Below are 144,179 nucleotides of genomic sequence, written 5' to 3'. Positions count from 1 at the left end.
GGTAATAGTGGACCGTCTCACCAAGTTAGCACATTTCTTACCCTATAAGATGACCGACACTTTAGAGTCTATGTGCAGACTCTATATTGGGGAGATCATTCGACTACATGGAATTCCGGTATCTATTGTGTCTGATCGTGATCCACAATTCACCTCTCTATTTTGGGTGAGCCTGCAGGAAGCTCTTGGTACTAAGTTATGTTTTAGCACCGCCTTTCACTCACAGACAGATGGACAATCTAAACGCACCATCCAGACACTCGAGGATATGTTGAGAGCTTGCGCAATGGATTTTCAAGGAAGTTCGGAGTGACACATACCCCTAATTGAATTCGCCTACAACAACAGCTTTCAAGCTAACATCAGTATCGCACCCTTTGAAGCATTATATGGATGACCTTGTAGATCGCCGATTTGTTGGACGGAAGTGGGTGTTGCAAATCTAATAGGACCCGAACTTGTTCTAGAGACTACTGAGAAGGTCAAATTGATCCAACAACGGTTAAAGACTGCCCAAGACCGACAAAGGAATTATGCAGACAAGAGGAGAAGACCATTGATGTTTGAAGTAGGCAGCCACGTGTTCCTAAAGGTGCAACCCAGGCATGGAGTCGTACGTTTTGGAGAAAGGGGAAGCTGTCACCACGATATATTGGACCTTTTGAGGTATTGGAAAGAGTGGACAAAGTAGCATATAGACTAGCTCTACCCCCGCAGTTAGCAGGAATACACAACGTCTTCCATGTATCTATGTTGAGAAGATATATCGCTGACCCGACACACATCCTCAAATGGGACGAGATAAGTCTTGCCAAAGATGTTACATTTAAAGAAGGACCAGTAGCAATACAGGACAGTCGAGAGAAGAACCTCAAAGGCAAGACGGTTCACTTGGTGAAAGTGCTATGGCGTCATCGGGGAATTGAGGAATCTACTTGGGAACGCCAAGATTGGGTGAAGGCAAACTACCCCGAGCTTTTCGAAGACAGTATGTAGTTGAATTTCAAAGACGAAATTGTTTTAAGGAGGATAGGTTGTGAAGCCCCTGAAATATGTATTCACTTTAAAAACCCTAATGATTGGATTATTTTCTTAAAGCCCCTCGGTTACTTGAATTAAATCGAATCTTGTCGGTTATCATTACTATTTTTATTTTATCAAAACAGGAATTACCCTAGCCGGATTAGGTTCCCTAACCTAATTTAATTCTACATAAGTTACATGTATTTAACTCCAAGCCCTTACTCATTATTTTAATTCAAAACTTACCCAAAAACTAGTACTTGTACCTTGTACCTTGAAATACCATCAATCATGTATATATATATATATATATGTATACACCTTAAGGAGTGTGTTCTAGAGCCAAAAAATTGATAAAATAATAACCCCATCACACTTCCCCAAGGCCGGCCACCCTAGGGAGAAGAGAGGAGCCAATTTTCAAGATTTTTTATCATGATATTCCAGGAAAACCAAAACCTAGTACCGTAGGCCTTGGATGATGTTCCCTATACTAGTTACCTTTCAACTAAAAATCAAATAAATAATGCATAATCCTATGATTTAGTACCTTAGTTACTCCTATCCATTAGACTCCAAGCAAAATCCTAACCCTTCCATCCATTTTCAACTAGTGGGCTTTTACATCAAAAATTGCCTATATATCCCAACCTCCCCTAGCTTGGCAAGACACAAACACCACACTCACACACACACATTAGGCTAGAGAGAGGAAGGAGAGCAAGAGCGAGAAGTCTAGAAGAAGAAGAGGAAGAAATGAGAGAGCTTTCTTGTGCAAAGCTTAGTAGGTAAGCCACAAACACAACCTTCTCTTTCATTTTCCTTTTTTCAATACATGTTTCTAAAGGTTCTAAATAATGTTTTCTGAACTGATATTACTAAGTTCTTATGTTAAAAATGCTAAGGGTTGAGTATTGATTCCATCTCTCTTGTATTTTCTCCATTTTGGCACAAAACCATCTTTTTCTATACCAATCTCTCAAATTTCCAAGGGTACTCTTTCAAGAAAATTTTTTGATTTAAATATATGTTAGTTAGCATGTTTTATTCACAAACGAAATGAAAACTTTCCCTTGGTGGAACCCTTTCCTCATAAAACTTCTTGTTTTGGGCATAGTACCTTAAAAACTGTTTTTGCAGCCCACTTCCAGAAATTCTAGAAAAATGTAGAAAATTATTCTGGACCTCTATTTCATTTCAAAATCTTACTTGAGGATTTATCTTTCAACTAAAATTGGTTTCAATGAAAAACATTAAGCGGTTTGCAAGAAAATCAAATTTTCGTAACGGTCGATGGTTCTGGATAGAATCTGGACAGTGCTGGAATATTTTCTAAATGACTTAGAATCTGAAAAGCAATCCCATTTCCGAAAAATGTTCTAGAAACTAGATCAAATTCCCTACGAACCATAGGAAGACCAAGTCTAGTGAAGGATCTAAAATAGGCCTTCCATTTTAATCTTTATGCTATACTAAATCTGGAAATTTTGTTATGTGTGGATGTTTTATACCCTTGAGTTCATGAGATTGCTTATTAGCTTATGATCGTATATTGGCATGATATTATATGTGTTTTGGTTATGTTATTTACCTCTCTCATCTTAAGAATGCATGCTTGTATGGATATTATTGTCTTATAAGTTAGACTAACCTTGGTTTAAAACATTTAATTCAACGGGAAACCTAATTGGAAGGGTATTGGATTTTCGAGCACTTGAGTAATGAAAAGATGAGAATATGTGATATATGGATTGTTGGGATGTGTTCCCTATTTGAAAGTTAAAGTCTTGCGTAAGTGGTTTTCGGAACCCTTGAACGGAACGGTTGTATTCGGACCCTAGGTGGTTTGGTGTAAGGAGGGATTCGGGCAAGGCCCTATTTTACCGTCTCTTTTGAGGCCCTGCGATTGGCGCTACACAGTACATAACCGTTGGTAGGCATCCGAGGTTAGTTCTGCAACAAAGCTGCAAAAGAGGGGGCATACCGAATAATCCACGTCTGATTCTTGTGGTTGGGAGGACGAAATCTCTTTGGGGGATTTCTAGTTGCTAACAATCTAACTTAACCCTCTATTTATTTATTCGAGTATTATGCTTTATTACTTGATGTTATAATGGTGATTGTGTATTGGACTGGGAAAACGGGGTAGGGTGTGTGTGCGTTTACTGGGCATTCAAAGCTCACGGCATATCATGCCAGGTGACGAAGCGGAACTCATAGCTGGAGACGACGAGCCTGAAACTTTCGAAGACTTTTGGCTATCCTAGAAAAATTAGAAGTTTCTTTTTGGGTGTTTTGTAAGGACTCATTTGGAGACTTAAGCTTTCTTCTGGAATGTAATGTAATGGAACCATCCCTTGAGTTATATATTTTTTGATTGTTATGTATTGGTATTCTACGTATATGTATGAACCTTATCGTTGCTTATAAGACCTTGTGTCAATACCTTTTAAGATCTGTCAAAAGGGTAGTACACTGCCTAAGAAAGCTGGACTTAGAAGGGAGGCTATTTTGACTCCTCCGGCAATCTGGGATCTTACTTGGTTATTGACCATAGGACTCATTAGTGACTCTCCCTTGACTGCAACCAATAGTGTAGAATCGGGGCGTCACATTACCCCTATAGCTTACTCCTTCAGGAATTTGATTTAGAAATCCGGGATAAGAAGGGATCCAAGAACATTGTTGTAGTCCTTGTTGAGCACACTAGTGACCACTTAACTTTGCATGACTCATTTCTGAACAAACAACTTTTTTATGATTTCACTAGTGAACCTCCCGTGGTTTTCTCACATTGTGAACTACTTGATTGTTGGGCAAATTCCTAAAAATTGGTCTAAGCAAAGACAAAGACCAATTTTTCTCACAAGTCAAGCATTATTTCTAGGAAGACCCAGAATTGTTTAAATATTTCCCGGATCAAACGATTTAGTGGTGTGTGCCTGAGAGTGAGACACATACCATTCTTACCTTTTGTCATTCTCATGCATCTGGTAGCCATTTTAGTAGGCAGAAAATGACCGGTAAGATTTTATAATGTGGGTTCTACTAGCCCTCCACCTTTAGGGATGCCCAAAAATTTTGTAGAGCTTGTTTGCATTGTCAGCAAATGGGCTCTATGTCCCGTAGAGACATGATGTTAATGCCTCCTATTTTGATTGTTGAAATTTTTTATATTTAGGGCATTGACTTTATGGGTCTATTTCCACCATCTTTTGGGTTTGAATACATTTTAGTGGCAATGGACTATGTCTCCAGGTGGGTTGAAGCGGTGGCAACCAAAACAAATAACCACAAAATAGTGGTCAAATTTCTCCATGAAATCATTTTCTTTTGGGTTTCCATGCAGCCATAATTAGTTACAGTGGCAAGCATTTTTGTAACCGTTTCTTTAAGGCTTTGGTGCACAAATGCTTGATCACTCACAAAGTTTGCACTCGATATCATCCTAGACCAGTGGCCAAGTGGAGGTTGCTAATAGGGAGGTGAAACATTTTCTTAAGAAAACTGTTGGGCTGAATAGGAAAGATTAGTCAACTAGGTTGATTGATGCACTTTGGGCCTATTGCACTGCATATAAGACACCCATTGGTATGTCCCCGTATAGGATTGTATTTGGGAAAGCTTGCCATCACCCTATTTAGTTGGAACACCGTGCCTTCTAGGCCATCAAAAAGTTTAAATCGAATATGGCAAAGGCCGGTGACCATTGGAAGCTCTAGCTCAATGAGTTAGAGGAGCTACACAATGATGCATATCAGAGCTCTAAGATTTACAAGGCTAGGACTAAGGTATTTCAAGATAAACATGTTTCTCACAAGTCCTTTGAGCCTCGCAAAAAAGTGTGGCTCTTCAATGCCAAATTGCGTTTACTTTCGGGGTAAGCTCTGGTCTAGCTGGAATGGACCATTTGAGACTATTTAAGTATTTCCGCACGGGGCGGTTGAGATAAAGAACCCACAGGATGGCACAGCTTTCAAGTCAATGGCCAAAGATTGAAACATTATGTGGATGGTATTGAGGAGGGGAGATGATTGAATCCATCCACTTGACGGACCCAATGTATCTTCCCTAATGATCATTTTGGATGTCTAGCTGAAGACGTTAAACATAGATGTACTTGGGAGGAAACCCAACATTCACTCACATTCACTCTATCTCTATCTTCTCTTTTTGTTTTCTTTCTTTTACTTTGTGTCTTGGGGACTTTAAATCCTCTAAAAGTGCAAATCCTTTGGTGTTTGTCATGCCCGAACAATCTCAAATGGTCTAGCATAGCCACTTGACTGTGTTTGTAGTGAGTTCCTACGAGACCAACTAAGACGATGAAAAATAGAGTTCGAAAGGCAAAGCCTAGAACACAAAGGCTTGGAAATTCCGAGACTAGAGTCTGGTTTACTCAGAGAAGTGGAGATTGCTTCAAAACAGCCTCAGCTAGAAATTTATATGGCAGCCCCATAGATTGAGGTAGCTTTTAGCGCCCAATTCAAGATATTATATCAACCTAATATGTCACCCTGTTGGAAAATAGGGAAAGTTGCAAACATAATCAGGGAGAAAAGTAGTACCCATGTTTTCGCGTGAAGATTGGTTTTGGTATTGGGTGTGTGTTCCTGGTATTCGCCTTGCTAGATGCGAGCATATGACATTCTAGTAATATCTTTCTCTCCTTTTGTTCTTTATTTCATTATTTTGTTTTCACATTGAGGACAATGTTTCATTCCAATTGGGGGGTGAGGGTATTTTTCTTATGTTTGCACTTACTTGGCTCATAATTCATGTTTGCACTTGTTTCGCCTGATTGCACCCACTTCACTTGATTTCGGATTTTTGCTAGTAAGGTTGTTGATGTAAGCATGTGTTAATTGGCCAACATAGTGGCAATGTATGAAAAGGGTGAATACTCTCATGTGATGTTTATACTAGGATAGTTTTTTTTTTTGTGTTTATGGTGATTAGGAGACTTGTCATGAGCATGCCTTGATTCACATGAGCACACTATCATAGTGGTGACCTCTTTGTTGTAATCCCTAATATACATCATTGATAATTGTCCAGTAATGTAGAAACCGAATAAATGAGTGGCCTTGATTCTTTTTTTAAATAAATAAAAACTTGACATTTTGTGTTTGTAGCCTTTTAATTCAAGTTATTAAGCCCGTAAGGGTGTTTTCACACCTAGTGTCCTAAAACCATCTGAGTTTAGAGTCATTGGCCTAACACTTGTTACATGAGTTAGTTAGAAAGCTCAAGGGACATCGACATTGCACAGTCAAGGAAAATAAGGAAAATGACTAGTTCGGATTTGTATCCTTTTCAACTCGAGTTATTAAGCTCGTAGGGGTGTCTTCACACCAAGTGCCCTAAAACCATTTGGTTTGGGAGTTATTGGTCCAACACTTGTTACATGGGTTGATTAGAAAACTTAATGGATAGGGACGTTGCACAATCATATATAAAAATATAAATAAATAAATAATTTGGAGAATCTTTGGTTGCAAAAACTTTGTCATTTTTCTGTATGTGTTGGGTGTTATCTTGAGTTACAATAGGCTATTACAATGGAAAGTTGACTAGTTATGGGGAACTGCACTTTGCACCGAGGTCACTAACGATTTTTTTTGCTAGCATTTACAAATGCAGAGGACTTGATTTTTTTATAATACGGAATTATGGTAGTTGTTCAATAGATTTTCTCATGCATGTCCATGTAGATCACCCGAACTCGCTCCGCGCGGCCCCCTTTCGGAGAGGGCGCGAATTGTGTTCTAGCTACTACAGTTCGGACTCCTATCACGGTTCTGAATCTAATCTCACAAAGTGCAATATAAGACTGATAAATCACCAAAGAGTCCAAATTCGGCAAATCGTTTTGGAACATTGATTTTAATCAAAAAGCGCCAAACATGGACTGCTTTGCCAGATTTCAGAGTCGCCACCTAAATATTTTGTTTTTGGAAAATTTAGGAAACCCTAACTCGTGCCTAGGGCCACGTGTCCGTCATCACCAAAGTTGCTTCGGCTCGGGAACTTGGGTACGAGAGGGGAAGGTCCTGAAATGAGCACCCCCTCTCGCCCGATCAAAGATCGGCCTCTACTAACATGATATGTTGTTTTTTAAAACACATGTGTTCTTGTTTGATTATTAGCTAGCTTACTATGTGATGCGCACAGCACACAAGTATAGACCAAATCGCTCAAGTTGGAACAAAACATCTCATGTTTGTTTTTCGAAAATGGTTTGAAGTTGCTACTCGCAAGTAGGCTAAAAGGCGGATTTGCCACCCTCAAGTGGGCTTAAAATAACATGATTTTGCCACTCCAAGTGGACTTAAAACAACATGATTTTGCCACTCCAAGTGGGCTTAAAACGCACATTTGGATGAATTGTTCCAATTCAAGCAATGAAGCCTTCATCCACAGGCATTCATGCATTTAATCACTTAAGCACATAGCCTCGTGGAAAGCATGTTGTCATGGCAATCACCATACGCATGCAACGATACTAAAGCATAAATACTCACAGTGTACTCCAAGCCAAAACAAAAGCTAGTTAGCAATCAATGCATGATCCTAGCTATGTCAACAATGTCTAATGCAACACATGTAAAATGCAACTAAGTAGGCTCGGCTATCTAGGATGGTATATGAATGCAACACTCGATAACATGCTTTGAAACATGTATTCAAGTAAGTATTGAGATTCAATGCAGTTTGAATGATGCGCCGAGCCAGGTGCATGCAAGACAAATGAATGATGCAAACATGCAAAGTATAAGGTATGCTAATTGAAATATGCCCTAAACTAACCACCGAAAGTAGATAAGTAAAAGGGAGAAAGACGTGGGGTTGGAAGACATTCACACACACACGCACACTTATTACAACATTTTCCCTCTCGACGGAGGGTCTAAATAAAATGAAAGCTAACTAGCTATGCTAATTAAGCTAAATATTACAAACCAACTAATTAACTAACTATTCAAGCTAATTAATTATTACAAACCAAATTGAATAACTAGCTAATCTAAGCTAAGTAGAATATTACAAAGCACTAAGCTAAATTAATTACAGCACAGGTAATTAACTACAACTAGCTAACAAAAGCGATAAATGGCCTCGCGGGCGAGGGAGATATGCATGCTCGGTTGCATCCTCCCGAAAATCCACCACATTGCCTCAAGACGCCTTTGTTTGCACTCTTTTGAATCTTTGAAAGTTACACCGATTTCCAAATTGCTTCTTTCTGATCTCAAGAACACCTTGAGGGCTGAAATTCCTCCTGTTGCTGCAACAGAGCACAGACAGAGGCAAGACAGTGTATTTGCAAGGAAATGTATGCACTTCCACACTCCTTATCATATCTCAAGCTCAAAGGAGTATGGCACTTGACTCTCGAGACAACAACCAAGCATTTTCAATGCATGGTGGCTAAAGGATCAAGCTTGCGCAAAACTCAATGAATGCACACATAAGACTCGAAAGGCCTCCACCCTATCATGCACAATCAAGGGTGTCGGCGAGTGAGAAATGTGACACGTTTCATTACTATGAGTATAAAACATCCCACATTTCTCGTGTTTGGATTAACGTCCAATCCAAACACATGCAATACAAACAACATGCTTATCTTGGCCATGTTTTACTTGATTCATTTTGTTTACACATTTTAGATTACCAATTAGTCCCTTAATCGGTTAAGTCCAAAAGTGAGAGTCCTCTAGTTTTGAAAGAGTGAATTAGTGGGCTGCAATGGCATATATTTCAGCACTGAAATGGCATGCTAAAGACGCTAAATCATGCGAGACATGCATGCAAGACATGTTAAAGGCCAAAAACACTAAGGCTAGTGAAAAGCATCACACAAGAGGCATACAATATCAAGCACAAATGCCAAAATATAGGCCGAAACATGTTGAAATGATAGCCCAAAAGCTTAGACAAACATGCATGCAAGTTGGCTCACAAGCGAAGCATAAGGCCCAAACCTCAAACACAACAAAAGGGCGATAAATGCAAGAATATGGCAGAGGTATATGGTCTGAAATAACATGCCAAATGATGCTATGCCATGCAAAAGGCTCAAATATGACATGCTAGAGGTCTCAAAGTGCCAGGCTAGCAAAGCCAGATACACTATAGCTATGCAAAGCCAAGCATATATGACCAAAACCACTCAAATGAGACCTAAAGCATGCTAAAACATAGCCAAAAATGTGCTGGAGTAGAGCATACACATGCTAGATCAATAGGCTAAAACACCGAATACACTAGGCTAGTGAACAAAATTGCACTACAAGTGCAAGGAGCATGGAAGAGGCAACCAAGACAGCCAAAAATAGAGTTATGACATGGCACATAATGGCTAAAAACATGCTTGAACTAAGCAAATTCAAGGCACAAAGACATGCTACTTTGCAAGGCTACAAGTAGGATTACACTATAAGTACAAGATGCATGCAAGAGTTGACCAGAACAGCCAAAAACAGAGTTATGGCAGGGCAAATAATGGCTAAAAACATGCTTGAACTAAGAAAATTCAAAGCACAAAGACATGCTACTTTGCAAGGCTACAAGTAGGATTACACTACAAGTACAAGAAGCATGCAAGAAGTGAACAAGACAGCCAAAAATAGAGTTATGGAAGGTCTAAAAAGTCACAAAGATGAGCCTAAACAAAGTCACTAAGAAGTAGAAACACATGCTCTTTTGATGGGCCATCAACACATGCAAACAAGAGAAGAGGAGGGGGGACCACCCCCACCCATTTGGGACCTCAAAACCACCTTTCCACCACTGAAATTCCTTTGAGTTTTAGTGGTAAGAAGGCCAAAAAGAGATGGTCCCAAAAGCTTTTAAAAGATAGCAAGAAGCTAAGCAAATAAGGCACAAAAGAGTGAAAGACACCCCTAACTCAAACAAAGCCTCAAACAACCTTTTTAAACACTTTAAAACAAAGGTTTTTGTAGTTGAAATAAAGGCCTAAAATAGCATGCAAAGGTGGCCAAATATGTAACCAAAACAAAGCTTTAAAGAGGGTATAGGACTCACCCTCGAAGCACAGCAAAAACAGCAACTTTCTTGAGCTAAAACCAACTTTCAAAACTCAAATATGACCTCCAAGAACCTCAGCTCAATGATGGTGGTGTTTGGCTAGGAGTCTCTTTGCAAAAGTGTGAAGACAGCTCACTTTCAAGCACTAAAAGAGAAGAGAGAGAGAATTCTAAAGAGAGAGAGGGAGAAATTGCTCCTCAAAATTCTGAACCCTTGAAAAGGAGGAGGTACCTCCCCTTATATAGAATATGCAAGCCAAAGCTTGCTCAAATCCCTCCCTACAGATGCATTCTGTGCCTAACAGTTGGCACAGCTGGCACCAAAAATATCTGTAGAAAGTGAAAAATGGCCGTCGACCACTCAAAGTGGTCGACCGACCACCCCACCTAGTCGACCGACCATCTCAGGTGGTCGGCAGGGGAAACATTTGGTCGACAGAGCAAAAAGGGGGTCTCCCAAGAGAGGAGAAGGTGGTGGCATGCTGCCGACCACTTAAGAGGGTCTACCGACCACCCATCCTAGCTGACCGACCACCAAAAGCGGCTGGCAGGGAAGAAAACTGGTCGACGGGGAGAAAAGTGGTCTACACTCTTGCTTCTCCCTCCAAGCAAAAGGGGCACCAAGGTTTGGCTTAAAACAAGCACAAAACCAAGAGAGTTCAGAGACTCAGGGGCAAGGCGCGCAGCTGAAAACCCCCAGGGACTCCAAATGAGTGCAAACATGCTCAATCATCGAGCGCTCAATCGATGACGTCCAAGTCTTTAGGACGGTCAAAAATGGGGTGTCTACAATCGACTGTTTCCTTAATGACTCATCATGTCTTAATAAAGCACTGAAGTTGGTAAATAGTTTATTCTTAGAGGGGGTAGTGTAATTAACTGTTGTTGGGAAAATTTGAATATTGTTGGTACTTGTGAGTATCATCTCTGAAAATCTTGACAAGACTACACATGTCCACTTAGGAAACCTTAGGGTTTAAAACGCTTGTTGCATATGCTAAATACATCCGTCATCCCTACAAAAGTGGCTTAGATTTATTTTGTTTTTCTTATTTATTTTGCTTTGCTCGAGGACTAGCAAAATGTAAGTTAAGCGGTGTGATTTGGGCCAAAACGAACCACATTTAGGCCACCTGAGTTATGTTTATAGTCTTTGTAGTACGATTATTTGGCAGATATGATGCATTTTGGGTGTGTATGCAGGTTTGGTGGGCAACACTCAATTTAATGGCTAAAATTAGCGCACGAGTAGGACCTTCGCCAGAGTGACCAAAGTTCACCACCCGCTGACCCACCGCACTTGTAACCAAACTTCACCACACATACAGCCCACCACCACTTGAGCGGCCAAATCCTTACTACTTAAGCTATGTTCGTGCAGAGCATTGTGGCCGCACGAGCAGCCAGACCTCAAAGTGCTTGCATAAAATTGTAAATATGTTTTTAAGTATTAAAAAATAAAAATAAAAAAGGCTTTTCTAGGGTTCACACTTTTGGGGAATAAAAGAGAGGAGGCTTTTAGGCCAAAATGGAAGAAAGCTCCCACTATCAATGGAGGCCATCATCTTCACCATTGCCATCTCATATCTTCCCTCCTCCATGAGTGGTTGAGCATCTTGCGTAGGGTTTTGATGAGTGGTTGAGTCAAGTAACTGGTTTTTGTAATCTTAATAGTTTCACTTTGTATAGTTTTGATTACAATATTTGTAAAACTTTTGAGTTTCAATTTAGTTCTCTTCTATCTTTGCTTTTCATTCGATTTCTGTGTCTGTGATTGAGAATGAATGTTTTACTTATATTCATTGTTGTTGTATTTGAAACACAAGATGGGCTATTTGTAACAACCCCGTGGGGGGACCTCGCTACAGCTCGGACTCGACTTGTAGTCACGGTTCTAAATCTGAACCAAAGAGTCCAAATCTGGCAAATCGTTTTGAGAAAACAGATTTTTGAAAGAAGTGCCAAACATGGACTGCTTTGCCAGATACAGAGTCGCCACCTAAATATTTTATTTTGGGAAATTTAGGAAACCCTGACTCGTTGCCTAAGGCCACGTGTCCGTCATCACCAAAGTTGCCTCGGCTCGGGAACTTGGGTACGATTGGGGAAGGTCACTTCGTGAGCACCCCCGCTCGCCCGGTCATAGACCGGCCTCTACTAACCATGATATCTATTTTTTGAAAACATTGTATGTTCTTATTCCGGTTATTAGCCAAGGTTACTATGTGATGCATACAACGTACAAGTATAGACTGGATCGTCTGAATTGGAACAAAACATTTCATGTTTGTTTTTTGAAAGATGGTTTGCTACTCGCAAGTAGGCTTAAAATGCAAATTTTGCCACCCTCGGGTGGGCTTAGTAAAGATGGTTTTGCCACTATCTAGTGGGCTTAAAACACACATTTGATGATTTATTCCAATCCAGATAACCCAACCTTCACCCACAGGCATTCAGGCAGATATATCATGTAAGCACATAGCCTCATGGTAAGCATGCTATCATGGCAGTCACTCACACGCATGCAAGGATGCTAAAGCATAAAACTTACCGAGTACTCCAAGCCAAAATGGAAATCACATTAGAAATCATGCATGGCCCTAAGTATACAGAAATGCCTAATGCAACACATGCAAAAATGCAACCTATAGTAGGCTCGGCTATTCTAAACATGGCATATGGAATGCTACAGCTAACATGTATTCAATTTGGAATTGAAAATACAATGCAGTTAGTATGATGTGCCGAGCCCGGTGCATGCAAAACGGATGAATGATGCAAACATGCTGTCATACTGTATGCTAATTGAAATATGCCCTAATCTAACCATCATAAGCAGGTAAATAAAAGGGAGAAAGACGTGGGGTTGGAAGACATATATCACACTCACGCACACTTATTACAGTTGTGCCCTCGCGCAGAGGGTCCGAATAAATATACAGTCCCGAATAAAAGAATAGTACAGTCCAAATGTTACAGTCCGAATAATGTACAAATTCCTAATTAATTAATCAAATTAACTAAGAAAGCAAGTAAAACTGGCGTACAAGCCAGGGACTGCCTTGCTTCTGATGGATGATGCATATTTAGGCTGCCTTGCGCGGAAATCCATCAGGATGCCCCAATTAGCCTCTATTTAGCAGTTATTCTTGAAACGCGTGCCAAGTCCCGAAAAGTTGCTGATTCTTCATTTTGCTGCAACAGAGAGCAGGAAAATGGCATAGCAATGTATTTTCACAGATATATGCATGCCTCGATCCTCGTGCCACCAATCACGCATACCGAGGCATGATGGCCGAGGAGTCGAATTGCACAATTCAATGTAGGATGAATGCACATGAAAACACAACAAAACCTAACTCCATCATGGATGATCCGGAGTGTCGGTGACTGGGGAATTGAGACACATTCCGTCACACGGAGTACGAAATGCACCTCGTTTCCCGTGCCCGAGCTAACTCCTATTCCGAACACGATGCAATATGCATGACATGCATGAAATGCGACTAAGATAAAATCCTAACATACACAATGCTATGAAAATGAGATGCCTCGAAATGCGTGCACACGGGCACACAAACCGAGAAAATGACAGAATGCGATCTAAGATACAACCTAGTATGCACTATGCTGTAAAAATGAGATGCCTCGAAATGCGTGCACACGGGCACGCAAATCGAGAAAATGACAGAATGCGATCTAAGATACAACGTAGTATGCACTATGCTATGAAAATGAGATGCCTCGAAATGCGTGCACACGGGCACGCAAACCGAGAAAATGACAGAATGCGATCTAAGATACAACCTAGTATGCATTATGCTGTGAAAATGAGATGCCTCAAAATGCGCGCACACAGGCACGTAAACTGAGAAAATGACAGAATGCGATCTAAGATACAACCTAGTATGCACTATGCTGTGAAAATGAGATGCCTCGAAATGCGTGCACACGGGCACGCAAACCGAGGCAATGGCATACGCAATGCAATATGGCTAAAATGGCATATAGAATGCAACATGGACTTATACTAACATGAGAGAGCCTCAGCCACACTCACATAAGAGGCCGGTAGATGAAAATGAAGTGCCTTGAAGTGCGTGCACACGGGCACGCAAACCGAGGCAATGGCATATGCAATGCAATATGGCAAAAATGGCATATAGAATGCAACATGGACTTATACTAACATGAGAGAGCCTCAGCCACACTCACATAAGAGGCCGGTAGATGAAAATGAAGTGCCTCGAAGTGCGTGCACACGGGCACGCAAACCGAGGCAATGGCATATGCAATGCAATATGGCAAAAATGGCATATAGAATGCAACATGGACTTATACTAACATGAGAGAGCCTCAGCCACACTCACATAAGAGGCCGGTAGATGAAAATGAAGTGCCTCGAAGTGCGTGCACACGGGCACGCAAACCGAGACAATGGCATATGCAATGCAATATGGCAAAAATGGCATATAAATATGTTAATGGAATTTAAGCACTGAAATGTGGGGGAAAAAAGCCCCGAAACGAGGCGAAAGCACACCCGATGCGCGGAATAGTCCCGAAACACGAATTTTGGCACCCGAAATGGCCTATAGCTATACCAAACACGCATAATTGGCACATGGAATGTAAAGACAGAAGCAAGGCAGCCCCAAAGTTAGCATTTTACTAGTACAAATCATGGCCAAACAGCAAACCAAGATAGGGCAAAACTAGCATGCAAGAAATGGCCCTAAACATGGGATTAAGAAGCAACTCATAGCTGATGTCCTCAAACAGGTTAGGGCCCTTCAACAAAGTTGAAGAGGGGCCCAAAATATGATGTTTTTCAGAACTGTAAAAACCCCAAAAACAAACACAGGTATGGCTGCACTCCCATGCAAGAAAAAGGGCCAAAAGGTGGCCAAAGAGGCAAGTGGTATATGCAAAGCCCAAACTGAAAAATTCCCTTCTACAACATTGAAGAGGGACCAAAAAAATGACTATTTTCAGAACTGTAAAAACTCCAAAACAGTATACAAACATGCTAGAAATGCAATGCAAAATGAGGTTCAAAAGTGGCTATAACACAAAGTATACAAAATATTCCACAAACGGCCAAAGACCCTAATGAAACATGAAGAATGGACCAAAATAAGACTATTTCCAGAACTGTAAAATGGCCAAAAACAAAAGCATGATAGGCTAACAAAACATGCAAAAATGGGGACCAAAAGAGAGATATAACATGAAGTGGCATATGGAGGTCCCAAACCATGAAAGGCCCTAAATGAAACATGAATAATGGACCAAAATGAGACTATTTTCAGTGCTGTAAAATGGCCAAAAACCAAAGCACAATAGGCTGCCAAAGCATGCAAAAATGGGACCAAAAAGGGAGTATAAAGGTAAGTACAACATGGAAGTCCCAAATGGTGTTGAGACCTTCTTCAATGTTGAAGAGGGGCTCAAAATAATCCTATTATCAGTTTACAACATGCTCCAAAACAAATCACACACAAGCTAAAAATATCATGCAAGAAAATGACATTTTAGAGGGATAATGAAGCAAGTGCAAGATGGAGGGCTCAAACAGGGTTGAGCCCTTAATGAGACATGAAAATGAGCTCAAAAGAAGGCCACTTTCAGTTATGGCTGGAGCTCAAAGCAAAAAGCATAGAGGGATTACAAAAGATACAAGAAAAGGTCCCAAAAAGGGTGAAGTGCAACTCACCCTTGAAGACCAAAGCTTTTGTTGCTTCTTGGACCAAATTTGTTACCTCTTAGCTGCTGGAATTCTTCCCCTTGCTGCTGAAATGGAGTGGTGGTGGTAGAGCTTGGTGGTGATGAAGAAAACAAGGTGTAGGACTTAGGGATTTTTAGGAAAATGAGAAAGATGGAGGGAGATATGTGTATTGAGGCTTGAAGACCATTTTTTCTAACCCCAAAATATGAGGTTTTTCCTTGGTTATATGGAACAAAAGAGGGTGTAAAGGTGGGGGAAAAAGGAGGCCAACTTTCCCCCACAAAATATCCCCCGGATACAGATATTTTCCGGGGGATAAAGCTATACAACTGTAAAGTGAACAGTGTGAGGATTACGGCCGGCCAAGTATTTTGGTTGCAGGTGGCCGGCCGGCCACACCCCCTAGCCGGCCGGCTAGGGGTCAAAAGGGTCAAGCTGGTTTAGTGGCCGGCCACCACATGATGGTGTCCTCCCATGTGTCCTCAACACAACCTTGTGGTTAAAAGTCCAAGAAAGTGGCTCAAGGGTGTTCAACATTAGCTCGGAAAGAGGGGTTCAAAAGGGTTAGGTGGAATTACTGGCCGGCCACCAACTTTTAGGATCCTCCCAAGTGTGTACATCACAAATATGTGGTTGAAAGTTCAAGAATGTGGCCCCAAGGTGTTCAACATTAGCCCGGAAAGAGGGGTTCAAAAGGGTCAAGTGGAATTACTGGCCGGCCACCAACTTTTAGGATCCTCCCAAGTGTGTACATCACAAATATGTGGTTGAAAGTTCAAGAATGTGGCCCCAAGGTGTTCAACATTAGCCCGGAAGTGTAAAAAACGGGCGTCGGAGGGCGTCGGAGGATGTATAACTGGTTGCTGCAACAATTACTGGCCTCCTACCCTTCAGTGACCTTCCCAGTGATAAAACAGAGGTACCTGCCAAAAATGAACGAAAACCGTTGCAAAACGAATGTTCGGGGGCCAAAACGCGCAGTTCGAGGTCCCGAAAATGGGCTGTTAAGCACCGAAAGTGGCATTCGGCCACGAAGTGGGTTTCTCAGACCCCAGTGTCCCTCAAAAGGGAGAAAATAGGAAGTATGCCAAAAATCAGAGCAAATGGAGATGGTTAAGCGGTCCCGAATCGAGGCACATGGCCAACGATCCCAAAAACCGGGAACCGGACTCCGAAATGGGCAAAATGGCCTACGGCCACCAAATGTAGCCTACGGCCACTGAGAGATGGTCTACAGGACCTCTCCCTCCCCTCAGGAAAAGAAACAGAGAAAACCGAGCCTGGTTCGCAAACCGAGACAAGGCACAAAAGAGGGTTCGGAAGTCCGGAGGCAGGGCTCACGACCGCGACTATGAAACTTCTGAACGAGCACATTATGCAACATCACCAAGCGCTCAATCGGTGACGTCTGAGTCTTAAGGTCAGTCAAAAATGGGGTGTCTACACTATTCTATGATTGGATGGATTCTGCCATGGTCCCTAGTTTAGAGTGCAGTGGACAATCCATGCCGGTTGAGATAGGCGTACTCGCGCATCAAACGCAACTCCATTTTTCTCTCCAATTCCCAACTTGTAGTTGAGGAATTGGCATATTCAATTCAACTATTTGTGTACTTCAAGATTGCAATTTCGGGTATTGAACTACTGGTGGATTCGCGCCTCTAAGTTCCCAATTCCAATTAATTTAATATCATTTTGTTGTTCATTTACTTATTTACTCATTTCATTAGGGTTTCATTAATTCTCTTGAAAACACACAACCAATTATCAAACAAACAAGCTAATTTGGGAATTAATATCTAGAATAGTTTTAAATACATTGTAGTCCCTATGGATACGATACGTATTCTCGTTGACTACACTATTTTAATAGAGTTTGAGAATATTGGTTTACAACAATCATTGACAATCATGGAAACAATGCCAAGCCGATTCCAAGCAATCCCCACATATCTCACAACAATCATTGATGATAATTTTCCTTTTCTTTAGATTAGACCGCACCAGGAGGATGTCCAGACACAACTTCCATCCAAATATCTTGATCTTACTAGGAATCCAAACATTCCACAAAGTTTTCCAAAATTCTTTTGCCTGTCCCGATCTAAAAGAAGAGTAAGTAGAACTCTCTCTCTATTATGAATAGCCATTTACAGATGATACGTCGAACGATTGAGAAGGTACCATTTTTCGTATAATGCCAAACCAACTCATCATTCATTGCCCGATAACACGCTGGAATAGTACCTGTAGGTGTCTTGCCTTTTTCAAGTCTACGGCTCGTTCCCGTACAAATGTTGTACCAACTGCCTTAACAACAAATAGCCACCACTTAATTTTTAAAGGGGAATTAAGAAACCTTTAACAATGAAAACTAAGTTAACGACCGATCTGTCATAACCAGAAAATTCTAGGTTCAGGAACTTAGGTGCAAAAGGGGAAGATCATTGAATGATAATACCCAATTTTGCCCAATATAAAGATTGGCCTCTACTAACTTTCTATTTTATTATTTTAACGACTAATTATTTAGAAAGTTCATTTTTAAGCCTAAAAACCCTTAACTAATCCTAAAACTTCATGATTTGAAAAATGAATATCACCTAATTTAGATTCTATGAATGAAATCATATCCTTTCCAAAAATAAAGATTTTACTACTGAAAATAATTTTTTCTAGGATATGATCATATTCATGAAAGTCAAGAAACAATCATGAAAACACACAAAACACACAATTTTGCATAGAAAATCATAAAAACTTGCATTATTTAAAAGATAATGCAAATAGCAAACACATGCAATGGAGGACTAGAGGACTTACCCAGATGTCCACTTTCAAAGTCTTACATGCATTCATAAATTAAACATGAATCCTAATATGATTCTAGCCATACAAAACATGAAGCTAGGTCCAGTTTGAGGTTACTAAAATGATGTTTATGCATAAAAAGCAAATAGCAAATAAAAAAAATATATAAATTAACTAGATGCTGACTCAAACTGGGCCATATATATACTTATTATATGATTTAACGAGGCCTAAGCATGTTGTTTTTTAACAAAGTAAAGAAAATATGCAAGAAAAAGGCGAAAAAAGCTAATAAAACTAACAAACTACATGATGGAATGATAAACTAACACCCTAGAATGAATTAACACTGAAAAATATAAGAAAAGAAGTACTGAAATACAAAGGTAAAGGTGTTTACCTGTTGGCTTGCTTAAACCGAAGATATGCGAAGAAAAGTGCAAGAAAACTGAGGTTTTTCTCAACCTAAGGTTTCTGATATAGTTTAAGGTCTTCAAGCTTTAGAGGATTTTCAAAAGTTAGAGTTGCGGTAAAGGGTGGTATTTTCATAGCTAAGGCAAGGGAGGGGAAAAAGAGAGTGTTTTGCTCTCAAAACTCACAAAATGGCTCTCCAAAGTCTAACCCCTAGAATAGGAGGGAGAGGGGCTCCATTTATAGGCAGAGGGAAAGCTTCTAGAGCCCCCCTTAGGGTTTCCATCGCTTCCTCTAGTCGCCTCCTTCCATCATTGCACTAAGATTGTGTTATCAAAACTGGTTCTGTCATAATTGGAAGTGTGCACGCACAACCAATGTATGCACGCACAAATCATGTGCGTACGCACCACTGGCTTTGGTACACGTGTGTCATCTATGCATGGACAAGTGCAGAGTCCCATGCCCTTAGCTTGTGATCCAAGTAAGCCCGAATTACTTTCTGATCAATGTTTTTTATAAAACTAGCCACTAATTTTGGAAAATGTCTTTGATCAAAGAACAACAGGACGTTCCTCTCTTCCTTGGGGTTAAAAAGTTAGTTTTTGTCTAAAAACAGGTTTATGGGTAAAATGGTCATTTTTTTAAAAAGTTAATTTTTGGTTAAAATAGGTTTATACAGCAACTCTAGGCAAAATATGGTAAAGTAGTTACCGTTTCATCATCAGGAGGCTTGCAATCACCTGAAGTCTTAGGGTTGGTCAAAATATGGTGTCTACAGCAGCGATGACTTCAACCTCAAATTGCATAAAACAATGCTCAACAAGATGCATATTCTAGTATCCATGATCAGGATAATTAAATCTTCCACCTTTGCCTTTGCCGAGAGAAATGTAGGCTGCAAAATCACCTTGAATTCATAAGGTCTCGGAATCCACCTATCTTTCTAAATTCACATTGAGGGCCCATTACCCACACGCCATCTCAACCTCGCCAGAAGCAAAGACTTAACATTCCAAATACTACACTATGTGGTTGAGGAGTTACATATTAACGGAGCATCAAGAACACTCAAATACAGATAAATATTTAGACAATGAGCGAGTTCAGATTTTTTAGCAACCTCCGACTCTGTTTAGCCAACATAGCTTTGTTAAATAATAGAATTTTGCAAAATCCCAAGCCCCCATCCCATTTCGGCTTACAAAGCTTCAACCAAGCTTTCCAATGAATATTACACTTCACCTCCCTTAATTTCCACCAAAAAACACTTACCATAGAAACAATGTCAGCTCATAACCTTGTTGGTAGCTCGAAGGTTGGAATAGCTTGCACCACCGCCTTAATAAGCACTTCCCTCACTGTCACGGACAGTAACTTCTCTTTCTACCCATTTAATAGCTTCCAAACCTTCTCCTTCATATAACCAAATACCTCTCGCTTCGACTTACCAACCATTGTAGGCATGCCAAGGTACTTACGGGACCAAGCAAGATTACTTACACCCAATTGATTTAATAATTGCTTCTGGACAACCATTTGAACATTACTGCTAAAACAAACTATTGATTTATCCCGGTTCACTTGTTGCCCCGAACTTCGCTTATATTGCATCAAGATCTTTTTTATGGTGTCCACTTCATGCGTCCTTGCCTTAGTAATCAGAAGATTATTGTTCGCAAAGAATAGATGCAAAATTCTCGAAGCTTCCCGACAAACCGCTAATGCTAACAAACCTTCTACACAAAGAATGAATAGATATGGTGATCAAGGATCACCTTGGCAAAGCCCTCAGGATAGACAGAAAATCTAGAAAGTGATCTATTAATCAATACCGAATAACTCATAGATGAAATACACCTTATTATCAGATTGACAAAACCAAAATTAAACCCCATACATTCCATCACTCTCTGAAGAAAAATACATTCCACTTTATCATAGGCCTTTCGCATATCCAGCTTGAGGGCAAGATAGCCCCACACTCCATTCCTCTTATTCTTATGAAAATGGAAAATCCTAAAGGCAATGAGGTCATTATCGCTAATTAACGTTCCCAGAATAAGAAAGTGGAAAATCTCAAAGGCGGTAAGGACATTATCGCTAATTAACCTTCCCACCAAGAAGGCACTTTGATTAAGAGAAATAACTAAGGAGAGGATAGGCTTCAACCTATTAGCAAGAACTTTAGATGTAGAGATCCAAATTTTTGGTAATTACACGTGAAACCCTGAGCTTTAGGTTAATAGCATTTTAGCCCCTAGTTTCGTAAAAGTCTACAAAATGGCCCAACAAAGAATAATTTTCCTGTACATTATCATAATTAAATCCTAGAACACCACTTTATAAATGGAAATATCCTAAAACTTGGTTTTTATTTATTTACCTTCTAGTTTATAAATTAATTCATACATTTTATTTTTATTTTCATTTTTGTTGTTCTTTCATCTATTATTTATTTGAATATTTATTATTTATTTGAATTGAATATCTTTCATTTATTATTTATTTGAATTGAATATTATTGTTTATTTGAATATTTACATAGGTATTATAAATAATATTTTGTGGAAAATTGGTTGAGAAAAAATATCTAGATATTTATTTCCTTCCTTAATCATTAAACTAGGACCCAAACTTATTTCCTATAAATTGAGAGCTTTGCCTCAATTCCTTACACACACACACATTTCACCAGCCAAGGAGAGGGTGAGAGAAGGAGAGTGTGATTAGAGAAAAGTAGAAAAAAAAAAAGGGTGCTTTCTTGAGTCAAGGTAAGAACACACGTCTCCCTTGTCTTGTCCAATTCTTTCACCCATCTCATTCTATTGTCTAGACGCCGTCTTGTGTTGTATATTAATGGTAAATAGGGTTTTTGGTGTGCATGAAAGTGTGGGTATGATCTAGTGACTTTGTCTTACAAATTTGTCAAATTATGCATTGCTATAACTTCTCTAATTTAAAAGACATATCAAATTTATTTATTTCTCAAATCTAAATTTAATGTAGGATATTTGGTGTGTTTAGAGCTTGTGATAATTTTATTAGCCCCTCATTGTGTGTTTTTACGGCTTGGATATTTTGTTTAAAAATCTGGTCCTAAGACTCTGAAGAACAGTCCACTTCTTGCGATTTTATAAAATTCCAGAACAATCATCTCATGTTGGTTCTTCTATCAAAATTTAGAATTCTGAGTCCTCTTTCCAACAAAATTTATTTGGGTGAAAATCATCAGGTAGATTGAGAGGAAAGGTAGTTTTCCCAAAATATGACAAATCTGGACAGGTTTTTGAACAGAGCTTGTAGAAGAATTTCTGGATGTGCTATGTAAATTCTAAAAATTGGAACTAAAAATAGACATGTTTATTGTTTCTGTGCAATTTCAGCCCCTAATATGACGGGGAAGTATTTTTACCAGAGCATTCTTTTAAACTCCGCAGATTTGAAAAGTGCTGAAAATTGTGTTATTTGTCTCTAAATATTTCAAAGCATTCCTAATATTGTTTGCTTGCTTTACCATACTTATGTGTGATTATCATGGGCTATATTTCCTCTCTTATATTGGCTCATGCTCTTTTATATTATCGAATGTGACTAACTTATTTATCAAAAGATCTAATAAATGGAAAATGATAAGGGGTTGGCAATGGGTGACATTCACACTAGTGTTTCGAAATAATTTATATATATGAATGACATGAATTATGATGGGATTAATACCAAATGAGTTAGGTCTTGCGCAAGTGGTCTAAGCAAACCTCTAGGATGTCACAGATGTATTCAAACTCTATGTGGTGGTTTCAGGGTGTAAGCGAGCCCTTTGGTATGGTATGTGCAGGGTGTAAACGAGCCCACTTGTTTGGCTGTCCCTTTTGAGATCCATCAATGTCGCTGACCGATACATAACTGGGAAGTAGGCATAGGTGGTTAGGTCTACAAAGCAGCAAAAAGGGGAGTTCTGAGTAGTCTGGTGTTCAACCTTAAGGTTGGTTAGAAGGATCTCTTTGGGGGATTCTAGATGTCTAGTCTAACTACTAATTCATAGAACCTTATTGTAATATTGTATGTTGTGTTACCCGATTTGTTATGTGTAGGGTTGATTGGTTGATAGAAGACATGGGGCTGTGTGTGTTTTTATTGGACATTCGAAGCTCATGGCGTGTCATGCCAAGTGAGGAAGCAGTTTACGATGGTGAAGGTTATCCCGAAGGCAATTAGGATGAAATGTTGGAGCGGCGGTTCACTCGAAGATTTAGACTAGTAGTTTTTTCTTTTCTTTTCCTTTGTCTTTTGGTTTGACAATGTTTTGTAATCCTATAGCAAAACACAAATGAATTATCTATGCTATAACTCTGCTTATATGTGTATATTAAAATATTTTGGTTATCTATCCTTTTTGAGTTGTATTTTGTACATTGTTTTTACGGTCTCGAATTTTGGGGCGTGACATTAGAGATGACCTTATACACCATATTACACAAGCTTATGGGTCTAAAGTCCGCCAATGACTTAGGCTCATGAATTTTCAAAATAAGAACAATAAAAGTATTGCTAATCTCACCTAAATTCTTAGTCCCATTCAATAACCCCAAAACAACCTTCACTAAGGCTCTACTAACAATCTCCCAGAACCTCGGAAAAAACAATGTCGGCTTACCATTTGGCCATGGTGCCTTAGTTCGATGCATTTGGAGCAACGCTCTTCGCACCTCCTCCTCAAAAAATAGTTGAGATAGACTCTTATTCATTGCACTAGATATACAGGGTTGAATGTAATCGGTATCCAGTTCCACATCTTGAGGTTGATCCGAGGTAAAAAGGCCCCGAAAATACTCCACCACCACTAGAGCAAGCTCCTAAAATTCAGTACACCAATAACCAGATAAGTCCAACAATCCCTCAATATGTTTCTTTTTATGCCGTTGTGAATCTTTCACATGAAAAAAGGGAGTGTTGCGATCACTATCCCACAACCAATTAGCCTAAGCTCGTTGCGACCATAACATCGATTCCCTATCCAACAACTCATCAATCTCTACTCTTAGCTTCCTATCATACTGTAAATCAGCCTTATAAAAGGACTGCAACTTAAGAAGCCATTGAAGTGCAAATTGTTTCATACCCAACTATCTCTGAACCTGACTGAAGACTTGGCAATTCCATCCTGATAACACTGAACTAACATTAGCAATTTTCTATGTGAAACACTCAATGCCTTCCCCTTCCCAATGAACATCCCATCCATCTTTTACCACTTGCACACAAGACTCCTCACGAAGCGACATTGCTTCAAATTAGTAAATTTTGGCCCTCCGAGGTTAGCATGCAACTTTATACTTCTGATCTATTAAATCCACAAGAAGCGATAAATGATCCAACGAAGAACACACCAAATTATAAACTCTTGCCTCCGGGAACTACGAAGACCATTCAACAGTTGCAATTCCATGATCCAACCCCTCCCGAACAAATCCTCGGTTATATCTCCTATTACACCAGGTGAACGCTGGTCCAGAAAACCCAAAATCTAACAGATTCAACTCCCCTAGAACCTGATAAAAGCCCTCTATTTCAGCTACATTCCTACTTAACACACCACTTTTTTCATGATCAGACAAGATCTCATTGAAGTCTCCAACACACATCCAAGAAATTGTTGACAATCGGCTCAAACGGCGCATTAACTCCCATAAATCTTTTCTGCTTCACCGTTTCAGGATGACCATAGAGTCCTATGAATCTCCAAGAATCACCCCCTTGTTCTAGTGACACATCCGCATCAATGTGTGCCCTCTCGAATAACTTTGAACTGAAACTAAAACATCATCATTCCAAAGGAAGGCCAAGCCTCCCGATAGCCCAACTCGATCAACAGATAAACCCCCTTTGAAACTCAATTTTCAACGGACACTTTCCAATCCTATTTTATCCAATTTTGTCTCCATTAGAAACACCAAACAAGGAGCTTCCATCTTCAACAGAAGCTGAAAAGCATGAACTGTGCATGGGTTCCCAAGCTCACGATAATTCCAACTTAGCACACTTATGGCTGTCGGCGAAGCTGTTCCATAGTTACCGCTGTTGAATCAGAAACATTAATAGAAGCAACACCCACATCAAAGATATAGTTTCTTGTTGGAAAAATATGGTTTTATAGGCTTATTTTGGGCTAACTTTGAGCCCAAATTTGGATGGGGCCCACACGTCTTTTGGGGTGGGTCCAAAGAGGTGACGTGTTACTTGCCACATGGCAAGTCATCCGCTAAAGACAATTCGTCAAAACCACTTATGAGTGAATGAGAAGTTGACGTCATTTTCGGGTTCATGGAATGGACTATTAAAGAAGTAAAATATGGGTTTCCTTGAAATGGTTATCCCACGTTGGAAACTTAAGAGAACTTATGTATGTGTATAAGTTCTAGGTAGCAACACTTGGGTTGGGCCCTAAGGGGCACCCCAAGTTTGTAGAAGGGAGGAGTTATAGACAAATTGAACCTTGGTTCAAACCACCACACGCGCGCCACCACCGTCGTCCATCCGTCCAACTGGGCACGGGTGCAGGTCAGGTCTAACATTAATTTTTTGGACAAAATTTATTTGAATTTTTTCAATTTCTTGCGAGAAAATTAATTTAAATTTTGCGCCAATTTTTTTCTGTCCAAACATGCTCTTTTTCAGTCCATTTTCTAGCAGGTTCAAACTATTCAACAGATTGAAAATTTTCCCAGCAGTTCCGGGTAGTTTTAAAACTTCCAGCAGTTAGCAAATCTGTCCAATTTCAAAACTATATATGTTCAGTTTGAAGACTGCATCTGTTCAGGTTGTATTGAACTTGTTCGGACAAATCTATAGGTCACCATTTTCCTATAAATACAAACCATCTTCCAGCATTTTCACAATCCAAAAATCTTTTTTTTTTCCTTGCTTTCCTTTGGGCTCTCTTTACATTATTCTTCATTCTAGTTTTTTAGAGAAATATTTGAGAGTATAGAACACAGGTTTAGTTCATTCTACAAATTATTTGGAGTGTTATTACAATTTGTGAAGATCATTGTATCCTGGGAGATAGACGCATTTTATCCATAAGCACCGTAGCGGGGCGAATATGTCTTAAAGACAGAGTGTCACACACTCGACTTGATCGTTTTTATTATTTTTCATTTTCATGAAACAAATTTTGTAAGTAATTTATTTTTATTTGTTTGATTTGTTTCAACTTATTTATTTTACATAGAAGATTGTTCCAACAATCATAAGACAGATTCAAATTATTCTATTTAAAAAGAATTTTTCATTTGTTTCCTTTCCTCTTTCTTCTTCTTACAGAAATTATTTTTTGTGGTTTTACAAAGTAATATTTTGGTTGGAAAATACAGGTAGTAGTAATATACTGTTTGACAAATAGTAGTAATATACTGTTTATTTTCTTTGACAACTAGTAGTAATATACTAATAATCATTAACACTTCATAATATTTATTTGTGAAATTGATCAGAAATTAATTTTGATTTTCAGAAATAATTTCTGAGTTTTCATTAATTAAAAATCTGTTTCAGTATTTTAATTTTTGAAGTGTAACAGAAATTTAATTTTCTATTTGGAATTAATTGGTTTAAATAAAATTAAATTTTATTTACAAATTAATTGGAAATAAAAGTTACAATTCTTATTTCTTTTATTTTTACAAAATTTAAATTATGTGTTTATGGTTTAAATTTTCTGTGTAGTATAAAATTCTAATTATAATTTTATTTTATAATTTAGAATTCATGGCTACTGAAACTAATGCTCAAACAAGTACTGATATGGTGGATGCAACTGCACCAAACCCTCCTCCTGTTGTGATTGTACCAGTCAATCACGATGAAAAGCCAGAGAAGTTCTTAGGAACTAATTTTAAAAGATGGCAGCAAGAAATGCTGTTTTATCTTACTACTCTCAACCTGGCGCGTTTCCTCCGTGAGGATGCTCCTACTCTGAAATAGGATGAAACCGACCGGCAAGTGGTTGCTACGATCGATGCCTGGAAACATGTTGATTTCCTTTGCCGGAACTACATCTTAACAGACTTGACAACACATTATACAACGTCTACAGTCCTATCAAAATGGCAAACGAACTTTGGGAGACTTTGGAGAAAAAGTACAAAACAGAAGATGTTGGCTCAAAGAAATTTGTGGTTAGCAAATTCCTGGATTTTGTGATGGTTGATTCTAAGACTGTGATTAGCCAAGTTTAAGATCTCAAACTCATTCTGCATGGCATTCATGCAGAAGGCATGTCTCTTAGTGAATCCTTCCAAGTTGCTACCTTAACTGAAAAGTTACTACAAGGCTGGAAGGAATTCAAGAACAACCTCAAACACAAGCGTAAAGAAATGACTTTTGAGGAATTAATTGTGCATTTGAGGATTAAGGAGGACAACCGCAATTCAGAGAAGCAGGCTGGTAAGCATCCAATGGAGTCAAAGGCAAATGTAGTGGAACATGCTCCAAAAGCCAAGAAACGAAAGTTTTCTGGAGAAAGTTTCTCACAAGGCTGTAAATGAGGAGAAACTAAAAAGTACAAGTTTAATGACAAATATTACATCTGTGACAAAGCGGGACATCGGGCCAAAGATTGTCGTAACAAGCGCAAAGGCAAAGGAAGATCAAGCAAGAAGCCTACTCAAGCCCATATGACTGAAATGGACAAAATTTTCAATGGTGTTAAAGACATAAATCTTTCTGCAGTTGTTTCCGAGGCAAACCTTGTCGGAAATCCTAAAGATTGGTGGGTGGACACTGGTGCTACTCGCTACATCTATGCCGACAAGAAGATGTCCACATCTTATTCTATAGTGGACAACAGTGAACAACTTTTCATGGGCAACTCCTCGACTTCTAAAGTTAAAGGACAAGGAAAGATTATTCTGAAAATGACATCTGGAAAGGAACTCACTCTCAATAATGTGCTGCATATACTGGACATTCACAAGAATCTAGTCTCCAAATCTCTGTTGAGTAAAAATGGGTTTAGGCTAGCGTTTGAGAGTGATAAATTTGTACTTACTAAGAATGGAATGTATTTAGGAAAAGGTGACATGTCTGATGGCCTTTTCAAGATGAATGTAATGACCGTTGTACCCTCAATTATTAATAAAAATACATCTTCTTCTTACTTTTTGAGTCTTCAAATTTATGGCATGGTAGACTTGGACATGTTAATTATGGATCTTTGCGTAGATTAATTAATATGGAATGTTTACCTAAATTTGACATTGATTTAAATCATAAATGTGAAATTTGTGTTGAGGCAAAATCATCCAAAACTCCTTTTCATACAATTGAAAAAGTACGGAACCACTTGAATTAATTCATAGTGACATTTGTGATTTTAAATCAATTCAAACTAGAGCTGGGAAAAAATATTTTATCACTTTTATAAATGACTATACTAGATATAGTTGTGTTTATTTAATTCGAACCAAGGATTAAGCTTTGGAAGCTTTCATTCAATATAAGAATGAAGTTGAAAATCAACTTGGTAAGAAAATTAAGAAACTTAGAAATGATAGAGGTGGTGAATATGAATCACATTTTGGTGAATTTTGTAAAGAACATGGAATAATTCATAAAGAACATGGAATAATTCATCAAACCACCGTTCCTTACTCACCTCAGCAAAATGGAATTGCTGAAAGGAAAAATAGGACTTTAAAAGAAATGATGAATGTCATGTTAATATGTTCTGGATTACCTCAGAACTTGTGAGGGGAAGCAATACTTTATGCTAATTATATACTTAATAAAGTATCCCGAAAGAAAGTGAATCAAACACCCTATGAAATGTGGCATAGGAGAGTGTCATCTTACAAATACTTAAAAGTGTGGAGGTGTTTGGCTAAAGTGGCTATTCCTAGTCCTAAAAGAACTAAGATAGGTCCTAAAATTGTTTATTGCATTTTCATTGGTTATGCAAGAATAGTAGTGCATATTAATTTTTGATTCATAAGTCAGAACATTTCGAAATGCATATAAATACTATTATTGAATCTCATAATGCATCATTCTTTGAAAATATATTTCCAAATAAGACTAGACAAGAGACTAGTTCCAGTAAAAGATCTTATGATGCTATTACTAGTCATGATCAAGGACAAAAGCAAGAGATAGATCAAAATGAGGATGAGGAACTTAGGCGTAGTAAACGTGCTAGAACCTCAAAATCTTTTGGTCCAGATTTTCTAACATTTTTGTTAGAAAATGAGCCTTTAACTTTCAAAGAAGCTATGTCCAGTCCTGAAGCTCCTTTATGGAAAGAAGCTATAAACAGTGAAGTTGAATCCATCATGAAAAATCACACTTGGGAATTATTGGACTTAACACCAGGTTGTAAACCTCTTGTGTACAAGTGGATTTTTAAAGGAAAATGAAAACGGATGGATCAATTGACAAATACAAGGCAAGACTTGTGGTCAAAAGATATAGACAAAAAGAAGGTCTTGACTACTTTGACACATACTCACCAGTTACTAGAATAACATCCATTAGAATGCGAATTGCCATTACATCTTTGTACAATCTAGAAATTCATCAAATGGATGTGAAAACCGCTTTCTTAAATGGTGAGTTAGATGAAGAAATTTACATAGAACAACCAGAATGATTTTCTATTCCAGAAAATGAAAAGAAAGTGTGCAAATTGGTTAAATCATTATATGGTTTAAAACAAGCGCTAAAGTAATGGCATGAGAAATTTGACAAAACAATGATGTCAAATGGATTCAAAATTACTGAATATGACAAATGTGTTTATATTAAAAACACAAACAACGGTTATGTTATAGTATGTCTTTATGTAGATGATATGCTCATCACAGATAGTAATAGTGACATGATTAAAACTACCAAGAAAATGTTAAATAAACATTTTGACATGAAAGACATGGGGATTACTGATGTAATACTTGGTATGAAAATTACCAAAACATCAGAAGGTTATACTTTGTCACATTCTCATTACATTGAGAAAATACTTGACAAATTTAGTAAAGATGATGATCATCTTACTAGAACACCTCTGGATGTTAATTTGTTTCTTTCTAAGAATGTTCAGGAAAGTATTTCTCAATTAGAGTATGCCCAAATTATTGGAAGCTTAATGTACTTGATGAACTACACTCGCCCAGATATAGCGTATATAGTAAGTAAATTAAGTATATTTACGAGTAACCCAGGAGTAGAACATTGGAAAACAATTATAAGGGTTCTAAGATACTTCAGATTTACTCGTAACATTGGGTTGAATTATACTAGATATCTAGCAGAACTTGAAGGATACTATGATGCAAACTGGATATCGGATACTAGAGACTCAAAATCCACCAATGGGTATATCTTTACTCTTGGTGGTGCAGCTGTATCTTGGAAATCTTCCAAACAGACTTGCATTGCTAGGTTTACTATGGAATTAGAATTTATAGCTTTAGACAAAGCTGGGAAGAAGCAGAATGGCTTCGCCACTTCTTTGAAAATATTACAATGTGGCCAAAACAGGTGCCTGCTATATGCATACATTGTGATAGTCAATCAGCAATAAGTAGAACACAGAGTCATATGTACAACGGTAAGTCGCGACACATTCGTCGTCGATATAACACCGTAAGACAACTACTTTCTGATGGAATTATTTCAATTGAATATGTGAAGTCTAAAGACAATATAGCGAATCCACTAACCAAAGGGTTAGCAAAAGAGCTAGTTAAGAATTCATCGAGGGGAATGGGACTTAAGCCTATTAAATAAGAATTACCACAACGGCAACCCAACCTAGCTGACTGGAGATCCCAAGATCTAGGTTCAAAGGGACAACCGAATTATGTATGACTCATAAGGACCACTAGGGAGTTAAACTCCTACCCATTTCTATGATGAAATAGTGATGTCTGCAGCGTTTTAGGTTAAGTAATACTTTTAATGATTCTTATTGTGGAGAAGTGGTTTGCAAACACTCTTTGGATCTAATGGGACGCTCGAGATCCTCAGCCAGTCACCTGAAAAGGAATGAACACTTCGGTCGGGGGTGCCAGAATTAGCACTCCGACAGACAAGTCAGTGTATACTCTCTTGGTTGCTTATATCTCAAGTTTAGACTTTTTCTCACATATCTCTTGTTAGCTAATACTCACCTTATTTATATTCATTCTTGATGTTGACGGTTGGGCCCACCTTTCTTCCAATGATTAATCCCTCATTTGGCTAACTGTTCTTACTCGGCTTGGTCTATAGTTGATTATTCGGCCTTCGTCCCCCCAGGATGAAGCCGTATAATTCACAATTTGGTTTCTTTCCTCAAGTTATTCGGCCTCCGTACGTAATAGATTTATTCTACCCCCACAATTGCCCCCCAAACATCCTATTAACGTCAGTTAATCGGCATGTTTGGTCTTTGGACCTAGAGAGTCAGAAAATACGGCGGTATCCCTTACTCCAATGCAAGCGTCAGGACGCCTACTACTTTTGAGCATCATTACAATTTCCCACCCCTTCGTACATCTCATTCATTTAATACGATTTAAAATCGTGTTGTCTTTTCATCTGTATGTTCTTTCTTCAATGCTCAAGATTTCTCATTGCCTGTTAGTTCAACTCCCTCGCTTCTCGCCTTCTGTAACTTTTTTCCGCTCTTCATTGTCTTCCTCATTTTTTTTAAGTTTCTCTTTCTTTCACCTCGACTCCTTTTTCTTTGTTTGCTTGTTGTGTAGAGTGTCCATTTTTCATGCTGTGATGGCTAAACATCTGAGAGCCCTTTTTTCTGCGGAGCGAGTCTCTGGTTTCCATCGCCACTTTTCTATCCTTGACGACGTTCATCTGTCACTTTTGGCAAAGAACCTGATTGACACGGAGAAGACTGATGAGAGTACAATCGTCTTTCCTCTCCTGTCAATCACGGAGGGCGGAGTCCGTTTCCCCCTTCATCCACTTCTAAGGGATGTCCTTCATTATTGGGGTTTAATCCCTTCTCAGCCAAACATAAACTTTTTCCGAATAATAATGGGTATTGTAGAACTAAACCGGCACCTTAGGCTTAACCTTGGAGTCCCTGCCATTCGCCATTGTTATGCCTTGGCCAAATCCTCTGGACAGTAGGAGCGCTACTTTCTTAGGGCCAAAGACACCAACCATCACTTGGTCACTATGCTTGCCAGCTCTGGTAAGCGAGTTGACGATGTTATGGTTGTGGTTCGTGGAAACTGGGAATTCAGCGAGGGCGAAGATCACCAAGATCCAGTGCCCAGGCGAAGAGGCGAACCAGGTGGCCGTTTAACCCCCCATGAATTTTTACTAAATATTTTCTATTCAAATTCCATGTATTTACCGTTTTAATTGTGTAGGAAACAACTTGAAGAAAGTTCTAGTTTCGGCCGACGACGCCGTACTTGCACAGATCAGAACGGTACTCTAGTTCGTTGGCCATCTGAATCTCCAGAAATAAGGGAGGCCGGCCCACATTCTTCTGCAATACGAGCCGACCTATACCACTTTTTCGGCGGCAGAACATATCCCGATTCCAAGGGGCGAACAGCACCTTACGGCGCTTATTTTTTCGAATTTCAAGAATCTTAGGCAAATCAGTTTTGAGGATTCAGATTCAGAGCCGGCGGCCAAACAAGTTGCCGAAGGAGTCGAAGAGGAGCCAAATCAGCCATCTTTGGACGAATCCGACGTACTAGAGGACGTTGACGCGGCACTAAATTTTGCCTTTAAGAAAGTCGGCCTCAATCCTCCATCCACTTCCGACCGAGCGGACGTGTCCTTCAAGGATATTTTTACTGACTTAGGGGACCTACCCGGCTCGTATTCTAACGACATGGCTGGTGAGTCGCTCACTCAATTGGCCAGACGGAAAAACACCGAGAGGATGGCTGCACGTAGGAGAGCCGAAGCCGAGCGAAACCAACCTCTACCCCCTCCACCCGACACTAGGGAAGAAACTCTTCCACCTGCTCCTGTTGAGGAGGTTGAGACCGAAGTGGCTGAAATGAAACCTGTTGTCGATCAACAAGAGGGTCAAGTGACAAAGCAAATGGGGAAAAAATGCCCGGCCGAGTACGAGGCCGATTATTCGGAAGAACCAATTAATAAACGGCCACGCATGGGTGAATCTGACTTGGTTGTGCCGTTTACAGTACAACCAAGGATAAAGAACATACTGGTTGCATCTAATGCATTGGCTATAAGAGACCCAGCCGTGGCCTTGAGCTTGGCGTCTTCCATTTTTCTGCCAGTTGATAGAGCAGCTTTTAGGGCAGAGGCTGATCTGCTGCCCATCGTTTTAGCCACTCAATCGGCGATATTGGTACGTGCCTCTTTATAATTTCGTGAGGTTAACCCAAAGGAAAGTTTTTATATTAGCTTATTGATCCCTTGTTTTGTAGGCGGTGGGGAGGATAGCTGAAATTGGTCGTCACCAACACGACGCTATCGAACAGATCGGCTTTCTTACAGCCGAGTTAGAAAACAAGAGGGTTAAGGCAGCAGAGGCCTCTCTCTGAGCTGAGTCTGAGGCCATGAAAGCGACGATAGAGAGATCTAGGGCCGATGCAAAAGAAAATACGGTCAAAACTGCCGACGAACTGAGAGTAGCCGCCGAGGGAAGAGCAAATGCCAACGAAGAAGCGCTCAAGTCTGCCAATGAGACAATTGCTAAGCTGGAGGCCGACTTGGAAGAGTCAAAGAGGGCAATGGCAAACACCGAGTCTGAGATTTCCAAGTCATTCCAAAAAGGCAAGGATGCTGCCTTGGCGGACTATGTAGAGGAAGTGCCAAAGTTTGAAAATAGAAGGTTCAAACACGGCTGGCTCAAAGCGTTGGCTGCCGCTAACATGGTATTGAATCAGCCGATTCCATACGAGCAGGTAAACATTGAACCGCTGGTGTCTGACCCTGAAGACTGACCTATAGTCAAGTACTTTTTCATTCTGTTTTTGGTATTGTGTGTACGTAGGTTTTATTAGAGTTACTAGGTTTTTTTTTTTTTTTTTGAGAAGCTGATGTAGGGTAGTTTTCATTTGTAAGATGACTTTTGTTTGTGCTCAGCTTATGAATGAAAGTTACTTTTACCTTTCTGCCTGATGAATGTGGTTGTGAACGGATAAGTAAGATGTAAAATCATGAAATGAACTGCAGAATCAATCCAGCTCACGAATAACTCTATAGCACAGCAACTTAGCCGAATATATTAGTGAATATGCACTTGCCCCAGCAGGTTGATGAGGACCAACAAAAGATAGTAGTTCAGGGATGTGCTGGGGCACAATATATAGTAATGAATAAGACCGAATGGATAAGATGCGTCTGCCCTTGCCCCAGCAAGTCGATGAACAAGACCGTCGAATTAATGAATAAGACCTAAAAACGGCAGGTCAAAACTCTACTGGGGCACCGTGGATATTTGGCTAGGAACTCTGATATTTAAGCCGAATAGATTGACAAATCTGCTCTTGCCCCAGCAAGTTTAAACAAGACCGCCTAATTAATGAATAAGACCTCCCAAAAAAGGCAGGTCAAAAGTCTGCAGGGGCAGCGTGGATATTTGGCTAGGAGCTCTGATATTTAAGCCGAATATATTGACGAATATGCCCTTGCCCCAGCAAGTTTGAACAAGACCGCCTAAAAATGACAGTTTAAAACTTTGCTGGGGCACCATGGATATTCGGCTAGGAGCTCTAATAACGATTATCGGATTAGTGGTGGATAACGATTATCGGCCGTTCAAGAATTGGCTGCGGCAGCCTATCTGTTCGACACAATGACTTACATAAGGCCGAATAGATTAATTAATCTGCCCTTGTCCCAGTGGATTAGTGAACGTTGCCACCGATTATCAGTCATTTATGATTTTGCTAGGGCAACATTGAAGGGATCGCTTTGGGAGCGGTGCATCTGTGGTTAATAAAAAGGAAGTTGCTCCGTGTGAGTAGGTCCCATTAGCATGCTAAGACTCAACTCAAACCAGTCTGTCGAATAAAGTTAGCTAAGTGTGAATGTCAGGTAGACTATTCTTCAACAGCAGAGGAGAGGATAGGACATTGGCTGAGCTGGACTCAGCGATGAATCGAGGTGGAACCTTCACGAACGGGAACTAGGGCGTCTGGGGAGTGGGAGAGGCGTCACTCTCCACGTCGTCGAAGCAGGTCGCCTAGAAGGGAGAAACGATAGCGAGAGAACTCCTTCCATTCGTGAAGCGAGGCCAGTGGGCCTCCGAGCCCGTTAAGCTTTTTAGTCTTTATTGGGAACAAACCAATGATGGAAGCAGATTCAATCATCCGAGATCCAAGCGTGGCAGTCGAATTTGTACGATAGATTTTTTCGAAAGAGCTCTAGTAGTCAATGGTTGGTTGACAAGATTTCGAAGTGTTTCGAGAGGGTGTTCACGGAACAGTGAAAGGACTATACACCGCTTACGAGATCGACATGCGCCTTCGTGCCGCGCGGCGGGAGATTGAACAAAAAGATGAACGCATTCATAGTTTAGAGGCCCGCACGAAGAAAGCCGAGCAGGAGTTAAGAAAAGCCAAAACTGCCGAAACTCAGTCGGCCAGCCTATCTAACCCGATTGTAGATGAAAGGGTGACCCAGCGTCTTATAAGTCACGCGATTACCGATCACGACACGGCACGCATGTTTGCAATAGAAGCTGCAAAGACCCAGGCTTATGAACAAGGCTTCCATGTGGGTCGAAAAGTTAGGATTGAGAAGACGAAGGAAAAGCTCGCCAAGGAGGTCTGCCGATGTGAGAACCATGGATTTAAACACGGGTGAATTAAGGCTCTCCAGGCCGCAGAGTCTCTCCGAGTAGTAGGCGTTGATTCGGCATCGCCATTATACCAAAGTCATCATTTTCCTTTTGCGGCCTTCGAAGTTGAGAAGAGCGATGACGAGGGGGACGCCGAATAAAATTAAACACATTGTACTGCTCTAGCGTAAATAGGGAACAAAATATGTATTATCGATTTATACAATAAAACATATTATTTTACATGTTTGCATGTTGTTTCAACTTATGTCGCATGTTGTTTCAGTTTGTGTTTAAACATATTTACAATCATCTTCCATCCTTCGTTAGTTGAGTTTATGCTTGTTAACAGAATATTCATGAAAAGTGTGCCAAAGCCGAAGGCTTTAAACATGTTTCAACTTTTTTTTTTTTTTTTTTAGCCAATCGTGGTATCCATGAAGGGCGCTCCGAATCCGGAGGCTCATTCGGCCAAAAGTGTCATTCACAGAAGGGCGCTCCGAATCCAGAGGCTTTTTACTTGGCGAATCACGATATCTACCAAGGGCGCTCCGAATCCAGAGGCTCATTCGGCCCAAAAGTGTCGTTCACAGAAGGGTGCTCCGAATACGGAGGCTTTTTCGGTCCAAAAGTGTCATTCACTAATGAGGATATGAATTCGGAGGCTTTTTATTTGGCCAATCATGATATCCACGAAGGGCGCTCCGAATCTGGAGGCTTTCATCTTCAAACTAAAATTTCATGTAGTGAAATAAGTAATCTTGCATTATAAAAGTGAAAGTTTTTACACGGCGAACATTCAAAATAAATCATCATGCCCCACAAGTCAGGTTAGTGATAGAATTTACGCAAATGCATGGAATTCCAAGGAGGCGGCAGACTTTTTACGGACATGTCTTTGAGCCAATATGCCCCTGTTCCTTCGATTGAATCAATTTGATAGGGGCAGTCCTAGTTAGGACCCAGTTTGCCGTCAACCGGATTCCTGGCAGCTAGGAGTACTTTCTTGAGGACCAATTCTCCTAGTGTATAACGGCGTAGATGAACACATTGATTATACGACTTAGCAAGCTGTTGTTGGTACCGTGCCATGGACGCAAGGGCACAGTCTCGTCGTTCCTCAATCAGGGTCAAATCCAAGGCCAACATCATGTCATTTTGGCCCATATCAAAAGCTTTCAATTTCAAGGTTGGGAGGCCGATCTCCAGGGGGATGATTGCCTGGGTTCCAAAGCATAAAGCAAACGGCGTTTCCCCAGTGGATCACCTCGGCGTAGTGCGATCATTACACACTCGCCAATTCTTCGACCCATCTGCCTTTGGCTTTCTCCAGTCTTTTATTGATGTCGTCCAAGATGGCTTTGTTGGAGGCTTCGGCTTGGCCATTGCTTTGTGGATAAGCTAGCGTCGAGAAATAAGGCCGAATACCATACATGCTACACAATTCCCGATAGACGCCACAGTCAAACTCGGTGCCGTTGTCTGAAATAAGTGCTCTAGGAATGCCGAATCGTGTGATGATATTTCTCCATACAAAACGCTTAACATCAATATCCTGAATGTGCGTTAATACCTCCGCTTCGACCCATTTTGTGAAGTAATCTGTCGCGACAATCAAAAATCACTTGTTACCCGGGGCACAAGGTCATGGTCCGACGATATCAAGTCCCCATTGGGCAAACGGCCAAGGACTGGTGACAGAGCTTAACTCTTCAGTAAGTAAATGGGTTAAAGGGGAAAACTTCTGGCACTGTTCACATTTCTTGATGTAACACTCAGCATCAGCTCTCATTGTCGACCAATAATACCCTTGTGTCATAGCTCGATCAGCCAGAGAGCGCCCGCCGAAATGGGCACCACAACTACTTTCATATATTTCAGTCAGGAGTTCTTCGACTTTGTTCGGATGAACGTATTCTAGATATGGACCAGAAAGGGGTTTTTTGTAGAGCTTTCCTTGCGGATCCAAGTAATATCGCAAGGCTTTGTTCCGCAGTTTGTGGGCTTCTTTTTTGTTCACTGGGAGCTGTTCAGAAGATAGGAATGCGGTGATAGGGTCCATCCAGCTTGGACCTGATTCTATGACATCAATTTGGATTGACTCCGAGGAGGCAATGCTCAGCTCAGGGATGAATCCTACTTCAATTGTCCGTTTGATTTCTAAGTTGATGGCAGAGGCTAGGCAAGCCAAGGTATCTGCATGTGTGTTCTAATCCCGGGTTATTTGATTTAGTTCATGATGGTCGAATTTTGCCAGCAAAGAATTTGCCGTTTTCATGTAAGCTACCATACGGTCATTTTTGGCTGCATATTCCCCTTTCAATTGGTTGATGACTAGCTTTGAATCGCAAAAAATAAGGAGACGCCGAGCACCAAAGAGATGTGCATTCCATAAGCCGGTTAACAATGCTTCGTATTCGACCTCATTGTTTGATGCATCGAAACCCAGTTTGACAGCCTGCTCAATTATTGCCCCGTCAGGAGCCATGATAACTACGCCCGCCCCACTGCCATGTTGGTTGGACGATCCGTCACAATACATCTACCAAATGTCCCCAACATAAATTCTCCAGTTTGGCTTAGGTTGAATCTGATCAGACTTGAAGTCGGCGAGGCCTCCAGTGAATTCGGCCACAAAGTCGGCAAGCACTTGTCCCTTGATTAAGGTTCTAAGCAGAAACAGAATATCGTACTGGCCGAGTTCGAGAGCCCACTTTGAAACGCATCCTGATGCTTCTGCACTATAAAGTACTGACCGGAGGGGGTAGTCCCTTAGTACCCCGATGGTATGCCCCTAAAAGTAATGCATCAGTTTTCTTGCTGCTATGACGAGGGCTAGGATGAGTTTGTCCAATGGAAGGTAACGTGTTTCTGCGTCAACCATTGCCTTGCTCACATAATACACTGGCCGCTGCTCCCCAAGCTCTTACATTAATAGAACAGCGCTGACGGCCCAATCGGAAACTGCCAGATATAAAATGAGCAGATCACCTGCCGAAGGTGTTGTCAAGAGTGGAACTGATCGGAGGTAAGTCTTCAGACCATTGAAAATGGATTTGCACTCAGAGGTCCATTCAAAAGCTTTACCCTGCTGTAGGGTATGAAAGAATTGTCGGTAGTGATCTGTGGAATGACCGATGAACCTGTTGAGTGCGGCGGCCATCCCCATCAACTTTTAAACCTCCTTGACCGATCGAGGAGAGCCGAGTTCCAGGATTCCTATGATTTGCCTCGGGTTGGCTTCGATTCCGCGGTGGTTGACAATGTAGCCAAGGAATTTGCCGTATCTGATCCCATATGCATACTTGGAAGCGTTTAGCTTCATTTTGTACTTGCATAAAATACCGAATGTCTCTTCCAAATAGGCTAGATGAGTTTGCTCTTCTTTGGACTTGACCACCATATCGTCAATGTACACTTCCATAGTACGGCCGAGGTGCTCTTTGAACATGACAGTGACTAGTCTTTGGTAAGTTGCCCCCACATTCTTTAGCCCAAAAGGCATAACCTTATAGCAATAGGTTCCTCTTAGGGTGAAGAATGCAGTTTTGTCTTGGTCCTCCAGATGCATGGCAATTTGATGGTAGCCTCTGTTGGCATCGAGGAAGCTCATACGTTGATGACGCGCCATGGCATCTACGAGTTGGTCTATTCTGGGGAGAGGAAAACAATCCTTGGGACAAGCTTTATTTAAGTCCGTGAAATCCACACAAACACGCCAAGTCCCATTTTTCTTCTTTCCAACCACAGTATTCGACAGCCATGTAGGATAGGTAACTTCCCGGATTGCCCCGGCATCAAACAACCGGTCAACTTCTTCAACAACGGCAGCAGTGTGTTCTGCAGCTGATCGCCAGCTTTTCCAAATAATCGGCTTACATTTGGGGTCAACGTTTAAACGGTGCTGAGAAACAGAAGGATCCACCCCTGACATCTCATACGGTGACCACGCAAATACGTCAAGGTTGCCGAGTAAGAAGGTAATTAGTTGCTACCTATCCACTTTATTCAGGGAGGCGCCGACCATGAAGAACCTCTCGGGATTCCCATCAATTTCAACTCGATCTAGGGCTTCCGTGGCCTTTTCACTTGGGAGCCGCCCAACATCGTCGAGGCTCTCTCGATTTGGCACCTCAATAGAATTCACTTCCAGCTCTCTTGGTGTCTTTGCGGCAAGGAGATAACAAGCTTGTGTCGATTTCTGGAAACCACGAATTTGTTCAATGTCGTGTTCGGTCAGGAAGCGGAGCAGTTGATGATAGGTGCTCGGCACGACTTGCATGGTATGCAGCCAAGTTCGCCCCATGATGAGATTATACGGCAAAGGAAGTTGACAACCAAAAATTCCATATCCACTGATCGGGAGCCCGCTCGTACTGGTAGTGTGATTTTGCCCAACGGGTATTCTGGATTAGCGTTGAAGCCAAATAATGGATAATGAGCCGGGGACAGATCCGACTCATTGAAGCCGAGTTTGATGAAGGCTTTGTAGTACATAACTTCTGAAGTACTCCCCTGGTCAATGAGAACACGTTCAACGGTGAATCAGTTTACGCGTAGTTCGATGACCAAGGGATCGATGTGCGGGAGCGTTACGCCGACCAAATCAGAATCATCGAAAGCAATACTCGGAGCTTCATGGGGCCGTTTTGCTGGTGTGATTTGCTTCTGAGGGTCAGGATGCGACTGAATTGTATGTATCGCGGATGCCGTCGGCAAACTGCAAATCATATGGATCATACCGAATGGGGGTGAATCTTGTTGTAGAGCAACTGTTTTGGTTGAATTGTTCTTTTGGACGTGTTGTGTAAGCCGACCGTCTTATAAAAACTCCTCAAGATGATCTTTCAAGGCATAACAACTGTCAGTATCATGTCTGTGGTCTTTGTGATATTCGCACCGTCTATCCTCTCTCATCATGTCGGGAGGTCCGACCATCTTGGGTGGCCATTTGAAGAACGGAAGATGTTGAGTTTTAGACATAACCTTGCTGATCGGCTCTGACAACTCCGTATATTTCTTGTCCGCACACCTGATGCGCCTGCCATCCACTTGAAGTTGTTCACTAGCCCGTTGTGGACATTGGTCATTTGATCGGCATGAATCTCGTCTTCTGTCTCGTTTAGCCCGATTCTGCGGTTCAGGGCTCCACGAGGGTACAGAATTTATCGGCTGAACGATCTCAGATGGGGCTGTCTTGTTGGCCTTGTGTCCGGCTTTAACCTGCAGGGCGCCATCTTCCACTTTGCAATATTTCTCAACTTTCTTCATTAGCGACCAAACTGTTTTGGGAGGCCTTCTGGTCAAGAAGCTACGGAGGGCACTATCAAGGTGCAACCCCATTTTAAAGGCGGTGATGGCCATGGAGTCATTGCAGGCATCACCCACGAGATTAAAGCATTCCCAATAGCACGCCAAATAAGCACGTAGGGTTTTCCCGGGTTGAATTTGCATTACCCAGAGAGAATCGGCCTGCTTCGGCTAGGCCTCATTGGTGATGAACCTTGCCCCGAAGGATTTTTTGAGTTGATGGAAGCTCTTGATCAATGCCAGTTCCAATTTATAATACCATCTGACGGCCAATGGTCCCAAACTGCTGGGAAATATTTGGCACATGAGGGCCTCGTCGTCTGCATGTAGTGTCATGGCTTGCTTGTAGTGATGGATGTGATCCGTGGGGTCTAATTTTCCATCATAGAGGGCGAACGATGGAGCTTTGAACTTTTTGGGTAGTACCGCCCTTGCGATCCGTTGCACAACGGGGTCATATTGATCCTCTTCGTCTGAATCATTTCTTCTTCATTTAGTCCTTGCGCGCGGACTCCCTTTAGAAGAGCTGGAGACTTCGACTCGTCCCTTCTTTTTGGATCCTAGGAGTGACGAGTCAGAATCACTGCTACTATCTTGTCTCCGAATTCAAGGTCGCCGACCATCCTTTCGCAGAGGTCGTCCCGGATCTTGGCATGTGACCTGTTGGGATTTTGGCACCTCCAAGGCTAAATCCTGTCAAAGGCACTTATTCTCAGCCATCATGTTTTTCAGCCTCTGTTCGTTTTGCTTCGCCTGATCCATAATTGCTTGCATTGTCTCATGCGCTGATGTCGATGGTGAAGTCTGGGCTGCTGAGTCGAAGTTCAAGGCTCTTCATGCAGTAATGTTTTCTCGTCCAAGCATGTTGCTTGGAGTGGTGTCAACTCGTGGTGTAAGGTCGTCAGCAACTACCAGAAGATCTTTCATCACGCCCGCCATAGATGTGTTGGAGTGTTCCCACAGACAGCGCCAATTGTGGAGAAGTGGTTTGGAAACACTCTTTGGATCCAATGGAATGCTCGAGATCCTCAGCCAGTCACCTGAAAATAATTGAACAGTCTGGTCGGGGGTGCTAGAATTAGCACTCCGACGGACAAGTCAGTGTATACTCTCTTGGTTGCTTATATCTCAAGTTTAGACTTTTTCTCACATACCTCTTGTTAGCTGATACTCACTTTATTTATAGTCGTTCTTGATGTTGACGGTTGGGCCCACCTTTCTTCCAATGATTAATCCCTCATTCGTCTCTCCAGGATAGAGCCATATAATTCACAATTTGGTTTCTTTCCTCAAGTTATTCGGCCTCCGTACGTAATAGAATTATTTGGCCCCCACACTTATATCTAGGTATATCTAGTGGAATATGACAAGATACTCTTCATAAGAATCACCTATATGAGTGAACTGGGTCGGTTCTATGAGATTTGTGAAGGGCTACAATTCTCTACAGCACTCATAAAAGAACAGGTTGTTTAGGGCCAAAATGAACACAATAGTGAGAACTAAACTGTGTCTGGTAATATACTATATGAGTTCTATTGTCTTAGTTTACACAAATGGCTAAACAATTCAAGACATCATGTTCATTGGTTAGCTAGTAAATTTGATAGTGTCTCATAAGGGAAGGTTTAAAGCTAAAAGCTACCTATCCTTTGCAGAATATTCCTAATTTTTGTACCATCTGTAATTAAAGCATGTCGTTGCATTTTCTCTCCGTCAAATTCCAATCATGTGGGGAATTGTTGGAAAAATATGATTTTATAGGCTTATTTTGGGTTAATTTTGAGCCCAAATTTGGATGGAGCCCACACATCTTTTGGGGTGGGTTCAAAGAGGTGACGTATTACTTGCCGCATGGAAAGTCACCTGCTAAAGACAATTGGTCAAAACCATTTATGAGTGAATGGGAAGTTGACGTCGTTTTCGGGTTCGTGGAATGGACCATTAAAGAAGTAAAATGTGGATTTACTTTGAAATGGTTATCCCACATTGAAAACTTAAGAGAACTTATGTGTGTGTATAAGTTCTAGGTGGCAACACTAGAGTTGGGCGCTAAGGAGTACCCCAAGTTTGTAGAAGGGAGGAGTTATGAACAAATTGAACCTTGTCTCAAACCATCACACATTCGCATGCGTACCACCGCTGCCGTCCGTCCGACCAGCCGAGTCGTGCCGGGCACGGGTGTGGAATCTAGGTCGAGTCGGTTCTAATATTAATTTTTTGGACAAAATTTATTGAATTTTTTCAATTTCTTGGGGGAAAATTAATTTAAATTTTGCACCAATTTTTTTTGTCCAAACAGTGCTCTTTTTCAGTTCATTTTCCAGCAGGTTCAAACTGTTCAACAGATTGAAAAACTACCCAACAATTCTGGGCAGTTTTAAAACTACTAGCAATTAGCAGATCTGCCCAATTTCAAAACTATATCTATTCAGTTTGAAGACTGCATCTGTTCAGGTTGTATTGCACCTGTTCTGACAGATATGTAGGTCACCATTTGCCTATAAATACAAACCATCTTCCAGCAATTTCACAATTCGAAAATCTTTTCTTTTTTTTTTTTTCTTATTTTCCTTTGTGCTCTCTTTACATTGTTCTTCATTCTAGTTTTTTAGAAAAATATTTGAGAGTATAGAACATAGGTTTGGTTCGCCATATAAATTGTTTGGAGTGCTACTACAATTTGTAAAGATCATTGTATCCTGGGAGATAGACGCCTTTTATCCCTAAGTACCGTAGCGGGGCGAATCTATCTTAAGTATAGAGTGTCACACACTCGACTTGATCATTTTTATTATTTTTCATTTCGGTAAAATAAATTATGTAAGTAATTTATTTTTATTTGTTTGATTTGTTTTAACTTATTTATTTTTCACAAAAGATTGTTCCAATCTTTATTACCTCTCGAACATGGGTTCTCAACACCATTACTCACTAAGTCATCTCACCTAAGACTTAGGATTTCTCCCTCTACAAGCAAGCTTTTTCCATTTCTTCTCTAAAGTAGAAGACGTCTCCCCTGAACCTACTACACGCTTCTTAGTATCTGAGCTCACAATAGATAATCCTAAATGGCCAACAGGAACAATGGCTTCAGAACCACCCAACTCGGTTGCCTTAACACAAACAGTAGGGCCTACTAAAGGCAAGGATAAACCCAATGGATCTAACCCCATCTCAATACCAGATTCAACTAGGTCAAAGCCCAAAGCAGGTTCATGAGTTTGCCATCAATCCAGAACAGCTAAACTAGGCCCAACAACAATACCAGAATCACCTGTAAGCCCAGGACAAATAACCATAGGATCCACACAATGATACAGCCAATCTTTCGAAAAGTTACTTACTCCAGACTTTTCCCACGTACGATCAACCTCAAATTCGATTTTTGTTTAGAACCCAGATTACCGGGGTTGCCAATAACTATACATTTGGCTACTAAACTGTTTTAGTCACCAAAAATCTTCACTTTTGGTTACTAATTCTATTTTAGTCGCTGAAAATGACACTTTCAGCGACGAAAATAATTTTTTTGTCGCCATTTCTGCATTTTCTTGTAGATTAATCTTAACCACAACCTTGGATTGTTCTGTCGCCCACACATCGATCATCAAACTCCGGCGACACACTTGCATTTACCCAACCAGTAGATTTTCAGACGGACCATGAAATCTATGACTAGCCCCCTCATTCAATCGCTCAGCAAAGTTATCATCGTGGACCACCTTAGTTTTACTCCGCACCGAATCTGAACACAATCAAGAACCATATTGTAATGGTTGTTTGTCATCTCCCCCCTTCAGAATCAATACTTCACTTTCCTTTTCACTATGACCCAATAACCCACAACCATAGCAGAATAGAGGAAGACGTTCGTACTTAAAAGAAACCCAAACTGGATCTCAATTGGGGATTGACAACTGCATTCCTCGCTAGAGTGCCTTGTGAACATCAAGATGAAATCGAACACGCAAATACCACCCTAAAGCAACCCTACCCTCATCACATTGAACGTCACATTGAACGTCAATTGTCCGACCAAGGTTATTGCCAATCAACTAACCCGCCTCTTTAGTCAAATACTACAAAATATGAGAGATACTGCAAAAACAACTACTGCCCTAAACCAACGTCAAATAGTTTAGTCGCAGTAGTTATATGTTCAATGACCTAAAATTTGATCGCCAAATATTTATTTTCGCCGACTAATGATTTTTTTTAGTAGAGGATTACTTTCCGCATGTATTAGCAACCAAAGTGGCGATCATTATTTTTGTCACAAGATGCTTTTACCGATTAAAAATAGCCCTTTTATGACTAAAATTTTAATCCATAGAAGTGTACTTTTTTTTTGGTAGTGGATACTGCAAGATATGAGAGAGGCATCATTAAGGAGAAAGGAAGAAACGAATAGCAATGTGAAGAGAGGCAAGGGGCCACACGAGAGAAACTGTGTGGGTGTGTTTGTTTTTTCTTTTTTTTTTTGGGGGGGGGTTGGGGGAGGAATTACCATTTATGGGTGATTTTGAAAAATTATTGCATCTTCATGATAAACTTTATAATTTTAATTATAAATATTTATAATATTTATTATTTTTTATAATTATTTTTTCTCAATACCACTGTTATGTAATTTGTCTTTTCTTTTTCTTTTTTTCTTCTTTTCGTGTTAATTTTACAATATATTATTAGGAAAAAGTTCGGGACTCTCAATTTGGAGACTCCTATGATCCCTAAATGTGTGTGATTGGTCCATGTGTGCTTTTTTTTTTTTTTTTTCCTCTCTCTCTCACAAGATGTGGGGGTTGTGGGGGTAAAGTTTTTGTAAGGGTCTCAATCATTGCTCATATTATTATCAGGAAAAAGTTTGGGACTCCTAATTTGGGAACCCCCATGACCCCCAAATGTGTGTGATTAGTCCATGTATGTCTTTTTTTTTTTTTCCCTCTCTCACATAGGGTGATGTAGGGATTGTAGAGGTGAAACTTTTGTGAAAGTCTCAATCATTACTCTTATTATCGTAGTCGGAATGGATTGCATGGTTTTATCAAAGGGCGGGGACCACGGCCCCTAATGGCCTACGCCTAGAGTCTCTAATTGCCTCCTAATGGCCTACGCCTAGCTAGTTCCGTCTCTAATTGTATCAATACTTAGATGTAACAAATGGAAAATTTTAAATGGATTTGGCAATCCAACATTTTGATTTAATAAACGAGTTTAAATAATCTGATCAATTTGTTTATTTTCTTTTCCAACTATGATGGGATGGTAATGATGGCGATGGTGGGAGGAGCGGGTGACTGATATCCTAAACTTCCAAAAATTTTATGAAAATAATATTAAAACGGATATGAAGAAAGTGCAAGATTAAATTTTTTACTTATAGTAAATTATAAATATTCATTTACGTAAAACTATATATATGTATGGTATCAAAAGAAAAGTTGAGATGGAATTTGGAAGAAAAAAAAAATTATGAAAATGAAAAACTAATCATATATATATATATATAATCATTAGCATTTATTTTAAAAGTTGCATGTGTTATTTTTATAGTGTCGTTTTTCATGTGGGGTCTTCATTTGATGGCACACCAGAGCTACGTTAACTTTTGTCTTAGCATGATGCAATAGACATCCGTGCGTGACCCACGACAATCCATGTGCTTAGCATAATCATCTTAGCCGACTCAATTAAAATCAATTAGATATTTGAATGAATTTAAATGAGTTTCAAATAGATTTAATTGGACAAATTCATGGACACAGATTAGCTTTGAAAGCTCTAGTGTTACTAATCTATCAATTGTGTAATTGATCCAAATATAATATCAATTTAGGCCTCCTATATTGGAGTCTTGATTTACAAAGAATATCAAAAGCCAAGAAAGGAATATTGCTGAGTTTCTTACATAAAACTAATCAAATTTATTTTATTTTTATGCATCTAAACCACTTTACTTCTGTTATATTTGTTATTAAAAAAATACTAAACTAAACTTTCTAGAAGTAGTTATTTATTTATTTATTTTATTTTATTTTTTGATCGGCAAAAGAGATCTATATTGATGAAAAGAAGATTACATATGAGCTTGGAGCTCCAGTTGGTGAGAAACCAACAGAGCAAAAACAACAACACAAAACAGAAAACGCAGAAGCAAGACAGAGCGGCTGAAGCTTCCACAATAACACCTCAAGCACCTCACATAGGTAGCCTAATCTGGTGCAAATTAGAAACAAAATCATGAGTAGAGTAATCAACCTTCAATATCGATTTGGCCCATAGAGCAATAAGCATCTTAATTCTTTCAGTTAAGTCTTCAACAGCAGGTAGAGCTCCCTTGAATTTACAGTCATTTCTTAATTTCCACACATACCAGAAAACCACAGACGGAATTACCTGCCAAATTCTGGATTCCTTTGACTTGAATTTACCTCCAGACCACCAATGTAGCAGCCCCTGAACTGAACTAGGTATAGCCGATACCAGATCCCACCACCTTACCATTATTGACCAACACTCCCAAATCAGTGGACAAAAGAGTAGCACATGATCCAAAGTTTCCTCCATAGCATTGCAAAAAACACAAGAAGAACTAACAGTAGCAACTAAGACCCCAATCCTTTTTAGAAAAGATGAAGTCTTCACCCTCCCCCTCCAAGCCAGCCAGCAAAAAAATTACATTTTTGGGGAAGCAGACTTAACCCATAACCCTACAGGAATATTCAAACCAGGACCGTTAGCTGCCACCCACCACTTCCACACAGAGAGCACTAAAAACTGATCTGAGTTGTTAGCTAACCATAAGCAAGAATCTTCAATTTCAGATCTGTTTGCAGGGGATGAAGCCAACAGGCTTAATAACCTCTGCAGCTCCTCCTCTTATTTATTTGTACCATTAAATTGCATTGGATCAAACCTTATACAGCCTCCTAATTATAGATAAATAATTTATCAATTTGTAATCATATATAACATTCAATTATACAAAATTCTGAGGATAACCCCTTGTTTATCCACAAATTAACTCTCCCTTAATCTTTATTCGGGTCAATTTAAAAGTTATCGGCACATGTGACATATTATAAAATTAAGTTATGATTATAGAGAAGATAGAAAAGTTAATAAAACTAGGTGGAAGATTTGAAAGTAGGGAGGACGTAGAATTCACTCACCACAAAGGTTTAACAAACACATTTTCTCTAAATAAATTAAGTCTCTCTCACTCACTCTTTTGAATTCAAGCAATGACAACAGTCATATATTGGTAATTTATATTGCTATATCTGTTAGCATTTGTGCCCTCAAAAACTAATTTGTAGACTTTATTAAATGATTAAATAAATTACTTGGCCTTTTATCTTACACTTTTGTGTGAGTGATTTTCTGACCACACTGCCCGCTTAGTAACCAGCTAGAGAACACCGGCAGAATAGATGGCACCTGGCTGACCTGCAACAGAAAGAGAAGATTCCAGCGGTGGTTTGTCCACCCGGGGGCACTCCGACGATCAAGTCAGCATATCTCTCAAAGATAAATCAAGTGCTAAACTCACAAGCTTGAGTATCAAAAGCATACCTTAGACCCATAGGGGTGCCTCTCTTTTATAGCCAACATAAACCTAGTCCCAATAGAAGCCTAACTTCTATGAACTCAGGATTACTGCTAATCTTGGACTCCCAGTAAGATTAGGATAAACTCTCTAAGAGTCTTATCTTAATACAAACTGAAGTCTTCTCTCATTCTAGAACTCTTGTCCCTCATCCAGGTTGAGTTCCCTTTTCATTCTAGGACTCTTGTCCCTTATCCACTTATCTCGGATTCCGATATCTTTGGAGATAACCTCGGCCTTGTCGAGATCACCTCGGCGTCACGACCAGGACACGTGGCACTTCGGCTGACACGTTGGCGTCACCTTGCCACGTGTTGGTACTCAGAAAATATATCCCCACAACTGCCCCCTAGGTTCTATTACCTCGGCATTCTAAGGTGATGGAACCTACATTGTTCGTTCATCTGTACCCCTCTGTCCGAGTTCAAACTCGCCGACCTCAAAGTTCCCTGGACTTTACTGTCCACTGGTGTCAAGAATCAAGTTTCATGCTTTCCAAGATGCTTGAAATCGCACCTCCTAGCCGAGGTTCTGGTTCCATTAATTCGTAAACTCCAAGAGCTTTGCAACTGCTCCACTCACACTTTCTGGTGAGTTCCCGATTTCCAGTCATCTATTTGACTCCGGCGATTTTCATATCGGCGTTCATTTCACTTTGTAGGTTCATAAACTCTTTACTTGCTATTAAGCTCAATCTTTCATAACTCTTCTAAATCTGTTTACTTGCCATTTGTTGCCTTCTATTTTCGTCTGTCTTCAAGTTTTGAATTGTTTGAATGCCTGGCACTGTTCTTGTCATATCCGCTTTCTGTTGCTAGCATCGTGTCTGGGTCATTACTTTCTTGTTCTTCACATACTTACTTAGGCCTCGTTTGGGAACATGCTAATTTAGTAACTTTTTGGCTAATTGGCTAAAAAGGTAGGTAAAAAAAACTTGTATGTTTAGAATGACTTTTTGACTAATTATGAAAAGTTGTGCAAAAAGTAGAGAGAAGCCGTAATTGTTGACTTTTTGGTATGACTAATTAGCTAATTGGCTAATTTAGTAACTTTTTGGCTAATTGGCTAAAAAGGTAGCATCCCAAACGAGGCCTTAGTGCCTGTGCACTTGGCTTTATTCTTGAACTTTGTCGTCTTCTTGACTATTTTTCTCTTTTTTCATTCAATCCTCTGGCTTTTTCTCTTTCTAGCTCTTTTGCTTAAATCCGTCATTGTTCCAAGCTTTCAAGCTTCTGCAACTGTCTTCGTTCCTCTCCTCCGGTGAAGCTTACGTCATTCTGTCATTGTCATCAGACTTCGGCAATTCTCATTCCGGCTTCCCTCTTTCTGGTAAGCCACTGTTCCTCCTGGTTTTATTTCTCATTGCTTTCCAAGAAGCTCTGCTTCATTGTTAATCACCATTGTTGTTTTACCCGTTGTTTCCAAATCATCTTCTTGAATACACACTGTTCACACATCTGTTGATTTCTGCCATTGTTCTTGGCTTGACACACTTGTGCAATCTTTTTGTCTTGATTTCCTAATAGCTTCATCACCATTCTTGATTACGAATTACATTCTCGTTTCTGTTTTCTGTGTCTTTTTCTAGATTCTTGCTTTCAATCCTTGCCTTCAAACTCCGAGGTGCCAATCGCCGAGAAGAGCCTTGATCAAACTCTTCGGGAAATCGATGCTGAGCTCGAGGCTGAGAAGGTTGCTGAGAAGTCTTCCCAACTGTCTTCCATATCCTGCCATTGATGCCGAGTAGTTTTGTTTCCTTCTTTTACTCCTTGTACCTTGTACCTTGTACCTTGTACTTTGTCCATCTTTGTATGCTTTTAATCCAGCCGACGTGCCATTTTTATAGTCTGAATAATTTATTTTTCAATATTCAGGCCGAAGTGTCTTCTTTCTTCTTTAAATGCATTTTTTTAATTTCTTCTTTGAATATATGTCTTCTTTTTTCTGCTCTTGTATGATTCGATACTTAGAAAAATTTGCATGTCTTCAAAGTACACCTTGACTGTGCAATCTCTTCGGGTAAAATACCTCTGTCACAACTTCTAATCTTGTTCATCTCGGCTTTGTCCTAACACTTGAAAATATTGTAACAAATATTTTCACAAGTGTTGCTTAGGACTTGTCACTTTCTCAATGTCTGCTATCAAGACTTCAGTTTTCCATATTTCAAGTTTTGACAACCTGGTAGTCTCGGCAAGTACGCAGATATTGCTTGAACTTGACTTTAACTTGTAAATTTTTCTCAAAAATTTCAACAAGTGTTTAACCATCATCCTTTATCATAACCTCGGCTTAACTTCAGTTTGTAAATTTTTCTCATAATTTGAACAAGTGTTAAACCATCTTCCTTTATCATAACCTCGGTTTAATTATAACTTGTAAATTCACACAGAATTTCAACAAGTGTTTAAACCAATCTTCTTCTAATACGACCTCGGTTTAACTTCAACTTGTAAATTCACACAGAATTTCAACAAGTGTTAAATATCACATCGGTTTAACTTCAACTTGTAAATTCACACAGAATTTCAACAAGTGTTTAAATATCACATCAGTTTAACTTCAACTTGTAAATTCACACAGAATTTCAACAAGTGTTAAATATGACCTCGGCTTAACTTCAACTTGTAAATTCACACAGAATTTCAACAAGTGTTAAATATGATCTTGGTTTAACTTCAACTTGTAAATTCACACAGAATTTCAACAAGTGTTAAACATCATCTCGATTTAACTTCAACTTGTAAATTCACACAGAATTTCAACAAGTGTTAAATATCACATCGGTTTAACCAACTTGTAAATTGCTACAAATTTCAACAAGTGGTAAACATCATATCGGTTTAACCAACCTGTAAATTGCTACAAATTTCAACAAGTGGTAAACATCATATCGGTTTAACCAACTTGTAAATTGCTACAAATTTCAACAAGTGTTAAATATGACCTCGGTTTAACTTCAACTTGTAAATTCACACAAAATTTCAACAAGTGGTAAATATGATCTCGGTTGAACTTCAACTTGTAAATTCACACATAATTTCAACAAGTGTTAAACATCATCTTGGTTTAACCAACTTGTAAATTGCTACAAATTTCAACAAGTGGTAAACATATTCTTCTTCTCTCTGCCTCCTGCGTGGCTTCTACATACTCCTTTGCGAACTTTATAAAAGGTTTTCAACCTGGCTAACTGCAGTCCAACCTTGTGTGTTTTCTTTTTTATCTTCTGGGATCTGAGATTTGCTCACTGAGCTCTTCTCTTTTCGGACTTAAGTGCCGAGATCTTGTCTGCTAGAATCTTGGATCTGTTCACTCAGGTTGAGCTCTTCTCTTCTCGGACCTACTCATCTAGGCCGAGATCATGTCTTCTAGGATCCGGAATCTGGAATCTGGGATCTGCTCACTTAGGTTGAGCTCTCGTCTTCTCGGGCCTACTTGTCTAGGCTAAGATCATGTCTTCTCGGATCCGGGATCCAGGATCTGAAATCCAGGATCTGCTCACTCAGGATGAGTTCTTCTGTACTTGAATGTTATCTCCTTGGGAGCGTTCATGCCCCTTGTCTTTGCATCCCTTCTGGAAGGGTCTTCGTTCCTCCGCAGGTATCTATCCTTCCATACCTGGAGGTCATCTTCGTTGTAGTATCTGCTTCGATCTGTTGTCTTTGGTGCGTCACCTTCCTGGCTGGCGTCTTTCACTCCGTGACTCCGGTCACAAGTTTCTGTGTTGCTATTGTCCCTTTCGACGTCGAGGTTGATAGATCTCCCATTCCCAGCAGGAGCGTTGTCTCTAGTGTGATCCTTCTGTCCGTCATTGGCCATTTATTCTTCTTTCTTTGCCACAGACGGCGCCAAATTGTGTGAGTGATTTTCTGACCACACTGCCCGCTTAGTAACCAGCTGGAGAGCACCGGCAGAATAGATGGCACCTGGCTAACTTGCAACAGAAAGAGAAGATTTCGGCGGTGGTTTGTCCACCTGGGGACACTCCGACGATCAAGTCAGCATATCTCTCAAAGATAAATCAAGTGCTAAACTCACAAGCTTGAGTATCAAAAACATACCTTAGACCCATGGGGGTGCCTCTCTTTTATAGCCAACATAAACCTAGTCCCAGTAGAAGCCTAGCTTCTATGGACTCTGGATTACTGCTAATCTTGGACTCCCAGTAAGATAGGATAAACTCTCTAAGAGTCTTATCTTAATACAAACTGAAGTCTTCTCTCATTCTAGGACTTTTGTCCCTCATCCAGGTTAAGTTCTCTTTTCATTCTAGGACTCTTGTCCCTTATCCACTTATCTCGGATTCCGATATCTTCGGAGATAACCTCGGCCTTGCCGAGATTACCTTGGCGTCACGACCAGGACACGTGGCATCTCGGCTGACACGTCGGCGTCATCTTGCCACGTGTTGGTACTCAGAAAATATATCCCCACAACTTTGTATACTAATATTCTGGGTAATATTATATTTAATATTACATATAGTGTGAACATACGATCCCTTAGATAACATTGTAGAAAAACATGCTAATAGTTAATGAATCAAAAGTTGAGAGTTATGATTTTTCGGTGTCTTGTTGACCCAATTAATGTTCTAAGTTGTGGGTGTTGATTGAGCGTCACACTACTATGGCTTACACCTGATTTTGTTATTATATGATAGAATGATTAACTCCATCATTGAGTTAGTGACCTTAGGCAAATAGGTGTGTTATGCAATAAATACATGCACTAAACAGGATCGGTTTTGAGAACACCTATGGAATGATCACTGTCAATTTAAAAGGTAGTTCTATTACAATGCACTTATTTTCCTTTGACCAAAGAATATTGTATAAATTAATTAACTATTCATTTAACTTTGATATTGTCAATCGGTGATGTCGAACCAAAGGCTATATATGTACGGGCATGTTGGGTTATGTGAGTGGTAATTGATTTATATAGGCACCTAACATGGAATCCACCATTCTCAAAATGAGAAAGTATATTCAAGCAATTTTTGTATTAACGTTAAACCAAAAGAAAACCGACCGGTAACTTTTTGATAAAAAATATTTTTATACATGTATAATTAGAAAAGTACAATTTTTGAAAAATGTTTTTGGGGTCCAATTAAAAGAAGGAAAAATTTAGAATTCGGTTACATAAGTTAGGGTTTTTTATAGTGATAAATTTGTCCATACCTAGTAGCTCACGTGGAATACAGTTTGGTGGAAGGAAGTTTGTGATTAATTGTGAAAAAAAAAGCCTCACTTGTAATTAGTGGAAGTTCTATATTATCTATTTAAAAGATAATTAATGAAAAATTGGATAAAATATATCTTGCATATTTAAGATAAAAGATACATCTTTTATTTTATCCCCACAACTAAAAAATAGAGATTCCTAAGGATCTCACCTACATGCAAACTCCATCATGTGTTGTGTATATATATCAGATGTATTTGATACAAAAATTGGCCATCTGAATTTTTAAGGTCTATAGAAAAATATACACAGAAATAAATTCACGAGGGTGCAAAGTGAATCACTTTGGAGGCGAGACACTTGGATCGCTTGGTGATAATCAACAACACGCTTGAATTGAAATATTTTAAATTGTGTAATCAGATGATATTTCTTTGAAAATTTGTTTTTCAAAATAAATTATTTTTCTGCAAACTATCAATAACAACTAAAAGACACATAACCTCTCCTAAGGGTAGGTCTTAACTTTTCATTTTTAAGAATGGAATAGGTAACCAGACTAAAATATTTACAAGGAAAATCTGAGAGTTTAACTCTCCTAATGTGTCAATTTAATAACTAACTATTAATTTTCGCTCATTAAACAAAAAAAAAGTAACTAAGGGAAATGAGAAATCATCAGAGCTCACTAGAAGCCAACCGATGCCACTTTTTAGTTCAAATATTTTAATTTAAACTCGGTAGCGTAGCACCATATTTTTTACTTGATTGTGATGATTATTTATAGAAAAGATATGATAATGAAATACATTGTGATCCTTAAATAAAAAAATAAAAAAACCGAAACTACATTGTGTACTTTCAACAAAATAGGATGCCCTGGATTGTGTACTTTCAACAAAATGGGATGCCCTGAATAATTTCTTGTAGCATTTCCCACACAATTAGTTCCTTTTCCGGAATTTTACTCTTCGCAACTCTTATGTTCGAAGCAAGATGTTGTCTAATTATACCATTGGAGGGATAGCTATTTCTCCCATTTCATTGAGATAAACAAGACGTATTCTATCGTAACTTGTTCCTGCTAAGCAAAAAAGTGCAGCAATTTCCCGAACCTCTTAACATTGTCAAGTGCTTTTAGCTTGAGGAGCAACCTTTTGGCGTCATAAAGGATCCTTTCTCGTATCAATAATTATGTGCTTTGCCCTTCTCAATGTCTTCCTAAATTAACCACTTTGAAGACTCGTTGTCTTCATGATAATATCCTTTTGTTCATTACTAGCTTACTTTCTCCGGGCATGGGTAGAAACACTGTTTTTTTTGGCAAAGGATGATCTAAGGGGTACGGGCAGAGCAGTTGTATCCTCAAAATTTTAAAAAATTATGTATACTATACTAGCAATTAATTTTAAACTTGAGTACTTCGGATTTCCAAAATTTCAATAGTTCATACCCTCCAAATTATTTACATTACAAAATTTTAAAAATAATTTCTAAATTGAGTTTTATCAAATATTGATATATTTTATTTGTTATATTTCTATATTGTGTAAAGTTACTTATATTCTTTTATTTGTTTCTATTTGTTACAATTCTTGTTTTCTGTTGTTCATATATCATTTATGTTTTTTTTCTTCTTTTATAATTCACACTTTTAATTTGCTTATGCATCTTATTTTGTATTTATTTTTGTTTTTGTTCTTTCTTTTGAAATAGAAATATTATCTGAAAATAAAAATTATCGTTTATTTCAACATGACATTCTTAAAATATGTTAATAAAATTTAAAACTACTTGTTGAAACAGATTATATTGTTATATTGATAAAAACATAAATTTTTAATTATAAATTTTTTTTCAAAACTAAACTGTGTAATAAGATGGAAGGAGATTTTATAACAAGTTACTTGATTATATTTATTGAAAAATATATTAATTAAAATTTTGATTTCAAGCTTATTATAAATATTTTTATGTATCTATCTACTACGATTTAAAAAATGAGTAATTCTACTTACACCACCAATCCCTCAAATTTTTTTTATTTTTTATTTTATATTTTTATAATTTTTACAATTCCTTTATTACCCTCATCTCTAACCTTCATCTTTCACCTCGTCTTTAAACCCAAAATCTAAAACACCCTAACCCTAGTTCTCCTCTATCACCACCACCTCCACCAGCCTACTGACAGCGTTGCCACTCCGTCGCCACTTCACCACCATTCGCCTTTACCCAGCCCCTCATCGTTGCTCGCCGATCTGAGTATCAAAGCCTAAAGTTTAGAATCGAAGCCTCAGATCTGTAAAAGCCTCAGATAGTTATATCTCTCTTCCTCTCTCTCCTCTATACTTTCATCGTTACCGACACCACCATTGTTGTCGCCATCATCGGTGTGTCTTCTCTCCTCGTTTCTCTCTCTGAATCGTATATATATGTATATGTATATATCTGTCTGTAGATCTAGAGATCTCAGATCCGTATGTTGTTATTTCTCCCATTATCATTGCCTTCACTATCATCGCCTCCATCATCATCGCCTCTCTCTCTCTCTCTCTCTCTCTCTCTCTCTCTCTCTTCTGTGTCTTTATTGGATTCGATGTTGTCCCCAACTCTGAATATGTGGAATGGCTCTTCTTCTAGCTCCTTCAAATTCTTAGTTTCTAGTTGAAGGATCTCCAGAGATGCTTCTTCAGGTGGTGAAGGGCTGGGTAGAGGCGAATGGTGATGGAGTGGTGGCGGAGTAGCAACGCCAGTAGTGGGGAGGTGAAGGTGGTGGTGATGGGGGAGAACTAGGGTTAGGGTTTTTTAGGTTTTGGTTGTAAAGAGATGGAGAATGAGGAAGGTTAGAAATGACAGTAATAAAGGAATTGTAAAAATTATAAAAATATAAAATAAAAATAAATAAATTTTGAGAGTGTAAGGAGTTAGATTGGTGGTGTAAGTAGAATCACTCTTAAAAAATTGAAAATGATAGGGGTCATTCAATTTACACACCACCTTCCCTCTCAAGGCAAACCATTAATTAATTTATTTTTTATTACAATTTTAACCTTAAGTAAAATGACTACAGAGGACAAGTTATGATACACACCATTTGTGAATTTACCATAAAGGACAAGAATCAATATAATATAAATCATCAATTTCAAACTTGTTCCATACGTATCTTCTCTGTCAAGAATCCGAAAACCCTAAAACCAAAATCAAAAACCCTTCAACAAATAATCAAAAATATAGTATTATTGAAGATTTTGATTGGATTCAATGAAGGATGCATTTGACAATTCTCATTCGAAACAATGGAGCAATAAAAAGGTTATTTTTTTTGTTATTTTTGTATTCGTTTTCGTTTATGAGTGGTAAATCGTTGTTCGGTTAACCAGAAATGAATAATATATCATTGTTCAACAAACTACAATCGAACAACTTACATTTGTTCGACAAACTACAATCGAACAAATTACATCTGTTCGACAAACTACAATCGCAAACTTACATTTGTTTGACTATCTAAAATCAAACAACTTGCACTTGTTCGAATTACTACGGTCGAACGTTTTCATTTGATTTGACTCTGTACAGTGGAACAGTTATAAATTTTTTTTTTTTTCTTTTTTTCAGAACTGTGCATCCGTGGAATACAGTAATGTTGTATCTGGAGGTCTTGTTGACTACACGAGTCAATTTATTACTAATGAGGTAGTCTCATGTCGTAAATTAGTATTTTTTTCTTTTTCTTTTCGGATGTTTAATGACTTTGTTGAATTTGACTTGTAGGTTTTCAAGAGCAAAGAAGAATTGCTCAGTTGGGTATGGGACGTTAGAAGGAAAAATGAGTTTGTGATTGTCATCAAGACATCCGACTTTGGTGGTGGTCATAGGACACCAAGGATATATCTTGCCTATGAGAGACGTGGTCAATACAGAGCTCATAAGAAATTTAAAGGAGATGATTCGAACAAAAAAATTGTGAAGATAACAGGTACAAAGAAATGCGAGTGTCCCTTTGAGTTGAGGGCTCGTAAGTTGATGGCTGATGATGATTGGATGGTAGGTGTAACATGTGGAATGCATAACCATACTCCTGCTAAACATTTTGAAGGACATTCATTTGCAGGGAGATTATCTGAGGAGGAAACATCATTATTAGTGGATATGTCCAAAAGCATGGTCAGACCAAAAGAGATTTTGGTTACATTGAAACGAAAGGATGCTTTGAATGTAACCACTATGAAAACCATTTACAATGTATGTCATAGGAATAATGTTATTGAGAAAGCTGGGAGATCACAAATGCAACATTTGTCGGGTGAGTAAGAAAAGCATAATTATATTGAGCGGCATAGGTGTGACAATAACACGATGACTGTCACAGACTTGTTTTGGGCATATCCTATCAGTTTAGATTTGCTCCGTTCATTTCCAAAGGTGTTGATCATGGACTGCACATATAAGACAAATCGATATCGTCTTCCTCTTCTTGAGATAGTTGGTGTGACATCCACTGATATGTCATTCTCCGTAGCCTTTGCATATCTCCAATTTGAGCGGATTGATAACTATGTTTGGGTGTTAACTACATTGCGTAGTCTCTTGGATGACATTGTTATTCCTGAGGTGATTGTCACAGACAGAGAGCTTGCTTTGATGAATGCTATTGACAGGGTATTTTCTACATCTCGACATTTATTATGCAGATGGCATATTAATAGAAATGTACTGACAAAATGCAAGAAAATGTTTAAGAGTAAGGACGAATGGGACAAGTTTATCTCTTTATAGAATTTCTTAGTACTCTCCTCAACTGAGCTTGAATACAATGAACACCTTGCTAGGCTACTTGCGGATTTTGATACATATCCTGAAGCAGTGCAATATGTGTCACAAAGTTGGTTAATTCCATATAACGATAAGTTTGTTGTTGTATGGACAGATAGTTGTATGCACTTCGAGAATGTTACAACCAACAGGTAATATATATTTGTCTACCTTACACTATTAGGCATTATGATTTTGATTATTTAAATCTAATTATGTTAATTGTTTCCATTGTACACAGGGCTGAAAGTGCGCATGCAAAACTGAAATCGCAACTTGGTTCTAACCAAGTAAATTTTGAGTGTTCTTGGACCAAGATCCATAGTTTGCTTGAGTTGTAACATGTTGATGTTAAGGCATCATTTTAGAAGAGTTTAACCATTGTACAACACCAGTTCAAACCATCCCATCTTAGAGAGCTCCGAGGCAATATCTCTATTACTGCATTAGATCATGTCTTAGCGGAGAGTAAGCAAGCAAATGATGTTGGCATTGATGCTTCAGTTTGTGGATGTGTTGTTCGACGAACACACGGGTTACCTGTGCCCATGAGATTGCGGATTACATCCGGCAGGGTCGTCCAATACCACTTAATAGCATTAACTCACACTGGAGGATTCTTGAGGTAGTACAAACGTTGAAGAATGATAAAGTGGAATTGAGTTGTGAACCAAAGTTTGATCTCATACTTAAGCGATTCAATGCATCTGATTATACTATGCAGTTGGAAATTCTGCATAAGTTAGGAGAGATTGCAGATCCGCAAAGTAGTTTTCTCATTGAGCCGGATGTGAAGCCCAACCCTCGAGGTAAAGGACATAAGAAGATAAATGTATCTACGCGTCGAGACCCATGTGCATTTGAGCTAGTTCAGTCTGGACATGATAGCCACTCACTTATAGGCACCCAGATCCCCACACAAGATTCTGTCAAAGTACATAAAAAAACGGCCTGCTAAAGAGAAGGTACATGTAATCATTTTTTACTTACATTTTTGTTTATGATCAATTACGTGTTTTGTAATGGTTCATGGTGAAAATAGGTACTATATATAATAGGGTAAAACACTTTTTTTTTAATCTTCAAATCAATTAAATTTGGCGGCAAGAAAACTTCATGCAGACAACACTTTTCTTTATGCGCCTACAAAGTGAGACTAATTTTTCACACTAGAGAAAACCATGCACATGGACACACTGCCATCTATTTAATAGAAAGTCAACAACAATGCGAGCAAGACAAAAAAAACATAACATAGACTTGAATACAAAAAACACCTAAATGGATAAGATTTTAAAAAATTTATCGATGAAGTCTGTTTTTCAAAAATCTTATCCATTTATTTATTTTCTTTGTTCGATTCTACATTTAGTTTTTGTGTTCATCAACTTCTATAAAGATATATTGGTTATATCAAGTTATTAGAAACTTTCCCAATGTGGGGGAAATTAAGGGGAAAAAGAGAAAAAACATATACTGTTCGACAGTAAAGAATCGAACAAAGCATTATAATTCAACATTCTAGGTCCGAACAAGTTCGACAATAACAAGCCGAACAAATTGATTTGGTTCGAAATTCAAGCGTCGAACGAGCCCGTACGGCTTTTGGGTTCGAAATTACAGTGTTGAACGGTTTGAAACTGATTCATTCATGGCAATGGTAAAAAATACATAAAACCCTAAAATCTAAGCGAAATGAGAACTCACCTACTGCTTTACTTGAGCACCAACGACATCTTCACCACTGCTTAACTTTGTGTTGAGCACCAACACAGTGACTGAGAATGGAGGAGGGAAGATGGAAGAAGGTGGGTGCGTGGGGGTGTGTGAGTAAGTGAGGATAAACATGGGAGTTTGTGTGTATATTGTTGTGGATGGGTGTGTGAGTAAGGACAAATATGTAAATTTGTAATGTGTGATGAGCAAAAATATATATTTATCAAATTATTAAAGGTGTGCTTTTAGAAGTGGTTTGCCTTGAGATAAATTATGGTGTGTAAATAGAGGCACCCAAATGATAGATTACTTTTTACCTTTTCTTATTCCCATAATACCCTCCACTTATAACCCCAATATGCAGCCGCGTTGTCCTCCTGAAAAAACCCAACAGTTACCATTGACAAAAGACACCACATGATACGAAGCGTTGCTTGAAAATCAAATAAAAACACCAAAAATCCATCGCAAATACAAAGCTCTACTTGCCGATATTTTTCAAATTAAAAAGGAAAAAAAATTAACACTAATGAATACGTAACTCCTGATCGTAAAAGCGAAAAAAAAAAAAAAAAAAAAAAAAAAAAAAAAAAAAAAAAAAGAACAAGCCAGTGACTTTACAGTAAAGAATGAAGAAAAACGGTTCACTTTGTTTCTATTCTGAAATCAAAACGAACAAAAACAACCCAGCAGTTTTACAGAAAAATCATTGAAAAATGATCTACCCTGTTTTGAAATCAAGAAGGCATGGACGCTCCCCAAACTGTTTGCAAGCAATATGATGACCGACTTTAATGCAATATTTCAAAGAAAAAAATTGAAAGAAAAAAGAAATCACTAACGTTGTGTTTGATTGAGAGATTTGAAAGATATTTAGAAAAAGAAAGGAAAAATATAAGTGAACTATTCATAAAATATACTTATATTTCACTTAATTTCATACACTTTTTTTTTTTCTTTTTCCAAATCCCTTAACTGAACACAGCATAACAAAAGGAAGAGAAAAACAAAAACAAAAACAAAACCAAAAAAAAACAAAAAAGATGCTTCTTTTGTCAAGCAATGCTTTTGCAATTGTCTTTTTTTCCCCTTATTGCATGGCAGATACTTTGCCTCTGTCAATTCTTTCAATATTCATATATCATATGATTTGTCATATATCATGATTAGTTGAATTATATGTTACAAACATAGCTGTTGTGTTACTGTGAATGAAATCCTAAGAGACAATTGTATGTATTTTACCTTGCCCATGAAATTCTATTTTACAAATGCAAAAATTTGGCTGGTATACAGAAAACTCAATATTTGTATATATATAAAAGGGTGATTTTTCTTTTAAAAAAGAGTTTATTTTTGGCTTCTTTTATAAAAAGTTCGTTTAAAAAAAATGATATGTAACAAATGATAAAATAACTTTATGCCTTATATTATAGATTTAATTATAATAATAATAAAATAACAGCTCTACATATAATTTTTTCCATTTTCAACGATAAATAATATTTAATTACTTGAAAAGTCTATTTTAAATTGTCAAGTTATAAATAGTTAGTTACCAAGATCTGATTATAGGTTATTAAATAATAAAATAAATAAATATTTGCAATTTTAAAAGCTGTTCCTATAGGGCCTAACGAATTCCTAATTGGCATTAGGGGATTTTTTTTAGAGTGATGTTAGAAATCTCAAAAAATTTATCAAATCTCTCACATAGGTGTGGACCCACACGCATGTGGATTTGTGTAAATCCCACACCCATATAATAGGTTTGGTAGAAAATTTTGTAAATTATTTGAAATTCATAACATTTTCCTTTTTTTGATTGATTCTCTTATCACATTGGATGATTTTACATCATTGAATGGACTCAATCGAAAACAATTGGATGATGACAAAATTAGCAAAGATTGGAATTTCTTATCTCCATTCAATAACTGGATGATGACAAAATTATCAAAGATTAGAATTTCTTATTTCCATTATGAATAGTTCCTCCATTTTGGTTAAGGGATTGTTGAATCTTTGCCTTGGAATAGGAAAAAATGGAAGAAAACGGATTGATATTGGTGTGATCTGATCCATTATTAGAGATCAATCTTGAACTCGACGGATCATTTCTTTTTTCAGTGTTTGATGTTTGATAATCCATTTCCAACTTCACCCTAAATGTAATTAATGAAAATAAATTACCACAATAGCTATAACTACACCATTGCTCCTCTACCTTCACCTCTACCTCCACAATCATATTGTCATTTCTACCACTATCACTACCAATATCACCACCATCACCATCACCACCACCACCGTCATCGCCACCACCGTCATCGCCACCGCCAGTATTTCATTACCACAATTATCATCATTTCCACCACTATCATACAATCACTATCGTCGTCATCACTGCACTACTACGTACCACACTCTATATGACACAACCACGACAATTGCCACACTACCACTATTGCAATTATTGCTATCACACCACCACCTTCACTTTTGTTTGGGTAAATTACCTTAACTATCCTTAGGTTTAAAGTAAATACCAAAACATTTTTTATATATCTGACATTCTTTTTAGAAGGTTAAAACAAATTAAATTAATATAAATGATATATAAACATAGAGATAATAAAAGTTGAAATATATAATTTAGTGTAAAATAGATAATAATAATTTCTCATACATATAACTAACAAATTAATCATATAAAAATAAAAAAAAAAAGTGTGTTGTGTCAATCAAAGTTTAATGACAATCCCACGTGATCATTGACGTATAATATCACTATTTGATTATCCCATTCTAATCAAACTTAATAAAAAAAAATCCACTTATTTGAACTAAAATTTTATCTCATCTATTTATTCCATAATTGTACCTTATAATAGAAATTAAAATTTCTATCATATATTTAATCATTTATTCTATTCAATTTTGTAAGAAAATAATCTTATTTTTTTGAGAAAAAGTACAAGTAGTGTAATGGAATGAGATGCAATGGAATGAAATGATTATTCTTTTATGGAATAATTATTATTTCTTTTATAATGAATTTTTTATTATTTTTTTGAGTAAATCAAACATAAAATAAATATTTTTTAAAAATTATCATATTATTTCATTTCATTTAAGTCAAAGGTTATACTAGCCCGTGCCTTGCATATGCCTTTACACACACGCGCGCGCGCGCACACACATATATATATATATATATATATATATATATATATATTTGTTTTGTGTGCCAAAAAACAAACCTTTTTTTTTTAACCCAATTATCTATTAATTTTATTGTCATTTTCCTAGCACAACCCAACAAATGAATAAAATCTAACATCTTTCACTTAATTTTCTTCCCTGCCCTCTCTTTCTTTTTATTGTTATATATTGTTATTATTTTTTTTAACTTACATGGTGGTCTCAATAAATGGACTTATTACTCAATAGATCCTATAATAATTAACAGTATTTTTATTTTTATTTTAAAAGTTACTAATTGTTAATTTTTAAAGACAATTTGAAAAATTCGTCACAAAAAAAGTCACTAATTGTCAATTTTTAACAACATATTCAGAAAATCGTCACAATATGTCTTTTCTAGCCACGATTCTATTAAGACCAACTTTTGCGATGAATTGATAAGACTTAATGAAAATTTAGTCCAACTATTAATACCTACTAAAAATTTATTTTTTTATTTTTTATTTTTTAACCCTTTGTTTCATGCACTCATCCAAAGTACAAAAATAAATGTGCTTGTGTGCATTTAAGAGATCCTCACATGGCTACTACTTGCCCTTAAATGGCAAATTGAAATATTCTAATGTTTGATACGCCTTCAAGCCAACATTATTCCAATGTTTGATATGTCTGCATATGTAATTTTGTATTGGGGGTTGTATGGTATTGTATGGATGCTTAAACTCTTGTAATCTTTATCTCTATCAATAATTTCTCTTTCTGCCACCCAAAAAATACACCTTCAAGCCAATGTCATTCAAAAATCTACCCTTTGCTTTGTTATGGAAACCCAGCACAATAATTTGGTTGAGCACCGCACAATAATTTGGATGATCATCCAAAAAAAATGTTTTTTTTTTTTTTAACACCCCATTTAATTTCGACTTTACCCCTTCATCCACTTGGCACCTCTTCTTCTCCACCCATTTTGCCGTTCCTTCTCTTCTCTTTTTCTTCTTCTCCTTCTTCCTCCTCCACCTCCTCCTCCTCTTCCTTCTCCTTCTTCCCAAACCATAGATATAGGATTTCCACTAAATCTAGGGTATAGAGGAAGAGTTCACGATAGATGAGACAGGAGGGAGGTTGGCTCACTATGAGGAGTAGGATTAAGGTTGGGGCATCGTTCACAATGGGATTTACGACGGATGAGTGGCTCACAGGCTGCGAATAAAGAAGTAGCTATGATAGAAAATGCGGTAACGATAGCAACTAAGAGGGGTGCCTGGAAGGGTTGGCCGAAATTAGGTTGGTCTAGTCGGAATTGAAGTATGACCGGTTAGGGTTAGGGTTCATCTTTGACTTTTAGCAATTTTGGGTAAAATGGAATTGATTTATTTATTTTTTATTTTTTATTTTTTTGAAAAAGTAGGGTGCTCAACCAATCTTTTGGAGGGCATTTAGAGATAACAAAACAAAACAAAAAAAAATGAAAAAACTATCAATGAGTCTTACTTTTCTCATAAAATTTTCATTCGAGTCCTATTCACACTATAATGAGAAGACTGATTTATGTGTTATTAAGACTAATGGGAATTTTTTTTTTTTTTAAATGTAAGACTTATTGGAAATTTTCCCTATAAACATTGCATTCATCATTTCAAAGTGACATTTTTTTTTCTCTATTTTGTTATTTATTTATTTTTTGGATAGTCTTCTTCTTACTTTGTTCTTTCCTAGACAAGATGACTCATCTTCATATCACTATCTTCGATATTTCACTATACTCTATTTTATAGGCCTCATTCTAGAGTCATAATAATAATCCAAACTGTTCATTTTATAAATTTCATAATAAAAGTTTGCACAAAAAATTAACTTCATCAAATATCACTAGACACGTGAACAAATTATATTTTATTTTTTAAAATGGACAACTATGAATTTAAACTTAAACTACCCATTTTATAAAATAACATGCTTTTTTTTCATCTATTCTGTTAGTGTATGATTAGCTTTAGCATGCTAGTGTATGATTATGTCTGTTAGTGTATAGCTAGTGTATGATTATGTCTGTTAGTGTATAGCTTTAGCTTTATATTTTATAATGTACAATGCATCACACTTTCGGTGGGCATCCAATGCTCAAATTCTCTCTATAAAAGAGAGTGCATTCCCCTTGTAAGAAATATTCAATACAATATTCAATACACAATTCTTTCTTTATACATAAAGTTAATATGGTATCAGAGCTAAGTTAAGAACCTCATAATTTTGTTTCACCGGCGGGCGGCAGCCTTGCCTTGGCCGCCCGCTGGACCTCAACCCCTTTTCGGAGCTATTCTACAACAGGAGGTCGTGTTTCATCGGCCGAAATGATCCATACCAACAACATCATAGCAACTCTCGTCACGATCTGGACGGCTTTGATCCTCTCTGTCTTCTCTTCTGCAACAACAGTAGTTGGATTTCCATAACGCCGCAACCATCGACGCCACCGCCGCCACCGAAGCCCGCCTCTCCGCCATCCTTCGCAGCAATGGCGTACGGGACTTTTCCTTCAAGCGAGTCCCCTTCGATTACTACGATTTTAGTGTCGAAGCCCGACGAGACATACTCGGTGGCTATTCCATCGATCATCTCTGCAAAAGCATTGTCCTGGTCAACGACTTGTCCAGCAGATCACAGTTGCTGGAGCTTTCTCACACACATCACACTGGATCTTCATCTTCCTTTTCCCTCATTTTGATTCTCTTCACTTCTCTCTCTATTTTCAGCAATCTTTGCAGTAAAGGTTTTCAAGATTTAGGAGATACCCACATGGAGGAAGATGACAAAACAACCTCTAACACTAACCTAGAAAGTATTTTTGTAATATGTGGTCTTTTTTTTTTTTTCTTTCCCAAGAACATCTTGGAAAACTCTGTCAAGACAAAGAAGTGATGCTGATTATTCCTTACCTCTTTCTTTTATTTTGTCCTCCACTTTACACCTCACATGCCTCATGCCTCTCCATTCTCTCTGCTCTCTGCACTCTCATTCCTTTTATTACTATTATCATTCTTATTATTATTATAAACCCACTCAGTATCCATGACCCAACCCATGTGCTCTTTTTCCTCTTTTCCTCTATCTTTTGACCTATCCTTCCACCACCTCCCTCTTTTTCTAAAAAAAAAAAAAAAAAAAGCAAGCTCAGTTGGTGAGTCCCTTTTCACTCCTCAGAAACCACCTTTGCTTTTTCATATCTTTCTTTTATTTCATTCTACACAAAAACCAAAACAACCACACAAAAAAAAAAAAAACAAAAAAAAAAAAAACAAAACAAAACAAAAAAAGAAGCACAAAACACAAAACACAAATATTCCAAACACCATTCCTGGATTTCACAAAACCGTGGACCCCGAAACCACGTGAACCACTTTCCTTCTTTCCCCACTCTTTCGTTTTGATTTCAAATATATTCTTATTATTTCTTTCTTTATTTTTCTTTCACATTATTTTTAATCTTTTTCAAAATCCATTCACAACCACCTCGTTTTCATTCCACAAACTTGTCCTTTATTCAAATCAGGATCCACCCCGCTCCCCGTTCTTTTACCAAAAAAAAAAAAAAACCTTTCTACCAACTTTTTTTTTTTTTTTTACCATCTCCACTTTGTGTTGAGCCGTTTTGCTCCACTTTCTCAATCCCTTTGTTTCAACCTCAAATAGGTTTTTATCTTCACACCTATTTGAGTTTGAGAGGGGGTTATACATATACCATGGTGAGCATGGTTATACACCATGGGAACCACTCAAGCCACCTCATGGCGCACTCCCTAAGTCGCCCCCTTGGTGCACCACCACAAGCTTCTACATCGGTCCGGCATGACCCCGTAAACTGTCCCGACATCGGTCCAACATGACCCCGTAAACTGTCCCGACATTGATTCCGGTCAGCTTCTACAACGGTCCGACATGACCCCGTAAACTGTCCCGACATTGATTCCGGTTAGCTCCTACAACAGTCTGACACAACCATACAATGTCTTCACCAACGGTTCGACACGACCATACAGTGTCTTCTATCCTATTTTCCTGTTTTGTTACTCTCTCCAAACTCAAGTTGGTTAGTACCTATCCTCCTTGAGTTTGAGGGGGGCTGTTAGTGTATGATTAGCTTTAGCATGCTAGTGTATGATTATGTCTGTTAGTGTATAGCTAGTGTATGATTATGTCTGTTAGTGTATAGCTTTAGCTTTATATTTTATAATGTACAATGCATCACACTTTCGGTGGGCATCCAATGCTCAAATTCTCTCTATAAAAGAGAGTGCATTCCCCTTGTAAGAAATATTCAATGCAATATTCAATACACAATTCTTTCTTTATACATAAAGTTAATATATTCTTCGATATCTAATGAAACTGATTTTTGCACAACAATTTTTATTATAAAATTTACAAAATGAACAGTTTAAATTATCGTTATGGCCAGAAATAAGCTCCATAAAATAGAGTATGATGAAGTACGTACGATGGTAATGTGGAGAGGAGCCATTCCCTTCGTGCACACACGCTGTTGTTTCTTCCCTGCCTTTAATTTACAGGAAATGAATCATGTTTATTTTGTTTTGTTTTTTTTTGGTCTAATCATTTTCTTCAAATAAATACTTCCCTTAAAATCATTTGCTACAAGAAGTACAAGATTATGCATTGCAATAAATTTGAAAGCCAAAATTAGGGATGCCTCTATTTACACACCATTTTTTATCTCAAGGCGCACCATTAATTAGTTTATTTTTTATTACAATATTAACCTAATGTAAAATGACCAAAAAGACAAAGGGCCATGATACACACCTTATGTAGAATTACCATAAAGGACAATAAAAATACAATACACACCTCTTTTCTGAAACGTTACTTATGTATCTACTCTCTCAAGAACCTAGAAACCCTAAAACAAAAATCAAAAACCCCTAAAAAAAACAATAAAAAATGTGTATTATTGAAGATTTTGATTGGACTGAATAATGAATGCATCTGGCAATATTAGTTTGGAACAACGGAGCGAGAAAAAAGTTAATTTTTCTTCTTTTTTTTTCATTTTCGTGTACTTACTGAGTGGAAAACCGTTTGTATTCGTTCGGATACCTAAATTCGAACAATATACTCATGTTCGATTATCTACAACCGAGCAAGTTCTAATTGTTTGATTTTCTAGTGTCGAACATAGTCCACATGTTCGGTTAATAAGTTCTAAACTTATAGCATTTGTTCAATTTTCAACCGTCAAACTTTTAAACTTAGCTCTCTATATTTCCAAACACTTGCGACAAAAAAAAAAAACAAAAAATTTGATTTTTCCATAACTGTGCATCCACTGAGAGGGTCATGAGAAGAATGTAATGAAGTCGTCTTCAGCACAAATAGAGACCGGTTTAGATTGGTTCCTAAACTTCTGGGATGACAATGAAACAGATAATGAAGGGGAGCGGTGTGTGTTTTTGAAGTGGAGGTGTAAAATATGAAAGATTAAAGATTGTGGGTGTAGTGTGTGAATAAAGGTAAAGATGGAAGATTGTGGATGAAGTGTGTGAATAAAGACAAAGATAGAAGACTGTTTTGTGTATAGAGCAAATTTCTTATTTATCAAATTACTAAAGATGTGTCTTGAGTAGTGGTGTTCCTTGACATAAAAGATGGTGTGTACATAGAGACACCCCAAAATTAGGTATTAAAAACATAATTCTTTGATATTCTCCTTCCCTTTAATCCAACTTTCTCATGAATTACTTTTCTTCTATGATATTCTTGACAAGTGAAACAGCCTAATTGTGTGTCGTAATTTCACATTGTTTATTATAAGTTTCTAACACTTGAGCATGTATTCTCAGTACCCACTTAAAGATCAAATCAAAGCATGCTCAGAATTGAAGCAATTGGCATATATCGCTGCAGAGCCACCAAAGAATGTAAGATGTAAAAATGGCTGACAAAAACAGCGGAGCGAAAGTAAGATGCATGAATATATATATATATATGCAAGAGAGTGATGCACGAAAAACTTACCACTTTTGCTTCAGCTTAAGTATACATTTTAATGTTACCCGGGTTACAAAGTACAAAGAGAAAAAAGAACCACCTTTGTTAAGCTATAAAAGAATGAGGCGGCAAAGACATATGCTAAACTTACAAAAACATGTGAAATAAAAAAAAAAATTATAAAAAAAAAAAGAAGCTAATATACAAAAAATTGGCCCTTAAAAATGCATGCATGCTCTAAATCTACATTTGTGTACCTAGGGTTGCCTTGTATAAACAAATACATATACACAAGGGTGGTTTCACAAAGGATATTCCCACCCCATATGTCAAAGCAAAATATTATCGGGAAACTTGAAAAGACTAAAATAACTTACACAGAATTTGACAATGTTGTTCTCGAAGAAGAAACCTGCTGTGAGGACAGAGAAGGGTTTGATAAATCTACAGCCATTTCAAGGTCGAGTAAAGGTTGTAGTCTTCTCTCCACCTCATTGCTCTGTAAATTTAACTCCTCAATAATCATGGACAAAGCAGATTTGCAAGAATCCTCATCCCTAAATGCCAAGGTCCATCTCCCATCAACCAAAGCATTTGTCTTGGGCTTTCCTTTGGCAGCAGCATATTTAACGGTATCTATGGAAGGAAAAGTGGATGGACGGATCCGAAGGTGCAACCATCTTGAATGCTTATCATCAATCCTTGGCTGAAAGGAGAAACGAGAAGAAAGCATGGTTCATTTGTATGTTATATAATCCTAGACAGTTCTTAGTAAGCTAAGCTACTATACAGTTTTTTGTTTGTTTTTTTTTTTGCACCGAGGCATATAGCAAGACATACGAGATAAAGGAACCACCAAAGTGAAAACATTGGTATACAAGGATATAAAGAGACAAGGTTGTTACATAGAGTGATACAATACAGAAGAATTATGAAAGCAATTCCAAGAAAAAAAGGTGTGCACAGTTTTCATTGAAATAAGCATGTGATATATTAGAATTACGAAATTGAAGCATAACAAAGCACAGCCTCACTTACATGACAGCCAGCCAAAGGTGCAGTAACACGAACAACTCCACAATGCTGTTTCAAAGGTAATTCTTCTGCAAGAACAACCCACCCAGATGTTCCCAAAGATAATGCTAGAAAGCAAAATTGGCGCTCTTTACCCCTCTCAAATGAAATTCTACAAGGCACTGCATCAGCTGAACAGCAGCCAGCAGAAGATGACCCAAATTTTTTAAAAACAAGAACTTCATTGAATAAAAACAATAATAATTTCTTTCAGACATCCACAAAATGGGCAATATTTTAACAAAATTGAAGAGCCATCTATAAACAATAAAAACGAATAAAATGAAATTTATAGCCATTCATTACTAGAACTCAAGAATACAAGAGCAAGAGGACTAACCAAGTTTTAATTCGGCACCTTGTTTTGGACCAAAAGCATCCAAACCAGCAGTTTTTGCACGGGACATTTCAGGGATATCCACCGCAGGGTGGATACAGGGTTGATCAGGCACAGCACCACCAATGGAGAAAATTTGGACTTGATGAAGAAGTACAAACACCTAAAATGGAAATGGTGACAAAGATTATGCAGATATCAAAGGAAAACAATGCATACAGAAACATCTCCCCCGCACTAACACGCACACAAAATGCACATGGCCATAAGTGGCAAATTAAAATTGTCATATTCGTCACATTCCTTCAAAGATCATAAATTGGCCCTCCAGGATCAACTTGTGCCAATCAGTTATTACTTACTAAAATCATTCAAAGATCATAAAATGGCCATCCACAATACCAGCTACCCCCTGCCCAAACCACAGAATTTCAAACTGGCTCTCCTAATTATTGATTTTGATGAATTTTGATAAGTGTGACCTATCTCACCTGACAACCATCAGACATCCTCTATCATGATGTACACTGCTCCACCTGATTGGATTCATTTGTACCATAACAATATTTTGATTTTCCATCGAAATTCAAATGGAAATAGTGGCATATAAAATTCTTTAGGTGAGTAACCCAAGAACTCATTCTTTCAATAGTTTAGAAGAGAATGAAGAAATTCTCACATTAAAAAATAATAATAATAATAAAGCAGAAGAATAAGAGTAGGCCACCTTGTTTTTCAAACACTCCAGATTTTAAATGCTTAGTTACTACTATCACTCCCCAGCACACATCATACAGCCTGTTTAAATAAATCTCTCCAATTTCTTTTTATCTTCCAAGCAATGTCAACTAGTGTATACATAATTGCATAGACTTGGGTATGAGTAACAGGTGTCAGTGAGTGCCCAGCCATCATACCTCCCTAAACCCTAAAATTATAAGATATTGGGATCTGTATCCAAAATTGGGTAAAGGTGCCCACACATATGGAACATTCAAAATATTATATATTGTATAATATTCCAATATAAGATGTTATCATTTGGGAAGACTTTAAATAAAGGAGGGAGATTTCTATTGAGCAAAGACGCACAAATAGACACATGGCACAACACCGTGACACTAAATTGTAAAAAATGCAGAACACAATTAGTGGGGAACACATGTAAAAAATATAGAGAAAATTGGTAATAAATCCAATCTAAGAAGGGTATAAGGCGTTAGGTCTCATGAGTTTTTTTTTTTTTTTTTTGAGAAGTACTCTTTGTAAAATATTGTGGCGATAAGTACATTTTGTTATTTTGGAGGACATTTGGCTTCCAATTTTACCCCTCAACATATCTATTGAAATCTTTTTTATTTGTTTAATTTTTTTGAACCTATCTGTTCAAACCTATTTTTTCTTATCTGTTGAATTTTTTTAACTTGTGCTAATCTTTTTTTAACCTGTTAACATGTTTGTTCAAATCTCTCTCTCTCTCTCTCTCTCTCTCAAAATCCAACTCTCTCTCCAACAAGGGTTTTTGCTCAGAAAGAAATGGGCTAACAGTCGCTGATCAAAAGTTTCGTCGCTCAAGGCACTGTCATCCTCGTCGAATACATCAAGTTCATCGGCAACCACCACTGCCTCTGCCTCTCCCACCACCACCGTTGCCACCGCGTTGTTTACGTCTGCTGCCGTCATGAACGAACTGTATACCCTCAAGACCCGCCTCTACATCGTCGGAAGCAACCCCACCACCTATTTAGAGCTGACTCTCATCAACAACCGCAACGGATCCACCGCCGTCTTCATCACCGACGCTCCTGTTGTTGTCTCCACCGAGATCTGGTAGTTTACAACCCTTCGAGAAACGGAGACATTGCTGCATCATCGTCTTCGTCTCAGCCTAGATCTGGTCGTTATCTTCGTCAATCTCTCTGTCGATCTTCCTATTGTTCCTTCTAACTTAGTCTCCTTTGTTTCGACGAAGAGCTCTTCGAATGTTTTGTTCTGTTTCTGGCAGACTCGCCAAAGGCCGATCAGAGGGTTTTTGTCAGCGAGCTTGACGATTAAGGGAAGCAAGGTAGGGTTTGGTCAGGAGTCAAATGAGGTTTTGGATGGGAGTGAGTGAGTGAGAGAGAGAGAGAGGGGAATAAAGAATATTTGGAAGGATGTTCCGTTCCGTTCCGTGTGCATGAGAGATAGGTTTGAAATAGATAGACATGTGATCCGAATAAATAGTAATGGGTAGTTTGGTTATTTTCCAGAAACATGTCCTTATGGGTTGAATAGTTTCACGTGAACCTTTTGACAAATGAAATTCAAATTTGGACCTATGGCCTAAGCACTCAAAATTATATACTTCTAAAATTTTGTAATATGTCATATTTATGATATATATGTATACATTTATATTTTTATTTTTGTTTCATTGGATCCTAACTTATTTTCTTAATTCTTCAAACTTGTAATGAGTTTAATGCATGCTTAAGCAGTGGATATTTGTCCCCAAAGTGTCTGAAGTGTATCTAAGTCTCAAAACTAAAATAATAATAATACAGGTCAGGATGTGTGTCTGAAAAGTGTTGGGTGTACGGTGAGAATGTAATCATTTATTTTTATTATTAAATAATTATTTATTTATGTTTAATTAGGGATTTGTTCTTTTTCTCTAATTATTTTAGTGAAAACCAACTTTTTAAATGGTGATTTTAAAAGGATTAATGTAAGAATAATATTATTCTTCTCACAATATTCTTACATCCGACATATGTCCAACACAAACACGACACCTTCTTAGAAGTGTTTGTGCTTCTTGGTGTGAGAAATTATAAACTTTTCCTTAATATGAAATTGGAGCTTCTTTTTCTTTAAACATCCAAAAAATTAAAGTGTCAAGATAGGATCGTGAGCATTAAAATTGGTGGGGGAACACAATAGGATCTTGAGCTCTAATATCAAACTGATGTAGGATAACTTGCTGGATTTTCATAATAGATGCTATTTAAGGACCTAAACAGTGAAATTTAGTATGTTAATGATTAAACTGAAGGCCAATAGACAATGAAAGAGATTAGAGTTGATTTGGGCATGATTTGATAGGGTTTTGGGGTTGAGAGTTAAACATTTTAAAGGTTGTGAATAATAACCCGAGAATAGTAGCTTGGATATGTGCACAAAGAAGAAGAAAGAAAATGATAGGAGGAAATAAGTGCTTCACCCTCACAAGGGTGAAGAAAATTCACACATGCCTAACTCTACTGTCAATGTCTAGTAAATAACAAAATTACCAAAATACCCTAACTACAAAACCTAATATAATAATATCAAATCTATCACGTAGCATACTAAAATAAATCAACACAAATAAAAACTAAAAATTATTCCAAAGCTAATGATACAAGCACATAATCCATATTCTTACTCGAGTGTCAGGTGCCCAACACTTCACAAATTTAGAAGAATCCAGGTTAATATAGGTCATGCTTGTACAAAAGGAATTGACAAAAATTGAGTTCAAACACAACCTTCACCAACTCGCACATTCTCTCACCAGCAGGAAAAGACAATTCACCAGGAATAGGTTCTGCAACAATAAGCGATAACATAACTAAGCATGACCACATATGACTATTAAAAAAAAAAAATGCATAATTCAATTTTTCTTCAATTACTTGAAATTTGTCATACCTTCAAAAGAAGGCTTTCGTGATGGAAATAGCGAACACTTGGGCTCTCTTCGAGGAGATGAAGCCTCAATTGCTACAAGTAAAAGTTTCATCATCAAAATACTAGTACAACATATTTAGCAAACTTCATCCATTCACAACTAGTTAACTGCTCAAGTTGAATACCTCTTTTGCACTTTCTCCACTCATCACAAAGGAATGTTATAAGTAGGTCGGGCCAGGTTCCTCTAGCCTCTGCTAGAAGATCACTAGTGCAGTTCTTATATGAACACTGTACACGAAGAGACTATGGTATCATTGTACAATTAATAATCAGTTCATTAAGAAAAAGAGCAAGAGAAAGAGTAGCTTACTTAACACAAACTAAGAAGCTTACTACATTAAGGTGTAACTTTAAAAAATAGGGTAAATTACTCATGACCTCCCTTGTCTAAATATAACTACAACATAATAGTTGGAGCAATCTGATATCAGTAAGTACTATGAGAGTACACCCATAATTATAATGATAGCTTTACATGCCTGCCATAAATACAATATTGACTTTAAAATACATATTTCAATTGAGGAAACATGGACGGCATCTCTTCAATACATCAAAAGGACATCATACTTCGAGCAATTTAAGATTGAATGTGTTAGATTAATGCTGCTTTTAACAAAATAAAATAAAAAGTATATCCTACACTAAAAAAAAGTTACGTCAAGCCAGAGACACTATATCACATGGAGTATCTGTTGGATCTTCAGGATTTAACTTACTTTGAGCAATTTGAGATGACGACTATTAAATTGTGCTTCATTATAAGGAAGCAACTGCCGAAAAAGCCAACCACCATCCCACAACGTTTCTGCAGAAATATTTGACCGGCAGAAAAGACGGACCAATGCATCAAGCACCTAAAATAAAAATATATACCTTGTAAGAATATAACAGAAAACTAGAAACTCACAAGAAATTATTTCATTAATTTCCCTTGACCAAGACATGAAGAGCAAACTAACATGCTTTTAAAAAGATGGTAGTTAGCTAAGAAATATGGACACTTCTAAGAAGGTGAATGTCCTTGTCTTGTCCGTGGCCAAAACTCATCAAACACTTCCCAACATGTGCTGAACACACGTTCAAATGTGTCCATTTTTTATTTATTTATTTTAGACATAAACACACTACGAATGCTAGGGGAACACACGTGCCCATCACATAGACACATATGAAACACATCAGAAGTTAGAAAAAACAACTTAGAAGATATAATGATAAAAGAAAAACAATATGGACTCACATCTCTTCCCTCAAACATTAGAAATTCATGTCATGTTACATTGGTTTACTACCTTTGAATGAAATATTAGTATATAATACATATAAAAGCATATATTTTGTGTGTCTCCTACGTGTTGTGTCGCATTTTTTTGAAAATTGACATGTCGGCATGTCCATATTGTGTCACTTGTCCATTCTTCTTAAGTGTTCAAGCAAAAAGCAATACACACATAATATTGGTCAATGTGTAAAGAACATAAAAAGTGCACTGACATTTCCTCACACATTTCCTCACACAGGCTACAAGGATACCATAATTGTTACAAATTTTGTTAAAAGAAATAAATAATGCATGTCTGCTTCAGGAAATTATAGCCGGCTAGGTGCAGCTTGAGGCTTTACAACTCATGTTTGTTAATATCATGTGACACTATACAAGGCAAGCATCAAAATTTCGTTTAAATTCTATCAGAACAGGCAAATCATTTATGTTTCCAAGGTAACTAACACCAGACAGTAGTGGAAAACAAAGTTCCATTGATCCCATTGAAACATACCGAAACACAACAAAACTCATTAAAACACTATGAAGCTGTAACACCTGAGACATTCTTGCATGACATGAGCATACATTTGTTCTTGTTTAATTGTCTTGGAGCATTCTGCAGTAGCTCCGCATGTGCTGCCAAAACCTCCACACAAGCGGAACTTTGTTTTTCAGCATTACCTTTTTGTACTATTCAAAACCACTTTTGACCCTTAAGACTAGTTTTGAGACTTACAGAAGCCTCTAATAGTATTCTTAAACTTGTTTAAAATGAAAATGAATCAAATTAAGATGAACATTTGAACTACCCACAATGACTTAGAATTTGTGTCTTGGTGTTTCAATGGTTATTGCTCTTTGCACTTGTGTTATAATCACGTGGATCATCCCATTCCTAGGAGCCATTGGTGAGTGCTATGAAGCACGGATACTTCAAATAGAGTGATGTATCCGTATCGAATACCGATACTCCTTGGATACTCACGGATACGTATCGGATACTTATTAAAAGTATCGGATACTTCTTAATTAATTTTTCATTAATTTTGGAGTATCGGATACTTAATTTTGAAGTATCGGATACTCTAACTTGTTTTATGAAATTAGAATTGTAACATTTATTGCATAGTAATAGAATATAATATAATTGCAAGTATAAATATAAGAATATTTTTCTAATACTTTGTTAAGTTCTTCGATAAGAAGAGCATAGTGAGTTAAATAATAGAATTTATCAAATTGATGTATCCTAATTATTTCTTGCATGTCCCCTATAACTACATAGAAATTAAGAATTAACAAAAGAATATAACAATGGTAAAATTAAATATCAATAAATAAATAAGCAAGTAAACTTGAATATAATATTTTTCACTAGTGTCAAAGGAAAAAGCATAGGGACAAGTTGTGAATTGTTCTATTATTGTAATATAAATATATTAAACTTGATATTGAAATGAAATATTTGCAAGACCTATTAAAAATTTAAAAAGTAAACAAGCTACTAGCTTAAATTAATACAAAATTCTTAAAGGATAGTATTATGCATTATAAAATTACATTGTGATTTTTTAACATTCTTTAGCTTATGTGTAACTCACTATTAATAATTTTAAAAAATATATTTTCCACAAACGTATCCTAGCCGTACCCGTATCCTATTTTTTTAAGTTTTGTCATATCGCCGTATCCGTATTGTGTCGTATCCGTATCTCGTATCCATATCTATGCTTCCTAGGGTGAGTGGTATTATTTGAAAATTTTGTTTGAACTCCGATTTTGGAACTCAAATCGTATTATATTTCGGTTTACATTGAAATGCTTTGATATGAATGAAAATCCTATGTTTGTGTACCAATGTATAAATATGGTCTCCTCAGATTGGTCCTAACTACTAGAAACGTGCTAATAGCAGCATAATTGAGATCACCCTTGCCACCTACAGGTGGGTTCGTCTAATCAGTACCCAGGCCTCATGTTTTGTTTTGATGGATGTTCATCGTTATGTCTTGAAAATGTAATATTCTTGGAAAGATATGATTTGAACTTGCTTGAAGTACAAATATGAAAAGTTTTTGTTTTTGTAAAACTTGATATTTATTCATTGTACCACTTTGCTAATATATTATTCATTGGACTATGGCCCACCTCTCTTCCCTATATGTATGTAGGTGATGAAGAGCAAATTTGAAGATCTTGTCGTATAAGCTTTGTACATATGTAATATGTTGAAGGTTATGTTTTGAAAGAGATCGGAAAGCCTTGAAAATATTAGTTTGGGAAAGGAATAGACTATTATCGTGTTACGTTTTGCACCTTCTTGTAAGCTATGTACTCTCTTGAGATGTTTTGAGAAACATAATGAAAAGTTGAATGTTTTATTTCATTACCTATGCACATGCTTCGAATGGATAAAAAATATAAAAAACAAAAAAAAAAGTATAATGCTTCCACTAATTTTACCCCATTATTACCAGTCCATTTATTGTTTTGTTTAGTTAGTGCCTTCGGCACTCACCACACTATTCTGGAGAGGGCGGGATAGGATCATGACAGAAATATTCTAAAACAATGAGTTTTTCAGACAGCTATTAGAAAAATCTAACAAGAGCTAAGTAATTTCTTAAAATTTATTAGCAAATAGAAAGTAAAATATAAGAGACATTTTAAAAAAAAATACCCGAAAAGGTTAAGTCACTTATTATCTTTCTTTGTTATTATAGAAACTTCTTTTCAAAAAACTATCCTTATCACTTGTTTTTTTTATCACTACTACTAGAATCAGGTATTTATTATGTTTATCTTGTGATGCCAAACCCTTATGAGCTTCTCATACCCATTCACTTTCATTAAACCAAACCAAACCAAACCAAGCCTTGAGTCCCATCAAATGGGATCGGCTACATGAATCCTTCTTCTCCACGCGGCCCTATCAAAGGCTATTTCATTAGTCAAATTAAGTAGATCCATATCTCTATTTACAACATTAACCAACGTTAATCTAGGCCTACCCCATCCCCTAACACTCCCCTCTACCGTTACAGCATCACATCTCTTCATTACTGTCTCTGTTGGTCTCCGTTGAATGTAACCAAACCATCTCAATCGATTCTCTCTCAACTTATATTCTATCGGTGCTACTCATACCCATTCCCGAATACACTCATTCCTAATTATGTCTTGTCTAGTCTTGCCACACATCCACTTTAGCATCCTCATCTCCGCCACACTCATCTTATCTACATGTTGTTTCTTGGTTGCCCAACACTCCATCCCATACAACATCGCTGGTCTAATAGCCGTTATATAGAACTTACATTTTAGTCTAGTGGGTATTTGTTTATTGCACAGTACCCCAGATGCACTTCACCACTTACACCATCCCGCCTTAATCCTATGCGCCACATCCGCATCAATCTCCCTCGCTGTTGAGATAATCGACCCTATATAACGAAAATGTTCACTCTTAGGCAGTTCTTGATTCTCAATCTTCACTTCTCCTCTACTTTCATTGTTACTGTTACTAAATTTACCCTCTATGTACTCTGTCTTAGTTCTGCTTATTCGGAATCCTTTCGATTCAAGAGCTTTTCTCCAAATCTCCAACTTTGTGTTAACTCCTCTAGTCTCATCCACTAGCACAATATCGTCTGCAAAAAGCATACACCATGGCACATCATCCTGAATATTTCTCGTCAACTCATCTATAACTAAAGCAAAAAGATAAGGGATTAAGGTAGATCCTTTGTGTAACCCAACAGTGATAGAAAATTCATTTGTCTCTCCAGCAGGCAATCTAATAGTGATCACCACCCCTTCATACATGTCCCTAATCACATCAATGTAACCCTTTGTCACCCCTTTCTTCTCTAACACCCACCATATTATATCTCGGGGCCCTCTAGCATATACTTTCTCAAGGTCGATAAACATCATATGAATGTCTCTTTCTTTTCTCTATACTTTTCTATTACTCTCCTCAAAAGATAAATCGCTTCCATTGTTGACCTGCCAGGCATAAACCCAAATTGATTTTCTGACACCTCTGTTATATCTCACAATCGGCGTTCCATCGCCCTCTCCCACACTTTCATTATATGACACATTAACTTGATTCTTCTATAGTTATTGCAATTCTGGACATATCCTTTATTCTTATATATTGGCACTAAAATACTCTTCCTCACTCATCTGGCATGTTCCTAGTCAACAAAATTTTGTTAAACAACCTAGTCAACCAAGCAACCCCCTTTTTACCCAATCACTTCCAAACTTCAATAGGGATATCATTGGGTCCTAAAGCCTTATTTGATTTCATCTTCTTAAGTGCAATCTCCACTTCAAAGTTCCCAATCGTGCGATAAAACCTATAGTCTTGGTTTATCGTATTACTGGCCATTTCTCCTCCTATTGTCGCACCTCCATGTTCCGCATTTAATAGTTTCTCAAAATAGTTCTTCCATCTTTCCTTAATCTCTTCATCCTTCACCAATACCTTAGAATCCTCACTCTTGATGCACTTAACTTGATTAAAATCTCTTATTTTCCACTCTCGTATCTTAGCAAGTTTGTATACCCTCTTCTCTCCCTCTTTACCATCCAATTTAGTGTTTAGGTCATCATAAGCTTTCAACTTTGCCTCACTCACTGCTTTTTTGACCTCCTTATTAGCCAATCTATAGCTCTTAAGGTTTTCCGCAGTTCTATCCTACTGCCACTTTTTAAAGCACTCTTTTTTTTGTCTTAACTACCGCTTGAACCTCTTCCCTCCACCACCAAGTTTCTCTAGAGCTGGGTCCCATCCCTTTTTGACTCTCCAAGCACTTCCCTTGAGATTATACTCATACAATTGACCATCGAGTTCCACATAGTTTTAGCATCATCTTCCAAGTCCCAAGAATCTTCCTTTTCCATTCTATTCTTAAATATTTCTAGTTTATCCCCTTTTAGGTCCCACTATCTCGTCCTACGACGCCCACCATCCTTCCTAGCTTGGTATTGCCCTCTAAAACATAAATCTAGTACCAAAATCCTATGCTGAGAGGTCAGGCTCTCTCCAGAAATCACCTTACAATCATTACATTTTAGGCGGGTCCACTTTCCTCACTCAGAAATAATCTATTTGGCTCTTAACTAACCCACTCTTAATCTATTTGGCTCCTCCCTCTTCTTATACATAGTATTGGCCACCACCAGGTCAGAAGCCAACGCAAAATCTAAAACACTCTCTCCAACCTTATTTCTATTACCAAAACCATATCCACCATGCACCCTTTCATAGCCTAGTTTATCTATGCCTACATGGCCATTAAAATCTCCACCTATAACCAAGTTATCTCCTACGGGTATCTCTTGTAAGATCTCATCCATTTACTCCCAAAAATCCCTCTTAGTCTGATCATCTAATCCTACTTGAGGAGTGTATGCACTAATCACGTTCACTATATTCCCTCCAATAACTAGTTTAACTAACATAATCATATCCCCTTTCCTAATGACCGCCACTACATTCTCCACCAGACCCTTGGCAATTATGATTCCTACCCCATTCCTACGTCTGTCCTTACCACTATAATACAGTTTAAAACCGGTATCCTCAATTTCCTTAGCTTTTTCACCCGTCCACTTAGTTTCTTGTACGCAAGCTATACTAACTCTCTTCCTAATCATAACATCTACCAATTCCATCGTCTTACCAGTTAAGGTTCCTATATTCCAAGTGGCTACCCTAAACCTGTATTCTTGAACTAGCTTCTTTACCCGCGCTCGTCCAGGAAAACACGAGAACCTTTGCCCATTTTTCACTGCACCCAAGTGTCGATGCGGCACCCCTTACTCACTTTTTGAAACACCCGAAGGCAGGCACAATGCGTTACTTGAGGGTAACGACCTAGCATTTAAACGATTCAAAGTAGGATTCACTTTCATTAAACCTTATTTTTAATTTTGTCAAAAATAAAATTAAAAAATTAACCTTGTTTGCACAAACAAGGACCTCCCACACCATGGATATCATTAGACTTTTGTTTATTATTATTATTTGTCGTATTTTTTGCAACCAGTATTTGATTGGAATTGTATGAATATTTTAAACATTGATTTGTTTGACATTACTGTAAGATTTCTAAAGAATCTGTATGTTCAATTGTGTTTAAAATACAAAGAGTACATCATCTTATATAGAACTCTAATCCCTAAGACTAAAAAAGAAATACGATATTTACACGATCACTGTCATCCTAAATTCCTAAAATAGAAGACATGATACACAATATATGCAATATAGGCAATATATTCTCATACCCCCGCTCAAACTCAAAGTGTTTTAGCATAAAACACTGAGAGCTTGTCGAGAAGAAACTGAAACCGAGCAATGGTGTGTCTTGGTGAAGAAGTCCGCAAGTTGTAGAGCCGAAGTGACAAAAAGAAGCGAGATAGAGCCAGACTACAGATGTTGATGGACAAAGTGACAATCAATCTCAATTTGTTTCATCTGCTCATGAAAAAAGTGTTATAGACAATCGGAATAACACTGCAATTGTCACAGTATAGAGTGGTCGAAGAAGACTGAGGGACACCCAAATCAAACAAGAGACAACGAAGGCAAACAATCTCAACAGTGGCATAGGCCATAACACGGTACTTAGCCTCGGCAGTGAAACGTACAACAACGGTCTGTTTCTTGCTCTTCCTAACAATCAAGGAATCACCAAGAAACATGCAGAAGCCAGAAGTAGGCTTGCGATCATTAACATCACCAGCCCAATCAGAATCAGCATAGACCACCAAGTCCAAAGAGGAAGTGGAGGACAACAGTAAGCCCTAAAAGATAATACCTAAAGATAAAGAAGAAGGCGAACCAAAGCAGCCCAATGTGTAGAACGACAAGCAGAAACGAACTGGCTAACCACATGAATAACATAAGCAAGATCAAGACGCGTGACAGTCAGATAAACTAAGCAACCCATAGTAAGACCGGCACGGTGAATAACCTCATTTGCATACTTGGCCTGAGACAAAAAATAGCCTTCAGGAAATGAAGCTACCTCAATAACAAGAAAATCCCGCAATGGGCCCAGACCATTCATTTCGAAGGTACAGAAGAGACGCTTTGACCACAAAGATAGCAGAAGAGTCAAAGCTAGTAATGAAGGAAATGGATCAATGTGAACCAAATCATCTTTGGAAACTTGAGCAGTGATAGAAAAAAGCTGAAAATAAGACAGACGTTCGAGAAAGGCAACATGGCGAGAGATATAAAGGTGACGAGAAAAAAGGTCGTAACAACAATAGCCTTTTTAGGTAAAACTGTAGCCCAAAAAGACACACAGAACAGATCGAGGCAATAAGTTTGGTCCTATGTTTATAGGGAAGGACAAAACAAGCAGACCCAAAAACACACAAGAGAGAGTAATTAGGAAGTTGGGAAAACAAAACCTCATAAGGAGAATGACCAAAAAGTAAGAGAGTAGGCATATAGTTGAAAAGAAAAGCAACAGTAAGAACTAATTCACCCCAAAAGGGAGTCGAAATAGATGCAGACAGAAGGAGAGGCCTAGCTATCTCAAGGAGATAGTATTTACGCTCTACATGACCATTTGGGGTAGGTGCATCAAGACAAAAAGTTTGATGAAGGGTACCCAAATTGACCAAACACTCTTAGAACTCAGTCTTAAAATATTCCCCACCCAAGTCTAGCCGTAACATTTTAATTGTAGACCCAATCTGTGTTGTGATCAAAGACTGAAAGGTACGATATATCTAGTAGAAATCAAATTTATAAGTCATAAGATAAACACAAATATAGCAGGTGCAATCACCAAAAAAAGCACATAGTATGCAGAACCCCTTTTAGTGAGAACAAGAGAGGATCCCCAAATATCAATATGCACAAGAGAAAATGAAGAAACAAAAAATAATACTTTTATTAAATGGTAAAGTAGTAATTTTGGCAAGTTTACAACCCTGACATTCAGTAATTTGACTAGGAGAAACTTTACCTAATAATCATGATTGAACTAAAGACCGTAAGCGATCAACAGACAAATGACTTAAGCGAGAATGTCATAAATAAAACTAACTCGATTGAAAATCTAACTGAAACAAGGAAAGTACAACGGAAGAGATAGATAGAAGGATATGCGAGCTTTCCATCACATAGAGATTTCCAACTCTATGGCAGCCCAGCCCCAATCTGCTTCTTAGATATCTGATCCTACACACCACAGATAGAAGAAAAAAAGATAAAATCAAAACCAAAAACATCAAATTGACTGATAGATAACAAATTAACAGATAGCCAAAGAACAAAAAAAACCAAAGGGAATAGTAACAACAGACATGGAAGAGGATAAGACAGACCCAATAGATAGGACAAACATACCAGGCCCATTAGCAGTATTAATCGTAATAGGAAAGGGAGGGAAATTTTGAAGGAGAGTTAAGGAGCCATATGATGAGAGACACCAAAGTCAAAATGCTAGACAGAAGAAAAGATACCTGAAGAAGACCCAAGCAAACTTGAATGAAAAGAGATGGGAGCAGAAGCAGGTAAGGATGGCTAGGAGGTGGATAAGATATGCTGAAACTGAGCAATCTAAGCAGTCAAGGAAGCAAGTTAGGATCTACAATTGGAGCAGATGCAGTATAAGCGGCAGGAGGCCAAAAAGTACTCTGAGTAGGAGCTTAGAACTGTGACTGAGACTACTGAGACGATGCACATCTCTTCTTGGGACACTTACACTTCCAATAGCCCTTCTAATTGCAGAAAGCACACTTATCTGAAGCCAGAGGACCCTTCTTAGGCTTTGCAGTGGCCTGAAGCTGATGAGGAGGTGGGGTCGATAGTAGTGGAGGTTGAACAGGAGCCAGAAAGACAGATAAAGATAGTCTCTGACTAGCCGTCTTTAGATGGGTTTCCTCGGAAAGGAGCTCACAAACAATAGCATCCACAGAGGGAAGAGGAGACCGATGAAGGATGCCACCATAGATACCCTCATACTGAGGGGAGGGAGTCGTTAAGAACTACACTAAAAAACCCTGCTCCCAAAACTCAATATAAGCATCTAGAACCTTGAGGCTAGATGATTCTGTAAGAGCCAATGGATCCCAGAGACCTGTCATCTCAATATAGAAGTCCTAAATAGATTTATCGCGCTGACGAGCACCCTAAATAGCTATTTCCAGCTCATACTGCTTGACAAAGTTGGACTGCTGATAAACACTAAATAATCCCACATCTCCTTGGCAGTACTGTGTTTAGAAAACATCATCCTAATATGGTCATCAACAGAATTATGAAATCATGTCAGAACTTGGGCTTTATCACAATCTCAAGTATCACAGGAAGTCAGATATCCTTCTTCTTTTAGGTCCAAGGGATGAGGAATAGAATCAGAAACATAACCCCATTTTTTCAGATCAAGAAGAAAATTCTTCTTTACATTGGCCCAATAAGCATAAGCGGCACTAGTGAATTTGCATGTGATGGCTTAGATTTTGGTATCCGACATTGTAATAAAACAAGTTATATAATTGATGGGTCCAAGTATAATAAACCAAAGTCAAAGGGGGACAGAAACAGCCAAACTATAATAAACCAAAAAAAGAAAAAAAAATAGTACTAGATGGGGGACACAACCAGCCACGAATGAGAACAAAAGTGGGTCAACCCAAATGTAGACTATTCACTCAAAAGTCTACAAAATTCAAAAATTGGTTCAGTGCTCGATCAACAATGCTCGAGAACCAACTACAGAATTCTAGTTTTAATTCAAAAGCAGTTCCTTCTTACTATCATCCAGTTGCACTCCCCACAAACAATCCATACAGGCCTAAAGCCTTTTTCTTTCTCTACCCCACTCTAATCCCCATCCAAGAGTAGATGTGATCCAAAATGCTCTTAGAAAGAACGCACATCAACCAAGCCATACCAAGAGTGATGGCCCAAAGAACTCTAGCCACCATTCAATGAATAATAAAGTGATTGATCAATTCAATACAAAGGAGGGAAAAAAAATCGTTTCTTTCAATCGAAATAGCAAAACATTTACATTTCCTAGGAAACCAAAACGAAATAGTAGTAGGATACAGAAATTCTAATGTTTCCATTGAAACATTCTAAATAGCACCAAAACACTACGAAATAATAAGGTGACGATGGTCATATTTATTTGTCTCTTTTTGTCAAAATTTTTATAAAAAAATGTGATCATAAGAAAAAAAAAATTGAAATTATTCAAGAAAATAATAAACTATAAACGAGAAAAGTAAAGACAAACAAGATAATATAAAACAAGCATTATTAAGTCATTTATTCTCTTTCTTTGGTACCACGAGTGCGAAGTTATTTTTTCTAGTTTCATCCCTACAATTAGAATTTTGCTTCTTTTTTTTTTTTTTTTTTTGGCAATGTTAAATCTCTATCGCAAGTTAGAACCCTCTTGTTTGTTTATGAGCTAATATTCATAGACTTCAACATGTGCAATTATTTAATAATTGAGAATGTACTAACATTTATATAGATTTTAATTTTTGTAACTACACATTTTCAAAGTTTTCAAATTCTTTTATCATTTCCCTTATGTTTTAGAAACATTCCAAAATATTTTCAAAATGTTTCGATTTCCAAACTACTCGAAATAACATACTAAAATGAAATTTTGATGCTTAATTCCCCATATTGCTTACACAGCAACACCAATAAACATGAATTTTCATCTTAAATTACCAATAGTAAGAATGTTACCATAAGTCACCATCCATGAATGCAAAAGAAGGCAACCTTGGACAATGCCTTAGATATCCAAATCCCAAGAACCTTCATGACCAACCAATAATTCATAGAAAAGTTTTACTTCAAAATGCTATCTCAAAATATCCTCACCCTCTCCAATATGAGTAATAGCATGAAGAAACCTAAGAAAATCCACTAACTCCCCCCACCTCCCAAACATTCATCTCTCTCCAGAGAACAATATCTCCATACACACACACACACACATAAAAAAAAAAAAAAAAAAAAAAAAAAAAAAAACTGGAACCATCTTTCCTAAGAGAATCACTTACCGAGGCTCCTATGTCCACTACCACAAGAGAAAGTAATGGGAAAGTCTACTCAAGCTTCTCTTCCACACACCAAACATATCAAGAATGTTCGAGAAACACTAAGAACAGAAGGGGGGACTTCAAAGTTTAAATGCATTTGATTTTAGAGAAAAAAGCGAAAAATTAATACAAAAAACTGGTTTTGAAAATTAGTTCCAAAATCTATTTTTGTAAAATTATTCTGAAAACACCTCATTTTTAGGAAACAACTAGTTTTACTTGCTGCTACTATTTTTTGAAAATGTTCTCTCAACACACATTGGTTCTGAGTCTAATACTCATAAATAAATGGAAGTTGTTACAATTTGGTATGTGTACATATAAGATAAAACACTTTTGAATATTTGGTTTCATTCTCTGAAAAAAAAAAATTCTGAATGTATGACAAAAATAAAGACAAAAAATATTATTTTGAATTTTTAGAATTTATTCTTTCCCTCCAAAAAGAAAAAACTATATAAAAAAGAAAAGTAATTTTGATTTTTTTTCATTTTTTTCACAAGCTAAATTTTAGTCTCTTTTTTTTTTTAAGATTCTAAAACAAGTTTATGAAAACCAAACCCAACATAGCCTTGAATATTGAAAAATACAAACAAACATTATCTCTAGAGGCCCCCTCAAGTTGGAGGATCCAAGGTCCAGATTTGTAGCTTGTCTCGAAGAAATTGGGATGAAATGAATTGAGATTGGAGTTCTTTATGAGCCACTAAATTTTGGACAAGATGGAAATCAATGTTGGCACACTTGGTATGACCATGGAAGACCGAGTTCGACACAATAAAATTGGAGGTTGTGATTGGAAAATCTCAAGCTCAGATAACTGGGATTGAAGCCATGAAAGCTTAGTCAAAGCATCTGCCAACGTTTTATAGTGGCATTAACTTAAAGAACGCCTTTGTTTATCAAACCAAGGGGATCAAACCACCTGTCCACCATAATTTGAGATAAACAGTCTGACCTCGCAATAAAATGGATCCTCCCCTTGCATCAACAACATAACAAAGCATTTTTATCAATCTCTCTAACAAAAGTGGAAGGCTCTCTCCCTCCACTGCCATCTTCTCTCTCTCTTAAGAATGCCCTTGGCTCTCCTCAGCCTCCCATGGTCCCTTGCCAGCTGAGCACCTACCATCTTTCCAGATCAGCTTTTCCCAGACATCCCGAACACTATCACTCACACTGCTTGGCCAAATTAGTAAGATACATAATGGCTGTAATTAGTTTGACGAAATGTCCAAACCTTTTTAGACTTCACCATGGTCCAATTAAGATTACTTGGCATCCAAGTCATAGTCCTCTACATGTCATACAAAACTTCGATTCTCGAGGGGTGTATATGAATCTTTTTGAGTAGGTAAGTGCCAAAGTACCCATAGCCATATGTAATTTCCTATGCTTCCCGGCCTATTATCTTGGTTCTTTTTACTCTTCATTACACATCAAGCTTTTTAATCATTGCTTCCCAGACCAACATGTAATAACATGGAAGATGGAAAGAATCAATACATAATAAACAAAAACTAAAGGGAAAAAAGAAAAGAGCAATCGTAAAACTTGATTCTGGATGTAAAGCGTACCTGAAATCTGTGTACACGAGGGCTCACTCCAACTTCTGGACAAGAACATGACAATCCATACTGATCCTGCTCACAGCCAAAAACAAAAAAATAAGGAAATTAATAACAAAGAAAAATAACACTAGAAATTATTAGATAAAAATTTACACCACTATACATAGAACAATAAACTAAACTTGCAGGTCGTAATTTTGTTTTATTTTTTCTTTTTCTTCTTTTGGAGGATATCTTGTTCTTTTTCTCTTTGTAGTTTACATCTCTTCTTTTAATATCTCTCTTATCGATTATTTAAAAAATAAAAAATAAAAATAAAAAAGAACAATAAAATTTAGACTTGCTCAGTAAAAGTTCTACAAATGAAATATTTTAAGTTTTAAACAAGTCGATGCCAATCTTTTGCATCGATAAGAGAACCTGCCACAATTTACAACAGCCAAATGTAACCAAGCTGACATGAGCTCAAAACAATCCAACATTCCAGTGAGCGGGGAGGTTTGCACTCACGAGCTAACAAATTATTCAGTAATAGAAAAGGAATACAAATAAAAACACCATAACAATTCCAGAAACATTTTAGGGAACTTGGAAACTTACGGGAAAAAAAATATGGAAATTATAACGCAAGAATTACATACAAGGAAAAATAAAATAACTTTATGACAAAATTATAGCACTACACAAACACTAAAATATTGACAACAATGACATCCAAATTCTATGAGTGTGGCACATATGAAAACACCCAGGTGAGAGGGAAACTCTCGCCCGGACCAATTTAAGTGTAATGATAAGTTCCAGAAAAAAAACATTTATATCATATGAAATTGTAGGATCAAAACCCTTTTGCACATATTATTCTTAAAATAACAGAAAATTAAAATATCGTGTTTTTTTTTATTGCTTCAAATAAATAACAAAGCATCCATGAATTATACTGAAGGAAAATTATGATCAAAATAGAGGTGGTTTAACAAACCACTTGGACTCCGCTAGAGCAGGCAAGCAGTAAGCTTGATCTCAATGCTTGCTTCTGCCTTCCAAATCCCTTATTCACTTAATAACTTACAGAATGACTTCCAGACTGAGAGTCAAAGAGACAGACCGACCATATTTTCAATGGGCCATAGGTTATGGTGAACTCTTTATTACAAAAATGATATCTGGCTTTTGCAGGGATTAATCAACAATACCAACAGAAAGCATTACTTCATTATCTAAAGATGGAGTTTGTAGGTCTGAATGAAAAGAGTTAAGGCGGTAAATTCTCACCCCTACCATAATTTGGATTCCCATGTTAATTAATGTCTCCATCTAGTACCATAGATATAACCAACAAAATGAGAAATGCACACACACCATGCTTGCATGCATACACGCATGCACAAACAGATTATTTTCCAATTGACACAAGTTCAAAATTTAACACATTAATATTGCTATTTCAACTTTTCAATTTCACCAAACATATAGAGTAATAGAAACAAACATTGATCCAAGTATACACTTAACTACTTAACTATTACTACAGAGTGATTTTATATGTTGGATATAGTAGATAAATGAATGTGGGGGCGAACATAGCCAATCAAAAACTATTTGATTATGCCCAAAATGCCCTCAAGAGGATATTTAGTCATCTATGCATCCCTCAAATAATAATAATAATAATAATAATAATAATAATAACAACAACAAAAACAAATGTCAAGAGTTCACCATTCACCATGTGCAACTTTATGCAAAAAGGCATGGTGGAAATTGTTGGATCACCCTTTTGGTATGTTATCAAGAAGGTAAGTCACCATTGACTAGATAAACATATAATTTCATCAAACTAAGGGAAAAGAAAGGCAAGAAATATTTGCTTAGAATAATAATTTTGTACAATGGACAAACTTTTTTGCTCAGACATTAGTCTTCCCGCACTGCCAAGAAAATACAGCATTCTTGCTTTTAACATATTTCTTAAGACTTTGTTGGGTCCAAGATCAGCCAATTAGTGAATTATGTAATGTGATTATACGCATGGCATAAGTTTTCTCCAGCTCTTTAGAACAGAATATGAGGTGGTCTCTTCCTGAAACTGTTAAGAAACAGTCAAATGAAACAAGCACCGTAAACAACTTTTGTTTGCCAACCAAGATCACAGATTTAACTAAAAGAGAGTAACTATGGTTAAGACGTACAGAGAATGAGCAGCCACACTAAAGGAAGGGGGTTAGCAGCATGTATTGCAAAGAGGGGGAGGAGCAGCATGCCAGAAACAGAATAGATACCTTTAGCTTTTGTAAATAGCTATCTAGTTCACTAGCGATTCCATCTTTCATTGAGCTACTCTCCGAAGAAAAAAGTTGCTCTTCACCTGAGCCCTCACCCACCAAAGCTTGCTGCAGTGAAACAACAAAGAAGGCACTATATTTCAACTAATCAACAAATCATCAAGGGATAAATAGAAAATCATTATGTCAAATTATCAGTGGAAAGAATTTGGAAAAATGATTATCTAGAAGTCATTTTCAAATTTAAATTATTAAATGAGGAGATTTTGGAAAACATTCTTGATGTCTGGGCCAAATCATAAAATGATTCATCAGGCCCAACCCTAACTCTGATGTTTTAAAAACTGGATTGGACCGACCAGTTCAACCGGTTGACCCGTCAACTAGTCTAAGGTCCGATTCAAATACACCCTCAAAATCGTTTTACCTTGAAACCTGGCCTCGTTTGGCTAAACCGGATAAACCCACAGTTGAACCGGCCAACCGCACGACCCAGCGCCGATTGAAGAAAACTGGCCAAACTGTTGCGCACTCAAATACGCTTGGTGCAGGTGTGGAAAAAGCCTGTCCTCATAATTGAACACGGAACCTCAAGCTCAAAAGAGCCTGCTTATTTCTACTAGGCCATTATTCCACCTTGTAAATATGTTATTTATTGTTTCAATCTATTTACTCTCAAACACTAGCATAATAAACATTTTTTCAAACAATATCAATATAAAAATAGATGTATAAACATATATATTTGGTAAATATATTTATGTAAATATCTATCCTAAAATATAGAAATATTTTAAATGAATGTATTTTAATACATATTTTTGTACTTAAATATAATTTTTTAAAATATTTATTAGGTAGTCACGACATTACAGTTCAATACCGGTTGACCCGACGGTTGAACCAGTGACCCTTGACCTAGTCACTTTTCCGGTTTGGTTAACAGTCCGAGTTTCAGAATATTGCCCTAAATACACCTCTCATAGCCCATGGACAAACCCTATGACCAATCCACAAGCCTAAAAAAAACACATCCATAAATCGTCTGATTACCACCACGTGGCTTCACTGGATGAAGCCATCTAAGATTTAGATTACTCCCCCACTTCTCATTGAAATTCAAATATCTCCTTCTAGAGAATTCCCACAGCACACGTGACCCTTCAATGCCTCTCATCATTCCTCCCCTAACCCCTTCTCCATCTTTGACCACCACAGAACCATCAAGAGCTGCCTCACCGCTACCACTACTCCCTTTGCACATCTATTCCTCCAAATCTCCCACTCCATCTACAACCTTCGCAATCGCCTCTTCCACCTTCCTACTCTCCACAGTCGCCGCTTCCATAAGTCACCTCTTCCACCGCCCTCACCACCTTACTTGATTAACCACCAAACCCATATTACTCCCCTTCAAACAAAGCTTATTTGAAATTTAAGAAAGAATCAAGTTAAACCTTCCACCATGCTTCTTCCTCAAGCCAATGTTGCTCCTCCCTCGACAACCTACCTTCAATTATCTCTGAAAAAGACATCCACCAAGAACCTCTACCATTGCAAATCGAGAAGAAATCATAACAAACCACAAATTGGTTGAGATAACAATGAGAGCTGTTTGATATGAAAGAAAGAAACCCCTCAGATACAGAACTGTGAAAACACACTAAAAAAACCCTAGATGTACAAATAAACCAGCAAATGACTTTTGAAAAAGGAGAATCCAAAAGATGAAAAGTAAGCCAAACCTAAGAAGCATGTACATTTCATTGGTATCAGTGTCAGAAAGTCAAAACACAACAAAGGAAAACAGCGGGGAGATGGAACAAGCACAACAAAAACCAAAAAAAAAAAAATCTAAGCCCAAAAGAGTCACGATTTGTACACTCAGATCATAAAATCTTCTCCCTTATATAAGACATTGAAATTATTAAAGACTTACAAAGAAGTGAAAGACATGGCAGGATATATAAAATAAAATAAAATAAAAAAATCTTCTCCCTTTTTTTCGTGTGCGCGCACAAATTTTCTTACTTTCTTTTGTTGTTCTTTATTTTCTTTTGTTTTTTGTATTTTTTTATTATTATTATGGCGGAGGGGTGAGGTTACGCAGTACACCCAACAAACAACAGAGTTAAGAATGGCAACATATCGAGCAGCCAAGCCTCAGACTGAAAACCAAATAACATGGGTAGAGGAGGACTCGTCTCCACCTAATAACAAACTACTCTTAAGCACACTGGAATCACAGGACATTAATACAAAATGAGAAATATAATTATCACTACAACATACCAGCAAGAGTTTTTTATGTTGTTTGCGTTGTGGAAGAATTCCAAGGGCATCTAACATTGATTCCTCCAGTTCTGCAGACACAGAAATTTGATAAGAAAACAGATGTATAAGTAGTAGTAAAGTACGATCAATAAGTTCAATGATATATAACCTTTCGTTTGTAACAATGTAGCCAACATGCTCAAGGAACCAAAAACTTGAACATCATCACCATTGGTAATATAAGAAAGCAAAGCCTCCCTACACAGCAGAATGTCAATAATGAAAAAAATTACAATTTCAATAACGAAACAGTTATTGATTACACTCCTTAACATCGCAAAAAATTGGAAAAAGAGGCATTCAAGTATATAAATATTTGTGCAGGCAAATTGTCATTGTCAGATCATGGCCTGAAGGCAATGAATTAATTCATGTCTGTTGAAGCAATACCGATCTTTCCAGCATCACTTTGTTAGTGTCTTAAAAGCTATTATACAAAGAGAGCAGTCTGGTAAGGATGAAGTCCCTACTTTTGAGTGTTCCATCTCATTTCTTGCTACTTATATGCCCTTGCATATTGCTCCACAGCAACGACATACAAGGTGTTTGTCGACTGACCTATTTGCCGACTTCTCATTGGCTTTCTTATACAAACATGACCGCAGAAAAGGTTCATTACTGATTGACCAACTTGTACAAGTGCTGCCAGCCTGACACTCGATGCCAACTAGAAGTGACAGCACACGCGATGTGTGCACATATGATTATTTTATTTCAGAAATATAAGATTATAAACTGTATGATTGAATTCAAAATCTGAAAATGAAAATGAAAATGAATTTGCAAGGATCAGAAGTTAAGATATTTGAAAAAGAAAAGAAAAAAAAACCTGAATTTAGGGCAAAACTGCCCACGTGATGGCCATGTAACTACTTTAGGGCTATTTTAGGAAAATCCAAAAAATGAGATGTCAATACCAACTCTAGCCTTCACATATATAATAGTATAGATTTAGGGCATAACTACCCATGTAACTACTACAGGGCTATTTTAGGAAAAACCACAAAATAAGACATCAATACCAACTCTAGCCTTCACATGTATAATAGTATAGAAGTATAGAAGAAGATAATAAAGCTCATGATGCCTGCATTCAGCTGGAACCCAAAAACAACCATTAGAAAATGGGCACCTCAGAATTCACTCTACTATTCTAAATCTAGTCAATTCACAATAATTCTGCTCTTAAAATACTCAACCAGTGAACTCAAGTTGCTCCACCCCCATGGTGAGACTAATTAGAAATGGTCAGGACTACGCTGCGTATATAGCATGCCCTACTTCTCCAAGTTCTTTCATAATCACCTCCTCCACTTTCACTTTCTCCACCACTATCACTTCCAATTCCACCGGCACCACGTTGGAACCACTAATGGCGCTCACCTACCCAACCTGGTTTCCTCCTATGCTCCAGTAAACAAAGCTTAAGAGAGGAGATTACTCCACGGAGGTTTCCCACTTAACTTGCTACAGCGCCTCCTAACTTAACAATCTCTGGTCTTTTTAATGGCAATATCAATGTCTTAAGTTTTGAGATCTGTTCTGGTGTTTTGGCTTTGTCTTCTTTTTCTATTAGCAACCAAAATGAGGTGAGTGGGGGAGTTCTAGAAGGGGTGACTAAGCGTACTACCAAAGGAATGATTTGGAGCAGCATGAGACAATTTCTGGAGATATTGCAGCAGGCAATGGTTGATGAGTTGATGTTTTTCAAGCATAAGGTGGAGGAGGAGACTAGGTTGGTTGGAGTGCATCTTGGAGGAGGAGCTTCTGCGACAGAGGAGCCTGGAGCATAGGAGGTATCAGAATTGGGGGTTGGGTCTTCAGTGATAAAGAGTGGGGCACCAATTTTGGAAACAATCCCTTTAGTGGCTTCCTATGAAAGCATGGGTACTTCGAAAAACATGTCTTACCCGTACCGGGTACTTACCGGCGTATGGTAGCTCATATGGTACTTCTACATAGATACCGGGTACATAAAACGCGTACCTAAATTTTTTCTTCTTAATTTTTTACGTACCTAGACGTACCTAATATATACCCAAGACGTACCGTACCTCAATTGAAACAATATTTTTTTCTACTACAAAAATAAAACTTCTTTCACTAGACTTCCTTTTTATTTTTTGTTTTAGACTTAGCATGATTTTAAAATTAAACTATGATTTGCAGGTTATTTCATATATTGACATTTAATTTTGATTTATATCTTTACTTTTGGCATTAAATATTAATTGTAGGTTTGACCTTAACAAATTAAACTATTTAATTAATTTTTACATTACTCTAAATTAAAAATAAATATTTTTTTACAAGTGTACCAAGCCGTACGCGTACCTTATTTTTTTGAATTTTACCGTATTGATGTACCCGTATTGTACTAGTACCAGTAATTGTACCTGTAACCTTGTTTCATAGGTTCCTACTTGCGAAGTAGAGAGTGGGGAAGTGAATAGTGTAAGACATTCGGTTGACATATCATTTGACATTGATGTTAATGGTTCCAATTTCGAGGAGGATGATAGTTTAAGTGGAAACATTAAGGAATTCACCACTAAAAATGTTTATGGAGATTGTCTTAAACATGATTGAATTGAACATGTGATTTCCAAGGCAACAAAGTTGGTTGATGAAGGTACGAATAATGATCCTGCACCGGAGGAATCTGGTGAGATACAAAAGGCTTCTAAACAACGGGTAGTGATTGCCTACTAGAAATGATTGGGAGCTTCAAAGGATTTATTATTATTCAAAGAACAAATTTTCATCTCTTTTCCATAGAAACAACAGAAATGTTTTGTTTCCTAGGAAATCGAAATGAAACAATAGTAGAGTATCGAAATTCCAATGTTTCCCCCGAAACATACCAAACATTCCTGAATGCACCATAGCTCTATGAAACTTACCAAAACATTGCGTTGTTTTGATACCTATTAACAATATTCGATAATGTTCTATTCGCCACTTTTTATCCCCCCAAAAAAAAATTGCGAGAATCAGAAAAATATTAAATTTATTGGAAAACATGAGAAACTAAAAATGAGAAAAGTAGAGATACAAAGAAGAAGACAAAATAAGCATAATCAACTCACTTATTCTCTTTCTTTGTTACTGCAAGCGCAAAGTACATTTTTTTTCTTTTTTCATCCCTAATACTACTAGAATTTTCATTTTTAATGTTTTTTTTTAGCGGTGGTAAATCCCTATTCCAGCTAAGCCTTTAACCTTTTTGTTTATGAGTTTCTAATATTCATAGACCTCAACATTTGCAATTATTTACTTATAGAGAATAATGTATTAACATTTATAACAACTTTAGTTGTTGATACTAAACATTTTCAAAGTTTTCAAATTCTTTTATCATTTTCCCTTATGTTTTCCAAAATGTTTCCGAAATGTTTTCATTTCCGAACTACCTGAAACAACATACCGAAAAGAAATTATGATGGTCATTTGAAGGGGAGATATACTGCAGGAAAAAGTGATGGTAGGTCTTCAGGTGAAACTAGTAGATTATCCAAGAAGCATGGCAACGCTTTTCTTGTCTCTATGGAAGACTTTAAAATAAAATTCAAAGAGGAGCATCCAAAAGTAACTTAAGCAACAGTTATTGGCAAAGCCGGTGAAGCTAAATGGAGATGCAAAGAAGGAACCTTTTGTGAAGATGGCACTATATTGATGTATTTTACTAGTTACATGCGGTTTTATGCCTTTTTGGGTTTGGTGTAGGGCAGGTGTTATCTTTAGTTTTTGTTTTTGAATTTATTTTTTCTTGATAGTCCTAGGGTTGTGCCCCCTCAACACGTTCTCTATTACAATCTTCTTTGTAATTTTTGTATTGGGGTGGGGGTCCTCCTCTAACAAAAAGGAAATGTCAAACACACTGATTCCATGGTTGCATATGAGGACTCCCAACAAGGAAGTAGCAAAGAAATTGGTTCATAATTTAGACACAAATTTCGAAACGTGAAAAGCTCAGCACATGTTGAAATTCAACATCCACTATTTGCTAAACAAAATAGTTTTGATTATAAAATTGTAGGTTCCTATTTCCGATCTGGATTCTAGATCGTTAATTATTAATGAAGAATGGAAAAAAAATTGACAAAAAAGAATTATTTCATTACAGTTTTGGAGATTTAAAGCCCCTAAACTAAATACAATCTTAAAAATAAAAAATAAAAAATTAAAAGGTACAATGAATGGGTTTGGAACCCTTTACCTATAACATGCCATCACACTGTGTTGAGAGTTGTCACTCTTGAATAAACATATATCCTTAGATTTCATGATTCTCTAGGTTCTATATTTCTTCTAACTCCCAATCTTCCAGTTTAATTATCCCTCAATTGAATTTGAACAAATGACAATATCGTTTAAATGCAACCTTATCGTATCCCATCATGTATCTTCACTGATCATATTGATCTTTTTAAAGTTACCACCGTAGGCAAGCTCTGCATATGCAATCATTTGATTGAGTGTGTTGTCTTCTGAAATTTGTAGATTCCACATGTCACTTGATTTGTATAAGTTTAAAGACTTCAAATTTTAGGTTCTCATTAGCAAATTAAACCCGGAATCTTATCCAAAATTTGGTTGAAATTTATGTGCAAACATAATTAAAGCTAGGGGTTATATACATCAACCAATTCAATTCTCATTTCCCCAAATGCTAGCATGAACAACTAAGAAACCTGGACACCAAAAAATAAGTTAATCTAGAAAGACAATTGATTCCCATCAAGTTTTCCAATAAATGTAGTTAATTATGTATTAGAACCACATAATAAAATATTGATAAAAGGAATATATCACAATTTCTTGAAAATATGTATAGATAGATGAATAATCTCAAACGAGTTTTTTTATCAGCAAAGAAGAAAATTTGTATTAGAGAACATGCCCCAGGGCACAACACAACCCTTGTACAATTAAGAAAAAGAAAAGAAGGAAAACAAGAAAAGAAAAATACAACAATCGAAGAACCCAAAAACCATTCACCCCCTGATGCAATGCAGGATGCATAGGGATAGCAGCAAATCCGGCCTTTGGGGGCTGATTTTAATTGGATTTTATGGCTGCAATTGCAATAAGAATATAGGGAACAAGTAGGGTTTGTTTAGGGTAATAAATAGGCAAGAGTTTAAACATGAAAGATGGGATTTTAGAACTGTTTAGGGGCTGTATACGGCTTTGAACAGTAACTCGTGAACAGCAAACAAAAACAAAAAAAAAAGAAGAAAGAGGAGAAGAAGATAGGCCTTGGAATCACTACTAGAATTCCTTAGGCATCACACCTAGGGTTTGATTGCATCACACAACCCATAAAAAAGCTTCAAAGCTCTTAACATTTCATAAAATATCAACTCTATCAATTATAAGCATTACAAGGCTTTATATAGGATTAGGAGACTTCCTAAACCAACTAGAAAAAAAAAAAAAAAAAAAAAAAAAAAAAAAAAAAAACTACTATAATATCTTAAACTTCCAAAACTAATCTAAGATCAAATAAGAAACATAAATAAAACTCAATTAAATAATTTAACCCACAAGACGACCCGTCGGTGACCCATACAACCCATGTCAGCAAATATAAAATTACCAAAATACCCCTAACATTAAAAATCCTAAAAAACATAAAAATAATAATAAAATAAGACTAATAATACTAGAAACATAATTACAGAAGATTTCTATCAGTTTCTCTATGAAATCATGCCGATGTCTAAATATCATCACTTCTCTAAATTTAGCATTCCTTGAGCTTCTTATACTTTGCATCATTTTCCCTTGGAAAAAACTCGACCTCGAGTTTTAAAGTGTTGGAGTATAAGAGTCCACAAGTTTTGAAATTGCATCCATGGCTTTACATTAAAATGGTCAAGTTGACAGCATCGTTTCTTCTTTATTGGAGGTAGCAATGAAAGCAACAAGATATTTTCAGCTCTAAAGCTGAATTTATCTAGAATGACGAAATCAATTGAAGTAAAAGATGAACCCTTGGATTGATCAAAGTGTTGAGTTGCCCCATCATCCATTCTAATCTTTTTTGGCTTTGTAATATAGTGCTTACAATCAATTTGAATGCTCCTATTTGCATCAATAGTGTTAAAATCCACCTACTCTCCACCTACTTCACCCACTTAAACCTACTCCACTAAACCTAACCCACTACACCACTACCACCTCACCTACTCCATTAAACCTAACCCACTACACCACTACCACCTCCACTTCACCTACTCCTTACCTACTACACACTCATCCTCTTCTATATATAGGAATCATGAATCATTGTAATATAACACAAAAACATCAATCAATAATACATAAATTCTTACATGGTATCAGAGCAAGGTTAAAGATCTTGGTGTTCTTCGCCTTCCGGCGGGCGGCAACCTTGCCTTGACCGCCCGCCGGATCTCAACCAATTCAAACCTCTCTCTTCCTCTGTGTCTCTGGCAGCTCAGTTGAATTCTTTAAAATCACCACCTTCTGTCCTTGATCTCTTGTTACCTGAGAACAAACCCGATTCTCCAAGACATATTCATTCATCCTCAAGATTTCCTTGTTCAAATCAATCTGCTTGAAACCCATCTCCTCAAGTTCCCTAAGGAGGGTCTGCTCAACATCAGCTTTAGGCGACGGCACAACATCAGCTTTAGGCAACGGCACAACATCAGCAGAAGGAGACGGCAGAGCCGGTGCAACTTCTGACAAATCAATAACAGGGTATGAAACTGTTGCAGGAGACACTGGAGTGACAGGGTTCGAGACCCCACCACCAACTAGTAAAGTATCATTAATGGGGAAATTCTGCTCCTGGTCCTTGTTTGGGTGCGAGTAAACAATTGGCTCCACTAAATCTTTGGCTCTGTCAGGATTGTTGGGCACTAGGAAGCTATCCACCACGGGTTCAAACTGCATATTTACCATTTCAGGACCAGTTATACCACTGCTGGCAGGAGGCAAATTCAGGTTCAAGCCATTGAAGCTATCGTACAACGAGTCCATCAGAGTACAGCAATGCATTGAGCTCTTCGGTGTCTTCGTGCATCTCACTGCCCATATCATCTCCATGATTTTCATTACCCTCATCAGTCAAAATGGGCCCAGGGGAATGAATGGTATCTCTTCTGGTTCCTAGCTCTATCTTATTCCAATCATAACAATTTTAAACTATTTTCCATCCACCACCATCATCATAAACAAATATGCATTGTGTTTATTATCATTCCTCACCCATGTGATCCACTCTACCCAAAACAAATAAAATAAATAAATAAATCAGCAAATGCATTGAACCTCTCGGGCCACCCAATTCACTATTCTTATTATTATTATATATATATACTTTTCCATTTTAATATATTTTCCATCCACCACCATCATCATTTTTTTTTTTTTTCTCTTTTTCTTCTTTCCACCGCCCCACTTTTCCTGAACCTCAACTTTTTATCTTTTCTTAAAATAAAAAAAAATAAAAAAAATAAAAAAACTTCTATTCATTCCATCTAATTTTTCTGCTCCGTCTTGTCCCTTCACGCCATTTGGATTTGCACAATACACTCATTTTATTCATCTCGGGATCAACCCCGATCACCATTTTACAACAATACATCCCAAAAAAAAAAAAAAAAAAAAAAAAAAAAAAAAAAAAAAACAACAACAACAACAACAACAACACAACAACCACACCCACAGTGGGATTTTTCTCTACTCTGCCGCCGGTCTTTTCTTCTTGCCTCCGTCCTGGGCGGCCCTTGCCGGTATTGCCTCCGTGTTTCCCACTCCACTGGGCATGATCACTACTCCCTGCTCCTCCACTGCAGCATATGGCGGCCCTCCGAATCGGAACATCACGGTGGCCTTCCGCTTCAGCTCCTTGTTTTCTGCCTTTAGCACACTTATCTCTGCTCGCGCATCCTTATACATGCGTTGGAGCAGAGCCAGTTGGGCGTTTAGTTGCTGCACCTCATTTGTCCTGCTCTGCAGCCGGTGCGACAAGTTTGTGACCGCAGTCATGGTTTCCACACATGACTTCAGAGTATACTGATTGGCCTCAATATCAGTTTGCACCGCCATTTTTTGCTCCACCGACCGCATCGGAAAGTTCAACGGAGCAAACACAGAGGTGTTTGGTTGAGGTTCACTGGCCACCGCACCAGTTACTTCTCTTGTGGGCTCGTTCAGTTCTGGAAAGAGCGTGAGCAGACCACAGGAAGAGGAGGCCATGTTTTGGGTAGCTGGACGGGAAGAAGAGGCCATGTTGCTGAGTGTTTCAGAGACGGGTTGGTAACAGAGTGTTACAAAGTCTCTCTCTCAGGAATCTCTCTCAGAAAACAGAGTATTACAGAGTATCTCTCTCAGAAATCTCTCTCAGAAAACGAAGAGTTTTTCAGAGTTTTTCTAGCAGGTTTTTTGTCTCTGCTTCCAAGCCTCAGCCTCAGTTTATAAAGACCCTGACGAAGAGGCAGACACGCGCATCATGCGCCTCTCGGTGCTCGCCGACAACTTGGGCGCGCCTTTTGATGGCACGTCTTTTGATGGCACGCCTTTTGATGGCACGCCTTTTTATGAATTGGGCACACCTTTTGAGGGTGCGACTTTTTATGGGTCCGACAAGACTCTGTAAACTGTCCCGACATTTGATTCCGGTTAGCTTTTTCAAGGGTCCGACAAGACTCTGTAAACTGTCCCGACATTTGATTCCGGTTAGCACCTTTAAGGGTCCGACAAGACTCTGTAAACTGTCCTGACATTAATTCCGGTTAGCTCCTTCATGGGTCCGACAAGACTCTGTAAACTGTCCCGACATTGATTCCGGTTAGTTTCTACAAGGGTCCAGCAAGACTGAGTAAACTGTCACAACAACTGTCACAAACAGTGTCTGTTACAACGGTCCGACATGACCCCGTAAACTGTCTTCTACATCGGTCCGACATGACCCCATAAACTGTCTTCTACATCGGTCTGACACGACCACACAGTGTCTGCTACAACGGTCCGACATGACCCCATAAACTGTCTTCTACATCGGTCTGACACCGCCATCCAGTGTCCTCTACACCGTTATGACACCACCATACAGTGTCCTCTACATGGTTATGACACCCCCATACAGTGTCCTCTACAACGTTATGACACCACCATCCAGTGTCTTCACCAATGGTCTGACACGACCATACAGTGTCTCTTATCCTCTTTTATTTTTATGTATTTTCTTGTTTTGTTACTCTCTCCAAACTCAAGTTGGTTAGTTCCTATCCCCCTTGAGTTTGCGGGGGGCTGTTAAAATCCACCTACTCTCCACCTACTTCACCCACTTAAACCTACTCCACTAAACCTAACCCACTACACCACTACCACCTCACCTACTCCATTAAACCTAACCCACTACACCACTACCACCTCCACTTCACCTACTCCTTACCTACTACACACTCATCCTCTTCTATATATAGGAATCATGAATCATTGTAATATAACACAAAAACATCAATCAATAATACATAAATTCTTACAAATAGGCATGGATTCCATATTCTCAATCGATTTCTCAACAAAAATGTTGTTTTGCAATTCAATTTTGCAATCCTCTTGCAACTCCGGCACATGCTTTAAAGTTATGTTACCTAGAATGTGGATCATTCTGGTACATGGAACGGGAACGGGAGCAAGAACGAGAATGTGGTACACCACATGCTCTAAATGTAGTACGATAGGAATAGAATTTAAGGTACTTCTAGAGTAGTTTTCTTTCAACTATTAGGTATCCAATAATATATATGTATATATTTTCATGTAGCAAATCATTTCTATAAAAATTATAACCCATTTTTTATTTTTATCTTATCAAAACTTAACTCACCATGGATTTTAGTTCATATATTTGATGTTTTTCTCCTAAGGTAATATTTAAGGAAATATATTGAAAAATAAAACTTTGGGGATTGCTTTGGATCCCTAAATTTACTGTTTTGGAACAGAAGTGTACCGTGTTTCGGAATGTGCGTACCAATATATAATTCGCTAAGGTGTTAGCGTTTTCAGGTAACATAGCTTTAAAGGCATATTTTGCTCAACACTAGCAGTTGGTTGCTTCGATTCTTCAATCCCCATAGCTTCCATAGCATCCAATTCCTCGCTTTGGACTCTAGTAATAACTAGATCTTCTTGGGGTGCTTTTGGATCATTAGTAAGAGCATCGTCATCCTTCAAAATCTGGTCATCTTTTACCTTGTGCACGGGTTGATTGCTCTCCTTAACCTGTAACTTCAATTGCACAAGCTTTTGATCTTTAACTCTAGCTTTCAGCTATGGTACGACTTCTTGTGTGTACTCCATGTTATATCTTGACTGATGTGGCACTTCTTGCCTCATAATAGGGCTTAATGCAGGTTTAAATCTAGTAAGTCTTCGACAGGATTCTTCCACAACTCGATTTCGAGTGTCAAGTGCCTCAAATCTTTGCATATATTCTTCAAAGAAAGTGTTGCCATGTCTTGAATTAACAAGTTGCTCACATGACTCAACAAGATTATTTGAAGGTATATACTTTTCTTGAAGCTTGGCTTTCATCTCTTGCCATGTGTTTATTGGTGGCAATTCCAATCTTCTTATATCTTCTTCAACACCTTACCACCAAAGTTGTGCCAAACCTACAAGTTTCATCTTGGCAAATCTTGTTTTTCGATCATCCGTCCAATCATAGCAAGCAAAAAATTCCTCAATTGAAACAAGCCAATTAGAGAATACCATAGGATCATCTCTTCCTTCGAAATTTGGAACTTCTTTGTTATGGGGTATAACATATTGTGGCACATAGGATCTCCCACTTTGTAAGAACATAGTGGCGAAACCTTAAGCTCTGATCTATGTTACATGGACTCGGATACGGGTGTCGGGTGCGGGTATGTATCTAGAGGTCGGACTCATCAAATCATAAATTTAAGGATACGCGGACTCGGCAAAAAAATATCATATTTTTATATTTTTAATCTAATATGTGAGATAAAATGGTATTATATGTAACTTATAGTGTCAAAATGACATTTATAGCAATTATATAACAATATATACATATAATAATAGTGTTATATACAATTATATAAGAAGTATCCGTTGAAAAGTATCCGACACATATCCCATACCCTTGTCCGAGTGTCGGGTGTCCGACACGGGTATTTGATTTAATTTGAAGAGTCCATGTAACATAGGCTCTGATACCAAACTGATGCAGGACGAATAGGGACAGCAGCAAATCCAGCCTTTTGGGACTGATTTTAATTGGATTTTACGGCTACAATTGCAATAAGAATATAGGGAACAAGTAGGGCTTGTTTAGGGTAATAAATAGGTTTGTTTAGGGTAATAAATAGATAAGAGTTTAAGCACTGAAGATGGGATTTTAGCACTGTTTAGGGGCTGTATAAAGCTGTGAACAGTAACTCGCAAACAGTAAACTAAAACAGAAAAGAAGAAGAAAGGTCTAGGAATCACTCCTAGAATTCCTTAGGCATTACACCTAGGGTTTGATTGCATCACACAACCCATAAAGAAGCTTCAAAGCTCTCAACATTTTATAAAATATCAACTCTATCAATTATAAGCTAATGGCTTTATATAGGATTAGGAGACTTCCTAAACCAACTAGAACAAAAAAAAAAAAAAAAACTATTATAATATCTTAGACTTCTAAAACTTATTTAAGACTAAATAAGAAATATAAATAAAACTCAACTAAATAACTTGACCCATGAGCGACCCATGTCCGCAAATATAAAATTACCAAAATACCCCTAACATTAAAAATCCTAGAAAACATAAAAATAATAATACTAGAACATAATTATAGAAGATTTCTATTAGTTTCTCTATGAAATCATACCAATATCCAAGTATCATCACTTCTTTGAATTTAACCTTCCTTGAATTTCTTATACTTTGCAGGCACTTCCCAGATTTGCCTTAATAAAGCTTCATTTCCATCAAAGGAGCCTTTTCCTCTTTTGACATTGACTTCCATTTATCTCCACCCTCTTTTTCAATAACCACAAAAGATTTAACATTCGGATTCTTTTCCTTAAACTGCCTCTTGAAATCATCTATGGAAATAAAAAAAGCACTGACATGCTTATTTGGTACAATCTTTCCTTCATAATTAGATCTTTTACCCCTTAGAAGACTTTACCTCTTAGCTAAAACCAACCCTGCCCTTAACCTTCTCCTTTACAACAAGCTGCCCATATAACACCTCATTCCCCTTATGTCCATCATAATTAACTCCACATTGAAGTCTATTTAACTCCCTTTTTTCCTTTTTTAACCTTACTCCCTTCACAAATACCCTTCCTCTCCAACTTAAGTGTCAAGGCCGGTCTTCTCAAACCTGGTACAACTATCAATATCTCACCTACCTCATAACCACTATCAGCCAGCTCAGTCACCTTCGCAAAAATTAAATCATTGATATTGTCTCGGATAAGTTGAAGGAATTAATAAAATATTAGAAAACATTGCACAAAATGTCAACAGAGAAAGGACTCAAAAATACACAAATATATCAGTGGATATATTGTAAAGACCGCGTAGATTTTTTTTCATGGTTAGAATGAGGAAGGAGGTCAGTGCCTAGCATGAGATTTGGGCTTAATAAAGATCAGTTACCAAATGTTGAGTAGGAAGCAAGCATGAGCAATACTTCAAGAATCAAAACTACACTTTACTTCCAATATCTAAATCATAGCTTCTTTTTATTTTTATTTTTTTTTGTTGTTGGTGGTCCAAAAAAATAAAAATAAAAAAACATAGCTACATCTAATCTTCAATCTGCAGCTGAAATTGGAAAGCATGATCTCCTTACGGATTTATCGGTTTAGACTTACACAAACTCCTAATATTTAGCACTAAAGGCCAACTCCAACATAATATTGCAAGTGCAAAAGCAATATAGTCAAAATAAATAAATAATAAATATAAAGAAATAAATAACAAAAAAAAAACAGAAAAATGAAAAAAAAGGATAAAAAAGGGAAACAAATAAAACAACAATACAATTAAAAGAAAACCCCACAAAAATCATTTTATGTAAGAGTACAAAACTAGAAGTGAACATTGTCCAGAAAGCATGAACATTATATCCATGCTTCTAAATGGTCCAAGTGTGTTATGATGAGATCTAAAGAACTGGTTCCCTAGAAGACCATATAATTAAGGATCTAGTTTAACTAATTCATCAAGAGCAATAGTAGGACAATCTGGAATTAGCTGCAAGTAATGATGTATGTTACCTTAAAGCTGACAAGAGCAATAGTAGGACAATCTAAAATTAGCTGCAAGTAATGATGTACGTTACCTTAAAGCGGACTGTGAACCATTAAAATGATGTTGTAAGACATCGTCTTCCAAGTGAGTTTCTGAAGAACTAGATGAGTTTTGTATGGTAACCATTAAACCTCCATGAAGCACCTTAGGGGGACAATGATTGTCATTGTCTGGCTTTTGATTTTCATGAGGAAAACCATAACCAGATACATGGCCATTTTGTTTGGCTTCAGAACATGGAATAAAAGCTTCTAGAGGACAGAAAAGAGTGGCAGCAACAGTATTTGCCAAATCTTTTATTTTAACTATGCGTAAAATGCAACAAAGTAAATACAGAGAAGTAACGGGCCCAATCTTCATTCCCTGGATTAACAGGACACAAAAAAGGTTAGAAATAGCAAGTTTCTTATATTGAGTTAAAAGTTAAAACCTATGAAGCACGGATACTTCAAAAAGGGTGACGTATCCGTATCGGATACTTATCGGATACCGATACTCCTCGGATACTCGCGGATACGTATCGGATACTTCTTAAAAGTATCGGATACTTCTTAATTAATTTTTTATTAATTTTGAAGTATCGGATACTTAATTTTGAAGTATCGGATACTCGAAGTTACATATTACTTATAATATTTTGTTTAGTTCTTTCATAAGAGGAATATAGTGAGAGCTTAAGTAATAGAATTTGTCAAATTGATGTATCCTTGTTGTCTCTCTCACTTCTCTCTCGCTTTCTCACTCTCTCACGTTTCTTCTCTCTGCTCTCATTCTTTTTTTGGTGTTGGCATGTAAGGATGATGTTTAATTTGCATTTGCATTTGCATTTGCATTTGCTTTTGCTTTTAGTTTTGAATGTTTTATGAATGTTTGAGCACTTTTAGGTTAATAGGAATCCCTCTCTTTATTTATTAATTTACTTTAAGTTTTATTTTCATGCATATTACATTATTAAAATCACAAAAAAAAAAAAAAAAATTATGAATGTATCCCTGCTGTACCCGTATCACACTTTTTCAAATTTTGACATATCGCCATATCCACATCCCCATATCACCATATTCGTATCCGTGCTTCCTAGGCTATCATTGATGACTTAAAAAAGTATATTTGCTGAAATTTTTATTTAAGAATGGTTTTTTGGCTTTGGCTTTAGCTAAGGTCTTGTGATATTCACTGATGAAGGGGAACAAGTTGAAACTATTGACCTTGAAGACTCTTAGTTTTGTAGGAATCTTTCTTCTTTATCAAGTTGTCTTTTGCTTTAAGTTTTATTTTTATGCATACTGCATTACTAAAAATTGTTAAAATAATATTTTTTACGAACGTATCCCCGCCGTACCCGTATCCTAGTTTTTCAAATTTTGTCGTATCGCCGTATCGTATCGTATCCGTATCCGTATCCCGTATACGTATCCGTGCTTCCTAGGTTAAAACAATGAAGTAACAAATAGTTAAAAGCACCTACATCCCTAAACCCCATCCCCATAAATGAGCAACAAAACACCTTACAAACAATAAATAAATAAATAAATAAAAATAAAAATAAAAATGATAGAGAGAGACAAGAATGAAGATTCATACATCAACTGCTTCCCTCCTCAACGAAGGAAGAAGCAACGGAAAAATCAAAAGCTTCAAAATGCTGCCTGTTATTAACCTCCCAACATCAGGAATCCCGGCAGAAATAACATCACTAAAATAGTAGAGATTGTCTTCAATTTCATCTACAGCAGAAAAAATGGTAGGAGTTGATTCTGGACCGCTGTTCCTGTCTCATAAACCAAATGATACATCTTAGAAAGCAGGTAAATGTTATTTGCCATCACAATAAAAAAGACAGTTAGAATTCTTACTTTGAAGCATCCAAGACCAATGCATTTAAAATCATGCACTGTTCTCGGAAAAATTTAACCAAGTTCAAAAAATAATCTGCATGAGGGGCGCTGCTGACATATTTATTCACACATTCATCTCCAACTGGAAGCAAGGTAATGTGAAATCAAAAACTTGAAGTGCTACACATTTGCATAATGAACAACAAAAAGAGAAAAAAGTAAGCCTAGATGAGGAAATAGCCACATACCATGATAAACATTGAGTGTCAAAGCACGTACAGCTGTTCGAACCATGCTCTCTTCATGGAAAGCAAATCGTATTGCCTCAACATACAGTGGAAAAGCTACAACTTCATCCTAAACAAACCCAAAAAATAAATAAATAAATAATGACAAAGCAATGTGTGTCACATGTACAGGGAGAAAAGAAGAGGGGAAGCATGGCTTACCTATAGCTAAAAACATAAGGGACATTGTATAAGCATTTCAATTAATTATTTATTTCTTGGTGAGGAATATGAAATTGACACTTAATTGCATCTTAGTTACCAAAGCGATACCTATCCACTTGGTGAGGACCCTGTTGGTTCCTCAACTTGTAATTCTAATTTGCCCTAAATATTACACACTTAACCAAATAACATATCTAGCTGACTAAGGAGAGTGTAATTACTTTCATTTGAGAAGTATAATCTATTCTTGGCATGGAAACCAGTGCAACACTAGATCACAGGATGGGGTGTTGTGTGGTTTGACAAGTGAGGCAATGTTCAACGTCATTGTGAAAATGTTGACCACCTGATCCATGAAGTTCAACTCTTCCTTGGAACATTGCTTTTTACGCCCAAAATATTAAAAGTAAAAAAAAAAAAATAATAATAATAATAATAATAATAATAATAATAATAATAATAATAATATCAGGAGAGCTGAAAATAGCAATGAAAGCAAACAAAAGAACCACTACCACCCTCCAACGTGCAAAAGACAAATAGTTTCCCAAGCAAGTGAAAATATAGCCTCAAAATAGAAGTTCAAAATCTGCAAAAATTCCAGTTTTTCTCATTAAAAAAAAAAAAAAAAAAAAAAAAAATCAACTCTATTGAATAATGAGATTACAAACAAACTTGTAATCTCCATTTTGGCAGGGCCAACCACGTGGGCTAGCAAATGCCATGTGTTAGCCTCATGAGGTGACACGTAAGCCAATAATATACTTCCACCTGTCCACACCAACTGGGTTGCACCAACAAGCCTGCAAAGCACATGCAGTGCCCGCTCTCAACACTCCTTGGCCCAGCTAAGGGATCCCCCCTCAAACGGTCTACCAATCAAGCAACCACATGTTCAACTTCGTTGATCGACCTTCAATGATCGCTCAAGAAATCGTCTAGTACCCTGCTCAATGAGCAATTGAGCAACTCCTTGAATCAATCACCACCAAATGATCAAGTAACTTTTTCACTATCCCAATTGCATCCATCGATTGAACGTATTGCCTACAAGTGATCAATTAAGAAGCAAACTCCCATCCAACAATTAATTTTGAACTATGCTGCCAGATTAACTTGGGTCGAGACTAGAGTAGGCCAAGGATCTCAGCTCAAAATCCCTGACTTGTGACCTAGAGGCTATAGTCAATGAATAATCATCGTCACTCAGCCAACCCCATTGAGGTAACGCCACCTCGATCTATCTTAGAGAGAGGGGCTTTAACCCAGACTCGTGATATCTCAAAGAACATGTTATACCCACCTTTATAGTATTAAATATGACCTTCAAGGCTTATCATACACCTACCCGCTATAATCCATGATACATCTCCCACAGTCTGATCATGGGCACAGTATCCTAATTGTGAAACCAAGGAAGATTAATCACATGTCCAGCTGTGAACTGGCCTCCATGATTTGACCTCCTATAAAAGTGAACTTTCCCTGTGCATGCAAGACAAGACAACTAACGGCTCTCCTTTGGCAAGCGTACAAGACTTCTCCACTGATACAAAATACATTAATGTCTTTTCTAGTAACATGAAAATTACAAAAACAAAATCTCAGCTTAGCGTCATCTAATTATCTAGGAAGATGACTATAAAACTGTACTTGATCTAAAAGTAGTAGAAAAAAGTGACTTGAGTCTTGAATAAATTCAGAAATAATAAGTGGGACTAAAGCTAAACTAAAACCAACTTTATGATCAAAATTGTCACATGAAATACTGATAGGAAAGCTTATTGAAAATAATGATAACAACAAAAACAATCAAGATGACGACGACGGTGATGATGATGATGATGATGATGATTACACTGAATATAGTAATAAAACAATAAATAAACTATAGTAAACTTACATTCTGCGTCTTCACAAGCAGAGAAATTGTATTCCTGTTCAACTTTCCACTAATTGCTCTTCGCAAAGCACAAAGAACACAACCATGGCCAGCCAACAAAAAGAACAGACAACAATTATATAAGAAATATGATTATCACATAAAAGAATGGCAAAATAAACTAAAGAATTTAGTCAATAAGAAAATTAAAGAATACCTTAGCAATAACTAAAGTAGTAACAACATACCTTAAAAAGGATATGTAGTAAGACAATAGCTCTTCATTGCGGAAGTCAAAGGAATAAGTAATAAGGTAGTTAATATGTTCATTACTGAACATATAATCTGCAAAAAAATTCACAAAGAAGAAATAATCAATATTGTTCAAACCTAATGAAGAAAATAAGTTGCTGAGAAAAAATGTTTGTTTTACTGCACAGCTTACAGATAGCATGTTCACTTTTGAGGTTCTGGATCATAATACTTATTGTTTGGAGTAACTGAAGAGACACAGTAACAGTTCTACTAATCTTTAGTATACGTACAAACTCCCCCATGATCTGCTTCTCCATGAAATACCTACCGCAAATCCAGAAATGGCATCAAATGCTAAAAGACACACACATGTCTGTGTATCAAAGAATGTTAAGAACCTAGAAGCCTACTCAAAAAAAGCCGAATCATGCTGGTCTCCATAAGTTAACAACTCTGCAATCGATCTCAGTGCCTCAATGACAAAATCCTTCACAACAAAATAGAGAATGAGAGTACTAAATTCACAGTGCAGAAAAAATGGATGTAAAAGCATCTGGCTTAACAAAATGGGGAGGGGGAAAGGAAAGGAAAGGAAAAATTAAATTAAAATTAAAGAAAGATGATATTTACCTTGTTAACTTCATTAACAAGTTGAACCCTCATCAACTGATCAGTTAGATATCTGCATCCAGTAAAACAAAAATTGATCTTACAAATTTGAAGGATCAGAAAATTAAGTACTCATATCCAATGTATCAGATGAATTTCAAGACACCACCAGCCCAGCAGTATCCTGCTGCAATTTTGGAGCAACATCATTGATGCCCAAAGATGCTACCAAGAAAAGAATGTACAATTGCAAATACCTTCAAGATTGAAAGCTATTAATTCAAAATATTTCATATAAGATTACATAAATACAAAACATAATCTGGTCCTAACAGGATCCACTGAACCTGTTAAGGTGGAGCAGTGGATAGAACTGTCGGTTAGAGAAGTTTAAAGGGAAAAGCACAACCATCCTTATGACATACTTAAGATCCTAATAATAATAACAATCAGAACTGTGCTGGAGGTTTTGCTCTAATTTACCACCAGATGACACATTTTGATGAACAAATTTAGTAGAAAGTACAAAGGCGGGAGAAGATGAGAAGGGAAAAAGAAAACAAAAAAGATAGATGAACAGATCAGGTAGTGATTACATAGGAACAGAGTGACTATCAAAAAAGCAGATAAAAGAAGTGAAAGACAGGTAGATAAGGATTAAGTACCCAAAAAGACAAGTTTTATAGGTGATGAGATGCAATATATAGAGCAGAATAATCGGGAAAATAAGACAAATGTTGAAAACCCAATGAGATAGATCATGGGGGTACAAATTAATAGCAGAGAGAGAAGAAGATGTTAAACAGGTTAATCCCCAACCATTTTTTTTTTTTCCCTTTCTATACATAAAAAAACGTGTCCACGTGTCCTAATCATGTTTTCAATTTCTTTCTAAAACATGTACAAACATGAAATTCTTGTTTCCTAACCTCTGAAAGTTAGAAATAACACAAAACAAAAGACAAGCAGATATAAACCATATTTCATCTCTAACCCATCAAAATCTCCACATTTCCCAGCTGCTCTTTTGGTCAAATTATTTAAAACATTTGTGAAAATAGTCAACATAACAAAATTCTATCCTGAGTTCTTCAAAAGCTTCAGTTTTAATAGCAAAAGAAAGTTACTGTTAAAAATGTACTGTGATCGACAAAGGGGGCTTAGCTTTTCCAGCAGATTATCACCCTGCCATTTGCTTACCCAATTTTCATATCAAGTTCAGAGATACTCAACTCAACTCAATAAGCCTTTGTACCAACTATTCGGGGTCAGATACAGAATCCGTTTCCTCCATTTGATCCTAATCATAGATATCCCCATTTAAATTAAGATAGTCATGTTCAGTTTAAGATAATTATGTCCTTTCTCATCACCTCAACACAAATTTACCTAACATTATGTCCTTTCTCATCACCTCCATTTGATCCTATTCATAGATATCTCCAATTTTCATAACATTACTCTCTCCTTTCATTTTTTCATGCAATATTCTCTCTCTTTTCTTCCATCTACCATCTCTAACCTCAACTCTCTCCTTTCATCTTTTTGGGCAATATTTTCTCTCTTTTCTTCCATGTTTTACCTCATCCTTTTCCTAAATCTATCTTTGGTATCAGAGCAAAAGATCAGTGTTCTTCAATTTTTCTTCTAATTCAATCATTTTTTTTCAGTTTTTCAATTCTGTAAATGTTTTTAAAAAATAAATAAATAATCTTAAATTTTTTGGGTCATTGCGGGTCATTTTCCCCTATTTTTCTTTGGTTTTCAGCAAAATTGGGTCCATTTTTCAGATCTATCAATCGGGCATTGTGTCAGTTTGAAGCTTGAACCTCTCTCCAGGGGTGCCGACTCAGCCAATAGAAGGATCATCTAATCTTTTTTCTAAGATTTTGATGGATTTTTGACATTTTTTGGCAAAGTGGATGCTCAATTGAAGGTTTTGCAACTTGGAGGATTTATTCTGACCTTAACAGTTTGGCTTTGCGATTTTCTCCTTCAGGTGCTAACTTTCTCATAGTTCCTTTAATACCTTGAGCCTTTGTCAATTCGGTTTGTGAGCATGTGACCCTTTTGTGGTGCTGGTATTGTGCTATTCACCTTTGTATGCATGGCAGAAGAGGGTAAGATTCACATTGGTATTGAGGAGAAACGGTTAAGTCGTCTTTGGACTCTTGGACATAACTCATCTCTTCAAATTATACATTTGTTAAGTTGGATGGTACTAATTATTTGGTTTGATCATGTTCCTTTAGTTTGGCTATTACTACCTATGCCATGATTGGTAACCTTATTAGCGTTCTTAAGGGTCCAATTAGGGATCGAAATATCTAACACGACAAGACACATTACACGACATGAACTGTACACGAAGTTAGTGGGATAAGGTTGACCATTTTTCAACACAACACAATATAACACAATAAATAAGCGGGTAAGGTTAGTGTTGAACCTACATAACACAAAACTGACTTAGATAACTCATTTAATAAATTAATACTAAATTAGTATGCATTTAAATGTTATTTCTACTAAGGGGTGTGTTAAAGGAATTATGACACGAACTTGAGATGACATGATATGAATATGACCAACACGACATGATTCCCATCCCTCGATCCAATGGGCACTATGTGAGAAATGGCACATGAAGAATGCTCTTGCCATGACGTCATTAATTAATTCTATACAACCCAACATTAGTTGCAATTTTGTGTTAACGAACATTACGCATGGCATTTGGACATTGTATTTGTAAGGGTTGGATTACATTTTGGGTTTGGTTCTAATTTCTAGTATAAGGGTAGTTTAATCCTTATTATTAGGGTTTTGTTCTCTACTTATTTTTGAAAGACAATATATATATATTTGGAGGGAGTAGGTTTGGAGATTAGTAAGATGTTTCTCTTTCTCTTGTAACATGGTATTAGTGCCCTTACTGGAGTCCTAGCACTATCACCAACAAGACCGTAGTCATCTCTCCCCCATCACATTTAATTCCTCATCATGACTTGAAGCTTGTGGTCTTTTTCTTCTTCTTCATCGCAACCTCAAGTTGTGGTCTCTTATTCGACGTCAAGCCTGAACCCCAACAGTTAATTCTCTTTGGATCAAATTGGTTCCTTTTTGCAATTGAATTCCTTCTCTCTAATTCACGACTCTTGGTCTCTAGCCCTAGTAGTTGACCAGATCTTTGGTTTGATCCTTCTTGTCCTTGATCGTAATTGATTGTTGACTCCTGATGCATGATAATTTTGTACCTCAAGTCTAATTTTGCCAAACAATATAAATTAGAGATGTCCATTCAAAGTGCAAAAATAAAAAATAAAAAAACAAAAAGACAAATCCATTCAGGAGTTTTATGAAACTTATTGGGACCAGTTAACACTTATGGAACCCTCTAATTTGCAGCAATTGGATAGATAGTTATGCATAGTAGATGGAGAGACAAAGATTGGTACAATTTTTTATGACCCTCTTAGATCAGATTGTGCCCCTCTATGATGTTTTTTTACACAAGTTACATTTGTCCTCCATTGGTGCAAAACACTAACATATTGTTGAGAAGAGTCAACTCAAGGTTGCTCAAATTGGTTCCCCTTCATAAACAGTATTTGCTACTCCTTCTCAATCTTTTCTCCCTCCTACTACTCCTTCGCATCTTGTTCAGGTTAGTCAAGCGCCAAAACCCCATGTTGTTACAAATGAGTGTAATTTTTGCTACCAAAAGCAACATTGCAAGTTTGCATGCCCTGAACTTACAAATCAAAAGGGGCACTCCTCTTCTCAGTTTTTCTCTAGATCACCCTTTCAGTCATCCTCTCATCTTCCAACAGCTCTTGCAACACCTACCATTCGCCCATCTTGTGGTGATGTTTTGTATGCAGGTATTCTATTGATCTTCCATCCCTCACCTAGTGCAACATCTAGCATTTCGCTCAGCACAACCGGGATTCCATTCGGAACATTGATCACTCGTTTCCTACTTGATCTTGATATTCATTGCATTTCGGTTGAGCCTGTCACTGCTCAGACTACTTCCTAGAGTAATGCTCATGTTCTAGAGAGTGGTATTCCACTTTCATTCACTCGTCGCCGCCATGTTGATATTGCTCCACTCTAGTTGATGCTCCTCCAGCTATTCTAGACAATGTTGTCCAATACATGCAGCACCTTGAGACTCGATTTGGCACTTCTAATACTCGCTATGATACTCTTTTTGATATTATAGAGGTGGCACCAATCAAATCCATGACTCACAAGGTTGGAATGATTCGCCGCCAAGTGGAGCAAGACTGTTGCATTGAGGCCTCGTTTGGGAACATGATATTTTAGTAACTTTTTAACTTTTGGCTAAACTATGAAGTTAAAAAAAAATAGTATGTTTGGAATGACTTTTTGATTTTTTACGAAAAGATGTGCAAAAAATAGAGAAAATGAAATCTTGACTTTTTTATATAGGTTATAGGCTTTTTGATTTTTTTAGTAACTTTTTTACTTTTAGGCTAAAACAAGCACATGCCAAACGAGGCTTGATTTTGACTCTTAGCTTTAGTCCAAGATCACCTTTTTGCACTCTTAGCTCCTTTAGTATTTTGTGTCAAACAGGGAGAAAGAAAGTTGGTGGTTTGGTTGTTTTGGGATGGTAGTGTTAAGCTTTCAGACCTTGTGCATCACATGCTAATATATGATGTATTGAAAAGCCTTTGTATTAATGAAGCACAGATGTTATGCTTTCATTTTATTGAGTACTTCTATTTATACATATATGCTTGTTACATTTTTGTACTCACTCGATGCATCTCACAAGGAATTGTGCTTGAAATTGTTACAAGATATGCAAGTTATTGGTTGCCATCATTCTAGAGCAAGTATACGTGATGGTTTTGTGTTTGTGGGTAGCATAGGGTGGTCCTTGCAATTCTTGTCTTTGTAAATGCCATAGGAGGACAAAGGTAGTCGGATATAGTATCTTGGCAATTTCTAGGTGATAAATCACGAGGTAATGGTGTGTCGAATGTCTCTTCATGTGTATGTAGTTGATTAGGGTGTTGCCCTCAGCCAGCTCACTTCATCGTTATCAAGCTTCACTCAGTTACCCACTCACTCAAGCATACTCAAGCATATTAGAATGCATTGTAGGTTCATAAATTTGGTTTTTATTTAAAATGAAAGATATTAATTTCATTGGACCGTAAAAAGGTTTTGATAAAATTTATTTTAATAAAAACAAAAGTTTTCTAGAAAAATAAGCATTGCGATTGTTTCCAAGGAAAACCGATCAATCTCTAACGCGAAATGCGGTGATCGATCCCTTTGCTGCTAACACGAAGGGTGTCAATTTCTGTGCTAAGGCTAAAATTCAGTTTCAAATCCAATAGCCAGCAATCATTAGGTGATCAATCACCAAATTTGGCATTAGCGATGTTTTTGGGTAGCAATTGATCGCTCCTTAGTGGGGATTGATTGCCAACACAAAAATCAGTGTCATCTTTTCCTAAACGGGTTTGGTTACCCTCTTTTGAATATCATGTCTTCTTAATCTTATTGGGAACTTGATTTTTTCCCCTTTCAAAGAGTTTTCCATAAGAGTTTTCCACGTTAATTGATGCGTCGATTCTTTTGATATTCATGCAATATTGTTCATCTATCACAACTTAATTAAAAAAATCTATACAGATAAAATTGTTTTTAATTTTAAGGGAATTTTGACAATTGGTCTATTCACCCCCCCCCCCCTCCCTCCAGTCACAATACTTTAGGACTCCAATATTTCAATAGTGACGGCGGCCTTCGAGCAATGGTAAGATTACTCCACTTTGACCTGTGTGTCATGGGTTCAAAGCTCATAAATATCCTCTTCGCATGCGGGTACATCTAACCCTCCCCATATCCCGCACTACCGTTTATTTATAGTTATAGTGCAGTGATGTGATGCAAACTTGTAGATAACAACGAAACAAAAGGCTACTTATGGAGATTTGCCCACGCACAAAGTCGAAACTTTTTGGTCGAAAAACAAGAAACTTAACACAAAAATCTTGTAGTTTTGTGCTTGAAACTAGTATAGCAAAAGTTAAGAAAATCAATCTGTTATAAAGCAGACTTCCAACAAGTCGTCATGGCGAAAGAAATTAAAGGAGGAAAAAAAAATCCGGAATCAACAAAAAATAATAATTTTTGAATGAATTGATGATCTGTGCTCTTTTTCATCGCAATATGACTCTAAACCCCCAAAAATTTTCCATCATTCAGTCTAATTCACTGCTAAATATAACCCAAAAGCATCATATCAGTCTAATTTTCCAAGAAAAAGCACTTAAATTGAACCCTAGAAAGGCATGAAATTGAAACAAGAACAAAATAAGCGACGAGTACCTACCTGAGCTCATCCAAAGAGAAACGATCTCTAGATTTCCAGAAGGAAAACCACATGATTGGGATGATCAGAGCTTCTCCGAATTGAAATGCATTCTTATTCACTGAATTCAAATCAAGAATCCATTCTTCTCAACAAGGTATTGATTTATTAAACACAGCCAAAAACTTCTCCACCTTTCGATCGGTGCTTCGAGAACGAATCGCCAATGGCGAACAAGTGTCTCAACCGAAGCTTCAAAATTGAGAGAGAGAGATTTAGGGTTTGATGAGAAGGGTTATGCAAGAGAGAAGACGTCACTGTTAATCTGTATGTATCCGTATGTGCGTACGTGTGTGCGCGCTCGCGTTAAGGGAGGTCTCAGGCGAAGATTGAAGAAATAGAAACATAGATTGGGACTATGTAATAATGAGAATACGACAGAAAGCATAAAGGCTTGATGATGGAGACAGTATAGAGCAATCCATATTCTATTTCGGATCTCAAACGCTGGCAATCCATATTCTATTTCGGATCTCAAACTTCCAATTCAAATCCAATCGGGTTCAACCGGGTTTTCCTCAACCAAAAAAGGTTCATCGTATAATTGTGTCGTGATTGTTACCTATAACTTTATAAAATTTATAATTAAATTAAATTATTAAAATGATGGTATCAACTTTAATTAAATTAAATATAGTTGGATTCGATTTGAAATTATAATTTAACATAATTTATTCATAAAAAATTATATGATTTTTTTTTAAAAAAATTATATGATTTTTTTTTTAAATAATAATAAGCAAAAACATAATGGGGGGTTTGGTAAAGGCTTTTTTTTACTTTTTGAGCTAAAATTCACAAAAGAATAAAATAGGTTAAAATAGTCAATAAAACAAAGGGTTGGTTTGGCATAAACTAAATAATACAAAAAGTCACTATTCTATTTAAGTCACATCATCTTATTTAAATCAAATCACCACTCTAGCATATCACATCAAATCTAATCCAAACCCAATCCATATAAGCCAATAAGTCAAAAAGTGCACTTTTTTAGAATATCCCAAACCAACCCAAAATATTACATCAAACCTATAATCATTTCATTTTTTCTCTCACAAATAGCACATCTAACTACAAAAAAATCTAACTATCTTTTCAAATATAAAAATTTTAACCTACTAAAATAATCAAAAACTAAAATGACCTACTAAAATTGTAACTTTCCAAACACCCACAATATTAAACAAACATTCAACATTAATTTGTTATAATTTTTCAAAATATAAACATGCTCATTTTCAAACCAACTATAACATTTAGCAATAAATATATCATTCAACATTCAGCAAACACAAAACTCTTATCAAACAGACATTCTATCATGGCAACAACAATTACAAAATTAAAATTATACTAAATAATTATAAAATAGCATCATCGTGGCAATAACAATTACAAAATTAAAATTATGCTAAATATAAAATAGCATCAATAAGTTAGATATATGGTTTAAATTATACGGTCGGGTTCGATTTAAATTTAGAACTGTGGACCTAAATCCGAAAATGATCTACTGACACCATTTCCCAATTTTTAAAACCATAATAAAATCACAAATTTTAAAAATAAAACTAAACTAATGGCTGGTTTGGCATCCTAAAAAAAATTTTAAAAGACAAAAAAGTTACTAAAAAAGTTAAAAAATTATCACTATTCACAAATTAAAAATATAAAAAAATTATTTTACACAATATTTTAATACAAACCAACCAGTTGACGTAATTGGTACTGGATGGAAGTGCACTTATTAGGTTGTCAAAGGAAAAAAAGAAAATTAGGTATATATATTCATTAAATTGAAGGGTAATGTTGGGCCAATGGGGGCCCATCACGGGTCTCGTTTTGATAATCTGAACCGTTCAATATGTAGAACTCATTGAGTACTATATGCCTATAAAAAATCACATTAATCGGATATTGCTAACTATATGATCAAATCAGTTTTGTATAAAAAAAAGTTTATAATTAACGGTTGACAAAAAAACTAACACGATCAGATAGCTATCGATATCCGATCACCGTGATTTTTTACAAACACGTATTATTCGACGAGTTCTACACATTAAATGGTTCCAATTAGCAAAACGGGATCCGTGGTGGGCCCCCAAGAATTCAAGCCGAAAAAGGAGGTAATCATTTCTTATCTCCTAATCCGCCCACTGCTCTGCCAAACTATACGGGCTATATCACTAACTTCTCCTATACACTTATTTATATAATTTTTTAATAAACATTTTTTTGAAAGAAAAAAAAGTCAAAAAGTTAACCCAAATATCCATATTTGTTTCTTCAATTTTTTAGTCCAAACAGATAAAAAGTACATTTATTTATGACACCCCAAACAATCCTAAATCTACCAGATTAGTCTAAACGGATTCAATTTGCGAATTGTTCAATTTCCTTGTTAAGCCCTAATCTTGACGTTGGTATTTGATGCATCCATAAACAAACCTACCAAGGGACTAGTAAGCCCAACCCCAAACTAAAGGAAAAAATTAGACCCTTACAAAAATTTTGAATATTTATAATATTTGCCTATTTTAATCTAAGGTTTAGGTAAGTTTAATTTGGTTTCCTCATAATCTAAATAATTTTATATTATTTCTTAAAATTTTATTTAATCATTAATTTTTTAATTTGATATCTCTACCATGATTTTCATAACAAATATTTATTTGAGAGCTCGGTACATAAATTTAAATTTGGATTTCTTTTACCCAAAAGTCCACACTCTAAATTATTCTTGATATTTTTCTTGTAATGTAGGCCCTCATCATCACTTTGTCAGGGCCCATCTTTCTACTATATTCTTTAGAAATGGACAGCCTAGATCCACCCAACGTGATATTGCCGACTTATATGACGTACTCTGCTAAGATGTGGAGCCCAAGTATACTTAACTCGGCACGCTCCTCATCTTACTTTTTGTATCTATTCGGCAATGATCTTGAGTCCAGTGGGCTTTGGCCTTATCTGGCACATCAAAGATATACCATGTTTGCCATTTTAGGTTTTTTTTATTCAACTCCCACAATTGCCCCCCGAGTATCTGACTATTCTTGAGTTCCGAGTAGTCTAAATGCTCGGCAACTAAAGGGTTGTTTTAGTCAGAATTCTTTGACACTTGAGGCGCCTTGAAATTTAGGTACGTGATGGACTCACCATTCGATTGCTGACACGTTGGATGGGACACGATGTAGAATGTGTGAAGTTTCCGCCTCTTCGAAATCTCTATTCATTTCATGCGATTTGAAAATTGTCTTCTTCACCCTTTCACTTCTGAAAAGACTTATTCCTCGCAACTTTTTACCTTCAAGAACTCGTCTGTGATTGCTCTACTCTCTCTATTGTTTGGGAATCTTTCATTTCAACCTGTAAGTCCTGTAAGCTTCACTATTTATTTCATTTTCAGAATTTCTATCTGTTCTTCTACTACTTCTCTTTCTCGTGTTCTATTTCAGTCTTCTTATGACTAATCACTTAAAAGCCCTCATCTCTGATAATAGAGTCATTGTCTTTCGTCATTACTCCTCAGTCCATGATGACGTTCAACTAATCTTCGTCGGGGATGCAGAGGTTAACATAGAAAAGGATGGTGTCAATACCATCGTCTTTTTTTCATTAGTGATTGTTGATGATGGAGTACGTTTTCCTCTCCTCTTTACTCAGATCTGTTCTTTGTTTTTGGGATTTGATTCCTTCCCAGCCCAACATAAATTTCTACCGAATAATCATGGGCATAATAGAATTAAACCGTCGACTTTGACTTAACTTAGGAATTCAAGTTATTCGGCATTGCTACACCCTTACCAAATCGTCTGGTCGGCTAGGACAGTTCTTCTTAAGAGCCAAGGACATTAACCACCACCTAGTAACCATACTTGCAAACTCTAGAAAAATGGTAGATGATGTAATGGTTGCCGTTTGAGGTAATTGGGAATTCGACGAAGGAGAAGATCGCCTGAATCATGTACTTAGGCAGAAGGGTGAACCAGGTGGCCGAGTAGTTATTTTGTCAGTTTATTTGTTAATTGGAATTTCTTTTATAGGCTAACTACGTTTCTTCTTCGTGCATGCAACGACCTAATAAATCTCTCACTTCGACGGATGAAACCATTCTTGTTCAAGTGAAGACCATTCTTGACTTCGTTGGTTGCCTAAATCTCCAAAGATATGGACACGCCACCCACATTTTGCTAAGATACGATCCTTCATATTCATCCTTCACAGCGGCCGACCACATACTGATTCCTAGAGGCGAATAACAGCTCTCGGCTCTTGTATTCCCTAGCTTTGTCAATTTGAGAGATATTAGGGTTGAAAATTCATCAGCCAGTGAGCAAGGTAATGGAAACGGTGGTTAGGATGCCGAACAAGATGTGGGACAAGAAGTCGAGAAGAACATTGTATAGGATGGTCTAAATGTAGAGCAAGACGTTGATTAAAAAGCTTGTTTGAATGTTGCCGCTAAACAAGACACCCATCAGGTCGAAGAGCAAGAATTAGATAGGGAGCTTGATATAGTTTTTGATCAAGTCGGCTCTAGGAAAAGAGTTGACGAGGTTAGCAACTCAGAGCTTGCAGCTTTTCCTGACTGAATAGATATCGAGGGTCCACGAGAGGAAGATATCTTCGTTAATTTGAATAATTTGCCTAGGTCCAGGTCAGAGAAAATAGCGAGTGAGTCATTTTCTCTCGCTCAATTTGCCAAGAAAAAGAATGCTGAAAGAGTTGCAGCTAAAAAGGCATCTGCTTGTACCTCTAGCCGAGTAGTTGATACTTCAGTCGTCCAGACAGAAGGGGTCGCTGAGCAAGCTGTAATCGAAATATCGGCGCAACTACCACCGTCAGTATCAATTGAAACCCTTTCGTTGGCGTCTATAGAAGTCGTCGATGCGATTGGCTCCAATCGTCCTGCCGAATCTTAGCAATTAACTGAGCAGCCTGTTGAAAAAAGAGCTAGAGTTGCATCCAATCTTAACTTAACGGTGTCATTCCTAATTCTGCCTAGAATCAAAGGTGTTCCAATTCTGGCTGTTGCTTCGACCGTTAAGGAGCCTAGAGTTACACTGAGCATGGCCACCTCTATTACATTGCTATTAGACAAGGCAATGTTCCGCGTCAAACACAATGCTTTGTCTGTTGCAATGGTCGTGCAATCAGCAATTTTGGTAAGTTCTATTACTTCACAGTCCCTTGGTTATGTCTAGTGTCTTAAAAAAATTATTTCGCAGGCTACCAAACAAGTTGCCGAGATTGGCCACCGGTCTCCATGATGCATTGGAGTTAAACAATTGGCTTTAGGAAGAAGTGATGGCTGAGCAACATAAAGCGAACTCAGCAATGGTTGAGCTGGCAATTGCGACGCAAAAAGCAGAGGTTGAACAGAAAAAAGGCTGTAGAAGAATATTAAAAAACTTTTACTGAAGAGTAAAAAGCGAAGCACACCAAATTACTTCGCCGCTATACTAAAGAAATGGCTTAAAAATCGCCAACGAAGAACTAGAGAAGTTGAAAGCCAAGTTGCTCGAGGCATAGAGATTATTAATGGAGGCTCAATTGGTGACGACAAAGACCTTTGAGCAAGAAGAGCATGCAGCCACTGAAAAATATGTCGATCGGGTTTTGGCCTTTGAATATAGAGGCTTCAAGCATGGCTGGCAAAAGGCCCTTGTTGCCACTCAAGTTTCACTCAGTGTGCTGATTCCTTTCGAGGTAGAGAATATCGAGCCATTAGAGTTAGATCTGAAATAAAGACAAGGCGGAGGGTAGAAGAAAAAAATTACCATTTTGTATTTTCTTTGTTTTGTTTTTGTTTTTGTTAAAATGATGCACTAGGACCGTTTTCATTGGTAAAGTGATGAACGTTTGTAACAAGTCAGTTTATTAATGAAAACAATATGCTAAGCACAAAAAATGCCTTTTATGAATGGTTGTGATTTAACTGTACTTGTCATACGTTTGAATTGTTGTTCGCAAGATCGATTATTAATGCAATTGAACGTCGACTTAATTGTCGAATATATTCACACATCTGTCGCCGTGATTAGGAGGGTAAAAACGGTTTCACATAGCTGTTCCTACCCCAAGTAGGAAATCACTGGTGAAAACCAAGGACGACTTAACCGCCCCTAGTAATGAATCAATCCGATTAATTGTGTTTTTGACATCTATATATATATATATATATATCTGTTTTTGCCTCAGTTGGGAATGAAAGTAAACTGTAAGCCAATTAATTGCGTTTCCGTTTCTTAAACAGGGTATATCACATACCGAACAAATTCATATATTTGTCTCTATCACGGTTGGGAACTAATGCATTGAGATCGATACAATGAATCCCGCCGAGTTATTGGCGGGGCAATGTGTATGCCGAATAGATTCATATATCGGCCACTGTCCTGGTTGGAATGAAGGCATGATATGCTAAAAATGAGTTGACTACGTAGAATGTGATTGACCACACGTTATCTGATTATTGATGGGAAAGCGAACACATGGAATCATTAGGTGGCATTGAAAGTGGCGCCTCTATGATTAATTTAAAGCTATACACACGATCCTCCCATAATTAGTGTGATTGCTTCATGTAGGTTGTTACTACGAAAAGACGCTTGTGTAAACACAAATTTCATAGCTGCAATTAAGACACGAAATAAATGCACAAGCAAGTAATTTTATTGATTATAATAAATAGGTAAAATTCTCTGTAGTTTGCTCTATTACAAAAGAGTGGATCCTCTTATTTGATCTCCGAAATGGTTGTAATTCAAAGGCTGTAAAAGCTTGTTGTTGAACTAAACAAGTTGATGAATTTCTTCAAGTCTTCGAATGGATAAACATGGAGAAGAAAGGCTTGATCGAGGACTTGAACAGCTTGATCTTGAACGAGTCTTGAAATAATCTCTTTGAAAAGAGAGACCAAATTTGTTTTTGTAACTTGAAAGGATTGGCACAAGTTTGGAGTACTTGATAATCCTTTCTTTTAAGTTTGAGGAACTTTAGAGAGAATTTTAAGAAGAGAATTTAGCGGAGTCTTTAGATTGCTTAGGAGCTTGCATGACCATTAGCCAAAAAAATGTGTCTTCCTTTCTCCCTAATGAGAGCCTCTATTTATAGGCTTAGGAGGGGAGGGTTAATTTTGGAAACTCCAAAATTGACTCCAATTTCCAAGAAACAAGCAATTTATCTTTTATAGAAATGATTTACATTGAAATTTAAATTTGAATTTGAATTATTCCACCAAATTCTAACAAAATATTTTTATGGGCCCCACTCTTTGAATTGATCCAATTGTCAAAGTAAGTTCACTTCTCTTTTGGTGTGACCCATAATTTAAAATGGGTTAAGATCCATAATTTTAGTAGGACCCACATCCATTTGAAAAAATTGACCATCTTTGTTTTGATTAATCAAGAAAATTTATTTGTTTTGATTAATCAGACGGTGATCAAGACACATAAAATTTAAGTGTCTACAAATTGCCCCCACTTCAAAACTCTACTTTGATGGTTGCTTGCTAATATCAAAGGTGAGATTTGAAGCAGATTGGTCATGTTCACAAGGTGAGGATTTTAATTTGGTCATTTTTTATTTTTTTTTATTTATGCATGAGGATTGAGCAGCTATTTTCTCCTCATATGGAAATAATAATAACAATCATGCTAGGGTTTGCGTAACCTATATGCATCACTGCTCCCTATTTAATTGATTAATGATGAGTTCCTTTAGACCTCGCTACCTTTGTGTTGCTGTTCTGCTCATCCATGTTCATAAGCCATATTGGAGACTGTGAATTATTACTCATGCCTGTCAAGGTAAGACTTTTATATATATGTATATAGAATATTCATTATATACATATGTATATAACACTAATTGATTGTGAGCATGAACAGCACAAACAACTTTTATTATTATTATTATTATTATTATTATTATTAAATAAGTGTGCATGATGTCACTATAAGTATTACATGCTTTGAATAATCCTTGACTTTTTGTCTGCTTGTTTGCACAAACATGTATATCACCATACTTATGCACCATACCTATGACTTGATGGCCCACATATATATATAGTTCAACTATTTGCATCAATGCATTGGACGACTTTTTTTTTTTTTTTTAAACCTTCTTTGCCAATTGCATTTTATTATTGCCCATAAGAATAATGATTTTGTAAGAATAATTGAGTAATATATCCCATTACCCTTTCACCATAATTGGTTATTTTGACTTATGTGGGGGATGCGCCTATTAAGCTAGGTACTTAGATATTGGGCTAGTAAAGTAGACAATTCCACCACCACCCATTTGATCATAGGTGATTAGTTTGACTTATGTGGGGGAATGTGTCTATCGAACTAGCCACTTGGATATTGGGCTAATGAAGTAGACACTTCCACTACCACCCATTTGACCATAGGTGATTAGTTTGACTCATGTGGGGGAATGCGTCTATTGAACTAGCCGCTTGGATATTGGGCTAGTGAAGTAGACACTTCCACCACCACGTATTCGATCATAGGTGATTAGTTTGACTTATGTGGGGAAGTGCGTCTATCGAACTAGCCACTTGGATATTGGGCTAATAAAGTAGACACTTCCACCATCACTCATTCGACCATAGGTGATTAGCTTGACTCATGTCATGATCATATGTCATATATGTCTCCACAACATATGCATTTTTTTTAATATATTTTAATCGTTTGGCTTTGTCACTTAGTAATGGTGTACTTCAAAACTTTCAAGAAGGGATACTTGACCATTCTCGAGGACTCTAGTGATGCTATTAAGGAAGGGACTACTCTTCCAATTCACCCTCCTTTCCTTGGTGCTTGGGGCTTGAAGCTCGAGCAGCTTGATGCTTCTTTTTATTTGGCGCAATGAGCTCATGAGACTTTATGTCCATTGGTTGAAGGCCTATCACACTCTAGAGTCTTATTATTAAAATCATCTAATCATGAGGAAATCGAGGATCTTAGCTCATTTTCTATCCTTGGGCGCGTAATCCAGGCCCAGAAGGTGGCATAGGGCACTATTTTCAAGGCCATAGCAGAACCTTCTTTTTGTGAAGGATATTGGGAGTGGTTGGAGGATGCACTGGGGCAACATCGTGAGGTATTACAGCAGGCTAGCATTTACGATGTAATTTATGCCTCATTATTCTCGTATGACCGACTACATAGTGTTATGCAAGCCTTTTGTGAGCTTTGGTGTCCATCTATTAATACCCTTTACACTTTCGTAGGCGAAATGTCTATCTCGCTATGGGATTTGCGTTAGCTTGGTAGACTTTCTATTAGGGGCGCAATATATGATGAAGTGGTGCCAAATGCCCAAGAATTGGCCGGCAATATGAGGGATAAGAATTTCCTTCTTTCTGTTAGTTACGGTCATTTATTCTTTGTTTACCATCGACTTTGTAAGGAGTTGAAGAAGAATATGGTGCGGATTACTAGTTGGATACAATTTTGGTTCAAAGGGAAGATTAGGTACCATAAATCAACCAAGTGGGCTTCGAAGAACAAGACTCGACGCCCTAGGGATACTAGCAACCCTTCTAGTATTATTAACATAACTCGGTCTCAAACTGTGCAAGAGGACAAAGTCTTCAGTGACTTGGGAATTGCTAGTGCGGCAAAGGGTGAGACTTATCTGTCAGCTTTCCTTGTCTGTTGGTTGTGCAAATTTGTTCTACCCCGTGGGGATGGTGACTTGATTAGACCTAGGGTGTTTAAAGTTGCTAGTATGATGGCTCATGGTCGTTCATTCAGCCTTGCCATTCATGTACTTGTTAGCATCTACAAAGGGCTTAATAGAATTGCTTCTTCTTCTGATCCTAGAAAATGCAATGTCATCTTCCCTGGCCATTACGTTTATGCTTAGTTAGCAGAGTATTTCAACACACACTTTAGTAGTGATTCTACTCTAAAACCACGAATGTCGAGATATGCTAGTGAAAGGATGGCCAAACATTTTGAGGAGTCAGAAGCCTATGACTTATTTAAGTCATGCAAAGATATGACTTTACACCGTTTGGCGTATAGCGAGGGCAATCCCAAGGAATTGGTTGATGACGATCATCTTTCTAACTCAAATTTGGAGCACTTCATTAGTATCCGCTCGTGCTATTTGACTTTGCAAAGTTCATCCACTATGGTCATTGAGCCATATAGTCCTTACAAGTTTAGAGGTAATTTGGTTTTATTCAAACCATCCCTAGTAAACTTAAGGTTGATCTTCGGGATGGTAGTTTACAAAACATTGTTCAGCATTGGGATTCTTGTGTTCATGATGGTATTCATTATGTATTGAGGTTATCAACACATTATGATTTTCTATCTTGTTCCACTACCAAGGCTTATTTGGAGTGGTGGTCCCGACTTTATATAAGCTATTTCTCCAACAAAGAAAATTCTATCTCAAGGAGTAAACACTTAGCTTCACCGAATCAAGAGATGGTTTAAGTGACGAAAAATGCGAATTACTAAGCAAAATTCTAATCTTATGACCAAGGAAATGGTTCGAGGAAGTGTTGATGGGACTCTTGGTGGAGTAGCAAACGGGGACCATAGTAACAGTGATCATAAGTGGTATCACTTAGGGAGAAAATCTGGTACTGACACCGTTGGAAGGAACACCACTACTTTTAATGATGCGGAGTCATTTTTGATCGGCGTTCCTAGCACTTCTCAACCAGTGGCTACTAGTGTTGTACTGGTAATGACAAAATCTATTATTTGTCATTTCAATTAATTGTGCCCCTTTTATATATATATATATATATATTATGACTCCTCTTTAATTCGTTTTGATAGTTGCCAAATGATGACTTTGATTTGGCGTCTGGCAATGAGCGCATGAGACTTTTTGATGAGTTCTCAGATAATGAAGAATCAGTTCATGGACTGTCAGCCTTTGATTTAGTGATTGGTCGTAAGGGTTGTCTCTCAGTTGACCCAACTCCAATTATCCAAACTCCTTCTTTGCCTACTGCTCCTATTTGAGTCAAGTTGCACCTTCTGTGGCTTTAGCCATTGATACAAGAAGCATGATCCTTAATGCTAACCACTCAGCAACTTCAATACTTGATAACCATATTAAAGGCTTATTAAGCAAAACTCCTATTCAAAAAGTTCCAGCATTGGGCTTAAAGCTCCAAGAGCTTTATGATGAACTCTCAAAGTTTTAGATAGACTATTCTCTGTTGCAAAGCTAGATTGAGAAACACGTACAAAATGCTACTACGTACATATTTATGAAATCAACGTTAGCTCAAGGGATGACTTCAAAGCTACAAGATCAGCATTTGGTGGATGTCAGTCAACATGTTACTCATGCTCTAGCTTTTGAGAATGAAAGAATTGAGCAGGTTCACTTGCTGAAGTTTGATTTGGGTAGCCTTGCAGCAAAGAATGAAGAATTGTTAAAAGCATTGGAACATTTAGATGAACAATCACAACAACTAAAGACTACAATTAGTGTTGCTGAAGCTGAAATAGTTCAAAGGCAAGCCATTGTTTCAACTTTAAGGGAAAAACAAGCTACAATAGAAGCAACTGAGGTGATAAGAAGCGAGGATATCGAAGTCGCCAACAAGTTAGAGTAGCTCTTGAAAGTTGAACAAGGCAAGATCCAAAGTTTATCATGGTTTCCATGATTTATTTTATAGTTTATTTATTTATTTTATTTTACTTTTTTTTTTAATGAAATGTAACTCGAAATCAAATACTTCATTATAAAATAATTGCACTAGCAACACTTTATTTATGAAATAAATATTACAGTTCGAAGCAAAATTCTCTCATTGTAAAACACATTTAATTTATTAATTTATTAGTCGTTCACAGATTATACTCATGCGGGCCAGGAGTGGTACAATTTTTTTTTTTATATATTTTTTTTATTTTAAATAACAACTTTATTTTATATGGGCCAAGAGCATCATGCAGTTTATGCTTATATGATTAGGAGCGTTACATTCTCATAGATAGTAGCACTTTAGGAACTTGCCATTGATTGAGCCAACTCTTATACCTTCTTCATTAACAATCTTGTATGCTCCATTAGTGTAGACTTCAGTCACCACGTATGGACCATCCCACTTGGACAAGAACTTGTTGCCGATTCGGTGGGTAGTGATAATAGGTCTTCAAACAGCCAACACCAATTCTTCAACTTGAAAAGACCGGGGTCTAACCTTCTTATTGAAAGCTTTGGAGAGTCAAGCTTGGTAACACTCAAGTTTTTGTTGTGCTTCTAATCTCTTCTTATCCAATGCTTCTAACTCAACAAGGCATAGTTTTGCATTCTCATCATCAGTGAGACCTTTTTGTATAGCTATACTTAATGAAGGAATCTGTTGTTCCAAAGGAAGAACCGCTTCAACACCATACACAAGGGAGTATGGAGTGGCTTGTGTTGGGGTATGATGTGTCGTACGGTATGCCCAAAGTGCTTCTCCAATTCTTTCATGCCAATCCCGCTTTGATTTAGTAACTACCTTTTTCAATAGGTTGCCCAAAGTTTTGTTAAACGCCTCTGCCAGTTCGTTGGCAGGTGCATTATACATTGAGGCATGGCGTTGTTTAAATCCAAATCTTTCACAAAGTTTGTCCATTAGACTGTTGTAGAAAGGCTTTCCGTTATCGGTGATGATGTAGTGAGGTACACCATATTGATAAATAATGTGGGATTTGATGAAGTCAACAATAGTTTCTTTCTTGACTTCTTTAAGTGGGACGACTTCAACCCACTTAAAGAAGTAATTTGTGGTGGCCAAGATGTATAAGTGGCCTACATAAGATTTGGTCAATAGGCCAACTACATCTAGACCCCATGCGTCAAATGGCCAAGAAGCAATTGTCGGGTGTAGAGGTTCTAGTGGTTGATGGATAAAGTTTGCATGAAACTAGCTAGGTTGACACTTTCTTGAGTAGTCCAAGCAATCTTTAATCATCTAGGCTAATAGTAACCCATCATTTTTACTCGAAAGTGAAATTTAGGACTAGACTGATGAGCTCCACATATCCCGGAATAGGCTTTTTCCATGGCTTGTTAAGTTTCGTCATCCTCCAGGCAACGAAGAAAAATTCCTTCAAATGATCGTTAGAATAAAGTTCCCTTGTAGTAGATGAATCGAGGAGCTCGATGTCTTATTTTAGTTCTATGGTGAGAATCATCAGTGAGTTTCCCATGTTCAAGGTAGTCTATAACTGGCATTCTCCAATCATCGACTTCGATGGCTAGTACTGAAATTGCGTTTGTTTCTACAAGGCGACATTCCAACAATTGTGGCAATATGGGCATACGGGAACACTAACTTGTTCACCTTCTAACAATGCCAATGTAGTTGCTAGATTGGCCAGTGCATCAGCCATGCAATTCTCTTTCCTTAGAACATGTTTGAATACCACCCCCTCAAATTTTTCAACGAGATTAGTTGCATACTGGAAATATGGGACTAAGTTGTCTTCGTTGACTTCATAATCCCCTCGGAGCTGATTAATTATTAACTTAGAATCTTTATCGAAATCTAGGTCAACAATTTTTAGCTATGTTGCCATTTGTAAGCCAATGATTAAGGCCTAGTACTCAGTAACATTGTTTGAGCAATTTTTGCCAAGAATAAATGAGTAAAGCAAAATGTGCCTCTGTGGTGAAACAAAAATAACACTTGCTCCTGCCCCTTCCTTCCTTGCAACCCCATCAAAGAACATCATCCAAGGTTGTAGGACTTCTATGAGCAATACATCTTCATCAGGGAATTCCTCAGAAATTTCCCAATCAGCAGGGATGGGATGGTCGATCAAGAAGTCTGCAAGGCTTGCCCTTTCACCGCTTTTCTTGACACGTAAATTATCTCAAATTCATTAAAAATGAGGGATCACCTCACTAAGCATCCTGAGAATTTGGGCTTAGACATGACATACTTTATTAGGTTGACCCTTGCAATGAGATGCACTGTATAGGCCTGGAAATAATGTCTCAATTTTTGAGAGGCAAAAACAAGTGCCAAACACATCTTCTCAATGGGTGAGTACTTGAGTTCATTTTCAATCTGTGACTTAAGTAATAGGGTGCTTGCTCTTTATTGTCTTTGTTATTTTAGGCTAGCATCGCTTCAAGAGACTCTTCTTGAGAAACAATGTAACGTATCAATGGTTTCTCCTGAATAGAGGTTCCTAATACTAGTGGATGAAGCAAGTATTTCTTAATATTATTGAAAGCATTTTGACATGTTTGATCCCAAGCAAATGGAGCTTTCCTTTTCATTAGTCGACTGAAAGGTTGACAACGACCTACCAAGTTTGAAATGAATCTGCAGATGTATGCCAAGTGACCTTAGAGGCTACTAAGTTCCTACAAGTTTTTTGGTGGTGACATCTTTTGTGTAACATCGATTTTGGACTGATCAACCTCAATGCCTCTATGTCGAACAATAAAGCCAAGGAACTTTCTAGACGTGACTCCAAATGTGCATTTGAGTGGATTCATCTTCAAGTCATACTTTCTCAGTCGGTTGAAGACTGCACAAAGGTCCTCTAGGTGATTTTCCTTTTTCTTAGTTTTGACCACCAAATCATCAACATAGCACTTAACTAATTTATGGAGCATGTCATCGAAGATCTTTTGCATGGCACGTTGATAGGTGGCACCAGCATTCTTGAGTTCGAAAGGCATCACTTTATAACAATAGATGCCTTTTGTGGTACACAATGCAGTTAACTCTTCATCTTCAGGTGCCATCCGTATTTGGTTGTATCCTGAACACCCATCCATGAAAGACAACACCTCATGTCCGGTAGTGGAGTTTATCATTAATTCCATAATAGGAAGCGAAAAGTCATCCTTGGGACATGCTTCGTTCAAATTTCGGAAGTCAACACATATTCTAATTTGTCCATTCTTCTTGACTACAAGGACTATGCTTGATATCCAGGTCGGATATACTTCACGTATGAACCCAGCTGTGATCAACTTGTTGACTTCTTCCTCCACTCTCAAGATGTGCTCAGGTCTGATGTATCAATGAGCCTACTTTACTGATTGCATACCATGCTTGATCCCAAGGTGATGGACATCAACTTTTGGACTTAAACTGGACATCTCCTTGTATGTCCATCCGAAGACATCTTTATATTCGTGGAGCAGTTCAAAAAATGTCTTTTCTTACTCAGGTGTTAAGAGTATTCCCACAAATATTGGTCGAGGGTCATCAGAAGTTCCCAAGTTGAGTTCTTTCAAATTGTCAATAGTTGATTGCCTCCCATCTTCAAGTTGTGGAGGAGCTTCTTGGAGATCATCATCCTCCGAACTTGAGCTAGAATCTTCTTCAATTGTTACATGGTGAGAAGCAACATGTTCAATTTTTTGTTCTCTTTTACTTTCTGCTTGAGTCTTAATTTCTCCAGTTAGTATGATAGTGTCCATTTTGACCTTAAGAAGACCTTTAACACTAACTTCAAGTGACATCATGCATTTCATGCAAGAAAGAATCAAACTTCGAGTCTCATAATCCTCCTTTGTAGAATTCAACTCAATTGTTGTTGTGCTTCTCTTGTTCTTGCCTTTTCTTGGTGATGTATTCATATCACCAAGTCGAGCAAAAACGGACTATTGTGACTTGAAAGTTTATTTTTTATCCCATTCCTTAGTAGTGCCTAATCTGTTAAAAACTGAAGGTCGAGAAGTTGTGCCTTCATCTGTCTTATCAACAGTGCTCAACTTATTAAAAACCGAGGTTCGATGTGCAAGAGCCCTCGAGGAGTTGGGCTTGGACTTTTGTCTTCCTTCACTTCTTCCACAGTGATATGTTGTACGTCTTCCTTTTTCCCTTATCTCTTGGTAGAGATACGAATGGGCTCAGTTAGCATGAATCCGACTCCGGTCTTTGGAGGGCTTACCCTGTACCCTTATTGCCTTAACTTTTCCTGAGTTTCATTGAGACCATGAACTTTTTCACCTATAAGTTCAGGACTTAACTCTCCCAGTGAAGAGGATCAGTAAAGTCATAACCTGACTTAGCTAGAAGCTTGTAAGCTTGTGGATCAAACCCGTTCATTCATCTTTCAAGTAAGGAGCTATGCTCGATAGAATTTTGTGCAGACTTAACAAATCCCTTTAGTGGAGGTTTAATTAGGCTTGACAATCCCAACTATGGAATTGGTATTGTTGCATCTGCTTTAAGTATTTGCAGATCTTCTTTTATTGCCAGGTGAGCAAGGTCTCCTCTAACTTTTGCGGATGCCGTGACTTCTTTAAATAGTTAGTGTCCTTCTTTCTGTTGAGACTTCAGCATATACCTGACGACTTTTGTCATTACATGGCCTTTTGAGGATGGAGATTGTTTTTGTGGTGACGCGACCTCAAGTGCTTTTTTGCCGCTTGATGCGTCTTTCAGTAAAAAGTCTAACACAACTTGCTTTTCTTCAATTATTTTCTCTTTTCTTACAGAAGGGGTTTCAACTGTGATAATTTCAAGTATCCCGTTAGAATCTAGATAAAATTTTACATCAGCGAAGTGAGCCTCAGTTTCTGTAAATGGCTTGTCATCTGCTAGTACCGTCTTTATTCCACCTTGGTTAAATTTAAAACATTGATGGAGAGTTTATGTAACTACACCATTTCCATAGACCCAAGGTTGCCCAAGCAACAAATTATAGGACGTTCTTGCATCGATGACGCAAAACAAAGCACTGGCTATGAGTTCTCCAAGGGTGAGGTTTAAACGAATCATACTAATCGTACGTTGCCCCCCTTGGTTGAAACCTTGAATAACCAAACGACTTTGGGCTAACTCGTCCACTGGGATTCCAAGTTTCCACTGGGATTCCAAGTTTCTTCATGGTGAACTTTGGCATGATGTTTACCATTGAGCCTCCATCAATAAGGAAGTGGTTAACTTTTTGTTCACTAATAAAACCAAGACAAACAATGGGTGATTGTGTGGCTTTGAACCTAGTTGAAACTCTTCATCAGTGAAGGTGATTGTTGTGCAACAAGGAACAAAAATGATGGAGTTCACCTTGGGAGAGTCTAGTTCTTTAACAACAAAATCATATTTTCCAGGATCTTCTAACTCTCAAACAAGTGCAATCTATACAGACCGAGGGAGTTGAAACGCTTCACACAAACTGAAGTGTGGGGGTAGTTCTTTCAAGGTTTTTTAGCACATCAATTTCCTCCTTATCTGGCATCGCCTTAATGGCGTGAACTTGTTCCACATCTGCTTCAATGGTTGAAACCATGTAGACCGCCTTGACCAAGTCATCTCCAAGATATCCAATGGGGAAAAAGTCTCACAAGATGATTGGGGTATGCGAGTTTTCTTCAAGAAATTTGTCTTCTTGTTTCATCTTCTTTTCATTCTTCTTTTTGTCTATCACCTCTTTCTTGGAATGTTGCTGGTAGTTCTTCTTTTCTTTTACTTTCTTGAATAAAAAATGTTGAGTCTTGGACCTACTTCTTCGTGACTTTCTTTATGTCATGAGAGTCCAACTTTCATCTTCTCCAACAGTTAAGACTTCTTTAAAACCATCATGAACATGCTTGTCTTCATTTGGAACTTGAATAATGATAGGTTCAAGTGAACCAAATTGGATGACTTTGGGAATTGCTTTCACTGTTGGGATTGCAGATTGTGACATTTCTATCTTGGATTTTGAGGATGAAGAATTTGGTGGTCCTACAATAATCGTTGCATGGTTGGATTCTGTCGATTCGTCAAGGTCCAAGAGGATTTTGTTCTTCCTGGCCAAGTCCATGAGCAATTCCTTTAACACGAAGCATTTTTCAGTAGGATGACTAACAATCCAATGATAATGGTAGTACTTCAGATTCTTCACACGACATATTTCTTTAGGGCATTTGCACTCAAGGAGTTGAATAACTTTCTTTTCAAGTAAATCTTTTAACATCCCCGATACATCAAAGTCAGGAAATGGATACTTCTTTTCTTGTAGTTCTTTCAGAGATGTGCATGTTTCCTTCTTTTCTTCTTTCTTCTTGTCTTTCGTCGAAATCTTGATTGGAGCTATGGTTACCGCCATTACTTCTTTAGTGGTACCTATAATAACCCCGACCTGTGATTAGCCGATAATCCATGATTAAGTATGCTTAATACATAATTAAGAAGAAATTATGGGATAATTACATGTGCATTGCATTATTTGTGTTTATATCTGTTTGCTATAAGAATATCTATTTGTGTTCTGTTTTGTTCTGCAAATTGAAGGCCTTATCAGCATCCAATCACGAAATTGGTTTGATTTCTATGTTATATGGGATTTTTTGAATTCGATTTAGAATGAATAAATTAGAATAATTAGTGTCCATTTGATTAAATTTAACTAATCACTATTAACTTAGCCTATATAAGGCTAGTATGTTCTTCAACTCCTCTCTTTACACCTCTTTGAGCCTCTCAAACAAACAAAACATAAAGGAAAGTGAGAGCTTAGGGAGAGAGTGAATTCAAGAAAAAGAAAAAAAGGAATTGCTAGGAAACTCAAGGGAATTGGCTTGACACCTTAGTTCATTCACCATCTGGAACTTAATTGAGAAGTGGAGGTAAATATGCAACCCTTGGCTTATGACTTATGATGTCTAGACCATGAATTCAAGAGGATTAAATTGAGTAATGGAAGAATTAAGCTAAAAATGAAGAAAATTTAGTCATTCATGTACGCATGCACTTTCATCACATTTTTGAGTTAAAATTCAAGTAATTCTGACATGCATGTACTAAGTCTACCTTTGTTTTGATAATTCATCTCATTTTGCATCATTTTATATCAATTGATCATGTCTTGGAAGCCTTGAAGCCAAACCATGTCATGCATGTTATGTTTTCAAAGAATTGAGTTTTGTTTTGCACAATTGGCAATCGTTGGGCCTTGATTTTCTTAAATGATCTTGAATTCCCAATGTTTTCCAGCTTCACACATGTTTCTTTAAGTTTTTGGCCCAAGAGGATGAGTTTTGATGTGTTAAATTCGAGTTTTGATCATGGAAGAGCAATCTAGAAATTCCAGATTCTGTCTCTCCGCTCGAGCGACAGAACCTTCGCTCAAGTGACAACTCTATATTTGGCAACCTCGCTCGAATTACTAAAAGTTGGCTCGAGCGTAAAATGCATGCTCCCAGAAGTTTACACATTTTTGCAAACCGCTCGAGCGACCAGAGTTGCACTCGAGCGAATACATTAGTCTCACGCTTGAGCGACTATCAAGCGTGCATCGAGCGGAAAAATCAAGCAACCAATACTTTTGCTGAGTTTGCAATGCTCGAGCGACCGAATCTGTGCTCGAATGACCACTCACATTTTTGAACACTCGCTCGAGCGAAGAAAGTTGCACTTGATAAGGACCCTGTTTCCAACAAATTTGCCTAAGTGTTGGACAACATGTGTTTGGCTTTCTTATTGCATCCTAGGCATTCCCAGGCCAAGGTTAAAACATAATAATGAGGTTAAAGACCTAGAAACACACTAAGATCGAAATGAAACAAGTTAAGTTTTATCTGGGTGTGTGTTTCAAGTATGTATCTGTTCTATTTGTGTAGGTTATACGCCGTAAGCTCTTTGATTTGTCTGCTCTGTTTGTCTGCCTCTGGAGCCATCTGTGAGTAATAACTTAGCAAAGCTATGTTTAACTTTATTTATTTTCTGTATGATAAAATAAGATCTATTTTCTAAAATGTTATGTTCTGTACAGTGAATGATTGTCCAATTTCTGAAATGTATTCGTGGCATCCTTAGTATCATCTGATATCTGTTAGCTGTTACCGGGTATCGGAGGTTCCATCATAGAACTTAATATGTCTGCTATCTGTTACCTATACCAAAGGCTCAATTATGGAGCTCAGCATATCTATTATCTGTTACCCGGATCCGGAGGTTCTTTTATGGAACTGGTTATACATAACTACCATATGTTCTGTATCTGTCTGTATCTGATCTATATCTGTTCTGTTAACGCTAATGGATGTACCACATATGGTTAAGCATGAACTCTGATTTTTGTATATGAGTTGAACAGGAATAAGAATATGAATCTATTTATGATATGAACTTTGATTTCCGAATCTGATATGGGACATCATTCAATTAAAATCCTTTACTCTATTATTATTCACTAGGCTTTTGCTCACTCTATAATTTATGTATGTAGGTGACCAGGCGCGTGACTAGGCTCAGAGTTGATTGCCTGGACTTCTGTTTTGTCAGCCACCATTTGTGCCTCCTGAGGAGGTTCCGGAAAGAGTTGAGTGGTCATGTTTTGTGAACGTATAAAACTTATTTTCTTTTGGATTATGAGCAAGTTTTCTATTTATCTGTCTATTGGGCTAAGTCCCCTTTTGATTATCTGTAATGAATATGACGTGAGACTACTGTAGTTATGAAGTCACGTGCATGTTTGTAAAGTTTTGAAATTTTCTGTCTCATGTTTGTCTGTACAACTCATTGGACGTTGTATTTTGTATATTTGCTTGTACAGCCCCTCTATTATTATGATTTTTAGGTCAGAGGCCTTTGGTAATTCCAGGATTACTGGCCGGTTACAACGCTAAACCTAAAGGGGTGGGTTTGGGTCGTGACAGTACCTTTGAAAGGCATGTCTCATTTTTTCACTTCTTTGTTATCTTTCTTTTGTTCAAGAATGGGAAGGTCTTTCCCACCATGGTTAGCTATGCTAATTTCCATGTCATGTGAACGCATAGCTAACTCCTCAAATGTTCGTGGTTTTATCCCTTGAAGGATGTAAAGGAGTCCGCAGTCCATGCCTTGCATACACATCTCCACAGTTGAGATCTCAAAGACTTGGTCTTTGTAATCTAGACTTAAAGCATGCAAATGGTTGATGTAGTTGACCACAGACTCGTCCTTCCATTGATTGGTACTAGTTAATTCCATCATGCTCACCATACGACGGGTGCTATAGAAACGATTAAGGAATTCACGTTCCATTTGCTTCCAACTGTTGATTGACTTAGCCTCCAAATCAGTGTACTAATCAAAGGCATTTCCTTTGAGTGGTCGAACAAATTGTTTGACAAGTAGATCTCTGTTTGTCCTGGCATTGTTTCAAGTTTCAACAAAGTGAGCGACATATTGTTTAGGATTACTTTTTCCGTCAAACTGTTGGAACTTAGGAGGTTGGTATCCACTAGGCATTCTAAGAATGTCTATCCTTTTTGTGTAAGGCTTGGAGTACATGAAAGTGCTTTGCGGGGGCCCACCGTATTGTGCTCGGATCTTATTTGCAATCATGTCTTGGAGTTGTTGAATAGAAAAAAAGCAATAGATGTTGGTTGACTACTTATGCCAATCGTTTGCCTCGCAACAGATGTATGGCAAGTTTTCTCACATATAACTTGCTTAGATTTAGAAGTAGGATCCACTTTCTCAACAAATTGTGGTGTAAAGCCAGGTGGATAAGAATTATCTTGACTTGCCTCGTCAGTAATTCATGCTTCTAACTTGTTCATCAAGGTGGCAATCTAAAGATATTTCTCTTTCACGGTTTTGGTGAGCTTGTCAATGGCACGAGCTATGGTCTCCAATTGTTCTTCCACTGAACTGGTGCCAATGGTCATGACTTGCATAGCCACCGAACGAGACAAATCTGAGTGATTCGATGAAATTAAACATTGAGGACTACCAGGAGATGATCCTGAGTCTGAGCCTATACTTAAGTTTGCATCAGAAGCTACAAGCGTTGGGTGTGGGGAGAAACCTTCTGGCAGAGAATCCTTTGAGACATAAGTGGGCTTCTTCCATTCCCTCACTTCATTTTGCTTAGCCCCAGACATGGATACCGTAAAAGATTTATGAGACTTATGTTGCGCTTGCTTTGTTGCATTGGCGGTCGACATGACCCCGTGAGTGACAAGAGCATTGGTAGCCTTAGTCTAGCTACGGGTGATTAGAAGTGCTATTATTGCTAGTTGTGATCGTGGCATTCTTATAGGCGTTCTAATTGATTGGAGCAGTTTGAACTTTCTTTGAAGCCATTATGCTTGATCAAACAAGGCATTGGGAAGATGTTTTAGGAGAAAGAGATGAGAGGCAAAGAGGTCCCACTGGGCGTGCCAAAATTTGTAAACATAAATTCCATAGCTGCAATTAAGACATGAAATAAATACACAAATAAGTAATTTTATTGATTATAATAAATGGGTACAATCCTCTATAGTTTGATCTATTACAAAAGAGTGGATCCTCTGATTCGATCTTTGAAATGGGTGTAATTTCTTCAAGTCTTTGAATGGAGAAACTTGGAGAAGAAAGGTTTGATCAAGGGCTTGAACGGCTTGATCTCGAATGAGTCTTGAAATGATCTCTTCGAAAAGAGAGACCAAATTTCTATTTGTAACTTTCTTTTAAGTTTGAGGAACTTTAGAGAGAATTTTAAGAAGAGAATTTGATAGAGTCGCGAGATTGCTTAGGAGTTTGTAAGACTATTAGCCAAAAAAATGTGTCCTCCTTTCCTCCTAATGAGAGCCTCTATTTATAGGCTTAGGAGGGGAGGGTTAATTTTGGAAACTCCAAAATTGACTCCAATTTCCAAGAAACAAGCAATTTATCTTATAGAAATGATTTACAATGAAATTTGAATTATTCCACCAAATTCTAACAAAATATTTTTATGGGCCCCACACTTTTGGATTGACCCAATTGTCAAAATAAGTTCACTTCTCTTTTGGCATGACCTATAATTTAAAATGGATTAAGATCCATAATTTTAGTAAGACCCACATCCATTTGAAAATTTTGACCATCTTTATTTTGATTAATCAAGAAAATTTATTTGTCTTGATTAATCAAACGGTGATCAAGACATATAAAATTTAAGTGTCTACAACTTGTTTTGCCAACGGTCCATCGAACCTCAAATTCCGTCAGTGGCGAAGTGCAGAATATAGTGGAAAAACTTACAGTGAAACTCAAAAGCTTGTGTATGTCAGGTAAATTGTTCTTCAATAGTAGAGGAGAGGGGAAGACTTTAGCAGAACTGGACGAAGAAATGAATTAACAAGCACCCAGTGACTTTGTGCGCAAAAACACCGTGGAACCGGCGGAGCAAAATAGGCGTCAATCGCCCAGGCGATGAAGTAGATCTTCCAGAAGGAATGAACGAAGTAGATCTCCCAGAAGTAGGATCCAAAAGAAAGGAAACACTAGAACTATTGGTGCCCAAATCCTAATTCAAAATGAGTCGAGCAGTCCACCATGTCCATTGAGCTTCTCCGTTTTTAGTGGGAACAAACCCATGATTGAAGATGATTCAATCGTCCACGACTTGAATGTGGTAGTTGAATTTACAAGGAAAATCTTCCCCCCTGAAATGCACCAATCATTGACCAATCGAGGTGATTATGAGGTTTTTAGAGAAGGAGTCCACTAGGGTATCAAAGGACTGTATAGTTCATATGAAGTTGGCATACGCCTTTACGCCGCCTAGAAGGAAATTAATCACAAAGATTGGCAAATCCTAAATTTAAAGCACCGACTTGAGGAAGCCAATAAAAGGGTGGAGAATGAGGCTTGGAAAGACAGAGTGGCAAAGCTCAAGGCAGCGGGGGCAAAGGATTTAGTAATGTCAAAAGACAGAGTAACCCAATGCCTTATGGACCAAGCAATAACCGATTGAGATACGACCAGCGTATTTGTAAAGGAAGTGATAGAGAGTCGAGTCTACAACAAGGGCTTCTTCGAGGAAAGAAAGGTTGGCATTGAAAAGACGAGGGAGAAATTGGAGGATAACGTTTGCTGATGTGAAAATCATGGCTTCACACATGGATGGACAAAGGCTCTTCAAGCGGTGGGTGTGGATTTTGCTTTGCCATTATACTAGATCTATATGATGCCATTTGAAGCCTACAATATTGAGAAAGCAGACGATGAGGAGGAGGCCATGAACCCTGAGAAAGCTAATCGGCGTAATAAACTCTGATTTGATTCTTGGGTTCAATTTCTGTTTGATTCTTGGGTTCAACTCTTGTAACTAGGATGCTAATTGGCCTTAGGATAAATGTACTCGTAATGGAATTTGAATTTGTCATGATGTTTTCTTGATTCAATTACGTTTGTTTGCATTCATTAGACTAATTATGTCTCTAAATTACATACTGTAATTAAAAATGGATGCTTTATAGGATGCTCCGAATTCAGAGGCTTTATTGATGGCACTTCATGCTAAGCACGAAGAGTGCTCCAAATTCAGAGGCTTTTATTGATGGTGCTTTGTGCCAAGCACCAAGAGTGCTCCTAATTCAAAGACTTCATTGATGGCGCTTTGTACCAAGCATGAAGAGTGCTCCAAATTCGAAGGCTTTATTTATGGCGCTTTATGCCGAACACGAAGAGTGCTCTGAATTCGGAGGCTTTATTTGCCTTAAACAGAATAGAAGAGATACAACCAAAGATCAAATGAACAAAGAGTAACTATAGCATCTTATATCATTGATTATCTACGTAGATAAAAACATTATACAGTGAAAGTAAACACAAGTTTAAATCAATGGTAAAATTTACGAAGGTGGGTAGAATTCTAGGGCTGGGGTAACTTCTTGTCGTTCATGTCTAAGAGTCGATATGCCCCTGTCCCGGTGATAGAATAGATCTAGTATGGGTTGTCCCAATTTGGGCCAAGTTTACAAGATTTGTACTACCAGGTAGTACTTTTTTTAAGGACCAACTCGCTAGAAATATATCGGCATTGATGCACCCGTTGGTTGTATTACTTAGCAAGTTGCTACTAATATCGTGCCATTGTGATAAGGGCCCGATCTGTTCTTCAATTAAATCCACATCCAAAGCCAGCATCATGTCATTTTAGCCCATATTAAAAGCCCTGGATCGAAGGGTTAGTAAGCCAATATCTAAGGGAATGATAACTTCATTGCCAAAGCACAAAGCAAATGGAGTTTCTCCAGTTGACTATCTCGGCATAGTGTGATGTGCCCAGAATACACTCGGCAGTTCTTCAACCCACTTTCCCCTAGTTTTTTTCAAACTATTCTTGATGTCATCCAAGACAACTTTGTTGGAAGCCTCTGCCTGTGTACTACTCTACGAATAAGCTGGTGAAGAAAAATAAATCGAATTCCATACATGTCGCACAACTCCTGGCAAAAGCCACAATCAAATTGAGTGTTGTTATTCGAGACGAGCCCCCTAGGATGCCGAATTGAGTTATGATCTTTCACCAGACAAAGCATTTGATATTGACGTCCTGTAGATGAGCCAGTGGTTTTGCCTCAACCACTCTGTGAAATAGTTAGTAGCAATAATTAAGAATCGCTTATCGCCTAGAGCTTTCAGCAGCGGCTTAACTATATCTAAGCCGCATTGAGCAAAGGGCCAAGGACTAGTGACAGAATTAAGCTCTTCGGTGGGCAGATGTGTTAGTGGAGGAAATTTTTGACACTGCTCGCATTTCTTAACATATTCCTTAGTATCAACACGCATAGTCGGCCACCAATACGCTTGAGTAACGGCTCGATGAGCCAATGATTGACCTCCCGAATGAGCACCACAACTGCTTTCATGTATTTCGGCTAGGAAGTCTTCAGCCTTGTCAGGATAAACACACTCTAAGTATGGCCCTGACAGAGACTTTTCATACAGTTTTCCCTCATGGGCCAGATAATATCTCAGGGCCTTTTTGCTGAGCTTATGGGGTTCTTTCTTATCCTTCAGTAATTGTTCTGAACTCAGGAATGCAGCGATGAGATCCATCCAATTTAGCCGTCTATGGATGATATAAATAATGGGATCAACTTCAGGGATATTGATACTCGGCTCAAAGATGAAACCCATTTCAATGGTCCATTTGAATTTTGAATTAATGGTCGAGGCTAAACAATCTAGGGCATCAGCGTGAGTGTTTTGATCGCAAGCGATTTGATTAAGCTCATAGCCGTCAAATTTGTAAAACAGAGATTTAGTTACTCTTACATAGACTGCCATGCGATTGTTCTTAGCTACGTATTCCCCATTCAGTTGGTTAATTGCCAATC

General features: G+C 37.5%; 4 protein-coding genes across 7 annotated transcripts; 2 read left to right on the top strand and 2 right to left on the bottom strand.

Moving 5' to 3' along the window:
- The first annotated feature begins 57,188 nt into the window (after positions 1-57,188).
- Positions 57,189-58,241, top strand: LOC145821822 (uncharacterized). The gene is made up of 3 exons (XM_082918391.1): positions 57,189-57,239; positions 57,546-57,623; positions 57,702-58,241. The coding sequence occupies exons 1-3, from the start codon at positions 57,189-57,191 to the stop codon at positions 58,239-58,241; spliced, it is 669 nt and encodes a 222-aa protein (XP_082774517.1).
- A 45-nt stretch (positions 58,242-58,286) lies between these two features.
- On the top strand, positions 58,287-59,700 carry LOC145821821 (uncharacterized). The gene is made up of 3 exons (XM_082918389.1): positions 58,287-58,589; positions 58,707-58,894; positions 59,247-59,700. Exons 1-3 carry the CDS (start codon positions 58,287-58,289, stop codon positions 59,698-59,700), a joined length of 945 nt encoding a protein of 314 aa, XP_082774515.1.
- Positions 59,701-69,682: 9,982 nt separating this feature from the next.
- Positions 69,683-118,684, bottom strand: LOC114280601 (CLEC16A-like protein). 4 transcript variants are annotated; one of them, XM_028222987.2, is made up of 21 exons: positions 118,104-118,684; positions 111,746-111,797; positions 111,526-111,602; positions 111,306-111,439; positions 111,109-111,205; positions 110,882-110,939; positions 108,775-108,883; positions 108,545-108,668; positions 108,273-108,459; positions 106,720-107,051; positions 93,472-93,560; positions 93,321-93,391; positions 91,026-91,136; positions 88,750-88,815; positions 75,516-75,653; positions 74,919-75,024; positions 74,755-74,826; positions 74,592-74,650; positions 71,086-71,245; positions 70,710-70,876; positions 69,683-70,377 (listed from the first exon to the last, which is right to left on the bottom strand). In XM_028222987.2, exons 1-21 carry the CDS (start codon positions 118,154-118,156, stop codon positions 70,045-70,047), a joined length of 2,595 nt encoding a protein of 864 aa, XP_028078788.1. In that variant the 5' UTR covers positions 118,157-118,684; the 3' UTR covers positions 69,683-70,044. The 4 variants fall into 4 exon arrangements, with proteins under 4 accessions (XP_028078788.1, XP_028078787.1, XP_028078789.1 ...); XM_028222986.2 differs by having other exon boundaries at positions 74,919-75,039; positions 118,104-118,606; XM_028222988.2 differs by having other exon boundaries at positions 74,919-75,039; positions 118,100-118,504.
- Positions 118,685-130,377: 11,693 nt separating this feature from the next.
- LOC145821820 (uncharacterized) lies at positions 130,378-133,745 on the bottom strand. The gene is made up of 4 exons (XM_082918388.1): positions 133,330-133,745; positions 132,573-133,173; positions 131,830-131,998; positions 130,378-130,949 (listed from the first exon to the last, which is right to left on the bottom strand). Exons 1-4 carry the CDS (start codon positions 133,743-133,745, stop codon positions 130,378-130,380), a joined length of 1,758 nt encoding a protein of 585 aa, XP_082774514.1.
- Positions 133,746-144,179: the final 10,434 nt, after the last annotated feature.

The sequence above is a fragment of the Camellia sinensis genome, chromosome 3 (assembly GCF_055761805.1).
Source record: "Camellia sinensis isolate YWXY chromosome 3, ASM5576180v1, whole genome shotgun sequence".
NCBI classification, from domain to species: domain Eukaryota; kingdom Viridiplantae; phylum Streptophyta; class Magnoliopsida; order Ericales; family Theaceae; genus Camellia; species Camellia sinensis.
This window is presented reverse-complemented; position numbering and strand designations above follow the sequence as displayed.

Excerpts from the sequence above, each read along its gene's own strand:
- LOC145821822 (XM_082918391.1), top strand. The coding sequence starts at position 57,189 with ATGAAGGATGCATTTGACAATTCTCATTCGAAACAATGGAGCAATAAA. Across the intron at positions 57,240-57,545 it reads AACAATGGAGCAATAAAAAG|AACTGTGCATCCGTGGAATA; the intron begins GTTATTTTTTTT and ends TCTTTTTTTCAG. Across the intron at positions 57,624-57,701 it reads GTCAATTTATTACTAATGAG|GTTTTCAAGAGCAAAGAAGA; the intron begins GTAGTCTCATGT and ends TTTGACTTGTAG.
- LOC145821821 (XM_082918389.1), top strand. The coding sequence starts at position 58,287 with ATGACTGTCACAGACTTGTTTTGGGCATATCCTATCAGTTTAGATTTG. Across the intron at positions 58,590-58,706 it reads TGATGAATGCTATTGACAGG|AATTTCTTAGTACTCTCCTC; the intron begins GTATTTTCTACA and ends ATCTCTTTATAG. Across the intron at positions 58,895-59,246 it reads GAGAATGTTACAACCAACAG|TTTGTGGATGTGTTGTTCGA; the intron begins GTAATATATATT and ends TTGATGCTTCAG.
- LOC114280601 (XM_028222986.2), bottom strand. The coding sequence starts at position 118,156 with ATGTGGTTTTCCTTCTGGAAATCTAGAGATCGTTTCTCTTTGGATGAG. Across the intron at positions 108,669-108,774 it reads GACACTCAATGTTTATCATG|TTGGAGATGAATGTGTGAAT; the intron begins GTATGTGGCTAT and ends CCTTGCTTCCAG. Across the intron at positions 74,651-74,754 it reads ACGAAAGCCTTCTTTTGAAG|AACCTATTCCTGGTGAATTG; the intron begins GTATGACAAATT and ends TTATTGTTGCAG.
- LOC145821820 (XM_082918388.1), bottom strand. The coding sequence starts at position 133,745 with ATGAATACATCACCAAGAAAAGGCAAGAACAAGAGAAGCACAACAACA. Across the intron at positions 133,174-133,329 it reads GGAATACTCTTAACACCTGA|ACCTGAGCACATCTTGAGAG; the intron begins GTAAGAAAAGAC and ends TTGATACATCAG. Across the intron at positions 131,999-132,572 it reads TTCGACATAGAGGCATTGAG|AAAAGCGGTGAAAGGGCAAG; the intron begins GTTGATCAGTCC and ends TTACGTGTCAAG.